At 47.1% G+C, this 144,179-nt stretch overlaps 1 long non-coding RNA gene across 1 annotated transcript; it reads right to left on the bottom strand.

Annotated features, from left to right (window-relative positions):
- Positions 1-61,879: 61,879 nt before the first annotated feature.
- On the bottom strand, positions 61,880-110,517 carry LOC144828326 (uncharacterized). The gene is made up of 3 exons (XR_013610424.1): positions 108,848-110,517; positions 108,638-108,699; positions 61,880-61,921 (listed from the first exon to the last, which is right to left on the bottom strand). It is a non-coding gene; the product is annotated as an uncharacterized LOC144828326 (long non-coding RNA).
- Between the last annotated feature and the right edge of the window lie 33,662 nt (positions 110,518-144,179).

The raw sequence follows: 144,179 nt of genomic DNA, 5'->3' as shown, positions 1-144,179 counted from the left end.
CCACTGGGAAGGGTCCTTTTTCTTGAAAATTGCAACTGTGCCTTTCCCATTAACTACGTGGCTGCGTTTCTACTCTGTGTTCCCACTCTGCACACAGCCTCCATGGGGTTCCTGGCTACTTACTCTCTTCAGAGTCTTCTGGTCCAAGTCCCGACTTCAATCGCAGTTCGCATTCCACTTATTTAGTATATGGTTTGGTCTCCCCCTGGAGACCACTGTGTATTTGTGCTTACTTACCTGTTTACATTTGAAGTATTGTACATATTTGCGTTTATATCTACGGGTAGGAGATATACCAATGTGTTAATGAATGTGTATAATAAATATACCTATTTTTATAACCACACTGTGTGGTTCTTTTTCGTTTAACCTACACTATATGATTAGATCTGGTAAAACAAGCTGTTTAACATTCCTTCTGGACTAAGCCTGAAGGCTGCTCTCCACAGCTACCACTCAGAGAGCTTTCTATGGTTGTCTAAGACCACTAATCACCATATGTGTTGCCTGAATTAGTGCAAGGTGCTTTACTTAAATACGTGTGCACCATATACTGAGCCAGCTTCCTACAGGAATCCATGGCAAATTACTAATTTGGCTTATACAATACAAGTGACTTTTTCCTAGTTCGGTTTGTTAAATCGCATGGGCAAAGCATACGTGGTGCACTGTTACAATTAAGGTACCATGAGCTCAGTGCTTGCAATTTGTTACATAAAACAGTTCAAAATGAGCATTTACATGAAACAGAATAAAAATGGATATGTAGAATTGTAACACAGGACGAATATGCAATAGTTTAGCACAAAAACTTCATGCACACAATATAGTTTTCAACGACAGTCAATACAATAGCATTACATACAATAATACATTTCATCAATGATCGACACAAATTAAAACTTAGTTGTGCATTTTAATTCACGCTCTAAAAAAAGAAGACCAGTGTGGAAAACTTTCCTTAGTAAGCTGGATAGACAGCCACGATCCACTCCTAGACAAAGGTGGTAGTCATAGATACAGAAAAGAAATAACAGAGGAATCACCAGTCTCTCTTGGCAATACACAAGTTATGCCCAGTTTCCTGGGTCCATATTTTGCCTAAAAGTCCGAACTTGGCACCCTGTGTCACTCCCAGGGGTCAAGTGTACCATTTGTGTCACACCCTATGGTCCAAGCGACCTCTCTCTTCTTTCAGATACTAATGGTGTTAAGAAACCAGTAGCACTGAGAAATCCTTTTTCACTAAGAAAGAGACTGAGATGCTAACTCTGCCCATGTAGGATAGCTGTATCACAAAAATAGTGTTCTAGTAGCCATAAAGGGCTATAAATAAATATTCACCTTCATTAAGGTGCTCACTGTCGAAAAAGGTGACTTGCGTGGGATGGCCTCCGAGGCCGCCTTATGACTTATACGTTTGGGACATATAAAATAGGTAATATGCAAGACCTCTTCATTGGCTGGGTGCTGTTTACGCTTCTCCCTAGTTTGTGTGAGAAGTTGGCCTGGTATATGATGTTCACTATTCTAGTGAACACCTTGCACCAGTCCAAACAACCCTTATGGTGATGGTTGTAAGTCAACCTTATAGACCAGCTATCCTAGTGGTAGCGTGGACAGAACAGTCTTAGGCTAAAAGACTCGTGAGGGCGTGTAAAGCCAGCTGTTTTACCATATGTAACCCCTTGAATATCAAATGAAAGGACACCACACAGGATATATATAAAATATATATGTATTTATTTACTAACACACTCCTCTGAACTCTTTATGAGATCAGAGGCAAAAGCACATAACAAGTTACTCTTAGAAATACTTTAAATAGCACAATTTACAGTCAGGCCCTAGGGGCGCGTAAAATCATATACTAAGTAAGTGGAATAAGAACCACAACTCGAGAAAAGGAAAGGCCTAGGGACTAGAGAATCGCTGGGGCTACACTATCTGACCCTTAGGTTAGGAGTAGGAGGCCCACAGGCAGTGCGTGCAGTGTCTTTACACACACGCGATAGTGAATGTTAAGTCAATGGGAACTTAGAGTTTAGTAAAAGAAGGATTTAGGACACTTCTGGTCTAGCTAGAATGAAACAGCTAAAAACCTAGACACTTGGATAGTCAATACCCTTGGGAGCACCGAAGTACTCGCGTTACCTCACCCACAGGAAGCGGGTGCATAGGTGTGAAGATGTGTCGGGTTTCGCCGTTGAAGTCTATGGAGCCTGTGAAGAAAGATGCTGCAGGCTACCAGGAGGAAGATGTCCGGGTGGATCCAAGGGTGGATCGAGGATAAAGAAGACCTGAAAGCAGAGGGGACAGAGTCTGGGTCACTAGCCAGTGACCGGGTGGAACCAGGAAGGAACCAGACGACGTCGGGGAGCAATCAGGTGCTGTGGTGAAGCTTGTCTCTTCATCCACGCGGACCAGGAGGCGTCGAGGACGACCAGATGCTGGAGAGGAGCTGTCTCACAAAGGTTCTCGCAGATGGAGGGGTCGACCGCCGAATTGGAGTCAACAAGCCTTGGCAAAGGCAACCTACGCAGGATACAAAGAAGGCTTCTGGTGCAGACCAGCAAGGTCTGAGGTGCCTCACCTTTGCAGGGAGGCAAGGGCCAGTCTGAAGCAACCAGACCAGCGAGGTGATTCAAAAGGGTTGTCGTCACCGAGGCTACTAGCCAACGGGCCAGCAACCAGACAACGCGTCGAGCAAAACACAAGCAGAAGGGCCCCACGCAGAACTCGTGGAGTGTGGAGGGCTGATCTTCGGTGCAGGTGGAGCTCGGATTCGGGGCTTCTCAATCCTCAGTGCACAGCTTCGAGGATACCTCAGGAGCTGCACAGTTAGCAAGTCGTGGACTTTTCAAGATGGCCGGTCCCACGTGTCTCGTCGCCTCCACGGATCTCAGCTATGCTGCAGACATGAAGAGAGGGTCAGAGAGGTCTGGAAGTCTGGGTCTTGTCAGGCTCTGTGCTCGGGTCCCGGCGGGAACGCTGACAAAGCAAGCCGTTGATTTGCTGGATGGTGCCTGGTTGCCCAGGGTGGTCACTCCTTGGCCACAAGGGAGATTCTTCAGTCTTCAGCTTCAGCAGAATGTCGAAGGTCCAGAGTTTTGTTCAAGTTTCAGTTCAGGATCAAATCTAAAAATCTAGGGACACAGCTCCTACCTTTATACAGCTAAAAGGGGCTGGGTTCGTTCCTAGGTCCCTCCTATGGGTGGGACCAGGAAGGGGGGTGGTTACACCCCCTTTCCTTTGTCCAGTTTCGCGCCAGAACTGGGGCTGGAGTGCCCCAGCAACCGGTTTGAACTGGGGTATGCATGAAGCACCTAGTGTGCCTCAGGCAGTGTCTCATTCTATTCAGCCCTCCCTGTCCCAATACACAAAGTCCTGTCTGGGGTGGTGCTCGCACCTCTCCAGACAGGAAACCTATTGTCCAAACCTCCGTGACTGGAAGGACTCCCAGCAGCAGGAGGTCAGACTTGTGTCTGTGGCAGCAGCGTCCATTTTGTGACGCTGGGGCTCTGGTTAACTTTAACCGGGATAGTCAGAACTAACATGTCTTCTCCCTCTCGAAGGGTGGAATGCTACCCCCGTCGCCAGAATTGGTGAGGGGGTAGTATTCCAAAGCGTATGATACCTTACACGACATGTTTAGATAAAGCCAAACCAAAGTTAGCATTCAACCGCGAGGATTATAATGCACTTAAGAGTATATGGTATGGCGATATCATAGAACAGCTATAAGGACATAGTTCCGAAAGCTGCAGACAGGCTCAGCTCATGCTAGAGCACCATCTCACACATAACCAGCACTCTGCCTCCAGGATTGTTAAGGCCTGCCATAGGGGTGACTTATAGGTTACTGTGTGTCTATATATAAGGGTAGATATAGGAATACTATACCTAAGCAAGGGGTGATTACACGACCTTGCCCCAGCTGAGTGATCAGCCAGTTGTGTCAGTTTGAGTGGCCAGCCAGGGGTAGCATAATACATGCTGCAGCCCCTGGTAGGCCTTGGTTACACCTATGCCCTGGGTACCTAGGGTACACTTCTACAGGGGCTGATAAGGTGAACCAATTCCCAATTGTGGATGTACCTCGAGTACATGGTGTGAATTTAGAGAGAGTGCATCTGGGCTGTGGGTCTGGTTAGCCGACCTACAGCAACATCTAAGTCGAAAAACAGTAAAGCAAAAGCAAAAGGTGGGGGAGACCATAGGAAGCAGACCCTACTCTCCTACACAACCCCCCCAAAAAAACTTGGGGACATTAAACTAACCTTGACCAGTTGATTCTTCATGTTCTAAGTGGAAATATCGGGAGAGTCCATCTGCATTGGCATGGTCAGTCCCAGGTCTATGTTCCACTGTAAAGTCCATCCCCTGTAGGGAAATTGACCACCTAAGAAGTTTGGGATTTACGCCCTTCATCTGATTTAACCATAGGAGGGGCTTGTGGTCTGTCTGAATCTTGAAGTGAGTGCCAAACAAGTATGGCCTCAGCTTCTTCAGGGCCCAAACCACAGCAAAGGCCTCCCTCTCTATAGCTGACCAACGTTTCTCTCTAGGGGTCAGCCTTCTGCTTATGAAAGCAATGGGCTGGTCTTGACCATCTATATTCAGTTGTGAAAGTACAGCTCCCACACCCAACTCAGAAGCATCTGTTTGGACTATGAACTCTTTGGAGTAATCTGGACTTTTCAGAATAGGTGCAGTACACATGGTCTGCTTCAGGTCATCAAATGCCTTTTGACAGCTAACTGTCCACTGAACTTTCTTTGACATCTTTTTGGAAGTGAGGTCATTCAGTGGTGTCACAATGGACCCATAGTTTTTCACAAACTTCCTGTAGTACCCAGACAGGCCCAAGAAAGCTCAGACCTGTGTCTGGGTGATTGGAGGAGTCCAGTCTCTGATGGTCTGGATCTTACTCTCCAGTGGTTGAACCTGACCCCCACCTACCAGGTGGCCCAGGTACACAACCTTGCTCTGCCCTATCTGGCACTTTGTAGCCTTGATAGTGAGCCCTGCCTTTTGCAGAGTCTCTAAAACATTCCTCAGGTGGACCAGGTGATCCTCCCAGGTGGAGCTAAAGACAGCAATATCATCTAGATAAGCTGCACAATATTCATCCAGTACTGAGAGAACTTGATTCACCAACCTTTGGAAAGTGGCAGGTGCATTTTTCAAACCAAAGGGCATTACCACAAATTGATAATGTCCTCCTGGGGTCGAAAATGCTGTCTTGGCTTTTGCGGTACAAAAGGGGGCGGTAATGGACGGAGCATCTGAACCAATCAAACACTCACACCCAGTCAAAAGATCTGGGTTTAATCCATCACCGTTCTTTAGCCCACTCTGCCACCCCAGTTCAGACATGGCTATATGCAAATCAGTCTGACCCTGTGCCTCATGGGAACAGTCCAGCCCGAACTGCCAAGCCATGCTTTCCCTGGACCGGAAACAAGCTTCCGAGGACCGGTTTCTGGCATTACAGCCGTCTTCAGCCCGGCTTGCTTGAATCCAGTGGCAAAGTGAGCAACGGACTCACGTCTGACCATACCCTGCCACACTTATGGTGGCCAAAAGCGGTACAAAAGGGGGTGGTAATGGACGGAGCATCTGAACCAATCAAGCACTCACACCCAGTCAAAAGATCTGGGTTTAATCCATCACCGTTCTTTAGCCCACTCTGCCACCCCAGTTCAGACATGGCTATATGCAAATCAGTCTGACCCTGTGCCTCATGGGAACAGTCCAGCCCGAACTGCCAAGCCATGCCTTCCCTGGACCGGAAACAAGCTTCCGAGGACCGGTTTCTGGCATTACAGCCGTCTTCAGCCCGGCTTGCTTGAATCCAGTGGCAAAGTGAGCAAGGGACTCACGTCTGAGCATACCCTGCCACACTTATGGCGGCCAAAAGCAGTACAAAAGGGGGTGGTAATGGACGGAGCATCTGAACCAATCAAACACTCACACCCAGTCAAAAGATCTGGGTTTAATCCATCACCGTTCTTTAGCCCACTCTGCCACCCCAGTTCAGACATGGCTATATGCAAATCAGTCTGACCCTGTGCCTCATGTGAACAGTCCAGCCCGAACTGCCAAGCCATTGACATTTGCATCCTCAGCTAATCTGATTTGCCAGTAGCCTGCTGTCAGGTCAAATGTGCTCAAGAACTTGGCAGAAGCCAATCTATCAATGAGCTCATCTGCCCTGGGGATGGGGTGGGCATCTGTCCTAGTGACAGCATTGAGACCTCTGTAGTCCACACAAAACCTCATCTCACTCTTACCATCTTGGGTGTGAGGTTTTGGCACCAGAACCACAGGACTAGCCCAAGGGCTCTCTGAGGGCTCAATAACTCCCAGCTCCAACATCTTTTCGACTTCTGTCCTAATGCAGTCCCTGATATGCTCAGGTTGCCTGTAGATTTTACTCTTGACAGGCAGACTGTCACCAGTGTCCACCTCATGGGTGCACCAGCTTGTCTGACTTAGGGTCAGGGAAAACAGATGACTGAAGGACTAAAGAACTTGTCTGCAGTCCTGTTGCAGATGTTCAGAGAGGCTGTCAGCAAAGACTACACCATCTACTGACCCATCATCAGGGTTCTGAGTAAGCAGGTCTGGGAGAGGGTCACTCTCTTCCTCCTGCCCCTCATCTGTAGCCATGAGCAAGCCCATGTCTGCCCTGTCGACAAATGCTTCAAGTCTGTTGACATGAAGCACCCTGTGGGGGCTTCTGGGAGTCCCAAGGTCCACCAAGTAGGTGACATCTCCCTTTTGTTCAATTATTGTATGGGGTCCAGACCATTTGTCCTGGAGTGCAGCTGGGGCCACTGGCTCCAACACCCACACTTTATGTCCTGGCTGGTACACAGTCAGCACAGCCTTTTGGTCATGCCAAGCTTTCTGAAGTTCTTGGCTGGCCTCAAGGTTTTTGGAAGCCTTCTCCATATACTCAGCCATCCTGGAGCGGAGACCAAGTACATAGTCCACTATGTCCTGCTTAGGCTTTTTGAGAGGTAACTCCCATCCTTCCTTCACAAGACATAGGGGTCCCCTTACAGGATGCCCAAACAAAAGCTCAAAAGGGCTGTAACCAACCCCCTTTTGTGGGACCTCTCTGTAAGCAAACAGAAGGCAGGGTAAAAGGATGTCCCATCTTCGCCTCAGCTTTTCAGGTAACCCTTTTATCATCCCTTTGAGGGTCTTGTTGAATCTTTCCACAAGCCCATTGCACTGTGGGTGATAGGGTGTGGTGAATTTATAATTGACACCACACTCCTTCCACATAGCAGTCAAGTATCCTGACAAGAAGTGTGCACCTCTGTCAGAGACAACCTCCTTTGGAAACCCCACTCTGGAGAAAACTCCAAGTAGGGCCCTTGCCAGAACAAGAGATGTTGTGGTCCTCAGGGGAATAGCTTCTGGATACCTGGTGGCATGATCTACTACCACCAGTATAAATCTGTGCCCAGATGCTGTTTGGGGGTCCATTGGTCCTAGAATGTCTATCCCCACTCTCTCAAGTGGTACCCCCACCACAGGTAGTGGTATGAGGGGGGCCTTTGTTGTGCCACCTGATTTTCCACTGGCTTGGCAGGTAACACAGGAGCGACAAAACTCCTTGGTATCTTCTGACATATGAGGCCAGTGAAAGTGAGGGACAAGCCTGTCCCAAGTCTTGTTCTGGCCCAAGTGTCCTGCTAAGGGAATATCATGGGCCAAGGTAAGAAGGAAGCCCCTAAACTGCAGAGGTATAACCAACCTCCTGGAAGCACCAGGCTTGGGGTCTCTAGCCTCTGAATAAAGGAGCCCATCATCCCAATACACTTTATGGATACCTTGAGAATTCCCAGCAGCCTCAGCAGCAGCCTGCTGTCTGAGGGGTTCAAGAGAGGAACAATCTAATTGAGCCTGCCTCAGATCTGCCCTTGAGGGTCCCCCTGTCCCATGAAACTCAACCTGATCAGGCTCAAGTTCTTCTAGGACAATTCCCTCTTGGATCTCAGAATCATCCTCCTGGGAGGGCTGATCCTCAACCAGAGGCAGGGGGGAATACACTGCCTTAACCCTCTTGCTCTTTCTCTTAGTTGGTGTCTGGTCTATTGTTTCAAGATCCAGCACCTGTTCAGGTAAGCACTTTCTGGCCTGTGACCTGGTCACAGCAATGACATGTGCTGATATTCCCAGCATTTCTGCATGGGTCCTATACTCCACCTCAGACCAAACTGAGGTTTCAAGATTATTACCTAACAGACACTCTACTAGAAGGTCTGAACTCACAACAACTCTTTTGAGGCCAGTTACCCCTCCCCAGGAGAAGTTAACAACTGCCATACTATGGGAGGTAGTGGCATATCTAGCGTTGTACACTAGGTAGGTTTCACCTAGTATGATCTGTTCAGGGTCCACAAAGTTAGGTATCACCATGGTGACACTGGCACAAGTGTCCCTGTAGGCCTGAGCCATCTTATTATTAATAAAAGGTGTCTGTCTGTACTTGCTCAGATTACTGGGACTTACAGTAGAGGACATTGCTATGTCCCCATCACAGACAAGAACAGCCTGAGTTGGTACTCTGACTAGGCCAGAGTCCACATCAGTTCCCAGGGTCAACCCTACTACACCCTTTTGCTGGGAACCACCACTAACAGCTAGACTAGGGGGAACAGTTGCCTTAGGGGCACTGGTGGTTGGTGCTGTGCCCTTCTTGGTGCACTCACTAAACCAGTGAAAGACTGATTTACAGTATCCACACCAGGGCTTCTTTGGACCTTCTTGTTTTTGGTTTTTCTTTTTGGAGCCACCCTCCCCCTGTGCCTTTTGGGGGCCTGGTGAAGACTTCTGGTCTTTTTGTTTCTGCTCATTATCCTTCTGGTCTGCCTTTTTCTGATCACCCCCTTGGTTCTGGTTTTTCTGCTTAATCCTGGTTCTGACCCATTTGTCTACCTTCTTTCCCAATTCTTCCCAGTGTGGTAGATAGGTCATACTCGCGCTTGTGGTGCCTTCTCCATGCTCAAATGGTGGGCAAGGTGCCTTTCCTGTTGACCAGCAGTGTGGGCCTCTAGGGGCAGAGCACACCTGCGGGCATTACGACAGGGTTCAAACAATGCCTGGTGGGGTGGTGACCTGCAGGTGCTCAGCCTAGTTTCTCAGTCTTGGATGTGATGTTGAAATGCATGTGCCCTTCCTAATCAGTGACTTGTGAATGAACGATGTCTCACTCTGGTGATTGTCTTAAGGCGTCCAGAGCGCTTCCTAGCTGCAGAGCACAACGACTTGCAGAGTATAGAGGGGAACAGATGCCCAGACCTGGGCAGACACTTGCTAGTAGCTTTTTCCCAGTAATATGCACATAATTCACAGTGATCTTCAAGGATCCATAGAGCAAACTCTGTACCCCATTCGCAGCGGTAAATGTACACTTTTGTTTTAAGTTTACTACTTTTTTAGTATTCACAAAGGTAAACTTAGACCAAAAGTCTAACTTAACTACTTTTTAGTATTCACAAAGGTAAACTTAGACCAAAAGTTCAACTTTTCGATATTCACATGGTTAAGTTAGACCAAAAGTCTAACTTAACTACTTTTCAGTATTCACATGGTTAAGTTAGACCAAAAGTCTAACTTAACTACTTTTCAGTATTCACAAAGGAAAACTTAGACCAAAAGTCTAACTTAACTACTTTTCAGTATTCACAAAGGTAACTTAGACCAAAAGTCTAACTTAACTACTTTTCAGTATTCACAAAGGTAAACTTAGACCAAAAGTCTAACTTAACTACTTTTCAGTATTCACAAAGGTAACTTAGACCAAAAGTCTAACTTAACTACTTTTCAGTATTCACATGGTTAAGTTAGACCAAAAGTCTAACTTAACTACTTTTCAGTATTCACAAAGGTAAACTTAGACCAAAAGTCTAACTTAACTACTTTTCAGTATTCACAAAGGTAACTTAGACCAAAAGTCTAACTTAACTACTTTTCAGTATTCACAAAGGTAACTTAGACCAAAAGTCTAACTTAACTACTTTTCAGTATTCACAAAGGTAAACTTAGACCAAAAGTCTAACTTAACTACTTTTCAGTATTCACAAAGGTAACTTAGACCAAAAGTCTAACTTAACTACTTTTCAGTATTCACAAAGGTAAACTTAGACCAAAAGTTTAACTTTACTACTTTTCGATATTCACATGTTTAAAGTTAGACCAAAAGTCTAACTTAACTACATTTCGGTATTCACAAAGTTAAACTTAGACCAAAAGTCTAACTTTATTGGTACTAACTTATCTGTAAAACTGAAAAGTAGTAAAATTAGACTTTTGGTTGAAGTTAGACTTTTGGTCAAACTTCACCTTTGTGAATTGGGCCCTCTGTTTCATCACCTTGCATGTTGCTACATTCCAGCACTTACCTGTGAACTTCCAATGTGCGCTTACTGTGAGAGGTATGTTGTTCTGGCACCAATCAATTGGGTCTGTGGGGTTTCCCAATGACTTTTACAAAAGTGTCTTGGAATGGTATGCCATGGTTTAGCCACTTAGTATAACTGCTATGGGACTCAGCGCTTCTGTGCAGAGTTTGGCGATTTTACAAGAGATCAAAGGTAAAATGTTCTTCCCCCAAGAGACTGATTTGGTCAAAAAAGATTTCAGTAGAGTTCAAGCACTGGTATTCACAAAGCATTTTCTTTTACTGCGCTTTGTGCTAAAAATAAGGGTGCACAAGTCCTCTTGGCACACAACCTTCCTGGGGGTTGGTTAAGCAATACTGCAGTTGTCTTACACTTAAAAATGCTCCCGGGGGGCGTGGCCAAGATGGCGGAGTGAACGGACGTGTTCTGCCGGAGCTCCTGCGCCCGCCAAGGCCCTAAGCCCTAATCGCAGCTTCTCTCCCCCCTAACCGAGCCTGGTGGCCGGGTGTGAGATCCCCAGGTGCAGCAGAGCGAAGCTCCGGTCCCTTAAGGAGCCGCAGCGCAGACAGCGGAGGTCTCGGCCGCTTGCATGCGCAGCGGTGGTGACGAGGCAGCCCGCATTGAGGGCCCACCTGAGGCGGCGCCGGCCCGGGGGGCTAAGTGACGGACCTCCGCGCTGCAGAGCAACAGGCCCGGAAGGGAACGGCCGCGGGTTGGTGGCTTTTGCTGCGCCGGCCCCCGGAGCTAGTGGTGCCCGACGTCTGGGATCGCGGAGGACCCCGGTTCCCCCCCGGAACTACGCGAGGCCGCGGCTGCGGCCCAGCGAGAGACGAACAGAGGCCCGGAACACCGTCGGCGCGAGGTGCAGGAGAGCCAGGCGCTCGCAGGAGAGTGGTCGGCGGACCGGCACCGGGAGTGCGCAGGGAGGCGCTCTGGTAAGAAGAAGTGCCCTGGCCCCGTTCCCGCCCCCAAATCTACCTGAGGCCGCGGCTGTGGCCTAGTCGGCGGTGGTCCGGAGCCAGGACCGGACGGAGATAGAGCACGGCCCGGAGCGGACTTCTTGGGACTCGGGGCTTGGGCACGGGCCGGACGGCTGACCCGACAGGCCGCGAAGGGGGACACTTGCACGGAGACGGAGCGGGGCCCTGGATCCGGGCCTCCATGACCGGAAGTGGAGAGGGAGAGACCGGGTGAGCGTGAGTGGGTGTCCGGAGGAGTGAGGACTCGTGGTGCACCTCGCAAGGGTGGCCCTGCGATTTTCGCGACACCTACCCCCTACACCTACCCCCTAGGGCCCGGCTGGAGGGACGGATTGAGGCCCGGAACACAGTGGCTGGACAGCACTGAGACGCCGTTGTCGAGACAGACGCGGGAGGTGCGCAGACCGCCCCGGTGCATCACGGAGTGACTGCGACCGATACCGAGGATTGAGGGGCGGTAGTAAGCCGCGACGCCGGCCAAGAGCAGGACACCGGTCGGGAGGCCCCCCCCCCCCTCTTCGCCACGGACTCGACACCAGAGGTGAGGAGTGAGCTGGGTGTGTGTACCGCGGCGCCCGGAGGAGGTTGGGAGTCTGAGACATTTCACACCATGGGGGCAGGGGACCGGGGCAACGCCTGTCACCGGCTGGGACGGCAGTAGGGCAACCTGGGAAAAGCGCCGAGCGCCATTGAGTTCTTCCTGAGTGGCCGGCAGCCGGGGGCCTGAACGTGGGTCGCTGGACTTGTCGAGGTACGACCCGCATAGCGCAGGCTCTCGAGGGTGCAGGCTGAGGATACGGGCCTACCCCGAGGTAACAGACCAGCTAGGGACTGCCAGAGCTCACACGTGAACTGCGGCGCAGGGGAGAAGATGGCCGGGCAGAAAGGCGGCAAAGGAGGCAATCGGACGCTCGCAGACATGCTTAATAAACCAGCCAGCAAAGGGGACAAGCCCCCGACTCAGTCAGGAGGTGCAAGCGGATCGCAAGGAGGGAACAGCGGTGAGCCACCGGTCACCAGATCCTTTTTGGAGTCCTTGTTTGGGACCTTGCGGGACGACTTTCTAGAATTGAAGAAGGAAGTGGCCGGTGAAGTACGAGAACTGCGCAGGGAGGTGGACGGTCTTGGGGAGAGGGTGGAAGCGGTCGAGACCTCCACGCAAAGGCAGGACGATGAGATAACACACTTGCAACAGGAGGTCCTCCGCCTCAGGGACCAACACATTGACCTACAACTGCACAACGAGGATCTGGAAAACAGGGCAAGACGGAACAACATACGAGTCCGGGGGGTGCCGTCCACGGAAGAGACTTCTGGCATTGTGGTCTATCTGCAAGAACTGTTCCGCACTGTCCTCGGCGAGCCTGCGGAATTCCCTATCAGGATTGACAGGGCTCACAGAGTAGGCCCGCGGCGACGGGCGAATGGCCCTCCACCGGACATACTGGCTTTTCTTCCGGACTTCCCGCTGAAAGAGAGGATCATGTATGAGGCGCGGAAGAAGCAAACGATAGCATTCAGAGATCACCAGGTGGCACTTTTCCAAGACCTGGCTGCAACAACGCTCCAAAAGCGCAGGGCGTTCAAGATAGCAACTGACTTCCTAAGACAGCACGACACGCCCTACTCGTGGGGGCACCCCTTCCGCCTCATGTTCCGTTGGAATGACGAGTTGCACCAGCTGAGGTCTCTTCAAGATGTCTGCGAGGTCCTAGGAATCACGGCAGAAGAAGAGGAGTCGTCCACGCCCCGACGACGGAGAGCTTCAACTGACGGTGGCTGGCGGAGAGTCTCAAGACACAGGCCGCAGAGAGCCACGCAGAGACCGGACTCGCCGACAGTGAGATCTGGCATGGCGGACGCACTCCGAACTGCTACTGAGACCTCGATGATCGAAGGAGAAGTAGCGCTGACGGCCTAACAGGTCTCCGGGGGGAGAGTGACAGTGCATTACTGTTAAAGCGGGCTTGGGGTGGAGGTGGGTGCGGGAATGCGAAGGCAGGATGCGGGTGGCTGATCGCCCATGAAGGTACCTCACCACAGACCTGTCCGTACGGGGCAGGCCTGGGACTCTTTGGACTACGATCTGTTGGGAGGGGGTGGGTTGGGAGGCTCAAGTTGGGGAAAGGGGGTAGGGGAGGCAGGGGTTTGGGAGTTGGGGTTCGGGGGTCCGGGGATCCGGGAGGGGGGAGTTAGGGGCGACTCAGTCCGGTGTCAGTGTTATGTGTGTTCAGCTGAACCGGACCTTACGGGCCGATTCATGGCCGGGATTGGCACTGGCCGCCTTCGCCTGCTTAGTGCTGAAAGGTTACATTGATCTGGTATGGCGGGCTTGAAAGTGGTGACTTTGAATGTGAAAGGCCTAAACAACCCCACGAAGCGAAGGGCAATTCTCTCCCTATTAGAAGCCTCGCAGGCGGACATCTGTCTGTTACAAGAAACGCACTTGTTGGCGGGTGATTGCCATAGAATGCGGTCCCGTGCCTTCCCCACTCAGTTTTTTTCTTCCCACTCCACTAAAACGGCGGGAGTTGCTATATTGGTATCTAAATCCTTTAGGGGTGAGGCGCTGCACAAATTAGCTGAACAGAAGGGGAGACTACTGGTGTACAGATTCAAGCTGGGGCCCCTACATCTCACGGTGGGGTCGGTTTACTGCCCAAACGAGCGTCAGGAACACTTCCTCCACACCGCGCTGATAGATTTCACTGCATCCCCCGATCGACATCTCATTCTGGGGGGGGACCTCAACATGGTATTTGACTCCTCACTAGACAGATCTGCACAGCGCTTTCCACAGACTGGGGAATTCTCGGACACTATGAAAACGCATTTGGCCGACCTCGACCTGCACGACCTATGGAGAGGGCTCCACCCCACAGTTAGGGACTACTCATACTTCTCACACGCGCACAAAACGTATGCACGGCTGGATTGCTTGCTGGTCTCGGGCCCGGTTAGGGACATGGCCACTGCCTCGGAGGTCGGGGTCATCTCCCTCTCGGACCACGCTCCGGTCTCGGGTACCTTTCTACCCCCATCGGTCCCTGTTCAACGCGGAGTCTGGCGCCTGCGAGACGCCCTTTTACACAAAAAAACTGTGGTGCAGCGTGTTACCGAGGCTGTGCATGACTTTCAGTTGCACAATGCTAACTCTGACACCACCCTGGCGACCCAGTGGGGGGCTCTTAAATCGGTCCTACGAGGGGAATTCATATCAATATCGGCAGCCGAGAATAGGGAAAGGAAAGTTAAACGAGAGGAACTCACACAAAATGTCAGGGAACTGGAACAGGTGCATCGGCGCACGGGGGCTCCCAGAATCTGGAAACAGCTGAAAGCGGCGAGGAAGCTCCTGTCGTCTCTAGATCTGGACAGGGCTGAGTATGCGGCACTCCGCTTGAAACACGCTTTTTACACAGGAGGGGATCGCTGTGGCCGGTTATTGGCGGCTAAGCTTAGAGTTGCACACCAATGTCGTCGGGTCAAGGAACTCGCAGTGCCTGATGGGCGCATGGTTACGGACGACGCCGATATAGCTGAGGCGTTCCGGCAGTTCTACTCCGAGCTCTACGCGGAGGATGGGGCGGCTACTGGGGACCCAGATGACTACCTGGACTCGGTGACTCTTCCGTCCCTAGATCGTATTCAGACTGACTACTTGGACAGAGAGATTAGGATGGAGGAGGTTATCTCGGCGATCGCCAGGCTGAAACTCGGGAAGGCTCCGGGACCGGATGGTTACACCACCCTCTTTTATAGGACGTTTTGCACCGTCCTAGCTCCGATATTGGCCAAATTGTTTAACTCCTTTCGCTGTCCCGGCGCTATCCCGTCGGATCTTCTGCATGCCACAGTCTCGGTCATACCCAAACCCGGGAAGGACAGGGCTCAGTGTGGCTCGTACAGACCGATCTCCCTCCTAAACGTGGACCTGAAGATCTACACTGGGATCTTGGCTGCGAGATTGGCGCAATATCTCCCTGGACTAGTTGAAGCGGACCAGTCAGGCTTTATACCTGGCAGGCAAACGGTAGACAATACCAAACGGTTGGTGCACGTACTGGAAAAGGCCTCCCGGATCCCGGGGGAAAGGATGCTCCTCTCAGTCGACGCCGAGAAAGCGTTTGACCAGGTGCACTGGCCATATCTAGAACGGGTGATGGCTCGAATGGGCATAGGGGAGAAGTTTAGGTGCATGGTCTTTAATTGTTATAAATTCCCGTCGGCGGCGGTACGAGTCAACGGCTGTGGCTCAAGGCGTTTTCAGATCGAGCGCGGCACGAGACAGGGGTGTCCGTTGTCCCCTTTACTTTTTGCCCTCTACATGGAGCCCTTTGCCCAGAGAGTGAGACAAAATGCAGATGCCACGGGAGTGCGGATGGGGGGTTATACCCACACAGTGAGCTTGTACGCAGACGATGTCATTTTTGCGCTAGAAGACCCGCGGAGGTCCTTGCCCGCATGTATGGAGGAGCTAAGGACTTTTGCGACTACGGCCGGGTTCAGGATGAACATGGGGAAATCCACAGCGTTCGGATCTCTCCCTGACACCCGGGACGAGACTCGATTTGCAGAGGCGTTACCCGCTGAGGTGGTCACGGGACCATGTGCCTTATCTGGGCATCCTACTGGCCCCCACACTGTCGGCGACGGTGGCGGCTAATTATGAGGTGTTAGGCGGGAAAGTGAAAGAGGAGCTGGGGAGGTGGAGTAAGGGGACGATATCATGGCTAGGCAGGATAGCAGCGCTGAAGATGACCGTGCTACCACAGATCCTATATCTCTTCCGAGCACTTCCGCTACAGCCCCCTAAGGGCTGGATGCGGATGATGCAGGCAGCCCTATCCCAATTTGTCTGGCAAGGCCGGGTGCCTCGGATGAAGAGAACACTGACGACCCTGGCGCCGGAGGCAGGTGGACTGGGTGTCCCTGACCTTCACAAGTACTTCCAGGCGTCCCAACTGAGATACTTGGTGGAGTGGAGCAGATGGGAGTCGGACAAGCACTGGCTCTTCCAAGATCAGGCGGTGGCGGGCCGTCCGCTGCAGGAGCTGCCGTTCCTGCGTAGACAACACAGACCCCCGAACCTTTACGCCTCATGTGTTACTAGGGTTCCGCTGCGAGTGTGGGACACTACCTGCGAACGGTTCGAACTCACCACATTCCCCTCCCCGTTTACCCCTATTGTGGATAACCCAGACTTCACGCCAGGGGTGGAACCGGGTGCTTTTGCGCGTTGGCGGGAGAACGGCTGCAGGGCGCTTTTTCATGTGTACGGGGAAGGCGGAGTCCTCCCCTTTGAGGCCCTTAAGGAGAGTTACCAGCTGCTCGAGGCGGATAGGATGCGATACTGGCAGGTTAGACACTGGGCACTGCACCCTCAAGTACGGGACGCGGCAGATAGAAAGCTGCTCCCCTATGAGCGTTGGTTGGCGACGCGCACTTCAGACGCGAAACTCATATCGGATCTATACAAAATGCTGCAGCCTCCGTCCACACATATCTATAACCCCGGGAGGGAGAGGTGGAACAGGGAACTTGGAAGAACGCTAAGCCACAAAGAATGGGAGCAGATCTCATACAGAGCGCGACATTCTGCATATCATGTGGGGCTTACGGAAACATTCACGAAGGTTTCGACGTACTGGTACCGCACTCCTGAACGCTTGCACGAAATGCACAGGCCCATAGACAATACATGTTGGCGCGCTTGCGGGCACATTGGGACTTTAACACATATCCTATGGGACTGCCCACTACTACAGGACTACTGGAAGGAGGTGCTCGATGAAATTGATAAATGTTTTGGCATCGAATTACCTCGCCTCCCGGCCTATACATTACTGGGTCTACCTAACGCCTTAATGTTTCCGTTGAAATCCCGGAGAGGGAGACACATAGCCATTGCCTTGGGCTCTGCCGTGCAGAACATTCTAATACACTGGCGCACCTCCACGATCCCTTCGATCACGGGCTGGTTGCACAGGCTGTGGCATGTCCTAGGTATGGAAAAAATTTCACTTACACTGGCTGGGGAGGTCGACCAATTCACTGAGCTGTGGCAACCATTCCATACTTTATTGGCTACTGAATTCAGGGAGCTTACATGCCCCAGGTATCTGAGACTCCTTAGGCTTACACCACCGATCACCTGAATAGATAGGGGGAAGGTAGAGGGATAGGCCAATGGGTTGGATGCGTGAAGGGAGAAGGCTTGTGAGTGTCTGTGACCCTTTCTTGCGCGGCACCGGACTGAGAGTTGGGGGGAGGGGGGGAAGGGCGGGTCGGGGGGGATGTTGGGGAAGTTTATTAAGTTTTTAGTGAAGTACGGAGAGCTTGGTATTTGCTTCCCGGTCGACGTTCGACCGCAATGCTTGAGGATGACACATGTAACCGCTCTTGCTTGATTTAGACTATTGGACCACGACGGTGGCGGTGAATTTTGAAGTCTATATTGGCGGTTAATTTGCTCTCTGGGAATTGTTTATTATTGCCCGACCTCTTTCATGCTTTCCAATGCTATGTCTCTGTACTTCCTCAATAAACATACTTAAACCTAAAAATGCTCCCACCATCAGAAGGCAACATGCTGGTTTTTCATGTTCTCACTTTTCTCCGCTGGTCCCCACAACTGCGGATTGAGCGCATCCCTGGAGCTTCGCTTTTCGCAGACTTTCCTTCTGTTCTAACACTTTGCCTCTCTGTCCTGGGTCAGGGACGGAGCGTGGGCGCTCCCTATTGGCTGCCTGTGACTCTAGTCTGCATGAGCTTGTTCAGCTTGAGCTTTACTGCTCCGTCTGCCGGGAGTCTGTCAGCCCTTAGTGGTGCTTCACTGCCTGCTGCTGTGGAGCGTTCCTGTGAGAAGACCCCCGCTGTTGGTCACAGAGATGGCGGCCCCCCGTCTGCTCCTGGTACTTCTCCTTATGCCGCTTCGCAGTGGCCAATGCACACCCTCCCGCGCTGTCTACTCTAACCATTGGCCAGTGCGTGTGCTTGGGGGACCGGATGAGGCAGATAGGGTGGCGTCCAGGTACGGATACCGCAACCTAGGGCAGGTAAGATCAGACCGCGTAGCTCGTACAAACTGAGAGGGTATATATCCCACAAGGACAGAGACAGCCCACGATACAGTACTTGTGCATCTCAGTACACCCACGTGGGAAACCTCCTGGTAATATACCCAACGTTGAATACTTTTTGCTAGTTCAACCCGTTCTAAAACTTTGCCCCTTTATGCAAGTCTTACTAGTGGTGCAAAAATTGATGTTAGTGATTTTAGTGCTCCTATGTGCAACCCTTTATGTTGTTGTGTCTGATGCAGCACTTAATACTCACTCCTGCCTACAAACCGAGTGATAAAACACAATTTTTTTTCACTCTTGACTCCTGCCAATTAATCAATAAATGCATATGAAGGATGTCCATGTGTTAGGAGGTCATTGGTATTTCTCACAAACAGAGTGCGTTTTTATGTTTAAATTTGTTTTATTGGTTTCAATAGAAAATACGGGCATTACAATTCAGTATGAAAGCCCCCAGAGGGTGCAACATGCGATCCGGGCAACCGTGTCCGTCCAGCTAAGTATAGAGCGATCGGGGTATGTGGGCCCCTGTGTCACAGTGAGAAAAGAACAGCCCTCATATAGCCTGTTGAGTAACCACAACCATGGAAAGAACAACCAAACGAGCCCGTCCCCCCCCGACCTCCCCCCTCCCCAACCAGTGTGCCGGACTCTCAGAATATCGATATTAGCATTCACATCACTCTCAGCGTGTTCCTTCATCAGACCCAGGAGGATCAGTTTTGACCTGTCAAGCGTGGTAAGCGAAGATATCTAGGGCATGTGATTTCGTTGAATTCTTTAGAGAGAAGGGTAAGCAGTGGTAGCCAGATTTTGTGGAATGTCGCCACTGATTGTGTGAGTGTGGCTTGAATGTGTTCCATTCCCAGCGTGAACCATATCTTGTGCAGCCACCCCGTGTAGGTAGGTCTAGTGTTCGTCCCCCAGAGAGATAGGATGTGTTGGGACGCAGCTTGCATGGCAATGCCCAACAGAGTGCGTTTTTGATGGAAAAGGTTGCCGTATTTTTCACCAGCGACTCATGCTTTTTTTTTTTTTTATCCACCGCCATGTACCCTCATGAGAGTAAAGAGTCCATTCCTCCCTTCCACATTCAGCCCCAATACTTGAGTTAGCAGCAGGGCTTGTGGCAAGCAAGCCACATTCTATTACATTTTCAAATCTAGAAAGAACTTTGTAGATGAATCTCCACAATTTTAGGCTAAACGCATATTTATGTGTCCGTCCTGTTGTCAACTATTTCGGTATTCGCTGCTTTGTAACGCCGCTCCAAGTTCTGCAGGCACTGAATCCCACAAACAGTCCATACAGCGTAACTCTAATTTGATTGAGTACGTACTGGACCGACTGCAGCTCTAGTCTATAGGTTTCTGCTAACTATAACACAAACCAGCATTGGCATAGCCAATAGGTCTTGCCTTTGGGACCTTATAAGTGTTTAGCCATGCAACAGTTGCTGTTGTTGCACCAATGATATTGTGCTGGATAACTAAACACTTAGAAGGTCCCAACAGCGAGACCTATTAGCTATGCCAATGCTTGTTTAAAGATAGGTACTATTATGCTTTCTACCCACGTGGCAGGTAACACTCCTACTATTGTAGCATTAAAGATGGTAGTCAAGTAGGAAACATCTTGGCCAGCAGGCTCCAAGCACTAACACTTTGGAGTAGGTTATCGAGATGGTTGACAAAGATACGTCCACTGTCTTCTAGAACATTTATAAGTTAATACACAGATCAGGCACTGGATTTATCAAGCCACTCAGGATCTCACAAGGGGGCTTTGCGTGGTTTGATAAATCATATCTTGAGGGCTGCGACGCAACCCCTTGATAAATATGTCCCTGTGTTTCAACAGTAATCTCTGATTACCAACCAACTGTCAAAAAAAACAGAAGATAAGGCCCGTAAAATAATTACCCTGACAGCCAGAAGAGACCAATAAAGCAACCGGCAAACATAAAATAGCAAAAGCTGCAGGAACTGATAGCTTCACTCCAACATTTTATCAGCTCTTTGGGGGCTCCTTCACTGCTACACAGACTCATTAGTTTAACTGGTTTAGCTCGATCGAATGGTTGACAGCCTCCATGAGTGAGACTCTGATATTAGTGATGACAAAACCTGGGAAGGACTCTATGCAGCGTCAGTCGCGTAACTCAAAATGATAGGGTCCCCTGCAGAATTAAAGAAAGGCCCCTGAGTCTCGCATATCTAACAGATATTCATTGGCCTTGGGCTGATGGGGCCACCCTGAAGAGTTAGGGACCTTTTAAAGGGTTGGAGCCACCCCTGCGGATTGCGAGAAGGGCCCCTGAGTTTGGCATATCTAATGGATATTCATAGGCCTTTAGTTTAATAGAGCCCACCTGAATGATTAGGGGTCCCTTGAATGGTTGGGTCTCACCTGCAGAATGTGATGAAGGGCCCCTGAGTCTCGCATACCTAACAGATATTCATTGGCCATGGGCTGAATGGGGACCCCCTGCGCCATGGTGACTGCAGGGACCTGTGTTACGCCTCTGCCCAGTGCAGCTGCTTTTAGGCGGTGAAACTCTTTGCATGCATTCTTATGTGTGTGAGCCTGGTTTGCAGTCCTCAGTACATCTCCATCTGTTGTGATGTAGTGAAGAGGGCGCCAGAAGGGGGATATTACAAAAAAAAATTATTTGCAGCATCGAAAATTTGGACAGAGCAATCTTGCCACGTATTGAGGCCAAAAAACAGTTTTGACTGTGTCGAGAGGAGACACACGGGAGCATCATAGGCTACATCGCACAAGAGTTCACAAGAGCATAAGCAGATACTGGGCTAGCTGTCAGGGTCCGAGGGCATGAATTCCATTGAAATGATGCTTCTTTCACCCTTTTCTGTGATTCAGAGTACCCAGTTGATCTGGAAGTTTTCATAGCAGTGCTGCTAGGTGGTGCCGTACTGCTGTTTGTTGGCTTCGTTCTGTCCTTGAAAACATCGAACATACTTGCATACTACCGCCACGCCTGTGTATCAAACTCAGTTCCATTCTTTCTGCACCTTTGAATGGGGATTTGGAGCGCCACTCACTTTTTTCATCCGTTTGACTACTTTTTAAAACTTTATTCCAATGTGCAAGGGAAAATGGCACCACTTAAAACTACAGGGTTCAAATCATGCTGTGACTGTTGTAAACAGATGTTGGTGATGGACCCGCACGTGAAGTACCTTTGGTCTTTAGGCTTGGGTGTGGAATAAAAAGCCTTTTTAGGGGCTCACTGATGCACCGGTCCTTAAACCAACAAAGAAGAAATTGGCATGGAAGCTGGAATATAAAAACAGGGTACTTAATATGCACTCATGAGTGGGACTACATCGATATATTACCCTCTGGCACTGAATGAGGTAGTACAAGGAGTACAGAAACCAGGGGTCTTTTATATGCGTTTGTTGCTTGGTCAGCATGAGACCAAGGGGTGGTACTGGCAATTACAAGAATAGTTGTTAACTACATGAGCATACAAATATGTCTTAATCGGCAAAGTGTGAGGGGAATCATTTCTCTTTACATCAGTAAAAACACCCTGACAGTTACACGCTAAGACAGATGCATTCTGGCAGCTACAGGTCTTTCTAAGCATGTGCAAGACTTTGGCTCAGTGCTAAAGGAGTTAATTATAGTTCATGACTCAAGCGAAATACAAGAGCAGGCAACAGTGAAGACGGGAGAAGCACATGGCGAACACATGGCTGACAAAATGGATGCCACGAACAAAATGGCTTCAGCTTATGCTAACGATAATTTCTGCAGTTCCCACATGGGCATGACTCCAAGGTGTGTATCGAAGGCGATTCGAGATTGTGACGTGAAACTCTATATTACCGAACACCAACAAAAGGCATGCAAGTCGTATTCCTGCTCTAGGTCGAGGGTGCAGACCATTTCAGCTCCTGATGCTGATGCCATAGCAGGTTCTTTTTGTAACCACGGTCAGCCAGTAAGTCAAAGTCCAAGGTGAAGTGGAAACACTAGATTCAACCCCATCTCTCCCCCTCTATTGAAAGAGAAGTCGCAAGGGTGTTGAGGTGCCGATCAATCTCACTCCTGATCCCTGACTGAAGAGCCAATCCCACAGTTGATCTCAATGTGCTCAGAGTTCCAGGAGACATCGGTGACGCCACAGAAGGTTGAGGCTTAAGAGGTAAAGCTGCATATTTTTTGCACTTTTCCGGCTGCCATTAGCGCACCTTTGGGCCTTAAGGACCTGTAGGGGCTTTCAGTCATGTTTCTGCCAGTGGATCTGTATACAGAGTTTGGTCTCAGGTTCCACACCAATTCTGGAGCCAACTTCCATTCTGCTCCAAATTTTGCACCTCTCTCTTCTTTACTGACTATGATCCATGCATTGCCAGTGCCGGAAGTGGATTTGCTGCCGACTCCAGTGTCTGATTCCATACCCAATTTACCTCACACTCCAACCCATTTGCGTCCTGTACAATCTGATTCATATAAAACATTTTATGCTACTGTTGAGCCATCCTCAGTTGATCCTCCAGGTTTTTGGTCTTGATTCTAACCAGAGCTTTCCACCACTTGGAGAGCACAATAGAGATGCTGGAGATGATTTATCCCCATAATATTTCGATGACAATCTAGATACGGATTTACAGGAGGCCAGTGGGCTTGATACTTCCCCTGATAGAGTGTTGATTTCACCCCTTGGCCGCCAACGGAATGGAATGCTTTCTTTGCTGTAGTAATTAGATGTTCTGCTGAAGTCCTGAATTTAAACTGCCTTCTGCTGAGGTTACAACAAATGTACTTTCTAACATTTTTGAGCCTGGGTTATATTCTTCTGAGCCATTACTATTGTTCAATGATGCCCTAGCTGACACCCTTTTGGGCACTTGTTTGAAACTTTGCTCTTGCTCACCAGTGAACAGATAGGAGGCCAGACACCATACACTGGCGTCTGATGACTCAGATTTTCCTATTCAGCATCCTACACCTGAAAGTTTGGTGGTCCAAACTTCCACCAGCAAGGATTGAATATTATTGCATTCCCCAGTACCCCCCAGCCCATCAGGGAGTTGAAACAAATAGAGATGTTTGGGAAAGAAATGTTCTCCTCATCCAGCCTAGACTTGAGGTCAGTCAATGCCAGTTGTAAACTAGTCCGCTATGCACAAGTCCTGAGGGGCATGACCAGCGAGATTCTGTTGACAGTCCTGGGAGAGTGCAGGGTCTCCTTTTCTCAAACTATTTGTGATATCAGAATGTGGCAAAATATATAATGCGGGCTAGCCAGGATACTGCAGACTGTTTAAGTAGAGTAGTTGGCACTAGTGTGGTGGTTCATCGTCATGCGTGGATGAGATCCACAGACTTTTCAGGAGGTGTGCAGGCATCCCTCATGGATAGGCCTTTTGATGGGTGCTTTTTTGTGAAAGAACTTATTCTATCCAAGAGCACTTCAATGAAAACCGGGAAACAGCACTTTCTTTAGGACTTTCGACCCCTGATAAACAATCCCCTCATCATTCACAGTCCTTCACAAACTACTCCAGAGGTTTGGCACATAAACAGTGCCAAGCCTTTCCACGTACTTTCTGCAATTACATCAGCCTTTTTGTGGCCTGGGACGGGGATCAGGTAGACAATGTGCTGGTCACCAGGGGCACGGATCTTCCCAGTCTCCCTCTCCTGAAGCATTAACCCCCATGCCAGTTTAGTTTTCCCTTACCGGCTCACAACCACCCTGTGGGAGGCAGGATTCAACATTTTCTACAAGGGTAGCAGTCCATCGTTTCCGACGGGTGCCCCAGACCATCCAGCAGGGCTGTTCCCTCCAGTTTCTTTCCGGCCAACTACAGCTTCTGCCCACATCAGAGTGGCTCTCGGAGCAACACCTATTCATTATACTGCAAGCGGTGCGAGCTCTACTGTCTATGTGGCCACCAAGAGAGTGCCAGCCTCAGACATAGGGACAGATTGTTACTCCAGCTGACTTCTCATGCTGAAGAATTATGAGGCATTCCTCCTATTCTAGATCTTTGCCCTCTGATTGCCTTCCTGCAGAAGGACAAAATCTAAATGTTCACACTGGCCCAAGTTCTGTCTTCTCTGAATCTGGATGATTGGATGGTAGCCTTGGACCTGCAGGATACATACTTTTATGTGCCTGACCTTCATTACTTCAGATGTTACCTGCGGCTCAAGGTCAATCAGGAGCATTTTCAGTTTGCCATGCCCCACTTTGGCCTTACCAGCGCCCTTTGGGTGATGAAAGTGATAGCGGTGGTCACTGCCCATCTTTGGTGGTTGAGCATACCAATTTTCCCATGCCTTGGCGAGTGGTTGTTGAAGGCGAGCTTGTCACAGTCAGTCATAGACCACCTCCAGATGGGTTTTTCAAGCCAAGGTCACACTGTACTCCTTTGGAAAGGCTTCCTTTTATAGGGGCAGATCTGGTCATGGTGCAGCCAGGGTCTTTCCTCCATTGCAACGCATCCAGGACATTTGGGCTATGATCCTGATGTTTCAGACTCAATCCTGGATCTTGGTGGGAGTAGCTGCAAGACTTCTTGGCCTGTTGGCTACATCCATCTTGCTTGTCCACTTCGCCAGGTGGAATGTGCGAGCTCTGCAATGGGATCTGAAGTCTCAGTGGGCCAAGCACCAAGGCATCCTGATAGACGTCCTCCAGGTTTCGGAGGAGACTGCAAAAGATTTACAGACATGATGGTTCAACTGCAACCTTACGGAGGTAGCTCTTCTCCCTTCCCAAACTAGAGCTAACGGTAATGAGGATGTGTTACTGCTGGGTTGGGAGGCCATCAGGGAGAGATGGAGATCAGTGGTCGCTGGTCTCTAGTGAAAACCTGGCTCCAAATAAATCTGTTATAGATGTGGGCAATCTGCCTCCTGGTGGGATCATAAAATGCCAGGGCGGACAGGGTAAATGGTAGTGGTTAGATCTTTTTGCCACTGTCGGTAATGCTAAGTGTCAAAACTTCTGTGTGTTGGATTTCTCGAGAAAGCTTTCACTGGGAAATACATGCAGCTAGAGTGGAGCACGGAACTCCTGTCCACCTTTTTACTGCTGCCTGTCCCGCCCAGAGCTCTGAAGAAGACCAAGAACGACTTGGGTCCACGTAATTCTGGTGGCTCTTGATTGTGCTGGGAGAGTGTGATACCCGGAACACCTCGGCATTAGCATTTGCATAAGCATTTGTCCTCTGATTAGGCTATCACTGGGGGAGGATCTTCTGCTGCAGCAGCAGGGCAGGGTTCTGCTCCTGAACCTGTGCAATCTACACCTCATGCATGGAGATTGATCGGGTGCAGTTGACTGCGTACGATATGCCACCTAAAGTTGTTGATAACATCCTTGCCTCCTATCAAGGTCTATGAAGTCCGAACTGTTGGATGTATTATTGTTTATTTGTCTCTGGCCCAGCAAGGCCTTGCAGTGGGCACTATCAAAGGTTATCTATTGGCCCTATCAGTCTTTTTGCATTTACCAGACCAACCATCCTTGTTCTAGTCACCTATTGTAATGCAGTTTATTAAACGGTGGACACATGTTCCTTCCCAAAGCGTTTGTGATGCCACAGTGAGATCTCAATTTATGTATACTTCCTTTGTGCCAATGTATAGCTGTTCCCTGCATAATTGACGTCAGCTTGCAGGGGTGGTGCTTATATGCTGCTTCATTCTATCACTTCTGGGGTAGATTGAAGTCAACACAGGCACATGGTGCCACCTAGTACCATATGGGAGGACTTCTATGAAAACTTTCAAATCCAGTCTGACACCTGGGTGTGGCGTCCTCCCCAACCTGCGAAGCTGTAAAGGAATATGCCACACACAAAGCTTTGGTATTACATGTCTTTATTCCTCTGCATGTAAACTGCGAACTCAAAATTCTAAACATGAACTCTATTCACCACACCCGAACACTATGTCCCAGTTTTATGGAGTAAATCAGGAACCAAAAGGGTCCAGTCATCACTAACTCACAAGACACTAGATCTCCCCCCTTGTTAAATACAAAATTACATTATTTTACAGATATATATATATATATATATATATATATATATACATACTTGGAGCCCGTCCCTACGTTGTCCGGGAGCAAAAGGCTGCCTCAGGGCCCCCGCCCGCCCAATGTGCATTGAAATCAGTTGCTTACTTATAGAGAGTGGCCAGAGAAGTGCTATTTACTGATCTTTGGCAGAATAGTACAAATGAATATGGCAGCAGAGGTAGTGTGGGCCTCATTTTGAGCTATGTGAAACATATTGATGTTAATACCATGCAAGATGACAACCGGAGGGTGTCCGCCGTCTTAGAAATGTGCAATAAATCCTAAATGTAAGTGCCCATCTCTGCTTATGCTCTCGAGTGCAGTTTTTTGTTTTGGCCCCCGCCTGCCCCGATGTTAAGGCTGCTTCAGTGTGCAATAAATCCTAAATGTAAGTGCCCATCTCTGCTTATGCTCTCGAGTGCTTTTTTTTGTTTTGCGTGTGATAAGTTGCCAGATAATTGTGATCCCTGAGCTGTGTGAACAACATAAACCTAAAGTTCTTCAGGGCCCCCGCCCGCACCGACATTAACGCTGCTTCCGTTCCCCCGCCCGCCCTGATGTTAAGGCTGCTTCAGGGCCCCCGCCCGCCCTGACGTTAAAGCTGCTTGAGGGCCCCCGCCCTCCCCGACGTTGTCATTGGGTCCCCCGGAGCGCACCCGCGGGTGCTTGACCTACCTCCTCCGCCGCCACTCCTCCCCGCGCTCACGTCCGCCGCTCATCCTCTACGCCGCTCCTCCCCTTGCTCCTGATGCCGCGGGTGCTTGACCTACCTCCTCCGCCGCCACTTCTCCCCGCGCTCACGTCCGCCGCTCTTCCTCTAAGCCGCTCCTCCCCTTGCTCCTGATGTCAGAACGCACGTCGCGGCCGGCGCTACTTGCAAGGGACTACTTTTTTTTATATTTTATTTTTTAAACAACGTATATTTGTTTTTTTTATATAGCCTATGTCCATCTGCTTGCCCTGACGTTTTCAAAGATGTATTGGGTGTTTGGATTGGTGGTGTAGTTTTCGAGTTTACCTGGCTCAAAGGACATCGTTCTCTCTTTATAATAGTAGTATAGATATATACACACTTTACTACTCCTCGATAAGTCGTCGTGAAGCTCTGACCAAATGCCCCGATCATGTCCTCTGAGACTGTGAACAGAGACGAGAAGAGAAGCGTCCATGAGTGGCGTTGTAGGGACAGATGCAGTCAAGGGGCTCTCCACAGTCTCAATCAAACCAGTCTCATCTCTGACATCAGAAACTGGCAAATGATGAGGCAGATGCCTGAAGTCAAAAGAATCTTGCGTAATGGACTTTCTATAACGGTAAGCAGGAACCAAGTGTCCTTTACTAGTCGCAATTTTGAAGGGTTCAGCATCAGAGGAGCATTATATTTGTGTTTACTCTGTTGTCGTACCAATATTCGATCTCCTTCATTGAAATTAATGTTCTTGGCACATCAACGTTTCTCTGAATCTACTTTCATCTGTTGCTTACAGCACAAGTCTGTTTGGCGAATATGACCATCTGGTGTATATCTTCTGTTGGTCCATTGTGGTGACTTGGTTGTCATGGCTCTCCCAAACATCAGGGTGGCAGGGCTTTCACCTGTTGTTGAATGAGTCGTCGACCGGTAAGCTTGAAGAGTAGAATGGGGAGCTGACTTCAGATCAAGCTTCTCCAATGTGGCACGCTGGACAGTCTTTTTAAGTGTGCTTATAAAGCGTGTGACAATGCATTTACTTGTGGCCAAAGAGGTGTGCTTTTATGATGTGCCTGAATAAGCTGATGTCCACATGCTCACCAGTCCCAAGGTGCACACTATCAGAAATATATGTAAGATTATCATAAACCCTTTTTATCCAATTAGGTCTATATTCTTCTTCCTCATTTAAAATTTTCATCAAGACATTGTGCTTTCAATATACATATGCTTGCGAATTGCCAATCCAGGCCTATTACAGCAGCACATCTAAATACAATGAAAACTTCAAGTAGTTACAGCATTGTTAACCCAATGCATTTCAGGACTGTACCCTTCCCGCAGGTCAATGTGGTATAAAGAGCGTGTCAAATCTTACATCTCATGCATTTTATCAAACATTACTTAATTTTTTAAACATGTTGGTTACCTAACTAAACTAAACCCTTCATTTTATCTCTATTTGTAAATTCCTTAACCCAAAAATCATGCCAAAAATATGATAAAAGGCATGCAAACAGCCACCACGTGAGAAGCAGTGAACCAAGATGTGAAAACCATATGTATAATACGTTGTGCAGTAAATAAGTACTGTTTACTAACTCAACATTCAGAAATTAAACCTACATGTGGGTAGTGCCATCTAAATGTGCTATATAGTCTATAAATCAATATTTTAGTTCTAACCTGTATTCCTCATGTAATATGTCTGATGACCGGACAGGTTAACTCCAAACTGAACTTTCTCACATATGTGAAACTAATCCCCTTTTAAACGTGTGATGTAATTAGCCCCAACCACGTACTCACAAACCAACGTGCAGGAATCAAAATAAAAGAAAATTAAAGAAATACGCAACCTCGACACTGCAAAATAACAACAACAATATGAATCAATAAATTCTTTATTGCCACAATGTGAGTAAAGCCTGAATAACACAAACATAATCCACTGATAAAACACTGTACATCATGAAAATCATGAATCAATGTGCTTCACATTGAAGTGATTAAGAAAATCTCTGAATTCTTGACCGCTGAAAAGTAGGTCAATGTCAGACTTTGGAATTGAAGGAACACCCCATGTTGAAGAATGCCATCAAGCCTCTCAATGGCTTTCACTTTAGTGATTAACGAGAGATCATCAACTAATGGAAAACAAGAGGATTCCTAGATAACCACCAGCAGGTGATGTCCATTGCCAAGAGGATCATACATGTTTTGGTGAATCAGACATGTTCGAGGTTTGTGGGTTTGTTTTGGGAGATAAGCAATTGCACAAATGATAGGCCTTAAACTCTCTCGTCAAGATGAGGAAACCAATTTCTATCTCGTAGAGTGGCAACAATTCCATAATGTCCTTCATTGGCCACTTCAGTTACTTGTCGCAGTCTCCGGTATGACAACACTTTCTTGAGTAATGGACAGTTCATCTTTTGCATTTTTTTTTTCAACTTCTGGTATTCGCTGTGAACATGTGAGGTGGAGTGTGCTGTTTCCTGGATTGATGTGCAAAAATGTCTTTTCGTATTGACATGTCACCATCTTTGCATGTTGGAGTAATGATTTGTTCCAATTAAATTGGGGCAGATGTACTGGACCTTACGAGGAGGTTTATGTAGACTTCAGCCACTTTGGAAGGGGTACCATGACAATGTAGTGGCACTTGTGAAAAGTAGTAAGCAGAGTTTTGATCTTTCCCTGGTTGGTGCACGATAGTGTAGTCCTATTCATGAAGTCACAAACACCAACGTGCAATTCTAGGCGTCTTGGCTTTTAGATTGCCAAAGATGATAAGCAATGCTTGAAAAGTGAAAGGTTTCCCATATAAGAATACGTGGAAATGTTCACATGTCCACACCACTGCTAAACTTTCTTTTTCTGGTTGTGAATAGGCATGTTCCGTTTGTGATAAACTTCTGCTTGCATATGCCACAATACCCTATTGCGGGTTGGGCAGCCTTGGCACTCCGGTATTTAGATCCGAACAGAGAGCACGTCTCAGAGTTACGGGTTCTGGAGACGGGCATTACATAGGCGTAGCGGACGGCTGACTTGAAAACAGTAGGTGATGCAGGTCGCTTTTATCATAACGAGAGATATGTCTCTCTGAGGGACGAAGCCGAATTTACCCTAGTGTTTTTGTCTCCCACTCGCCAGTCAGTGTTGTGTAGTCTACGTCCCCCGCCAGTGTCGGGGTGAGCCTCAGCTAGGCCTACCAGTGCTAGGGGTTTGCCCTTTCCTGCACAAAGTCCTCAGACCAATAGTAAGAAGTTGACACGGAAAACTAAATATAAAACAAAGTACTTTATTAACCTCAAGAGGTGGAACTACATTCACACAACACCCTTCCGTAGTGTATGAAGTAGCACACTGAACAGAAGGAGCATGGTCCTTTTATACCCATACAGGGGCTCAAAAGAAGGCGGTACAAGTACAGAACAGAAGGGTTACATACATAAAAGGTCATACAGAAATGCACAGCCAACAATAGGGAGGAGCTAGCAGTTTCCTGACTCCGGTAAGAATAACCTGACATTTCAGAAGAATCAAATTTGCTTTATTCGAGGTTCACTCATAAAAGCATAAAAAATTCCATTGCATTACAGAAAGGATAAAAACTAGTTAAACTTTGATATACAAACAAATAATTTAAAAAACATAGCATAGTTACATCATAAAATTACATATGGAATGCAGATACTCATTTAATATATTGTCTTATCAGATCAATGATACTTAACAAAAGAAGACATATTCAGCGGTCGACGAACCTCTGTCTGACAATCCATGCCCAATCTAAATATTTAGCAGTAGCTATTGATATAGGAAGTAAAGTGCTACTGCGTATAATTCTTACGGCTTCAGTACTACTAGTAGTACCTAAAGACTTGCACAGTGGAGTTAACCAGATGCGTCTTGGTGTTACATAGGCCGAACAGGCAAATACAAAATGGTCAGTTGATTCTTTATGTACTCCACATGCCGGACAATTGCTGGTAGACGGACCACCCCACCTTCCTGTCAGAGTTCTAAGGGGTAGGGCACCTGCTCTGAGTTGGTAGAGGGGCTTCCTGTCTCTTGGTATAGTTATAGCATCCCAATAGAGCTCTAAGCTAGGGTTGAGCTTTGCTTCTAAGAAGCCTCCAGCCATAGTCGAGGAGCTGGTACCACTCCAGTTTCGATAAGCCACCTTCTCCCAATAAGTATCTTTTAAGGCTTTTTTGGATGGAAATATTGCTGTCTCTGGATGTTCCCACAGCATTTGGAGACCTAGAACACCCAACGTTCCTCTAAGTTCATTTAACCAACTAACTTTTGTTGTGTTTCTATCTAGGACCCTAATTCGATATTCCCGATTTATGCCCTTATGTGGCTATAATAAATAATACCCTTATAGAGGCATAAGAATCATATCCATATTTAGTAATAGCCCATGCAGTCCAAATACGGCAAGGCTACTCCCCTAGACTCCTAGAAAGTACAACACGTTCTTTAAACAAACCAATCCTCCAGCAGCCCGGGAAATCCCCCTGCTCTTGTTTTGATTTGCACAAGAACTCCTAGAGTCCAGAAAGAACTGTTAGTTCTTAGTGACGTCTTATGTCCAACCTTACGTCAAACCCGGCACCTTTCAGGTATAAATATACCAACGTTGCCTTAAGCAAACACACGGTGGTTTGGAGCAGAGCGGCCATCTACTTACCCGGAAGCCCAGCTGATGCGAGAGCCGAAAGAAGCCGCCCCTCCCTTTTGACGCACTGAGAGAGACGCTGTCTTTTTCTCCAGCCGAGAAAATCCAGCTCCGGTGTTTCCAGTCACCCTTGCGGGTTGCTGGGATATCGAGTCCTGAGAGAGAGATACAAGACCTCCTACATTCTAGAACCAAGGTACGGAGCTGACTAAACCCTTAAGAGAAATCTTGATTCAGATTCCTTGGCAAAAAACAACTTAACTTAAACTGCAACTTACTTACTCCTTCCCACGTATTAGGCTTAGGTCAGGTACACCGGGGTAGGCGTAGATTAGAAGCACCAGTTGAGTACGTTAGTCAATGTTTTTATGTATGTATATATTTTATCCATTTTAAAGTATCATATGGCTAAGAAACCATATCAATGCTTTTACAGTATTATTTTATAATACTCCTTTTACTGTACACACTTTACTTTATGATAAGTATTGCAATTGTGGCAATTCATTTCTCTTGCATGAGAAAGAAGACTGCTCAATAAATAACACCTTTTATTGAAAACGCCCATCTCTCTATTTCTCTGCACTCTGGTGAAACTAAGTACGCACGATTGACTGAGTGAAATAACCGTCTATTGTTTTCACACGACTCTAGCGATACACTCTTTATTCTGAGGGAGCAAAGTTGTCATGTTTATGCGGTTGTCAGAAGCTAATCCCTTCTTGTCTAAATCAGGAGAGTTAACTCTTTCCTAAACATTCGAGAAAGTTTCTAGTGACCTCTGAGCTAGCTGGCAAAACTAATTAAGTCTAATATAGTCAGTAGAGACCTAGTTGACCTCAGTCCTACGTCTACACTGCTGTTTATATTATTCCAATGAGCAGAGCCTATTGGGAATATAGGAACTACACTACATGGCGCCCAACGTTTGGTAAGGCGATAATCTAACGCAAGACATTAGAGTAACTCAGTCGTGCTTTTTCACACAGACCCCTTTTCCCGTAAAAACTCCAATAGACGTCTGGAGTGGGTAAAAGGTTAATATCCGCCGGAACTTAGTAGGAAGAGATTCCTATGTATTAGTTTTTGGTTTAGTCAACGTTGAAGGATACAGTGTTCCAAAATATTGTGCACCAAGGCCCAGATGTAGGTAATAGCAAATTACCGAATGGTACATACCGAATTTTACCGATTCGGTATTTACTATTCGGTAATTGCTATGTAGGTAAAAAATTCGGTAAAAATACCGAATCTGTAAGATTCGGTAAATACCGATTCGGTATTTGCTATGGAATCCTATGGGCCTTGAAGTCCATAAGATTCCATAGCAAATACCGAATCGGTAATTACCGAACCGGTAAATTTACCGATTTCACAAGGGGGACAGGGTGTCACTTTGACACCCTGTTGCATCCCTGTTTCAGGCATGTGTGCCATGTGACACACATTCATGCCCTTAGGGCATGTCTGTGTGCCACATGGCACAGGTGTACATGCACAGATGTGCATGTACACAGGAATTCGTTATTTACCATGTAATAGTATTACATAGTAAATACCGAATCCTGAAAGGCCTGTAGCACTGTTAACAGTGCTACCTACATAGCAAATTACAGATTCGGTATTTTTACCGAATCTGTAAAATTTACAGAATTGGTAAATTTACCGATTCTGTAATTTTACCGATTCGGTAAAATTACCGATTCGGTAAAATTACCGAATCTGTAGGTTTTTCAACCCCCTACATACCAATGTCCAAATACCAGTCGGAAACGGCTGAAAATCTGTATTTTCGGCCGTTTCCGACCGGTATTTGGACACCTACATCTGCCCCTAATCTTTGTTTCCTTGAAACTTGATCTGCAACAAAACTTTCAGTCAGCAAATGGCGGAAAGTGATGATGAAAGGGAGAGAGCTAGAATAGAAGCTCAACTCGGATGACACTAGTCTCCAAGATGAAGACCCGAATGCTATAATCATTCCGGTAAATGTAAGAAGAACTATAACTAAAAAACTTATAGAAAATGGAGTATCATCACGAGGTGGTACAGTCATATTCGTGGGAGAGGCCTATGAATATCGGCAGACAGAGGTATTCTATTCATGGATAAATTTTCCAGCAGCACACGCTGTGACACACGAATTCCACTATTACAAAATAGGGGAACCTCCGGGTGAATACGCTCCTTTCGAGGACGTTGAAATCCCACTAACTTACCAAGAGAACCTGCTCTGGTTTAATGGCGCCCTAAAACATCAAAATCACATCAGCAGGCGCGGTCCACTAGGTAGACCAGGAGCCACGTGGCCGGTTCTAGCCAGCTACACACCACATCCAGACATTGAAAAAATGTCAAGCGAAGAACTTTTAGCTAAACTAAAATAATTAACAAAGGCATATAGAGAATTAGTTCAATTGGCAATGGACGATATAACGTACCTGCAGAAATTGAAAGAAACACATATAGCAGAACAACCTTTTGAACTTGCCAGAATCATAGAAAAATCCTATGAAGAACTAGGTAGAGATAGTTTGGGTGGGAAACCAGTAAAACCCCAACTACTTGAAAATCCTGAAAAAACATTTATTAAAAATAATCTAAGCACTCCAAAAAAGAGCTGGGATGGAAATAAACAATCCACTCCCAGAGAAAAACTATTCCAGTACAGAGGAAGGTCTCCTAAACGGAGAGAAAGATCTCCGGACCGAGGACACAAGTCTCCCCAGAGGGAGACCTCTGAGAAAAGATACAATCTTAGAGATAGGGATAAATTAAGAAAACCTTTTCAGACTTCCTCCCTGAAATCGGAAAGAAGAGGACGGTCAGAACACAAGGAAGAGCACGTCAAGTCCAAAGACAAGGAACCTGCACATCAAAGTAAAAAATTACAATTTCCAAAGAAGAAGGTAGCTAGCATTAAAATCAAACATGCAGAGGATTCTGAGGACACAACTGAAAAACGGAGAGTGGGCCCAGACAATGCTAGACAGCGCAGCAGAAGTGACCATAGCTCGCAAGATCCTGATGAATCTTCTGGAGACAGTGGACACAAATGAATACATTCAGGTGGAAACTGCAGACACCAGAGTTAGCAAACCCCATAAATTATACGAAATAACATTACGTATAGAGGGGGACAAGACTAGGAAAATAAAGGGTCTCTTTTGGGATAACCTTTCGAAAGGCTATGACATCCTGTTAGCTGAGAAAGACTGGCCACCAGAGTTTGTCAGGGAGTGCCCTCATGGCGAAGAAATGATTATGCCTGCCTTCTCAAATCATATTCCAATTCATAAAAAATATACATTTGCAAGAAAATGGGCAGTAGCTCAAGCTCCTGCATTATATAAAAATCATGTAGGATGGGATGATGATTCTCCTCCCCACAAAATCCAATTAAAAAATCAACCCACTGCACAAAGGCAGTACCCAGTTAAGCAAGAAGCTAAAAAGCAAGTCAGGGAGATCTTAGATCAACTTGAATATCAGGGGGTGATTGAAACATGCACCTCACAAATGAACAATCCTTTGTTTCCTGTCTCCAAGCCAGACGATTCATATCGTCTAGTTTTGGACTACAGACACCTAAACTCCTGCTGCAAAACATTTGCAGTACAAAACTCACACAGTGCAGCACTAATGAATAACATTGTGCGCAAAAAATACAAAACGACATTAGATATCTCTAATGGACGTTATCCTGCTGTGAAACGCTGACGAGGGGTCGGAGACGGTGTGCGGAATTGACGGGTGCTCTCCCGCGGTTCCTGCCTGCCTGGAACCCACTGCACGGCCGAGATAACTGCGGAGCCCATCTCTACCCTGAGACCGAGACCCAGACGGACGCGCTGACATGGCGACTACCGGAGCTGCCGAGGCTATGGTGGCGGAGTGCCTATAGCGCCCTGACTGGCGCCTCTACCTACGATTATCTGCGCCTGCCCTTCACTTATGCACGGAGTGCCTGCCGACCGGGAACATCCTCGGGCGCCTCCACTGCCGAGCTCTGCAAGTGAGGTACGCAGCGTCACCCCCATGATTGCGGACACTTAATCACCGCAGCTCTCCCTCAAGCCTGATCCCGACCACCGTGAGCCTTTCATCGCGGGTCGCCCACTGATTGTATGTCTGCGTTCGGACAGCGACCTACATCCCTGTGTTCTCTGTGGCATTTGCGCCCCTGCGCCCCTTTGCTCCCCCGGCGGGGCTCTTGCACTGGCTAACCTGGCTGCATCTCCTGCTAACGCTGCCTCGGATAAGCCCTGGACTCTGTTAAGGTCCCTTGGACGCTGTCTTGTCTGGGATCCGGCGCCTGTGATCGAGACGCATATGGAACCCCCGGCGGCCCCAACTTATGGCTCCATTCTTGCTGCTATCCGTGACTTGTGGTCAGAGATGCGTGTAGGCTTTTTATCACTGTATGGGAGGCTTGGGGCTGCTGCGCCCGTGGTGACCTGCACATCACCGGTCTGCCTCTCTCACTGGGAAGCTGTGTCTGTCGTTACTCCTGTCCAGGCTACTTTGTTGCCGAACAATTGCTCTCTCCTTCAGCTTCCCGGCGGTGTTGGCGGACGCACACTGATGCCTATTTATTTCACCGGCGCTACAATGTTGCTACCTCCACCAGTGCTCACAATTTCCTTCGAGACTTTGCTACCTTTGGTGATGCCGTCGCGGGCGCGGCAGCTAGCAGATCTGCTTGCCCATGTTCATCTGGCCCTGTTGCTGCTATTTATTCTCTCGCTGACCAGTGAGCAACCATTGGCGCTGTCTAGTGGGATACATGGAACTGATCGTGGACGGACCCGTCCATTTTGTTGTGGAACACCATCTTCCTGCCGAGAGCGGCCATCTTGTCCCTTTGTTCAGCCCGTCTGGACTGCCATGCGAGGGTTCTGGCTGTGGGGGCGAATACGTACTGGTCAGGGTTAGCGGACTTTCTTGGTGGACTTTGTCTTCCTGGCTGACTACATCTCGGTTTGCAATGATTCATGCATTATGCGACTGTAACTCTCCTTGCGTTGTTCTTGTTGGTACACATGGGGGATGGGACGACTGGACTTGTTAGGCGGGTGGGGCCTCGGGATGAGCCGCCCTTTATATGCGTACTATTATGTTGCGTGTGATCTCTCCCTATTTTGTTTCATACTGCACAAATTGTACTCCTTAGGTGCTATATAGGATGGGAGTTGCTACATGGATGGGGTGTCCGAGAGACTCGGTGTTTAATGGGCTCCTCCCCACACCTTTTTCTTTCTTGGGAGTTATAGATTAGGATTTTCTATTCTTTCTCCCTAATTTCAACCGTGACCTTTTTCTTTTTTCTTTCTTAGGGTTTTCCCTCTCATTTTTCTTTGTCTATATTTCGGGTTCTTTAGCGGGCGATAGACACACTGCGGGGGGGGGTAGGCCGTAGCCTCTGCGATGGTGTAGGGTGGGGGGTAGGTTTTAGTTCTCATGTTGGTTTCTATGGGCCTTATTTTTATTATTTCTCTGCGCTTTTCTTATCTAATTTCTGCTCTGGTCCAGGATAGGGACGTGTAGGGAGTGGGCTGCTCTGTACATGGCGTGGATTTGCTATACTGGCGATTTTGTTGTTTTATTCGTACCCGCCATATTGCCTGGATTTGCTTTAACGTTGGGTTTCCTGATACGCTCTTGCCTGCTCACGCTGTGATGTAATTCTATGTGCTCAGCTTTCCTGGATCTCTACTCTCTCTTCCTTTTCTTATTCCTCTCTCTTCTCATTATTATTCTTTTTCTTTTTCTATATTTCGGGTAAATCTGGGCGACAGGCACGCTGTTCCATGGGGTAGACCGTAGCCGTTACAGTGATGTAGGGTGGGGGGGGTGTTTGTTGTTTTAGTTTGTTTTGTTCTATGGTCCCTTTTTTGCCTTCTTTAGGGGGTGGGCTGTATCCCTTGTTGTTCGCTCCTTTATTCGTCAGCGTCTGCACCTTCTCCTTTTCGGGGCGGGTGGGCTGTACGTATGGCGTCCACTTTATTTGTTTGTTGGTGTCCTTTGTCTATTTTGCTCCTGATGTGGGCGTGTGTGGTCTTTGGGCTCTGCCCTACTGTGTCATTTGCTTGCGTGGGGGGCTGCTTCCTCCCGCCCCCCCCGTTTTTCTTTTCGATTTATGTTGCATGACGCGCTAGTAGATATGGTTGCTACCTCCTTTAAGTAATGTAAAATGAAACCTCTATATCCTGGCGCTGGCGATGTCGTGATTCTTGTATACATCCTGTATTCATCCTGTCGTATACATTGCTATGTTTCTTCTTTGACTCTCCTGACTTTGCGGCCGGCCCCTGTGGTTGTAGGCCAGCGCTTGTACTTCTACCCTTCTTTTTCAATAAAGGTTTTTAAAAAACAAAAAAAAAAAAAAAAAAAAAAAAAAAAGATATCTCTAATGGATTCTTTTGTCAAAACATTGCACCTGAAAGCAGGTATTGGACCGCTTTCTCAATAATGGGGTCGCACAAACACTTCTGTCGACTGCCACAGGGATTCAAGAACAGCCCAGGATTATTCTCAGCAAGGGTAACAGAGTTACTACAAATATATGATGACGAGGCATTATCCTATGTCGATGACATCTATCTCACTGATGATGACCTGGAGACACACTTGAAAAGAGTGAACACTATAATACTTGGGTTTGCAGCTGAGGGTTACAAATTCAACTTTAAAAAGTCACGAATTGCCCATCTAACTGTCCTGTTTTTAGGATATGAATTATCAAGTGAAGGCAAAAGCCTAGCAGACAACTTCTTAGAGAAGTGTGCTGTACTCCAAGCTCCTAAAACGCTGAAGAACTTACAATCAATACTAGGTTTCCTGAATTTCGGAAGAACATACATTCTAAATTATGCAGAGAGGGTTAAACCGCTCTATGAATTAATAAAACCTGATTTCAAACCAATAAATTGGACTCAGAAACACACAGAAATTTTAAGAACATTGCAAACAGACATGTTAGCTAAACCTAAATTTCAAACTCGCAAAAACGTACGCAACCTTGTAATCCGAGTTATCCCAGGAAGATGCGGATTCACGTACCTAACCTCTAATGAGGGAGAAACGGTACCAATAGCTTACAAATCACATTTGTACACACAAGCTGAAATGAAATCCAGTTCTACTGAAAAAATTCTAATAGCGGTTCAAACTGCTGTAGCAAAAGAAAGAGCCCAAGCCCAAGGCAGAAGAATAACTGTTTTAACAGCAGAATCAGCCCTTGAGGCATTAACAAGCCCACGCAATTTGACTGCTTTGGCATTAGATCCGAAATGGATACAATGGGAAAATTCTCTTGCTGCAGAAGACGTGAAATACGATTTTGACCCGAAAATGAAAAAACTAGAAGATCTAGAATATGAAGAAGAATATCCTCTGCCAATCGAAATTTTGCCTCTCGAACAGTACACATGTGTAATCTATATGGACAGATTTGCACAACACTACGATGTAGAGAAAAAATCCTACAACGCAGCGTGCACGATTGTTAAAGGTCGCTGGCGCTTTGGTAAATTCAGACCAATAATCACCAAAACTGAATCACTCAGAAACTGTTCAGCTCAGTGAGCTGAAATAAGATCTTTAAAGATGGCGCTTGAAAATGCCGATCGTGAATTCCTGACACTAATAGTGTGAGATTCACATTTCTGCGTCAGGTCTTACAATAATGACTTGCAGAGCTGGGTTCAAAACGAGTACAAAGATGACACAGGTGCCACGATAAAGCATAAAAAGCTTTGGGAACAGGTCGTTCTTTTGCAGAAAGAACTACAAAAGACTCACGTGATACATACACTGAGTCATCGACGTGATGGCGTTCACGTTGCAGAGAATTCATTGGCTCACTGAGCCACAGCGGAAGCGGTTCAACCGGCTTCCGTAGCCACAACTAAGTGTTCTAAAAACACATAGACGGAGAAACGATGCTGGCGGTAAAAGCCTCGTTAAAAGGCGACTATGCAGCATTACCTCTCGGCTATCCACTCAATTATACATACATAATAGATGCAAACTCTGTTCCTTTTGCTCAAGTCCCTGGAGTGGGGGATAGAGTAATTCCAAACACGAACAGGAGAGTCTTCTTGATGGAAGACGCACATATGGGATTGGGTCTAAGGCACCAAGGGATCGTGAAATCTCTAAAAGAATTACAATCAGAATACTGGTGGCCGGGGATGAGCTTGCAACATTACAAATTTGCAAAAGATTGTCCTGACTGCAACAGAGATCGCAGTCGTGAACCGGACCAGACTAGTGCTAGGACACATCTATTAGAAAGCAAAAGGCTATCTATACGCAGAAATCCAGCAGGAGAAATGCTTCCCCATAATATTTAAGACTTCATTCACTTAAAATGCAGACACCAGCGCCCGGCTGACGCCAGAACAGTTATAAAAGATTTGCGAGTCTTTATCGGCACATACGCAATTGGCATGCTACATTCTGACCAGGATCCTGCGTTTAGCTCTAGGGCTTACAAGGAGGCCATGGCCAGCATGGGCACTGCATTGCGGTACTCTTCTCCATTCCATCCTGAGGGAAATGCGGTAGTGGAAAGAAAAAACAGGGACAAAAAGCAATCTATAACGGTGAGGGTATTAGGTTCGGGTGATGGGTGGGTCAAACATTTAACAAGTGTCCAACGTAGTCTTAACAATCTGCCAAGAAATTCTCTGAAAGGTCTCACTCCTTACGAACTATTGTTCGGCACTAGAATGCACATTCAGGATCTTGATAGTCACACTTCAGTGGTAGAAGAAAAAGCCTTTGATATCAAAGACCGTTTGGCTGTTTTACAGGACTTAAATGAAACAAGAAGAAGTCTGAGTAATATAAAGTTAAAGCCAACAGCCACTGAAGAAAAACCACCTGTCCCAGCAAGACCTGTCTGGATTCCGAAGATTGGGGATCTGGTCAGAGCAAAGATCGCGGTGAAGAAGGAATTTGGGCCTTCTTACAGAAAAGCAGTACCTGTCTTAGCTGTCAGCGGAACAAGATCAGTAGTACTACCGCCCCTTGCTGGTAAAAAGGAGAACCAAGTTGTATCCATCGACCTGGTAAAACCACAAACATGTGGCCAATAATAAGTAGTAGGCCAAGTGGACTCCCAAGAAATAGCAGAAGACCAAATCTTGCTACAATCCAAGAGGTTCAAACTGAAAGACTAATCACATTTGATAAACCTGCAGTGAATAAAAAAGGACTATGCAACAAAGCCATGGAACTTGTGCCTCTTGAAACCCAAATTGCAACAGTTCGTCAAGAAACACCTACAATGATGTAGCATCGGACTATACTAATGTCTCAAAGAAAGATCCAAAGACTAAAGAAAATCCGGAAGCAATTCCAACAATTGACAGAACTGTATCTGGCTACTTCATCAATTTCGATGACTTTTCTGAAGATCCAAGTGAACATGAAGAAACGCCAGCAACAATAACTTTCAAAGACAAAGTAACTGAACTCTTTCATCAACTCAAAGAACCTATCTGATTTCTCCATGGATTGAATTTTGGATTGTGTTAGGTGTACTTTTCCTCCTGCTTTTGCACATCATGGTTCTTTGTTTGGGAAAATTCATTGAAGGAAAATACAGTACAATGGACACAGCAAGTCAGAACATCAACTTGGTCCTAAAACCTCACAAGTCATCTCACATCGAGAAAAGAGAACTATCATCAGTGAACATCACAGCCAATCCAATACCCGGTGGGATAGCATGGGACAAAACGGATTATGAAATTTATGGCTCGATTGAGCTCTTGAAATATCCACACCAGTTCAAGGTTTCATTAAGTGACTTTGTAAAACCAAGTAGTTTTTCTGATGATTGGGACTTTGAAAATATTAATAATATGATGTCAGATTTAGCAATGTCAGCTAAATTCATAGAACATGATTATTTGCAGGGTTCATCAAATTATGAAGAGTTATATTGTTATAATCATTTTGGTCATCACTATTTGCATAAAACTGCTCAACCTAGAAATGTTTTTAATTATAACCAATGGGAACATTGTGTAACACCGCCTAAAGGCAGCTCGAAATTTTTTTATGAGAAATTCCCATACTTCTCAGGTTTTAACACAAGTTATGCAGAAACGTTTTATTTTAAAATGTTAAATAAGACAGGATTGAAAACAATGTTGACAAATACTAAATTGATATATTCTGAAACATTTTATGAAAAAATTACTACATTTGGTTTTGAATTTTGGAAAAACAACATTGAAACAAAAACCATCTGGGGTTCAAAAGACTGGCAGGTACAAGGTCTAGAAGCATTATTTAGAGCCTGCATGATCCCAGAACAATTAATATTCCTGAATGACACCATTCAGCAAACAACCTGTCTTGGTCTAGCCAAGATAAAAGACTTAAATAAACCATCTATTCCGAAGCCCATACCTGATAGTAATAGCACTACAGATGTGGAGATAGACGTATCCCATATTTTACACCAAAACAGAACAAATCCTGATTGGAAAAAATGGTTGATCTGGCCCACAGACACTAATAACTGTCAAGATAGATTCCTGAACAAAATACAGGGGTTAAAACGGAACAGGCCAGACCCAAGATATTCCCAGAGACAATATCCAGAGATAGTTACAACATACAGTGTAGGGAATCTATGCCTTGAGTGGCTACCAAAATTCACACTGACTGAAATTAAGCAACACTTGACTTTACTTAAAAACGGTGCTGACTTGCGTGATTTCATACTGGGACCATGCAAACAGCGTTAAAAACATTTCATATACGCCGGTATATACGCTGCTTACAACGAGGCTTGGAAAGTAACACAAATTGAAAGAGCTGAAAAAATACGAGAAATTGATCGTATTCATTTGGAAAAATCACTTTCTGTAGTGGACAATGGGTTAACGACTCTGTCCTCCAGAATATATTCACTGGACAGCATTGTATCATCTGCTATTGATATAATAGAGCAGGACTTACTAATGTTACAACATGGTCAGTCCCAATTACGTTCTATTGTACAGCTTGGCTGGACGTTGCAAAATCTGCGTTCAGGCTACGTGCCATGGCATTTAATCAACACAACATCATTATTTTCTATCTTTAACCTTACTGATAAATAAATCAGTTTGGCACAAAAAGGAGCAGACTATACGATTCTGAGCATTGAAAAACTTGTGAGATTAGCATTGACAATGTCAGAGAGACCTGTCATTGAATGGATAATACATGGAACGATTACAATCCCAATAACAGTTTTCCAGTTTAAGTATTGCCAAAAATATATACCAGCAGGCCTGTATGAAAGGTTGGGTAAAGGATACATCAAGTGAACATGGAAATTACCTTATACACACAAATGTTACAGTGAAGGGAAAAAAAGAGGTATTTCTTAGTGGTAACAATTGTAAAAAATCACTAAGTGGTACACTCCTGTGTCAAGGTATTAACTTGCATGGAGCCTGCGAAGGGTCTTCAAATAACCTTTCAGGTCACCTGCACGGCACTCCTGCAGCACAGATAAAGCAATTTTTCAGACAGCTTTCCAACGGCAGCTACGTTCTAATAAGGTGTTGTGGCAAGGTGCCAGGAATAAGCCTATCTCGTGAGCGTTAGTTCCATGGTCACTTGCTGTATGCAAGTATTGTATCCAAACAGCAATCCAGACATGGAGGCTGCGTTATGGCCTTCTTTGAATATCTCTTCTATTCGAATTGATACTTTAAGCAGAATGAAATCCATTCTTTTACAGACAACTGTGCCTTTAACCTCGTCCAAGGAGACGTATGATCTGCAAGTTGCAAGGACAGCGGCAGAGATACATTCCCTATTATCAACAAATTGCCCCGTGCATTTCGTAGAAATGTTAGGTCAAATTTTAAACATGTCTGATACCAGTGGCATCGCACATGTATTTAAGACAATTTTTTCAGGACTGTTAGCACCCTTTGAAACAGTTCTGGGCATTATCCCGAATTTTGTGCATTCAATATTTGGCGGTCTCCCTCTTCTTGTGGGACTCGTAGTAGGAATTTTATTTTTGATCCTTCTGCTCCGATATGGCAAGCCAAGCCACAGACAAGACTCCAGCAACGATGGGAGAAACGATCCTAGCTATATGCTACCGGGACTGCATCACTAAAGTGCTCGGATTTGCCCGGCTAAGAGATCTAAGTACAACTTGGTTTCTTTCAATCAGACCAATCTGGCAAGATTTCATCTTACCTGTGCTTCGATGTATGCTATGCGGTGAGGAATGCGTGTTGGACGTCTGTCTTACACTACCATCAGCAGTACCAATGGATATCGATACTTTGCTAGGTCCGGTAAAGACTCATGCATCGTGTTGTCCCCAGCGGCTACCTATTCTGATTACGGCATTCGTTGAGACTTCACCACTACGAGTAGGTGGCGGTGAAGTACGAGAGGAAAGCAGCACCAAACAGGTACAACCTTCAGTGAGCATTGCTGATCCTGACATCGATGATAGCAAACATTCTCACATATGCACAATTTCAGCATTTTCGAACTTGGTCGAACTTTCACCTGATGTTCTAGACCAATTTTTTGCAAGCCTGTCTGATATGATGTTCTCCCCTGAACAAAAAGAATAATTTTTTTAAAACAACGAGCACACAGCGTTCCCTGAACTCTGAATTCGGCCTTCAGTTTTTGATAAACACAGCTACTGAAAACAATTGGAACTATTTTTTCCCCTGAAAGTGAAATTATTTTTTTTTCACTTCCAAAATATTTACCCTTTTTTCTGGCACAAAGTACTCTGCTTAAAGTAGAACTATTCTTAGAGAACAGAGCTTCTATTTTAGGAACTCTAGAGACAATATTTTACCTCAGCCTCTAGCACATGTACAGCATTTGTATAAATATGTGATGGAATGGTCTCGACCTTCTTTTCTGTATACAGAGCCATTTCATGTGTAATTTTCGCAATTCATTCAGCTGATATATATATGCATTTAACTGAATGATAACACTGCTTGAAAAGCGTACAGTACCAATACTCATTTTCGTGTATTTGCCATATACCATTTCAAATGCAATTTATGTATTTTGGGGTGGGTTGGAAAACACACATGCATCGTTTTGTTTAATATTGCTTAGTTTTTAGTAATGATGGACATTAATTCGTGGAGTGGGTGTTGTGTTTCTATCTAGGACCCTAATTCGATATTCCCGATGTATGCCCTTATGCGGCTATAATAAATAATACCCTTATAGTGGCATCAGAATCATATCCATATTTAGTAATAGCCCATGCAGTCCAAATACGGCAAGGCTACTCCCCTAGACTCCTAGAAAGTACAACACGTTCTTTAAACAAACCAAGCCTCCAGCAGCCCGGGAAATCCCCCTGCTCTTGTTTTGATTTGCACAAGAACTCCTGGAGTCCAGAAAGAACTGTTAGTCCTTAGTGACGTCTTATGTCCAACCTTACGTCAAACCCGGCACCTTTCAGGTATAAATACACCAACGTTGCCTTAAGCAAACACACGGTAGTTTGGAGCAGAGCGGCCATCTACTTGCCCGGAAGCCCAGCTGATGCGAGAGCCGAAGGAAGCCGCCCCTCCCTTTTGACGCACTGAGAGAGACGCTGTCTTTTTCTCCAGCCGAGAAAATCCAGCTCCGGTGTTTCCAGTCACCCTTGCGGGTTGCTGGGATATCGAGTCCTGAGAGAGAGATACAAGACCTCCTACATTCTAGAACCAAGGTACGGAGCTGACTAAACCCTTAAGAGAATTCTGGATTCAGATTCCTTGGCAAAAACCAACTTAACTTAAACTGCAACTTACTTACTCCATCCCACGTATTAGGCTTAGGTCAGGTACACCAGGGTAGACGTAGATTAGAAGCACCAGTTGAGTACGTTAGTCAATGTTTTTATGTATGTATATATTTTATCCATTTTAAAGTATCATATGGCTAAGAAACCATATCAATGCTTTTACAGTATTATTTTATAATACTCCTTTTACTGTACGCACTTTACTTCATGATAAGTATTGCAATTGTGGCAATTCATTTCTCTTGCATGAGACAGAAGACTGCTCAATAAATAACACCTTTTATTGAAAATGCCCGTCTCTCTATTTCTCTGCACTCTGGTGAAACTAAGTATGCACGATTGACTGAGTGAAATAACGTCTATTGTTTTCACACGACTCTAGAGATACACTCTTTATTCTGAGGGAGAAAAGTTGTCATGTTTATGCGGTTGTCAGAAGCTAATCCCTTCTTGTCTAAATCAGGAGAGTTAAGTCTTTCCTGAACATTCGAGAAAGTTTCTAGTGACCTCTGAGCTAGCTGGCAAAACTAATTAAGTCTAATATAGTCAGTAGAGACCTAGTTGACCTCAGTCCTACGTCTACACTGCTGTTTATATTATTCCAATGCGCAGAGCCTATTTGGAATATAGGAATTACACTACACTTTATGGAAAACGTCAGACTTGATAATGTCTAGGAATCCAACCGCGTAGTGGGAAAGTTCTGGAGTAGTCCAGAGCCTACGCCAATGTAAAATTGGACGAAGCCTAGCTAAATCTACAATAGCCTTCCTGCCAAGATCGTACCTGAGTGGCAGCAGGGGAGTACTTGTGCGCAGACCTGTAATAGATCGAAAAAACTTGTTTTCAGAAACTTGCAGTGGCTGTAGTTTCTCAAAACCCCACAGTTCAGCGCCGTACAGCGCCGAGCTGAGGACTTTAGCCTCATAGACCTGGAGTACTGACTTTATTGGTTTGGTTAAAGATTTTCTGTGTTCTATACCAAGTGCTCCTGGTGAGTTTGTTTTTAAAACTACGATGAGGATTAAAAATCATGAGCTTAGTGTTAGCCACATTAACTTCTAAGCCGTGGTCCCCACAAAATTTTTCAAAAATGGATAGGGCATGCTGCAGGCCACTCGGTGTCTTCGATAAAATCAAAGTATCGTCTGCAAACATTAAAATAGGTGTCTTGATGCCAACCAAGGAAGGAGCATCCACATTTGCAGAGAGCATACGGGCAACTACACCATTAATCTACAACGTAAAAAGCGTGGGAGCCATCGCACACCCTTGTCGAACACCGCACTGCACTGGGAATTCTGGGGTAACCATTCCCTGCCCTCCCCACTGTATCTTAGCGAAGTTTGCTTCATGGAGCCTCATCAGCATTGTTAGCAGTTCTAGGGGCAGGCCCAGGTTCTTCAGAACTAGCCACAACTGGGACCTAGGAACTAGGTCAAAGGCAGCCCGCAAATCGACAAATGCCGCATACAGGCTGCCTTTACCCAGTAACACAGTCTTCCATTGCAGTAGGGTGAAGCGGAAGACCTGGTCTACCGTGCTGGTGAACTTCCGAAAACCCGCCTGGAAGGGGGGCAAAGCATTATTCTCCTCGGCCCAATCAAGTAACCTGTTAACTACCATCCTCCCAACCACCTTTTGGATTGTATTGATAAGGCTTATGGGCCTGTAATTTCCAGGTTGTGATTTGTCTCCTTTCTTAAATACAGGGATTATGACTGCGCCCTGCCATGATGTCGGGACAGCAGCACCCTGAGCCACTGCGCTGGCACCCAGTCTGAACCCGGTGCTCTACCACTAGCCACTGTGCTAAAAGCCATTGTGACTTCATTATTACTGAAAGAATTTCCTTTATAAAAGACAGGCCTGAAGCCATCCATCATGTTATCAAGCTGGTTTTGGGCGTACTGAGGTTTAAAGTAATTCACCCAGTCCTCCTGTGATACATTGTTACTGGGAGGGTCGGATACACCCCCCTACCCCACTTGACGATATTCCAGAATTGCCTGGAATCTTTTCTGTCATTGGCTTCCTTTAGATCTTGCCAATGGAGCTTGTCCCACAGTTTCTTGGCTTTTGTTATACACTTCCTATACTCCTTCCTGGCGGTACGAATGATCTCCAATTGTCTACCCTTGATAGCTGAGCCAAGGGCAAATCTAGCATTCCTGCATTCGGCATTGTACCACTTAGCCGGCTTGGGGGTACAGCAATATTCCTCTTAACTGGTTTTAAAAAGTGATCCCTAATGCTTAGAAAGAGGCTTTCATGGATTTTGGTTACATCATCCGAACCTAGATCAGATATATTCATTTGTTCAATGGCCAATATGGCTTTATCAGCCTCTTCGACAATACTGTCCAGAACCTGTTGATTGGCCATTACATGCACCCATTTTAGCCTGCGCTGCTTATTTGTCGGGACAACTGTGGGTGTGCATTCCACGTCCATGTTCGGTTTTACCTGATCAGATTTCCACCATTTATGCACTACACACAGCAGATTATGATCACTTTCAATTCGCCATTTAACCTCCATATCACCAACCTGATTCCACAATTTCATGCAACAGAGGACATAATCAATTCTACTGCTATGTCGCCCATTGTCAAAAGTATTTACCCCTATCTTATCTCCCTTAGTCCTCCCGTTCAATGCCCTTAATCCCCTTTCATAAAAGATCACATTTAAACAAATAACATCCTCAGACCAGCGAATAACAGGTTTCAAGTCTAATTTGGGAACACCCCATTGCCTATCCTCCTCGTCACCAGGAGAATCATCATAGGTAACTAAAGGCTCGAACGTACAATTTAAATCACCAGCTATAACAATGTTATTATCTTTGGAGTTGGTTTCTATGAGGGAATCCAAAGCCGCTATTACTTCTGACCTCCCTCCCTTGTTACCCCTAACATAAACATTGTAAACATCAAGCCATCCCAGGGGACCCAAATCAACTCTAATGAGTTGGATGTCTTTACTTTTGGTGGTTACCTCTTTGATATGGAGTGATAAACTCTGCCAGACCCATATGACCAAGCCACCCATTGGTCGCCCCTTGGGATCTTTAGTTGCCTGTACAAAGTAATTTAAATAACCTTGGGCAAAATGGGGTTAGCACAGCCAAGTCTCCTGGAAAATACACACATCAAATTTGTTAATAAATGTTATCCAATCTGGAGACTGCTGTCTAGAGCGCAAGCCTGCTATGTTCCATGAGATTAACGTACCCACGCCAACCCTATTGCTGGTACTTGGAGTTGAGGAGGTGATAGTGGCAGGGATAACACATGGCACCCTCGCTACCTCACCACTAGTTCTTAAATTTGTATAAGCAGGGGGGTTCGCCCTACTTTCCGCACTTGTATTTATATTCGAATTTGGGGGGTAGTCAGCACCCAAAGTTTCGTTACCGGCTGTCAATACTGCCCCTATCACTCCCTCCCAAAGGATGGCCGCCATATTGCCACATCTGCCTTGGATCAGGTCTGATGTTCGTCAATCATTATTATCCAACCCAGAGGCAGAGAGCTTGTCAAAGTAATTGAAAGTCCGGATGTTATATCTAGATCTAGACCCTCCATCAGTTCTATATTTGATACACCCCCGTGGTGCACGACTGTTGGGGGTAGGCAGGGGGCTTGGGGATAGAAGAAACTCAGATCTTTAGTATCAATACCACTTTCAAGAAGGTGAATAGGCCAGTTGCATATGTGGTGAACCACCCCTCTGTCCCTAAAGTTTATAACAATGCAGTCCCCCGGGAGGTCTTTTCTTCGGTGACCCACCCAACTTAGTCTCCTGGCAAATAAGATTTCCCCACTGACATTTAAGGGAAGAGGCCTGTTGTTGTTTAGCCAGTAGGCAACTTTGTTTCTTAGCTCTGAATAAGTTTCTGATTTCTCTAGGCCTAGCTCCAGAACACCGGTCAACACTACAGTCTATGGAACTGATTGTGGAGGTAGATCAATGTGAGGAAATATCCTCTTGGCTTTAGAAGCTATAGATAGGTCCTTGGCTACATGAATATTTATATTCTACTGTCCGGTGTGCTCTGTGACCTTAGGCAAGCCACTCTCACCTATTTGCACACCCTCGCCTTCGACCTCTCTCAAATCCCTCAAGGAGTTCCTTCCTTTCTTCTCAGTGTGGTTTACTTGTTGGGCAGCTTAAGGTCTGGGGGCAGTTGGTGACTGTGTTACGTTATTAGGAACACTGGTTTGAGCATTGGGACATGTTTGAGATGCCATGGTCTTATTATGGATACCATCCGCAAATTGCCTTAGAGTATTGGAGCTAGAAATCGTTATTTGCTCTAAATGATCATTCTTTTCTGAAATCCGCTTTACCCTTTCAAAAAGTGGTGCCATTAGGAATTTCATGAGATGTTCAACTTTATCCATGAGTCCCTCGTTGTAGGTGGAAGGTGGTAACGGGGAAACTGGTTTTTCTGCTGGTAAGACATTTGGTGAGGGGATACTAGTCGGTATGGGAGTCAAGGGTAAGGGATCATCTAACTGGTTGACTCCACCTTTGGGTATTTTAGGGTTTTATCTATTTTTGCGATTTTAGGGCATTTTCCCCTCTGTACAGTCCCACCGCGTTTCCTTTTATTAACAGAGCCTTGCCCCTGGGCTGTCGTTGCTGATTTTACGTTTGCTATAGATTCTGTTGGAAGAAGCATTAGTGACTCGTTTGATGTAATGTCAAGGAGTAATTCCAGACTAGAGTCAGTATTGCTATTCTCCCTGATGATATTTAAGTTTGGGGATGCCTTGATTGAACGGTCAGTTCTAATTCCCCCAGTGGTCCCAATATTAGATGTTAAGCTCCCATGTATTGTTGGGGAGCTAGCTGTTGCTATGAGACCCAAGGAGGAACGTTTGTTAAAAAGGGGTTCCAAAGAGAGACGATGCTCAGCAATGGCAATTTCCTTTTCCAGCGCTGTTCTGGCCCTGGTTAGAAACTGGTCCAGGGTACCAGTAGCGTTTCCCCCTTTACGTGTCATTTTAGCCTTGTCCTCAGCTGACAATTACTTTCACTCCGATCTAGGCTGAACTGTATAAACAAGTCATATGACACAGGTTAACCACAGATAATTCAACAGGGTAGTGAAAGATATAGAGTCTTACATTAATGTCCTGGTCACTGATGGAAATGGGGTGGCCCAGCCCAGCCTGCTTCAGGCTGTGACGGGCTAGGATGGGCCCGCCCTTGGCGAGGGGCCAGGCGGGGCTTTATGCGCCTCCTGGCGCGCACTCAAGTTTGTTGCACCCTGTGGAATCCTGGGGGTTGTGGTCTGGAACAGCCTGACCGGCGGAGCCAAGCCCGGCCGGTCAGTTACCTTACAAAATCCCCGGTAGCAGAAGCGGCAAAGGGGGGCGGAGCCAAGCCCGGCCGCAGGAAGAACAGGGAAAGATTCCGGATTCTGCAGCACCCACGACAATTGAGCAACAATCTGACATTTACAAACTAGAACAGGAGTATGAACAGTCACAGTCTCCTCTGCGCATGTGCAGAGTAGCAGAGCCTAAATATAGTCTGTCTATAAGCAGAGTGCAAGAGTAACACCAAGGAAGGACAGAGCACATGGTGAGCACATGGCAGATAAGATGGCTGCCGAATACAAAATGGCTTCAGCTAAATGCTAACCCCGATCGCTGCCAATTTACAACAGATGACCCTTTTAGCATTAGCTGAAGACATTCGTTCATTTGGGGTAATCTAGATTCACATCTTGTACATTTATGTTCATCATTTCAGTAACCTCTTTATTTAGCATACGTTGGACTTTAATTTCTGCAACATTTCGCTTGGCAGGTGTACAGGCAGTAATGCAAACAGAGAAAAGCATTGGACCACATTGTATACATACACAGCATGTAAATAGTATCACTAGTATTACACATAGGATGGTCAGTAGCTTCCAGCCCCAAGTGGCAAAGTGTGTCCAAAACCAGCTGGCAAAAGTCCAGGTGCCAGTCTCTGGGTGAATTTCAGCAGTAATCTTATGCAGTATAGAGATTGCATCAAACACTGAAGGTGAGCGGTCAGGAATGTAGACGCAGCAACTACTACCGATGATGCGACATGCACCACCTCGATCAGCCAACCACATCTAAAACCATACGATTTTAGTGCTAAAATCCTCGCAACTTGCAGCTCTTCTGTAATGTTCCCAAGTGCCATAGCTGTCTGATTGGTAACAGCTCCTACAACACCAGTTATTCGTCTTATCTTACTGATGTTTAATGCAGCACCCACAAAGAAAAACAAGCCCAAATTGAAATCAACGTATTGTTGCAAGGTGGTGTCAGTCTGGTCCACCTCATCAGTACTTGTTGTCCTCTTATATCTGTTCTTAGAGATTTTGTTATATAATTTAAAGTCTTTATGATATGATGCAGGTGCTAGAAACACAGGGGGAAACAGAAAGGACACATACCATACTCCAGACCATCCAACAGGTATTTGGTCATATCCCTTATTACCGCAGACAAAGTAAGTATTATGTGAGGGTATGAAACTGCTGTTATTGGCACCTTCAATAGTCAGAACCACAGTACACTCACTTCTCCCCACTGGAATTCTACCAACACTGCCTATACACAAATCTGCTTTAGCTCTAGTAACAGAAATCACAAATGGTCCATTGTTCTTAATAGTTCTCATATTTGGGAAAACATATGGCGTAGAAATATTCTCAGGTCGATACTCTTCCCATTCCCATTTAGTTCCTTCAGCTCGCAGGTAACCATCCTCATCTGGATAACACACTTTATTGAGATGATAACTAATCCGTCCTACTGCCATACTAGAGATGTTAGCCCTTCCAGAAGCAATTAAAAGTGCAAACCAAGCTTGGGAAGAACCCTTATGTGAGAAAGGAAGAGGAATAAAAGGTGTTCCTCCTTTCTTCTGGTGAGCAGGTATCATCACAACAGTCAGTAGTATTTGTGGCATTGTGAGTATGATGCAGCATCTGAATAAACATGTTGTTCAAGTGGGATTGTCGATGCTTTTGCTCATGATATGGAAGCGTAAAGTAATGATGCTCAGCTGGTACTGGAGTAGTGGCGATCAGAAGCTGTCGAGCAGGAGCCACTTTCTCAACAAACCAAGTTGTCACTGCTACAGCTACCATAGCAACAACAAATCCTACAGCACAAATGGTCTTTTTATTACAAATCCCTGCAGACATGATCACTTCGTCGTTGAATCAACTGTTGCAGCTCTAATGTCCTGGGGCGCCGTTGGTTTCTTCACCGAGTGTCAAGACGGGTGTCGTTATGTAGGACTGATCCGCCCCCACTTGCCACATCAGCGCTGTTTCACCAACCCAGGACGGTAGCTCAACCAGTCTTTCAACAATGCAGACTCTTTCCTTGGTCTCAGTTGGTATCTGGATACTCCAGGGATTCGTGTGGTCCGGGAAACCTTCCTCAGATTCGTCAGGTGAGATGGCGTGGCCTTTCTCCATTTCCAGAATCTCTCGATGGTCAGTCAGCACAGCTGGTTCCACCAAGGTGGGCGACACTCGCTTGCAGTGAGTGCTATGGATCGAGTTCTTCCTGTTCGTCACTCGAACCGCTGTCCTCGTAGCTAAGAGCACTTGCTCCAGTCCTTGCCACCTCGGCTTCAAGCAGTTCGACCTCTCGAAGCTTTTGACCATCACATGGTCACCGGGCCGGAGTTCAGGGGCCCACCTTTAGACCTGTCAGGAAGAGCTTCTCGGACCTGTTGATGAATAGAGATCAAACTGTCAGTCAACTGTGCTAAGTAGTCATTCATCAGAACACAAGGTACATCATGTATGGGGCATGGCTTAGGAACTCCCCAAATGTTCATCAGTCTCCCAAATACCACCTCATATGGTGTAAGCCCAGATCGTAAATGTGGCACCGATCTAATGGACAACAATGCCAAGGGTAACGCATCAGGCCATTTCAAAGACGTGGAAGCCAGTATTTTCGTGAATTTCAATTTCAAAGTAGCATTATACCTTTCCACTAGCCCTGCTGATTGTGGGTGGAAGACTACATGGAACTTCCGTTTGAGCCCTAATCTTTTCGGGACATACTCAACAACTATCCCAATAAAATGAGGTCCGTTGTCACTCCACAAAAGTTTGCAAACACCAAATCTAGGGAAGAATTCCTTTAAAAGCACCTTTGCTGTGGTGAGAGCCGTATAATTCTTAGTAGGGTATGCCTCTATCCATTTACTGAAGGCATATACCACCACTAGAACATACTTCAAGTTATTACAACGTTCAAGTCGGATGTAATCCATTTGCAAAACTTCAAAAGGTGCAGTTGGTGTAGCAAACCCTCTTGTAGGAGTTTGTGTCCCTTTTCCAGGATTGTACTGCCAACAGATCAAACAGGACTGAACTATCCTTTTAGCTATGCTAGCAATTTCTGGATGCTCCCAAACTTGTATAAGCAATTTTGTTATTGCTGAAGCTCCAACATGTGCCATCTGAACCATAGGCTGTAAATAGGCTATAGGCGGTTTCCATTTATCCATCTCTTTATTGTGCCAACAGCCTTTATCATCCAACATTCCCTCTTTAGACCATTGATCAAGTTCTTCCACAGAAGCAGATCTCTGTATATCTAGCACTTCTTGTCTAGCATCATGCCAACGTTCAGCTTGTGACTTCACTACGTACATAGATGTAGTGCTTCGTTGCATTGCAATCTCACGGGCTACACAATCTGCAAAGGCGTTGCCTTGCCCTGTCTTATCATTCACTTTCTTGTGCACGCTACACTTAACAAAAGCTATTTTCTTCGGATATGTCAGTGCAGTCAGAAGATTATGCACTAGTTCTCCATGCATTATCTGCATCCCATGGGATGTAAGAAAGCCTCTTTCCTTCCAATGTAGGCCAAAATCATGGGCCACTCCAAAAGCATAGCGGCTATCTGTATAGATGTTCGCACGCAAGTCAGTGCTAAGTTCACACACTCGTGTCAAAGCTATTAGCTCAGCTGCTTGAGCTGACTTCTGTGGCATACAAGCTGTCTCCACTACTGTCTGAAGTGTCGTAATTGCACATGCTGCTGAAGTCGTGCCATCTGGTAACTTCAGACAAGACCCATCAACCCATAGTTCCCCATCTACATCTACATCTGAAAGGGGAGTATCTTGCAAATCGACGCGACCCTTTGTCTGTTCCTCAGTAAGGAATATACTATCAGGAGATTCCTGTGACTGAGTCTGAGTCGCTGGATCTGGTAACAAAGTAGCTGGGTTCAAAGTTGCACACCTCTTCAGGGTAATATGAGGGGCCAACAGTGTCAATTCGTATCTTGTCAGACGAGCACTAGTCAAGTGTTGCGTCTTAGTTTGGTTCAAAAGGGCATCAACCGCATGGGGTACTAGCACCAGCAGTTTATGTGACAAAACTATCCCTTCACTCTGACATATGGACACAGCTGCTGCTGCAACTGAACGGAAGCACCCAGGCAATGCACGTGCAACAGGATCAAGAACCGCTGAAAAATATGCACAGGGACGTTGCTTGTCACTGTGTGTCTGTACTAAAACTGACAATGCACACCCATCTTTCTCGTGTACATAGAGTGTAAAAGCCTTCGTGTAATCTGGAGTGCCTAACACTGGTGCAGAGCAAAGAGCTTGACGTAACTGACGAAAAGCATTCTGGCATTCAGTCATCCATGGAAGGGGCATTGGAGTGTCTTTGGTCAAAAGCGCCAACAAGGGTTTAACAATGTGTGAAAAACCTAATATCCATTGCCTACAAAACGAAGTCAGTGTCGTGCTCTCACCTCTTGTTGCCTCAGGAGTGCCACGGAGGAAGAAGTTAGGTGCACAACTTCACCCTATCACCACCATATGCCAGAGTAGAGACTGGTAACATCTACTGGTGATTAGGGGGAAGGAGGGAAAACATAACAAGGGAAGGAGGGATTAACAAGAGATCTTCTCCAATCGATGTGGTCAGGATACCTGCAAAGCTCGGTCTACTGCATGAAGAGAAAGCATAAGGTTAATGTCTGCCCTTGCCTATCTTAATTCCTCAGTATGTGTGTCTTATTTTAATATATACCTTCTATCTCGGTGTCTTCTCCTTTTGAGAGTGATGTGATTGCTTAGCTTTTGATATGAGGATTTCCTGACTCTATGGTAGAAGAAACTTAGTGTCAGTGTTTTTATTTTATGGAGGGAGTAATGAATATCTCTCCAATTGAATCCCCTGCTCACCATATAGATAGACTGGAGACTGACTAATAAGTAATTAAATGACAATCCTTATCTTGTCTTAATGCTTAATCTCAGCATTAATGCTTGTAATTCATATCGATTGATCATGGCATGTTATCTCCACATGATAACCATGAAGCAAATACCATGTATATATTTACACACTCGATGGCGTCAAACTGCCGTTGAGTATAAAGAAACAACAAAGGTAATCGTCTTGAAACCGTGTAACAAAAGAAAACCCTCAATTAGCATATGCACTCCCAGGCTATAACTAATGTGAGGGTTGAACGAAGCAAAGAACTCCAATAATACACACGGGACTAAATAACAAAATACCACAGGAAAGTAATGAACACCCCGTTTTACACTAACAATGCTTACAGGCTCTCCGAAAATCCGACGCTTCACTCACGACGCCGAAACCCGACGTTCCGCCGCGAACGCCACCACCGTGACCCGGATCACGAACTGACGCGAACGCAAAGCGCTTCCGGGAAGGAGAGGAGGGTTTAAGACTCGCCTCCTTTCCTCATGCCCATGCGCTAACATTTGCACATGCGCCCAAGTGGGCAGTGTCGGCCATCTTGTCAACCACTTCCTCTTCTTTTTGCCAACCCCGTCTACAAGCATGACAGTCAGACCAATGAATGCACGAATATCTTTCTGAGTAGAAGGTACTGGTGTGTCTAAAATTGCTTGAATGCGATCTGGTGTAAGTGCACGTCCCTCCTTAGACAGAAGGTGACCTAATTAGGTAACCTTCGGTCTACAATATTGCAATTTCTTCCGTGACACTTTGTGGTGGTGCGAAGCAAGAAAGGAAAGTAAAGACAAAGTACATTTTTCACATTGTTCAGGCGTATCGGCTGCCAACAAGATGTCATCAACATATTGTATGAGAGCTACTCCTTCAGGTAAAGTGAAAGAATCAAGTTGTCTTTTTTTCAATGCTTGACTGTAAATACTAGGAGTCTCAGTGTACCCTTGAGGAATGCTACAAAATCTGTACGATTGATTATTCAAAGTGAAGTCAAACAAATATCGGCTATCAGGATGAATAGGAATCGAAAAGAAAGCATTCTTGAGGTCGATCACAGTAAATGTAGTTGGTGTCGGAGGAACTAAGGTAAGAAGTCTTGTTATGTCAGAAACCAAGGGATATTGTGGTACTACAATCTTGTTAATTTCTCGCAAATCAATGATGAACCTGTAAATCCTAGTGTCAGTGTCTTTTTTCAAAATGGGAAGAATAGGACTGTTGCAAATGTTATAAGGAACTTCTTCCACACCCCCATCTTCAATTAAATCATGGACAATGCGTACAAGTGCTTCCTCACCTTCTCGAGAAATTTTGTATTGAGGGAAGCATGGCAATGAAGCGCCCTCCTTGACACTAATATGCACTGTGGAATAACCATTTGCCCTACATCGGTGTCGGAAGTAGCCTACAAAGTACTAGGGAGTGAAGCTAATGCAATGTCCTCTTTTACAAGACAAGATCTCTCAATCACGGGGTTGTTGTCATTCAGAATAACACGTACACCTTCTGGAGAACATCATACAAGTAGCTCCTGTGTCAACCAGAAACTGACCAGTAAAACCCAAAACATGTGCTGTAACATAGGGACCCTTCTGATCTACTGGAACTTCAACTGATTCCTTACCCCATCCTAGGCAGTCCTATGCATAAGCAGAATGTTTCAAATCATTGATATTGATTCCGTCTATCAAAAGTGTTAAAACCATTCTGTCCACGCGTATTAGTATCAAACCTAGCACGATTGTCCGTACTTCCTCTAGGCCCTGAATATCCTAAACCATTTCTCATTTGTCCCGCCACGTGGGTACTGCTGAGCACGCAATGCCGGACAATCGGCAGCCCCATGTCCAAATTTCCTGCAGTACACACACTGGTCAGAAGACAAAGTCGGACGAGCTTAAGGAGGAAAAGACGGACAATAAGACCCACTTCCACCTATATCATTACCTCTAAAAGGTGGACCATAAGCCTGGGCTAACAACCTTCATATTTAACTCTTTAGTCTTCTTATCCTAATTGCCCTTTGCTTCTAACTCCTGCCGTTCATGATACTGAGCCATAGTCAAAAGAGAAATCGGAGAAGAGGTAGTCCATGAACTCTCACTGGCCTTTAGGCGACTAGCTATTTCTGGCAACAGGTTGGCGACATATTTATCGACAAACAGGTGCCTGCCCGTGTTATCTGTCAATGACTGGCCACTAAAATCGTGGACTCACCTCTGAGCATACCCAGCCCACTCAGGGTGAAAATTGCTAAAAACACAGTTGATGGACAGAATGTAGAACAATGTCATACATTCACCCCAATACAAGGATCTGGGCCTAAATCCATCGTTTTTTTGCACTCCACACCACCCTGGGTTAGACACTGGCTATATGCAAATCAGCTCTGACCCTGTGCCTCATGGGAACAGTCCAGTCCGAACTACCAAGCCATGTCTTTCCCAGACCGGAATCAAGCATCCAAGGACCGGTTTCTGGCTATCAGCCTTCATCAGCCTGGATAGCTTGACTCCAGTGGTGTGGAGAGCCTGGGACTCACGTCTGAGCATACCCAGCCCACTCAGGGTGAAAATTGCTAAAAACACAGTTGATAAAGGCTGATAGCCAGAAACCGGTCCTTGGATGCTTGATTCCGGTCTGGGAAAGACATGAGGCACAGGGTCAGAGCTGATTTGCATATAGCCAGTGTCTAACCCAGGGTGGTGTGGAGTGCAAAAAAACAATGGATTTAGGCCCAGATCCTTGTACTGGGGTGAATGTATGACATTGTTCTACATTCTGTCCATCAACTGTGTTTTTTGCAATTTCACCCTGAGTGTGCTGGGGATGCTCAGACGTGAGTCCCAGGCTCTCCACACCACTGGAGTCAAGCTATCCAGGCTGATGAAGGCTGATAGCCAGAAACCGGTCCTTGGATGCTTGATTCCGGTCTGGGAAAGACATGGCTTGGTAGTTCGGACTGGACTGTTCCCATGAGGCACAGGGTCAGAGCTGATTTGCATATAGCCAGTGTCTAACCCAGGGTGGTGTGGAGTGCAAAAAAACGATGGATTTAGGCCCAGATTCTTGTACTGGGGTGAATGTATGACATTGTTCTACATTCTGTCCATCAACTGTGTTTTTAGCAATTTTCACCCTGAGTGGGCTGGGTATGCTCAGACGTGAGTCCCAGGCTCTCCACACCACTGGAGTCAAGCTATCCAGGCTGATGAAGGCTGATAGCCAGAAACCGGTCCTTGGATGCTTGATTCCGGTCTGGGAAAGACATGGCTTGGTAGTTCGGACTGGACTGTTCCCATGAGGCACAGGGTCAGAGCTGATTTGCATATAGCCAGTGTCTAACCCAGGGTGGTGTGGAGTGCAAAAAAACGATGGATTTAGGCCCAGATCCTTGTACTGGGGTGAATGTATGAGATTGTTCTACATTCTGTCCATCAACTGTGTTTTTAGCAATTTTCACCCTGAGTGGGCTGGGTATGCTCAGACGTGAGTCCCAGGCTCTCCACACCACTGGAGTCAAGCTATCCAGGCTGATGAAGGCTGATAGCCAGAAACCGGTCCTTGGATGCTTGATTCCGGTCTGGGAAAGACATGGCTTGGTAGTTCGGACTGGACTGTTCCCATGAGGCACAGGGTCAGAGCTGATTTGCATATAGCCAGTGTCTAACCCAGGGTGGTGTGGAGTGCAAAAAAACGATGGATTTAGGCCCAGATCCTTGTACTGGGGTGAATGTATGACATTGTTCTACATTCTGTCCATCAACTGTGTTTTTAGCAATTTTCACCCTGAGTGGGCTGGGTATGCTCAGACGTGAGTCCCAGGCTCTCCACACCACTGGAGTAAAGCTATCCAGGCTGATGAAGGCTGATAGCCAGAAACCGGTCCTTGGATGCTTGATTCCGGTCTGGGAAAGACATGGCTTGGTAGTTCGGACTGGACTGTTCCCATGAGGCACAGGCTCAGAGCTGATTTGCATATAGCCAGTGTCTAACCCAGGGTGGTGTGGAGTGCAAAAAAACGATGGATTTAGGCCCAGATCCTTGTACTGGGGTGAATGTATGACATTGTTCTACATTCTGTCCATCAACTGTGTTTTTAGCAATTTTCACCCTGAGTGGGCTGGGTATGCTCAGACGTGAGTCCCAGGCTCTCCAAACCACTGGAGTCAAGCTATCCAGGCTGATGAAGGCTGATAGCCAGAAACCGGTCCTTGGATGCTTGATTCCGGTCTGGGAAAGACATGGCTTGGTAGTTCGGACTGGACTGTTCCCATGAGGCACAGGGTCAGAGCTGATTTGCATATAGCCAGTGTCTAACCCAGGGTGGTGTGGAGTGCAAAAAAACGATGGATTTAGGCCCAGATCCTTGTACTGGGGTGAATGTATGACATTGTTCTACATTCTGTCCATCAACTGTGTTTTTAGCAATTTTCACCCTGAGTGGGCTGGGTATGCTCAGACGTGAGTCCCAGGCTCTCCACACCACTGGAGTCAAGCTATCCCGGTCCTTGGATGCTTGATTCCGGTCTGGGAAAGACATGGCTTGGTAGTTCGGACTGGACTGTTCCCATGAGGCACAGGGTCAGAGCTGATTTGCATATAGCCAGTGTCTAACCCAGGGTGGTGTGGAGTGCAAAAAAACGATGGATTTAGGCCCAGATCCTTGTACTGGGGTGAATGTATGACATTGTTCTACATTCTGTCCATCAACTGTGTTTTTAGCAATTCTCTTGCTCTGAAGCAGAGTCTTCATCTGACTCATGAGGAGCAGAAGGAAGAGTATACGGCGGCAGAGAACGATCTAACAACAAGAAATCATCTTGCGTTTTACTAAGGATAGGATAGAGGGGTCGCCGAACAGCGTATTGGCCAGTTACCTGCAAATGAAGCTCTCTATCTTCTCTCTCTTTTATTTTGTTCATTTCTTTATTTTTCAACTCTAATGCTTTCGGCTAAATACTTTTTTGTTGTTCTTTTTCGACCAAGGCTTCCTCTCGCTTCATTCGTTCACGCACTTCTTTCTCCCACATTCGTACACAGTCAAACATATCTTACCTAGTCTTTCGCTTAAACATACATTGTTCCACATACTGAATCTTTCGTAAATCAAATGACCCATGCATAGGCCAACGCAACTCAGGATTCTTACTAGTATATTTATTACATAACGTGCTGTACATTATAGAAGAAATACCATACTTAATATACATGTCCCTATTAGGCGTCCCCTCCAAGGGTGGCCGGTTGTGTTTCATCAAGACATAAACTGGTACCACCACAAAAGCAACACGTTCTACGAAGTGTGCTAGAAACAGGCATGCCGAAAACAGTGCAGTATATGCAGTATTGTACGCAAAGTGGCACTTAAAGTACGCTTGTACGTTGTGCCATTCAAATCTTATTCAAAGTAGAGAAAATTCTTCTCATTACCATCCTATATGAATTGCAATTTATATATTCCCAATAACAGATTCCAAAATTGGCCAATACAAATTCCAAACCAAAACAGCAAGCGTCGCATCAACGACCTAACCAATCCCAAATGTCCAGATTCCAACTCCCAAGTTCTTGAATCAACCAAACGGTCACTGCATGGCGAATCAACAGAAGATATCTCAGTCGAGGACTGGCACCACCTGGAGGGTCAGATCAGAAAGAGAGGAAAAACGTGTGGTTGCCAAGACGCAGGTTTCCTCGGGAAGTGATCGTCCGCAGCGAGATTCCAATCCTTTGTTTCGACCACTCCTTCGGGCATCCGAGTCGCCGATGAGCCCCACTGGTTGGGCGCCAATTTGCTGGGGTGAGCCTCAGCTAGGCCTACCAGTGCTAGGGGTTCGCCCTTCTCTGCACAAAGTCCTCAGACCAATAGGGAGAAGTTGGCACGGAAACTGAAATATAAAACAAAGTACTTTATTAAACTCAAGAGGTGGAACTACATTCACACAACACTCTACGGTAGGGTATGAAGTAGTACACTGAACAGAAGGAGCATGGGCTCAAAAGAAGGCGGTACAAGTACAGAACAGAAGGATTACATACATAAAAGGTCATACAGAAATGCACAGTCAACAGTAGGGAGGAGCTAGCAGTTTGCTGACTCCGGTAAGAATAACCTGACATTTACAAACTAGAACAGGTGTACGAACAGTCACAGTCTCCTCTGCGCATGTGCAGAGTAGCAGAGCCTAAATATAGTCTGTCTATAAGCAGAGTGCAAGAGTAAACGACAGCAAGGAAAGACAGAGCACATGGTGAGCACATGGCAGACAAGATGGCTGCCGAATACAAGATGGCTTCAGCTAAATGCTAACCCCGATCGCTGCCAATTTACAACACCAGGACCCAAGCGGTAATTCCACCTCTCCTTACATGTAAGCGTCAGAATCTTGGTTGTTTTTCCGAGGAGTCTTTAAGATAGACTAATATGTCATGCCGGTTTCCGGTCACTATAAAATTCACTTTGTTTCGATTTACTGGCTTTGAGCATAATTACCCGATATAAAGACATCGGCAGAGTATTCCTACGAGTACGTGATAATGCCTAGAAACCCACACAGGGGGTAATTCTAGGCTGCCCAACCCGCACATCTCGCAATGTAAGAGAGGTGATGGTGGTTACATTGAAAGTCACATACCTACGGGCACTTTGAATCACTATATGTTTCCAGTATGCAGCAAAGATTATTGACGTATGTGTTATGTTCTATGTTGATGCTTTGTCACTGTGATCTTTTTTTTTTTGTTAAATATTTTATTGAGTTGACAGAGTTAAAGTGACAACGTTCCATTGAATCGCCCCAACCCTCCCCCCAAAAACATCGTATACAGTGCTGAGCTACGAAGCTGTAAGGCTCTCTCCCACTTTTCAATAAATACCCAGCCGTTTAAACAACAACCCGATAAGGGGGCAGGCGGCGCTCAGTTCCATTGTCTCCATCTGAACATCTTTATTGTAACATCACTCCCAGGCAGCCAGCACACGGACACTTAGATGAGCTCCTTACATCATGCTGTATCTTCATGTTGCGTTTCCCCCCACGCCACAGGAAGCGGCCTCCTCCCCTTCACCCCTGCCACTAATATGTGTCTGGAACAACCCCGAAAAGTTTTTCGGGCGGTTAGCAGCTCATTATAGTTTTCAGACTCCGTGCAGCAGTGCAGCATATCCCGCCTCCAACTTTTCACCGTGGGTGTCGGACCTCTCAACCAACACAGAGCGACCTCCCGTTTAGCAATCAGCATGCCCATTTCCACCAGTCTGCGGGTCGCCTTGGGCAGCTTTCTGGTGTATCCCAAAAGCGCGACCGCAGGATCCAAGTCTAGCGCAACCTCAGCTATTTCACTCAACTCTTCGAAAATGTCACCCCGGAATGCCTGCCTGACCATGCTAGGTGTAGGAAGTCTGCCACTAGCGCATGACACCTCTCGCATTCTGCCTCTTCTCGGAGGCCATATCTACATAAGCGTTCTGGGGTGTAATAGACCCTATTAAGAAATTTGAAGTGGACCAGCCTATGTTTGCCATTCAGTGAGATACGCCTAGTGTTATCGCAGCAGTATCGCCACATATCATCTTCTATTGAAATCTGCAAATCTCTTTGCCACGCCAACCACGCAGTTGTGTATTGGTTCTCCCTATGGGACATTGCTATTTTATAGAGGTTCGTCACCAACTTTCGAGGAGTTTCAGTCTTAATCACGTAGGTAAGTTCAGGGATTTCTGGCGGCTCCGCAAGGTCGTCCCCCAACTGCTCCACACTGTGATCTTTACTGTACAGATTGGTCGCGCTTTCACAAGTACTGAATGTGATTTTTTGTGAGAACCATGAGTAGTCTGGTTCTTATTTGGGCCATAGGTCAGGATGCGCCTTAGCGTGCGCATACCGCCATGGTCCACGGTCCTGAGGAAAGCCTCGCCACTTGCATACAATGGCTTAATCATGTACGGATGTAACTGACCAATTAAATCAGTTCTAACGTCCACCAAGCACTATTTTGTACTCTAGTCATACTACCCTATCATTAAAAATGTTTTTAAGGAGTAGTATAGGCTATTTTAGTACCACTCACTGCACCAGCACTTGCACCCAACAATCACAAAATCCTGCTCCGCTGTAATCAGGCGTCGTAGCACACCGGGGAGGCATTCGGCCTCTCTGGTGGGGGTCCTATGATGAAGCATGTCACCAACTAGGTTGGTGAGTGAGGACCCTTCTAAAAAAACATGAGTGATTCCACTTTCTAGCCTTTGTCAACTCGGCTTCACTCTTTTGTTGTTTATTTGATTACCCCTTGGTAATAAGAGTGGAGTAAAAATTCCATCTCTCTTTGTTTGGATGTAGATTGTATATCCACCAGAAAGAGAATTCACAAAGGTAAGTAAATTGTTTGTTTAGCAGTGGCATTGAATGGGGGTGGGAACACAAGGCTCTTAATGCCAAAAGTAAGTCACCTATCAAAAACATATAATTACGTAGTAATCCCTGTCTATATTACAGAATCACGAAACCAAATCAACATTTTGTATGAGGTAGTAAATACTAACATTTCCAGGGGCTCTGTGAGCAGTTGAAAAATAAAAGGATAATAACGAATGTTATTATCCTTTTATTTTTCCGTGGCTCTGCTAGTCAGGGGTAGGGCGGACTGGCTCTAACAGGAACAGGGAAGGAGTGGTAGGCCCTAACTTAAGCGTGCAGGACTGTTTGGTCAGCCCTCTTCGGCCGGCCGGTCAAGGGCACTTTGCATGTTCTTTACCCAGGATGTAGTACAGCCTGGGTGAAGAACATGCCCAGGCCCCCAGTCCCTCTCTGAGCACTGAACCACAGCACTTAGACCAATTACAACACTGCTGATACAGCATCGAGATTGGCTAGGGGAGTCTGGAAGCCTGGGTGCTTCCTGTTTCTGCCTCGAGAAGGAGACGAAGAGGACCGAGAGGCGGCAGCCGACCTACAGGTAAGTATTTTTTTTAATGTATTAATGTTTTTTCTTTTGTCTGACACCCTCACACTGCTGGGCCCCCCAACCCCTTTAAGTTGCTGGTTGCCACTGAATATTTCTCAGCCTGTCTCAATATAGGGAGATATATTTACCTAAGTTAATTACCTGCCAAGAAGGGGGGCATTGATTATTGTCCCCCCTATTTGACATCTCCTAGAACCTAAAAATCGAAGCATCCTCTTCATTAAGCCTCCTAAAGCCATGAACAAAGCATGAATAAACTAGCCTGACCTGCAACCTAATTCTTTTACTATCAGAAACTCTTTTAACATAAATACCTACCATTCTGTAAGTAGAATGAGTGTGTTATACTTTAATAAGGGTAGAAAAGATGCAAGACTGTGCAAGAAGAGAAGAAGGAAGAGGCCGGGAGACAGACTTGTAAACCAACTGCTACTGCTGTGTAGTTAACAAGGTTTGCAATGTGCCAGTGAGGTCTGTCAGCTGATGTGGCCAGTTGATCCCCAGACATGTCATTCCACAATGAATATATAAATTCCACATCTTTCACCTGTGACACACCAACAGAGACTTCCCAGGGAAAGCATCTGCTGGCAAGGAGGGCAGGTTTAATGGTGAAGTATTCAGTTTACTGAATTTAACTGCTTAAAAGGATATATAAGATGAAAATGGGTCCCAAATGTATAATCTGATCTTCTATTTTAGAATCCTTTCAGGTATTTCTGCTCTAGTGGACTTGACCTGCATGAGACTTCTAGACCCACGCGCTCCACACCATCCCATGCAAGCGATGAACCCAACTCTAGACAGAGGGACAAAGACATCATGGGGTTTTACAATCCAGGACATAAGATGGAACCCAGGACTGATAGAGGATGCATGGGGTCCTACAGTCCAGGGCCCAAGACAGAACCTACAAAGGGCAGGAAAGGGTCTGAGCATGTGTGGATTATGGCCAGCATCTTCGAACAGAGAGCCAATTGGGAAGAGGAGATGCTGGAAAAGGAGCAAGCCCGTCAGCACATGCGAGCCAGGGAGCTTGAAAGGAGCAAGAGACCTTCTAAGCAGCGAACAGAGGGGAGGAGGGGCCCAGAGAGGGACAACACTTGCATCAGCACTCAGTACCAACCGCAGAGGCCGCCAGACAGAGGAGCTGGTGAAGTCTGGCTGCAAAGCGAGGGAGAAGATCCCTCACAAAGGATGTACAGAATGGAATATAAGGCCCCTGTGTGCAGAAACAGTGGCATAGCTGAGTGGCACCCTGATGCCAGCAGTAGGGAGCATAAAATCCTGCGGGACTGGAGGGGCAGGTGGTAGTCATATTGAGAAAAGCGCAATCCACTTTAAAGAAAGAACCAGGGTATTTAGGTATTACAGAATTTCTATCAGTACATTAAACTATGTTTCTTGATATTTCTCACCTAATTTGATTGACAAGGTAGATGTTATGTTAAATGGTTTCTTTAGGTGCTAGAATACCCGGGGTGTGTGAAGAACCCAAGGATAAGGGACCTTATGCAGTGTTAAATAACTAATTCTTCAAGGCCTTCCTGGAGGCCAATAATTTAGGCAAGGCTTTGATATGCAAAGGAAACATATTCCAGACTTTTGTTGCTACTAACACAAAGCTTCGGCCACCCCAAGTTGCTCGTTTGAATCTGGGCATAGACCATAATGTATCAAAAAAGCCACTTAGGAGCACCTCTCAACAAGCATTGGCATAGCCAATTGGTCTTGCCTTTGGGACCTTATAAGTGTTTAGCCTTGCAACAGGTGATGTTGTTGCACCAAGGATATTGTGCTGCATAGCTAAATACTTATAAGGTCCCAAAAGCGAGACCTATTGGCTTTGCCAATGCTTTTTTCTGTTCCTGCTCACTACAATCTAGCTTTTGAATTCTCTATGCAGTTAATGGGCATGCCAGTGATGGAAGTGGGTGGAAGCAGTAAGGGGAAGTGGACACTGACTTGCTAAGAAGAGTTTTGGGCACCTGCACTTGATTTATTTTAACAAAATAATCTCTGTGTGCTGGATTTCAATGGTTATATTTTTTCTGCCCTTACTGTCGCCCCTGAGGCCTTACCTAGTGGAGTAGCAAGAAAGCCCTGGGTTTGAGTGAAATCAAGGAAATGGACTCCCGCCTAATTTGTGTAGCAAAAGACAGCTGGAAATGAGGTGCAATGGGTATGTCACACCCCTGACCCTTGGTGCCACTGTACCCGCTGCATTAACGACACCTATGCTCCTTCCTCCCGCCACAAAACATTTTCTTGTGAGTGTTTGGAAGTCTCAGTAGAATAGAGCCGTGTGAGGACTGGGGTGCACCAGCAGACAGGAGAGATCAGATTGTGTAAAGGGGGCGTACGATGCTGAGCTGTGTGCTTATTGGGTGGAACAGTGGCCATGTGTACGTTTTAGGTGGCACAAGCACGGATCTCTGTGTGGGTCGAGGTGTGACTGCTGTGGTGCGTTGGTATAGTTACGTCATGGTTGGGGGTTGGTGTAAGGAGGGGGGGTCATTGACAAAGCTGTCTCGTTTGGGGTTCGTGGAGTCCGGCGCGCGTCCGCAGTTCTCTCTGTTAATTCTGGGGCGCATTGGGGGAGCCGTAAGAGGAATCACGGGTGCCCTCTGACGGAGTCCTGCGGGGTTTGCGGTGTATGAAGGAGCTGTGTAATTTCCCATGGGCCTGGTTTGCGTTGGGCAGCGATTGTGAATCCTCAGCTACATACGAAACGGGACAATCTACGGAAACCCTAACCGGGTTGGAATTATCACCGGTTTAGTGGTAAGCAGCTTTTTAATAAGTCACACAAAAAATGTACTTGGAACTTGGAATATGATGTAACCAATAAGCGGGTTACCGCTGGTTATACTTAATGGGTAGTAATTGGGAATCTCCCCTTGTTTTTAATAATCAGTAAGGAAACCATTCGCTTCTGATTGAAGGAAGGTATGTACTGGCATGCCGATACTTTAGGAATGATATTCCCATTTTTCACCACACACTGCATCAAGAATTGTAACGGTGTGTAGTACACAAGGGTACAGGTGGTAGCTCTATCTCTCGTATTATCTTTTCTCATCTTTTATGATCTTTCTCTCGCACTTTTTCCCATGTCACATGGGTGGCACTTGATTGCGCACTTATATTTGAATTTCTGTACTGGTTATCACAAAAATGTGATGTTGGAATAAGAAATGTAAATAAAGGAAAAATTATTGATTCTTTAGCAATGACAATGCAATACTTTTAATCAGGTGTCAATAGGTCTTCAGAATATGACACCCAGCAAACAGTGTGTAGCATAACCCTATAAACAAAATGTACAGACGTCACATTCTGCGTCTTTCTTGCATGTTCACTCAAGATTCTCAAGCCTTCGGGAAATCTTCCTTTTGACGATGTACTATTGCATCACTAAGAATTGTGTAATGTACTCTATTGCATCCAGAGGGATGATGTATGTAACTGATATTCTGGCTAGAATAGTCAGTATTGTATAGATTTTGTTTTATCTCCAGCCCTGAAGAGTCGGAGTGTATTATACTTTGACGAAACATGTGTCGGTTGGCGCTGTTTAGTACGAGTATTAAAAAAGAAAAAAGAAATAAGAACAGACGTCAACTACTTTTTTTCAGATGAAATTCATAAATTGACATAATATATGTTTAATTGGATGTGTGTGCACAGGTTTTGTTCTTAAGGAGCTGTGTACGGTTCGGGCGCGGTACATGTACATGTGCAAACAATTAAATGTAACATTCTCAGAAAAAAGAGGGTGTTGACACGTGTGGTGAGAAGTACGGTTTATACCTTAAAAACATAAACTAAAGTAACAAGACGAACTTCTAGTTTGCAATAAAACACTCATGTTAAACAAATTCTGCCTCTAACATGAGCAATTTGAGCTTCTTTGTGAATTATGACATGTAAAAAACGTTTCACGTCAAAAGTAAGCACTAGCTAACCTCCAGCTATTTTCTCAGTAACATGATTGTTAATGCTGTGAAACCATGGCCTACTGGAAAACAACACAACATGGGAGACAGATGTAAGTGGAAAGCGGTAGGGGACAAAGGCAAACAACGAAGAGTGAACAAGGACAAGACGTGAAAAAAACGCCGAAGCAAGTCGAGCCCACATAATGAAAATGACAGGGATACAACGCAAGGGATACAGGTGCAGCAGTGCGCGTGCTTGTTGTGCGTTCTAGCAAGCTGGTCGCCGCTTTGGGAGCATGCGTGCGCATACGCGCTGACTCAGCGAGACCTAAAAATTACACTGGAAGTCAAGGGCTCAGGAAACATGGCACCTCAAACCTGCAGATACTGAGGCTAAAAGCATCTTTCACATCCACAAAAGCTGAGGCTTTGTTCACCCCTCACTTGTAGGCACTAAGGTTTGGAGAATCCCTCATACTTGCAGCCATTTGGACTCAAACATACCGTCCCCTAACACTAGCAAATACTGAACCTTGGATGTACAGCAACCCTCACATCTGCAGATATTAAAACCTGGACCATACATCACACCTGCAGACACTGAGGTCTGTAACACACCTCACACCTGCTAACACTGAGACACAGGTGTACAGGAGCCCTAACACCAACAGGCACTGTGTCCAGTGGTACAGAATCCCTCCAACCTACAATCACTCAGGCCATGGGAGGGATGGGTGAGTCATGAAGGGGTGAATAGGTGAGGGACTGGGTGGGTGGAAAGATGATTGGGGAGTTCAGACATTAGTAAGTGGGCGGCAGCAGCAGAGGAAGAGGAGAGCACCCCTGCCATTGGTTTGAATGAAACCCCTACAGCACCCTGCGTTTGGACATCAAAACGTACACCATCATAGCTATTTCCCCTTCCAGGCACTCACTCCCCTCTTCATCAATCCATACTCTCATCTAATTATTCAGGCACCCACTTGTGTATTCATTCACACCAGTCTAGAATGTAAGCGACTATTCAAATTGTGACATTGCTTCTCCCTGGCTCTACACATTCATATGTGTTTCAGATAAAATAGACAACCTATTTCTCAGGTCTTTTCCGGAAATTTCTCCTTTGCATTCAGAAGGGGTGGCGCCAATAGAAAGATATAAAAGCCCCCCCCAACTTATCTGAAGACACACGTTTTAGGCTTGTGGAATCATACTGGTGGATTAGCCTTATAAATGCACTTACAGGAATAATCACAAATCACAGTAAAGTCCACTTGGAGACTTTTTTCAATTAATCCAATTTTTATTGAATAATATAAAGCAAACAAAGTCCTTGTTATCCAACAGAATATTCCGTCAAGTAAGAATTTAGGATTACACATCCTTTACAATAAAGTGAAAGCGGCGACAGCATCACAGCAGATGTTGTCACCTTTGATGGAAAAAAGTAAATGACGCAGAGAAGACTTAGAAATTAACAAGCTCCTCAATGACAGAAGTGTGGGTCATGTATTTTACGCTAGTCCTGTCCTGTATGCCAGTTTTTACATACATTGTCCCAGCCACACGACAATAACGGTTCTGTATAGGTGACCTTTTACCTAGTAGTTTGCTCCTATCTCTTTGACACCAGGCTCTTAGGGCCAGATACACAAAAGTAATCTGAGACAAAATCCTAACTTTACGACTTTCGGTATTCACAAAAGGCATTTAGGAGTAGAAAAATTAGGAATCCTAACTTATTTACTTATGTGAATCGGGCCCCTAGTATTTTGTCATAATCCCTGTACCTGACGTACATAAACATGTCCTCAGGCACTGCTTACTTATTCTGTATAAGGATCACCACCTTTTTCATCCTTGGCCAACAGGCCTGCTGTGCATATTTGCATTGTTTTGAAAAACATTTATGATTGTTTTCAAAACGTTTATGATTGTTTTCAAAACATATTGATTCTAGAAGAAACTCTGGAATTACCACTTTAGTATATAAGACCCTTATTCCCCTGTGCAAGTTATAGGAGAATTCCTTCCAAGCTGGCACGGGGTCCTGCATGCTGAATCTTCGACATGCAGCGGTCTGACATCCCTTGCTGGGTGTCGTCCTCGGGGCAGAGTCGGAGTCCTTCAATCTCTACCATCAAGTAAGGGGGCTGGCTCTTCCCTAGGGGAATCTTGGCTATCTACACACATATACATGCTACACCTCCATATCCAGGCTAGGTACAATTAGGCAAATTACGTAGGGCGCGCATTATAGGAGTATGCAAGTGCTACTGTCTTATCTGAACTGTATATGTTCATCTTTATTGCACTATAGTAGAAATGTATCTACTGTTTACTATATTGGTACTTGTTATTTCTTTCATATGCTTCTGTCTCCTGATTGTCGCAGCAAATATGTTTTACACAAGACTGACGCTGCACCAATAAATACTTATTGAAAACGTCCTAATCACCATTCTCTGTATTTTCTGAGAAAAAGTAAGCAAGAGTAATTGAATGAAAAGTACTGCACTGTTTTCCACAATCCGTGAGGAATCGGGGTTGTCATGTTCAGTGGTTGCCAGAAGCTACCTGCACCACTATAAGATACAGGGGAGTGGTAGTGGCACTGTAGAGCTAGCTGGTCTAATGGTTGACGTATCCTGTGGGGGTGTCCGGAGTCTGTTTGGACACCAAGCCATCAGTTTAAGTGGTCCACACTCAGGTTCTGGATATTCCTAGGAACTATACGACATGGCGTGGCCAACGTTGGTTTGGTTCTTATATTAACAGTTAAAATCTGAGTAGTTCAGTCGTGCTTTCTCAGAAAACACTACTTACACTTTTCAGAGACATCTGAAGTGGGAAGGGAGATCTGCCTCAGCTGAGCAGATATATCCTATGTATTGGCTGAAGGTTTAAATAAGCTTGTAAGGATGAAAGGTTCCCAGCTTGTGCAAAACCCCTACTTCCTAAAACGTTTCTTCTTCTCCTTTTGAGAATGCCTCACCATGCAAGTCATGGTTCGGGTTTCGGGGGAAGATGAATTTGCAAATACTCTCAACATTACAGAAAACTACAGACAAGCAGTAACTATAAAATTGTTAGAACACGGCGTACCCACAACAGGTGGCTGTGTTACCTTCGTGACTGAGGCACACAAAGTGTTCAGATCAGAGTATTATATTCTTGGGTTCAGTTCCTGCCTGCAGATCCACAGTCTAAAAATGTTCACACATACATTGTCGTTGAACGACCGGAAGAATACATTACATACGAAGACACTGAAGTCCCTTTAATTTATCAGTAACACAGAAACTGGTTTAATGTCGCACTCCCACAAACAACATCTGTGGTAAGACTCGGTCCACTCAGGACAGAAGGAGCGACCCGGCTGGTATTAGCGACATACACTCCACATCCTGAGATAGATACACTACTAGTGGATGAAGTCAGTACACTATACAAAGACGGCTATACAGACACATTGTTCAGTTTGTCATGCAAACATTAACAGTCCAACCTGCAAGAAATGCTCCAGTCGGTCCACACCTACAATTAGCCCACAGACACTAAAATCAGTAATGGAGAAAATCCCCTCCAAACCAGAGCAAGTTCCATTCTGTATAGCACAAAAAATTGCATAGCTGGAAGCAGTATTTCCTCATACGGTTACCCCAGGAAAAACATAGAATGCTAACCATTTGCTTTCCAATGGGGATGGTTCCCTCGATTGGAGATTGTACCACATGGGGAACAATCTTTGCTGCCTTTTACATATTCTGTCAAGTAAAAATTTAAGATTTCACACCCTTTATAATAAAGTGAAAGCAGCGACAGCATCACAGCAGATGGTGTCACCATGATGGAAAAAAGTGAATGACGCAGAGACTGGCCGTTGCGGGCACCGGGCAATCCCCCGGTACGCCGCAAGGGTGGGGGCCGGTTTTGGGCCCCTGGGGGCCGTTTTTGTTACAGGGCCGTTTATGCAGCATAGCTGCAAAATCGTCCCTGTAGCAAAATCGACCGAAAACCGGCCCCGGCAAAGAGCTCGGTGGCACCCCCAAGCTCCCCCTCAGGGGGCCGGCCGAGCACTTTGCCGGGGCCGGTTTGGGTTCCCAGTCCGGCCCTGTTAGAGATGAACAAGCTCCTCAATTACAGAAGCGTGTAGAGAAGAATATACACTTAATGACTACCATTAAAAGCAGTGCGGCAAGTGCAGTCAATAAAACAATAGACAGTGACATCCTTTTTATGCAAGGAAGACCCTACTGCAGGGAGAGTGTAAAACGGAATGGGGAAGGTATGAAACTATTATGAATGACTTTCCTACCTGACAGCACAAGAGCAAATCAACCAGCACCGTGTTACCCCTCTGTCCACACCCCTCCATGCAAGATCAATACTATTTCTTAGTCCCTTTCTCTTTCTACTTTACATGAGGAGGCATCCGCTTTACGTTCTAGTTTCCCTCTAGGCAGCTTTCACTTTTAAGTTGGGAATGGCATTTCCGGGTAAAAGGAGACAGTGGAGAGAGAGAAAAACTACCCTGCTTTCATTGCTTTGGCTAGGACGCAACATTTTGTTAAATTTGAGCTCAGCTCTCTTCTGACCTGAAAGCCTTGTGAAAAAGAGCTTTTAAATATGTCTGCACAAGGTAACTGTCTTTCACATACCTATGACTTGTCCCTTCCATATCCCATACCCACTGCCCACATTAACTGCTCTTATCTCTTGCAAGAGGCCTTTGATCCACTCAGTAGTTGCCACATTGTGTTATTTCCTGGTCCAGACAACTCCAAATTCATCCCTTATACATGCCTGCTCCACCTAGCAAAGAAGTTTGATTGTGTCTGCTGGATACTTCAGCTCACATCTGTCCAAGAAGAGTAGAGCCTTTTCCCTGCCTTGTTTATCAAAGAACTCTGGCCTTGGGTTCCTGTGGGAACGTTAAGGGGAAAATCCAACTACGGGGCGTCGCCAACCATCATGACTGCGTGGAACTGTTCCATGTAGGCTCCGCGCGATGCCCACAGCTTCCCAGCACGCTAAAAGGTGCCTGATTCGCCTGAAATGTAGGCTTTTTGCGTGCTGTCAACAGCGGACACCTTCATGATCGTGCTGGCCAGACCAAAGGTCTGAAGCCAAGGAGAGACCCCGTCCAGAGGGGAGACACAGTGGAGCTTGCAAGATGGTGGCCGTGCTCTGCTTCGTTTAGTGCGGTGCTCTACAAAGGCAGGGCCAGGCTATGTCCAAGCGAGGGTGCTGGTGAATGCTCACAATCCGGCCCGGCTGCTGTGGCCTGAGTTACTAATGCAGCGGCAGTGAAAGGGAGCCAGAGCGGAGGCGTTGAATGCCTGATTGGAGCCTAAAGCTGAGCAACCCCGGTCTGGGGAAGAAACGACACGAGGGGGCCACAGATGATGCCTCTACTCAGGTTGAAGAGCACCCACAAGGAGGTTGGGAGGAGGGAGAATCTCGGGGTCGCCTCCCCCCGAACCGCCCGAGACCAGTGAACAGTGAATCGGGGAGCACAGCACTCATTGCCTGACCTCAAGTTGGTACCTGGCGGGCGCGTGGCTGCCTGTTTCTGTAGTAAACGCTCCCGCTGAAAGCTAGAATCAACCAGGCGTGTCCCCGCTTGGAGCCAACACCTCCCTGCCTTGGATTCCTAGAGGAGTACAGTTGCTGGATGATGATAGACCTGTCCTACAAAAGGCACGGCTGACCCGGAGAAGCTGTCAGGGGGCCTTACTGGAGGTTATCTGAACTCTGCACCTAAAGACCTCCCAGATGAGAGACTGAGGCCACAGTGGAGCAGTGTCCCTTGTGGTTGACAGCGCCCCCACTGGGATTTCCCTACCCTGGAGAGTGACGCCCTAGCTGGGGTACCTACGTTAAACAGGGGCAGTGGCGTGCTGACCGAGCCCCTCACCCCTATGTCACAAAAAAAGGCACAAGCCAACAGAGAGTCCAGTTACTTTGCGCCAACTAAGCCCAGGGCAGAGAATGAAGTGGCGGACCCTGCAGGAGTCCGCATGGCCCTCACCAGAGTTGAGCTTCTGGAGACACTGCAAGAGTTCAAGAAGCAGCTCAGACAGGACATTAACGTGGACATTTGCACCTCATTTAAAGCCTTCCGCTCAGAGGTTGGGGCAAAATTAGTGTCCATTCAGGCAGATGTAGACTCTGTGGGCACCTGCACCCTGGATCTAGAACCAAAATGCCAGGAACTTGAGGAGAGATTGAAGCCAGTGGAAGAGGGATCGGCCAACTTGAGCAGTGGCAGTGAAAGGGAGCCAGAGCGGAGGCGTTGAACGCCTGATTGGAGCCTAAAGCTGAGCAACCCCGGTCTGGGGAAGAAACGACACGAGGTGGCCACAGGTGATGCCTCTACTCAGGTTGAAGAGCACTCACAAGGAGGTTGGGAGGAGGGAGAATCTCGGGGTCGCCTCCCCCCGAACCGCCCAAGACCAGTGAGCAGTGAATCGGGGAGCACAGCACTCATTGCCTGACCTCAAGTTGGTACCTGGCGGGCGCGTGGCTGCCCGTTTCTGCAGTAAACGCTCCCGCAGAAAGCTAGAATCAACCAGGCGTGTCCCCGCTTGGAGCCAACACCTCCCTGCCTTGGATTCCTAGAGGAGTACAGTTGCTGGATGATGATAGACCTGCCCTACAAAAGGCACGGCTGACCCGGAGAAGGTGTCAGGGGGCCTTACTGGAGGTTATCTGAACTCTGCACCTAAAGACCTCCCAGATGGGAGACTGAGGCCACAGTGGAGCAGTGTCCCTTGTGGTTGACAGCGCCCCCACTGGGATTTCCCTACCCCAGAGAGTGACGCCCTAGCTGGGGTACCTACGTTAAACAGGGGCAGTACCGTGCTGACCGAGCCCCTCACCCTTATGTCACAAAAAAAGGCACAAGCCAACAGAGAGTCCAGTTACTTTGCGCCAACTAAGCCCAGGGCAGAGAAGGAAGTGGCGGATCCTGCAGGAGTCAGCATGGCCCTCACCAGAGTTGAGCTTCTGGAGACACTGCAAGTGTTCAAGAAGCAGCTCAGAGAGGACCTTAACGTGGACATTAGCACCTCATTTGAAGCCTTCCGCTCAGAGGTTGGGGCAAAATTAGTGTCCATTCAGGCAGATGTAGACTCTGTGGGCACCTGCACCCTGGATCTAGAAACAAAATGCCAGGAACTTGAGGAGAGATTGTAGCCAGTGGAAGAGGGATCGGCCAACTTGAGCACTCAGCAGTACTCCGCCTTACTAAAACGCGGAGACCTGGAAAATCATTCCTGCAGGGATAACATAAGTGTGCGGAGCCTGGAGGAGGGCAGCAATGGGCCAGATTTGGAGGTGTTTATGGTGGGCCTCTTAAATGTCCTGGGGGACGATTGTCCAGAGGTCAGGCTGGAAGGGGTTCATAGGGTGGGCCAGCACCTACTGGGAGATAGCACATGTCCAAGAGACATTCTTGCCAAATTTAGCTCATTAAAAACTAAGGAGTTAGTACTGCAGAAAGCTAGAAACAGTGACTAGATCACCTTTCAAAAGGTTTCGTCTTCGCTCTTTCAAGACATCGTTCAAGCCACGTTCGCTAGCAGGCGGCAATTTCGACCGGTCACCTCAGCTCTAAGGGAGCGCCAGATCAAATATAGATGGACCTACCCTTTTAGTATCGCCATCTCTTTTGGAAACAAGCAGTGTCACTTTACCGACTTGGTGGAGGCGGCAGCTTTGATCGGCCTAGCTATCTCTCCGTCACAACAGAATGAGGCTACTGGACAGGCACACATGGGACGACCACTGGAACACCACCCACCAAGGCCCTGGCAGACACCAAAGAAAGGAGGCAAGACATTGAAACGTTGAGGAGCAACGTATCCCCCTATTCAAGGACCTTTTCCATGCGGGCTGTATCCTCTAAAATGAGGGTGGTCAGAACAGACCCCCCACCTTCTTGCTTACACTGCAGAAGTTGGATAATCTGGTTCAGGGGTTTTGGGATTAAGGTAGCAATAAGTTAATGGCCTCCTTATCTTGTTGGCTATGCGGAGCAGTCCGGGGGCATCCCGCCTACTCTGGTTCAGTTGCTAAATGTCATATGAAGAATGGTGTCCTGTCATTACTTTTTGCCTGGCCCCAGGTGTGGTCCTGGACTACAATCGTGAGGACTTACCTTCACCTTGGGAACTTCACAGTTATATAATGTTTGTGTTTTGATGTTTTGCTTTTCCCGTGGTACTTTTAATGTCGGACTGAAAACCATATAAGGGAGAGGAGTTGGAGGGGGCTGGTGGGGTGGGGACATGTGTGGGGATAGAGGTGTGGGCATGACGTTAGATGTTTGGAGCGGGCAGTGGAACTCCCCCAAATGACAAAATGACATTTAATTGTATGTCGTGAAATGTAAGGGTGCTAAACTCCCCCCAACAAGTGAACATGTCTCTGGAAATTTCTTGGGGACCAACATATCCATTTAGTAGCGCTGCAGGAAACCCACTTGAAGAGAGGCGGGGACCTCAGACAGCAACACAAATCCTACCCCCTGCTCTTTAGGTCCTCTGCTAACAACAAACAAAACGGGATTGCCCTCCTCTTTCACTCTTCGGTTCACTTTCAGCCACATGAATCAGAGACAGAAAAAACAGGGAGATTCCTTATGGTTAAGGGGTTCCTGATGTAATGCCCATGCCCATGCACTATAGCAAAAGTTTATGCACCTAACTCTGGGCAATCAGAATTGCTCCTCACATTTTTTCTAACCATGGAGGGTTTTGCTTTTAATGACATAATTTTACTGGGAGATTTTAATCTTATATGGGATCCCTCTGTAGACACTACACATCTACACAGGACGGCCGCAGGTGTCTTCACCAAGACGCACAAATCCACTCTACACCGGATGGGGTTGGAAGACATTTGGAGGGCCCTGAATCTCTCGACACGCGATTATTCCTTTTTCTCCCACTCTCACAGATCATACTCTAGGATAGATCATGCTTTTTATTAGCCAGTATCTCGGCCAGGCAGCCCTTCTAGCTAAATTGCATCCAATATGTCTCTTGGATCACGCACCTCTAGAAGTGCTATTTAATTGGCCTGCACCTCTCTCTAAACTCAAGCGGTGGTATTTTCCCAATATTCTCAGTAGGGACTGGCTTCTTCGGGCTAAACAAAGGAAGACCATTTAGGAGTCTTTTCTCAACAATGATCCTAAAGAGACTTCTCTGCAAGTGCATGCAGGGCAAGTGCATTGCTTTAGCTACCACCCTGAAAGGTCAACAAAATAAGGAACGTTTGTCTCTGGAGGGGGAACTGCTTCTTGTTGAGAAGTTACACAAGGAAGCCCCGTCTGTAAAGGCCCAAAGCAAAGTTACAGTGCTGAAAGGGAAGCTCCAGGCAATATTCACTAATAGAGCAGAAAAGACCCTTTAACGCCTCCAACCACAAGGGTACAATAGCAACAACAAAATCAGCTCCCAATTGGTGCGGCAACTACGAGCCAAACAGGAAAAGGAGTACATTAGACAAACTGATGACGAATCGGGCACCACACACCATAGGGAGGAGGGGAAGGCGGGTGTCTTCCGTGAGTTCTTTAAAACACTCTTAAAAGTGGACCCTCTGGTTTAGAAGGACCAATCTCAATATTTGGACTCGCTAGTATTCCCACAGGTTTCCCCTGCCACCAATGAGACGCTCAGTCAGCAAATAATGAGGGACAAGGTCCAAAATGCGATAGACGCTCTGAAACTCCAGAAGACCCCGGGACCCGACAGCTTTAGTGCCTACTTCTACAAAACGTGTGGCGCCGACTTGACACCCCATTTGACAGACCGTTTTAATGAAATAGCGACCTCTTGGCAGGTGTCCCTGTTGATGGGGGATGCGTTAATTACACTGACCCCTAAAGCAGGGAAGAAGCCCCACCTTTGCGCCTCGTATAAACCTATAGCACTTTGGATGCTAAACTGTATTCCAAGATACTGGGCAGTAGGCTGGAAGGGATTCTTCCTGACTTGATTCACCCTGACCAGTCAGGCTTTATCAAGGGACGTCATACCCATGATAACCTGCATCTGATTGTGCATCTAATCGAGAAAAAGTGCAAAAGAAATGCATTCCGGCAGCCTTGCCTTCTTTAGGTACCGAGAAGGCCTTCAACCGGGTCGATTGGCCTTTTCTGATGAGCACTTTGCGCCGATTCGAATTCTGCGATAGCTTCCTGGGAATGGTGAAAGCTAACTACCATTGCCCCTGATCCTGGGTCCTAGTCAATGGGGTGGCATCAGATTTTTTAATCTATCAAGAGGCACTAGACAGGGTTGCCCCCTTTCACCTATGCTCTATGCGCTCTGCATAGAACCGCTACCTGTGCATATCAGGGCTAACCCTAAAATTCAGATTATTAGGTTTGGTCCAGACGAACACAACATTTCTTTATTTGCAGACGATGTTCTGCTGCCCATCACAGACCCTGGAACCTCTGCCAGCTGTAGAAGCTGAACTCCGTGGCTTCGAGAAGGTGGTCGGTACAAAGAAATTCGCCCCCCTCCCCCCTTGCTATGACAACTCAATTTAGATTTATTTAAATGGGGCTCTATGTACGTCACCTGGATTGGTTGCATAAATAAAATTCATCTGGAAAGGACGCAGGGCCCGCTTATCTCAACGGCTGTTGACCAGACCGCTACTAACAGGAGGACTTTCCCTTTCAGACTTACCTCTCAACATATGGGATCTACCCTGGAAACCGAAACAGGATAGACCATGAAATGCCTACCTTAACACCCCAACAGCTACTACCCTTAAGGTGTGGGATGTTACCACCAAAACTCTATCCCTGATGACTTTCCCCTCCCCTACACCCCTATCCATTTCAACCCTGCTTTCCTGCCAGCTCTGTTGGAGGGTCCTTTTGATAGATGGTGGGATGCCTAATGCTGTCAGGCTGTTTGTAAGAGGGGACTTACGCTCCTTTAAAAATTGTTCATCCATTTTTATACTACCGCCCACAGAGGAATACCACCACTTTCAGTTGAAAAATTTAGAGCAACAGCCCCAGATGTGTCTGGCTGCAACCAGGGAGCTGCTCACTATAGAGAAATGTGTGCAGGCTGGAGGCACAGCTAAGGGCTGCATCTCGTTTCTTTATTCTCTTCTCCTCACAGTGGGACCTACTCCGCCACGGGACATGCACGTTTCTGGAAATCCACCCTGCAGACCCCCATAACAGAGAAACAATGGAGTACTCTTTATAATGATATCTCTAAATATAACCGATCCATGTTTCTAAGCCAATTAGAAGATCATGTATGGCTGGTACTTACACCCCAAAATAATTACCCACTCTTTTTCCGAATACAACAGGCAGATGCTGGCGGTGGTGTGAGATGCTGAGTGACTTCCGCCATATATGGTGGGACTGCCCCTCTTTTCAACCTTTTTAGAAAGGAAATTCTATCTCAGATAAATGAGAGATTCTAGGATACCCAAAATCGAATTCCCCGGAACGGGTCTTGCTGGGGCTGTGCAACCCTAGCCTAAAACATAAAACCCTGGGAGACCGATCAATCATGTGGTTATGCCTGGGGCAGCTAAAACGGCAGTGGCAGTGGAAGAAACCGGAGGCTCCCTCTCTCTCTCAGTGGCACGTCTGGGTGTGGCGGGCAATAGTCCTCAAACGCATGACTGACATTATGACCGATTCTCAAAGAGGTTTTAATTATATTTGTAGCCTGTTAGTGGGGTACTTATCGGAGGGTTTGCCACTCCTTGCTTGTGGTCCCAGGTTGCAGGCTCTTCGGGCCTGATTCACAGAACTAACTTAAGCCAAAATCCTAAACTTACACCATTTTTGTACTCACAGAAGGCACTTACTCAGTTCGGTATTCACAGAAGTTAGGAGTCCTAACTTTAGGGCTCCTAAATGCCATCTGTGAATACCGAAAGTCTTAAAGTTAGGATTTTTCTCAGTTTAGGAGTAGTAAAGTTAGGACATGTGTGGGTTTCCAGCTCCCTATTCCCCGGAATGGTGTGTTCTCCCGTCCTCCCCCTCAGTTAGACCTTTGTCCGCTTTGCACTCCATCAATACACTGTAAACATGGGCAACAAGTACCACAGGGTTGTTTAGTTGTTTTCTTTTTTTCTGTTTTCTTTTCTGTTTTGTTTGTTTTGTTGGCTCTTGCTCATATTGAACTGGTGCAACAAGGGACATGTAGAGTTTCAGATATATGTAACTTGATAGTGGGGGAAGTTGTACCCGAATATACCAAGATTTATGCAGAGAACTTGCGGATAAGAAGTGTTTTGTCTTTAGATATCTGAAGATCTTGGCTTGCGGCCAAGCTATGTTGAGCCTCATAAGTTGTTACTCCTTGAAAATGCAATAAAAAGATTTTGACAAATAATCAAACTACTCACACAACTCCAAGAAATGGCTCACTATCCTGAATGAACCTTCGTTATTTCTGGGCACTGGTCCTCTCGAGGGACTTTATATATGTCATAATGCATTCATGCATTCAATAGGTTGTCAACATTTTTGTAGTAACCATGCACATCAACCCATTTCTTGAAGAATTTATGAACAAAAGCACGACATGTGAATTAATCTATGAGTCCTTAAAATATGATGCAAAACCTAAGAAGAGCATGCTTCAAGGTATGGAACAATTCAACAACATGTGGAATAAAGAAGCTACTGTTCTGAAATGTTTCAACGCTTTTCTCTGGATCTGCACCTCTGTTTTCCAAACCTTGCTCTTCAGCTTCACTGAGAGTCTGAAAAACTACATTGTAACATTTGTGTGACCAGCAGGGGTGCTTGGAGGAGGGATGAACATGTTCATGATACAAACACGTATATAATGCTTGACATTGACCCCACGACGACTTTACAAGAAATTCTTCACGGATATTTACAGGAAGCCATGGCTGAGGGAATTATTTCTGATGAGCAAAAGGCTTATCTCACAACGCATAACCCGAAAAGACCCAAACTGTACATGACACCAAAAATACACAAGCATCCAACAGATCCTCCTTTCCGCCCCATAGTGGCAGGGTGTGGGTCTATATTTGATCCTCTCTGGAAATATCTTGATTACTGCTTGCAAAAGTTTGTCCAATCGTGGTGTACCTACATAAAGGATACAACACATTTTCTCAATAAAATTGAGACCATTCAAGAGATGTATAACCAAAATTGGGTGTTGTAACGGCGTTGTATACATCTATAAATCATGAACAGGGTTTGGAAGCCACAGAATGGGCATTACTTCAACTTGAACTAGAACAGGAAAAAAGCATAATCATTCTTAAATTATTGCATTTTTGCCTGAATAACAGTTATTTTAAATGGAAGGATAACTTCTATGGACAAATGACTGGAACAAGTATGGGATTTTCTGGGGCACCAGCATATGCGAATATCTTTGTCTAAATTCGAGCATGAATATATGTTGACTGATGAGATGTGGGATACTGGCCTGGTACAATATTGTCGTTTCATAGACGACATATTTCTGATTTGGGCTAAGGAACAGAGTGACTTGGAAAAACTGATAACACAGTTAAATGACAAGAACCCCAGAATTCAGTTCACGCATTCGATAAGTAACAGTGAAGTGACTTATCTTGATGTTAAAATCATTAAAGACACCATGTATAACAAATTAGTTACAGACATCCATACCAAACCCACTGACCGCAACAGCACCCTGTTATTTACCAGTTTTCATCCGAAAAGTCTCATTACCAATTTGCCGTACTCCCATTTTTTTAAGGATTAAAAGGTTTTGTGCAAATGAGGAGATATTTGACAAACAGTTGCAGATACATCGCACAAGATTTGAGCAGAGATGGTACCCCACTGAGATTCTAGATCAAAGCATTGACAGACTGGAAATTAGGGACAGGCAATCATTACTGACTCCGACTTCTAGGCGGCAGAAAAAAGGTTTCACCTTTGTATCTCAGAACTCTACAGCTTCTAATAAGATTAAAAGTATCATCTTGAATAGATGGGAGTTACTTCAAAATGAAAAAGATTTTAGGGGTATATTCATGGATAGACCCATATTTGCATACACCAGAGGGAGAAACTTAATGGACATAGTCAGAACTCCTAGTAAATCTTTTGATCCACAACTATATAAGGGAACTATGAGATGTCAAAACTGTGTTGACTGTAACAACATAATAACGGGCAATACACTTGTACACCCGACTTCGGGTAAAAAAATAGCGTTGAAACATTCAGCTGATTGTAATACAACCAACACAGTTTATTGTTTAAAGTGTCCGTGTGGGAAGTTGTATATAGGGAAAACTGAACGCAAGCTTAAAACCAGGCTTACAGAACATAAAAGCAACTTTTGGTGTAATAGCAGAACAACATCTATTGCGAATCACTGGTTAGATGCAAAACATAACATTGCACAATTGAGAGCACAAATTATAGAGGTTGTTGCAAGAAAAGAGGGACTAGACAACAGTGCTAAACTACTCCAAAGGGAAGCATTTTGGATAGAACATTTATGCACACTGGTACCACGAGGACTCAATGACAGATTAGATTTAAGTTGTTTTCTATAAGTGAGGATTGGCATACACCACATTATCTACATCATCATTAATACACACCATCAGTGAACCGTTGACCCTTGAGTACATTCATTATGGTATTACATGGATCATCATTAAATAGACATTATGTATTGTATGTGATTGTACATCAATCAATTTTGTTACTATTTCGTTTCTATTCCCAATATTATCATCTGAGATATGGTATCAATGTAGGATATATATATGTGTAGGATGAACATTAACACAGGACCATGTGAATCTTTATATGATAGATAGAGTAATAGCAACATTAGATATGTTTAGTCATGAATCATATATACACTAACTTTGTGAATGTACACATATGTTGTTCATTGTACAGTGTATTTGTTGTATAATACCAGATATACCTGGTAATGAAATGAGCAAACAAGATACGTCAGTGGCTTTAAATGGAAATAATGACCTCAATAATCCACCTGTTTGTAATATAAAAAACAATGTAAATGTACAACCATTCCTAAACTCTGTGGTAATTGAGAATAGCTTAAGTGTAAGCATTCCACCTAACGACCATAGGATTGGTCAACCTACCAGTATGGAACAATGTAGTACTAACATTTCTGTTCAATTTACTCTGTTGTCATGGAATATTGCAGGGCTAAAAAGCAAAATGACATCCCTGGACTAGCTAGCTCTCCTGGATACTAAGGATATAATCCTTCTCCAGGAAACCTGGCAGGTAGCCCCAGAACCCATGCAGGGATACCTACACTTCTGTATCCCGGCTACACCGAGTTTACGGGGACGTCAAAGGGGGGCTTGGTGACATGGGTAAAACAGAATAGTGGGTACTCTGTTCTCCAGTTGGCTACAAATAGCCCTGATATTTTGTTACTTAAATTCCAGCGACTTCACTGTAAGGATCTCTACATTTTTAACATCTACTCAAGGGAGCTTCCAGGCGGCAAACCCACTGAGGTAGTCGACCAACTAGATAACCTTTTTAAGCTATACTGCTCGAACGGCAATGTTATCGTTGCCGGCGATATTAATTGTTGCTTTGAACCCTTGGATAACTATGATATAGATCTTACGGTGGAAGAGGACTACATTTGGGAAATCCCTCAGCTGTCCCTACTACCTATTAAAAAGTGGTCAGAAGCCGCATTGCAATTAAAGGTTTTATGTATAGAGCACGGGCTTCGAGCCACCAATGGAAGAACGGGTTCTGATAAACAGGGTGCCCCTACTTTTAATAATGGTACATCACATAGTCGTATTGACTATATTCTTACCAATAAGGAGAATTGGTCAAGTGTCGATGATATGTGGATAGACCCACGGGCCGAAAGTGATCATGACCCACTAATCTTGCTATTCAGGTTGTTCGATCTACCGAAAAGTGAAGGACCTAGGGATACTGTGCAAATCGCCCTCTCGAATGACCGTAGACGTAACAAATGAAGAGAGTATCGCAGCTATGAGGGATTTAATCACCCAAGCAATCATAGATCTAAGGAGTAACTCCACTAAGGAGGCCCCGTTATCTAATGTCAGTGTGATCCACGATGTCTTTTTTAATAAATTGAAATCTTTCTTTGTTAAAAAGGTTACTAAAAAACAGTGTAGGCCAGTAAGGAAGGAGGATCAATGGTATGATAAATCCTGCAGGGTTGCTTACAGGGCATTGTCTGATGCAGTAAAGACCAAAGATATAGTTAAGATAAAGGACGCCCGAATTGTCTATAAAAAAACACAAATTAGGGCAAAAAGCGAATGGGATGAGGGTTACTGGAGGGATCTCCTGAGAGTCAGTAAAGAAAGATCTATGTCCTCCTTCTGGGATATGGTTAAATGGGGAAGGGGGGTCAAAAGAGGAGAACCTACGAATCATGTGTCACCAGACGCTTGGGTTTCCCATTATGCGTCCCAGTTTGCCTCAGAGGACGCAGATGAAGATGGGTGCGAGGCATTTTTTAATACAACTATGAGTGCTAGTTACCTAACTTTTACTAAAGCTGATGTCCTAAAAACTTTGAATACCATCCCAAAAGCGAGGGCCCCAGGTTTGGATTCTGTTCCTGCAGATTTATTCATGCACGACAAGGACCTTTGGGCTTCTTACATTCAGTTGCTAGCCAATAGCATTGCGAAGGGTTCGCCTATCCCAGAGACCTGGAAGGGAGCCGAGATTATCCCAATCTTTAAAAAAGGGGAATGCTCGGATCCAGGCAATTATAGGCCTATTAGCCTTATCGCATGCATACAAAAAGTAGTGGCGAGGCTTGTACTGCAGCGTATCCATGGCTGGATAGATGAATATGATATTCTGTCACCTTTACAGGCAGGGTTTCGCAGCCATACCAGTACCATTGATCAAGTTTTTAGATTTGTTTTATTATATTGGCGCGTAGTGCTAATTGGGGGGGGCATGCTTTTTGCAGCTTTTGTTGATCTTAAATCAGCATTCGACTTGGTCCCTCGTGCCAAGCTGTGGAATGCCCTACGAGATCGGGGCATCCCAAATGAAATTTTGTCTTTTTTAATTAGATTGCACGAGAACAATTTTGCTCAAGTTCGATGGAACCAGCAGGGTAACGTAACTGACAAATTCCCCATTGCAAGGGGAGTACACCAAGGATGTGTACTAGCCCCAACCCTCTTTTCGTTATACATCAACAGGGTGATCAGGTATTTTGAGCAACAACCGACCGACGCACCCAAGTTGGCCGGTAAACTGATCCCCCTGCTGATGTTTGCGGATGACACTTTATTGATATCAAAAACTCAACATGGTCTTCAGAAGGCCATTGGAATTTTTGAAGTGTTCTGTGCAGACAATGGTCTTGTTATTAATACAGCTAAAACAAACTTCATGGTCCTGCACAAAAGAAAATATGTTAGGGGGAAGGTGGTTATGGACGGGGTCCAATTGGAACAGACCCAAGTTTTTAATTACCTGGGCATAACCCTGTCATATAAGTCAGATTGGAAACAGCACACCAACCAACTGGTTACGAGGCATGCACAATTGACAGGTGCACTCACCAAAGAATTTTATTCATCTCGCACTAGGCCCATCACTCCGGTTTTAAAGATTTACAATGCAAAGGTTGGAGCAGCGGTCCTATATGGGGCTGAGCTCTGGGGGCACAGTAATTTCACAAAGTTAACAGTTGCCCAAAACAAATTTTTTCGCAACATTACTGGCTTACCCAGTATCCACTCCCTTGATACCTCTCCACTATGACCTGGGATTCTATAGCTTCGAGGACATGGCCAAATATAGATTGGTTGCCTACTGGAGGAGATTATGGGTTACCCCGGAACTCTCCCAGTATGCCATGGGCTTCCTCGAGGTTAGAGTCTTCGACAAAGCCCACAAAATTTAATGGTTGAGGGAATTGAAGGCAATTTATATGGCTATGGGTCTATCTGTATTATGGGAAGACCCTGTGAGGAATGTTTTCCCATCCAAGAAAATACTTTGTGATCTGTATTGGAACATGGTTGAGGTTAGGAGTTTTGGATGTTGTATTCAACCATCTCTTACCACCGACTTTTTAGAACTCAAGCATGTACCGGCCCTAGAACCTTATTGGGATTGGATTACCATCCCAGGGGACCGGAAGAAGTATCATCAAGTAAGGGTGGGGACACTACCATTAAATGCTTTAACTGTGAAATGGCGAGGGAACCAAAGTTCATGGTGCCCCTTTTGCCTTGATCAAAGGGAAGACATTGGGCATGTATTGTTTGCATGCCCAGAGTATAATGCACCTAGAAGATCGTGGGTAAAACCGATTTGTGTCCAGCTAGGCCTCAAAACTGCTAGCGAGGCCATTAGGATCTTAAGAACTGATACTTCCCAGCCAGTTGTTATAGCTATGTCTAAATTTCTTCATTGGATGTGGATAATTCGAGCCCGTAAAATAAGTTTGTAATAACTTTAGGGCCAGTTGTAATACGCTGCTACTCAATTTTGCAAATTGTATTGAGTAACTGATGTACTTAGTATTGAATGAACTTAGTATTGAATGTGGGAACTTTTATCCACTTAAAGTTGATCATTGATGTTATTTTTGCTCTTACAATGTGTATTGCTGTTGGCACTTCTTTTAAGGATGTTATTTTATATCCAAATAAAGATTATTATTGTAAAAAAAAAATGAACTTCCTGTCTATACTGTTTTAATGTTTTTTAATATAACATATTTAAAACTTTGTAAATATGGATGAGCTAGTATGCTCGTCTTTTAGATAAATGTTGAAATAATTAACTGTGGATCTTACTAACTGTTGGGTGGTGGGGTAAATTTGAAAATTTGTAAGTGTCTTTTTATGATTGAAAAATATCGAATAAAGACTATTTTGAATTTGAATTTGAAATAGGTATACATTTACTTTGTGTATGTTCAAATATGATTTTCATTGTATAATGTATATGTTATTAGAGAGGGACTATTTTGGTTGTGCACATTATGTGAGTATTGGAATACATTTATACTCATTATTAGATGCGAGTTCATGTAATTTGAGACATGTCACCAGTTGATATCATGTACTTCATTTATGTTCCTAGTCCATGCACGGAGTGAGTAAAATATTCATTTAGTGATACTAGCCAGTTTTTTTTATCAACGGACACACCATCCACTTTATATATAAGTAAGGCTGACAAAGGAGTACAGGATAGATAATAATTTTTACGCCTAAATGACGACAGTCACCGACTTTGTTTCGAAGCCTTGGTTTGATCTCATGCTAAGTGTGTTGAGGCAAGCGACCGAGGCAATGATAGGCACTGACGACGTATGATTCATTGCGCAGTGTTTTGTTGATAATATTGCCGGTGTGGGAGATAACAGTATATTCATATGAGGAGGATTCGTAGAAATAGATAGCTTCTTCACGATTCCTTGCTACAACATCATTTGATATTGTTACTAAGAAAGTATCATTATATGTCCTGGCAGGGCTCGACATTCATGTAATGGATGTTCAGAACTTTTAGATTAGGAACTGAAATCTCGGGTATAGTTATTCGGGGTTACAGTACTTATTCACACATTTGCGGTACTGTGGCTGAGAGATTACCATCAAATAACTACATGTCCCATAAGCTTGAGGGTAATCATGTGACAACACTGGACAGGAACTCTTTAAAACCTGTATGGTATCCTTCCGCGGCTCCTTTGGGAGAATCGCTGGATTAACATAGAAGGAGCAAATTCATGACTCTATGGTAAGCGTAATAAAAAAAATTGGATTATGTAGCATCATTAGCAGTAGGGACTCACCGTTTAGGGTGAAAGCACATGGCATTTAATTAGGTATATTTGTACATTTCAGAAAAAGAACTGTGCTACCTAAACTTTCGAAATCGACATTCAGAGAAGATTTCACCGTTTTATTCGTGATATAAGGTATGAGCAGGAGTATTTATTTATATAGGAATTCAGTATAGGGAGTGAGAAACACAGTATATTCATGATGATACATGTGTTTATTTCAGAAATTAACTTTCATACTGAGAATAAACACACAGAGACCAAGAGACGGTTTTACGCTTGAATTTTCGCAAATAGGCATGTGAACACATATTTTTAAGTTTGACAGAGATAGAGCACCTTACTATCGAGTTCAGACGAAGTTAACAGGATCTCCTGTAATGTGTTCATTTCATGCAGATATCTTCATTTGTTATCACGTAAACGGAACAGTACTTGCCATTGAGATTTGTTGAGAGTTGCAGGTCAGTGCTACATCGTAGGAGACATGTTTTTTTTTGTTTTAACTTCTCAACAGCATCGTGTAATGTTGGTATGCATATCTAGCAGACAAAAATAATAATCGTACTAGATACACAGTTCAAGGTATAGCGCTCTGACTTTTGGTTTTAGTCATAGGGTCATACATATTGCAACTTGTATGGCTCCAGTTTGTAATGGATAAGATAGTTACTTCCTTCACTTTTAAAAACAGGATATCATTTTGAACGTTATACAGGATCTTACCCCCCTGTGTCTACTTACTATGTCCATTTTGTATATTTGAGCATATAGGTTAGTTGATTATTTGATGTTATTTTTCTGTATTTTTTAGGTATTTTCCCCTGAAGAAGGGAACGTCGGTTCCCGAAATGCATTGGGCGGCGCTTCTCCAAAATTGATTTTGATATAAATACAAGATATAAGATGTGATACATATCATGTTGTGGATAATGTACAGAACATATTCCAATGTTGACAGTATTTTGTCATGATTTCTAATGTATAGTGATACACGCATTAGTTGATTGTAAAGTGAACAATCATTATGGTGAATATAATTGAATTGTGATATTTGAGTAACCATGTTCACTACTAAAAAAGATTTTGAATCCACAGAAGATTAGTTTGTTCGTTTGTTTTTATTCATACAATAAGATCATAGTTGAAATAATTGAGACTTTATTCTCTTGGAACAGTGCACACTGCATGTAGGCCTCTGTCTACATTCCAGCATAGGGATCTGAAGGGGAACACGTGCGTGGTAAATCAGGATTATAATCACACTTGTAGTTAACCTCAATAGCCAAGCACAGGGTTTGTTTGTGGAGCAATGGCTCTGTGAATAATCTCACTACTTAGGATTCTGTATTTGTGACTTGTGATCAATCAGAAAGGGGTAAGAAGGCTATAAAACAGATTTTGAGAAGATGCATAAAGTCAACTATACTTTTGGCTGGACATCTGGTACAGGATCTTTTACAGGTCAAGGGAGATTCACAAGAGGGATGGCTATTTCCTGGGTTGAGTGGTACGGATTATGTGTTCAGGAGATTTGCAGAGTTGTAACACGGAATCTGAGCATGCTTTTGTCAGACATTGTCGGTTGAATAATGTCACAGACTTGAAATTGTGTTTGGGTATAGGGGTTCTCAAATCTGCAACGTCATGATTTATCTTACACTATTTTCTGTAGTGTTCTTTTCTTATGTGTATTACATTTTGGGTGTTGCATATTAAAAGTTGTTACATATATTTTGTTCTTCAATTTGTCAAAGGACTGTTACACTACTATACCTCTAAAGTCAGGATTGGGACAAGGATGAGCGACAGAGAGGTAATGGCCTGATTACTTACGAGTAATCTTCATTACCCTTAGTCCATCTTGTCCTTGTCACAGTTGGTACATACCACCTCCGCACCCCATCACGCCTTTCAGTCCTTTGAGAGGCCTTGGATTTATACAAGAGAAGCCTTGAGTGGCAGCACCTTAATAGTCCTCAGCATGGGTGGGTGAGACATGCATTTTAGGATCCTTATGCTTTGTTCCTATCTTGAGGTCTCAGCACCTCAAAAGAAATGACTATGAGAAGATGCACGAAGAGTAACGAAGACTATAGGTAAGTCTAAGTCATTGGGCCATTTACTTCTCTGTAACATGCTACAAGAATTAATGGGAATAAATATTATGAAGTATTTCGAGAAAATAATAAAGTTAGGTTGGAGTAAAAAAAAGAAAAATTCTCCAAAAGGCTTTCAGCACGATGCATTGGCCATTCTTGCACCATGTCCTACAGCGAATGTACATAAGCCGCTGCTTTTTATGGTACATCCAGACACTATAAGCCACACCATGGTAGGAGTTAATGGACCTTTATCAGATCAGTTCCCACTTAATTGTGTTACAAGCCAGGTGTGCCCGCTCTCCTCGTTGCTTGCTCTGACACTGAAGGTTGTGAGTTCACATCCATATATAGGGTTTTTATAGGAACAATGGACCACAGGACAGACTCTGTCTAAATGCCAACGATATGCTTCTGTCGGCCCAACAACTCATGTCCTGGCATAATTAGTATGTTGCCGATATATAGGGACGCCTCAGGACTTTAGTTAAACTGGGAAAAATCCACCTGTTCTTTTTATTTTTTATTTCTTAATTGGCATTTATACAAAAAGTATCACAAATTAGACAGAATGCAGAAATAAGTATTGACATGAAGTGATCAATCAAACATGGCCCACTATGCATACAAGAAGCAACAGCTTGCGAGCAGATCATATAATAGAGAATAGAGCAAGTGAGAGAATGACGATAATAACCCAGGTCGATTTAGTGCACTCACTCTTGCAGAGGAGTAGCCAATCTACATAGGATAAAATACAACAAACCAGTACCTATCAAAACCCCTCAACAGGCGCTGACCCAGGCAGCTTTAATGAAGTGCGGTGACATACATGGCAGGAGTGCTGTGCAAGCATGCAGTGTGAGTGGACAACTACACTGGAGAAACACCACAGCGCGAGCAACCCCAGGAACTGCAGGGATCTCAATGTAGCCCAGTGATCGTCCATGTGTGGGAGAGCGGCGGGTCGCCCTCGGAGTCAATCTGGCCATCTGCAAGGTACAGTGCAAGAAGGTCTGCTTCCTGGGGAGGTTCATGTAATCTGTCAATTTCAGAGCATAAGTGTGCCACAGCGTAGCTACACCACCACCCCCTTGCAGCTGATTATCGTGCATCATTGTGTCCGCTTCCGCTGCAGATGCAGCCCATTTGTGAGTAGCTTGAAGCCAACACTTGAACGTAGGTGGGTGTGGGGCCTTTGAAACCATAGCGATTAACTGCTTAAAGAGGACTAGCGCCTGATCGACCAGCTATCGAAAAGACAGAGTAGTGGATCTGCTGATAGCTGCACATCTATCACCACTGACACCTGTTCCATTACTTAGGCCCACATGTGCAGTAGCGGCGGGCACTCCTAGACCATGTGTATAAATGTATCATTCAAGTGGCCACACCTCGGGTAGGACGGTGATATCATCAGAAACATTTTGTGAAGGCAGTGTGCCGTAGGGTAGGCCGAATGTAAGTTTACACTGTACATTTCAGGCGAGCATTATGCGAGATTCGCTTAACTTGTTCCATGGCCTTGGTCCATAGCTTGGCCGTCAAGTCTACACCTAAGCACTCATCCCATTAGGGTTTATCCTGAGTCGGCGTATTCGGTGCGTCCCGTCTGTAATGCCATGTTATCATCCAGGGGATACTCATCAAAGTCATAATCTATGAATAATCCCCGCCCATGTGTGGGATCCCGGAGCATATAGAAAATATATATGAAATATATATATAGAGAAAATGTGAGAGCGATGATGAGAAGCCCTGCAGTCCGCAACCAGCATCCGATCCTCCCCGCATCACTCACCTTGCCACAGTGCAGCATTCTGTGACCTGCAGTCAATACAGCAGTCTCCCATTAACAGGTGAGCCAGATCTACAAACTACAAGGCGGAGTCGGGTGCGAGCCTATCGGTGTGCGGCAGGACACTTTGAAAACCATCTCTCACCCACACCCTGCTCACAACTCTAGGCGCTGAGGAAGGCTACCATGCCGAAATGCATCCGCCTACAATGAGGAAAGCTCAATAAAAGTGTTTCCTGACTTCCCCTACGTGACTTCTGCTTCTTTTCTTCGGGGGAGGAGTATTTCGCAATTTGGAGCGCGAATGCCAGAAACGCGCAACATGGGCCCCCGCATCTAAAGCTGGCCTGGGACTTACTGGTCACTGCTACGGCATTTTTTAATTCAGGGTACTGAAACTACCAGGCCCACCTCCGGAGGTGGGAGTAAAGAATTAGCGGTGTTGGAACATTTGCTCCACCTTGAGCGAGCTGGATTTCCGGACTTGCCCCTGCCATTATTTTTCCTGTGCTTCAGGGGTTGATGCGGCCCAGGGGACTCGAGGGGGCACCTTTTTAGCAGTCACATGCAGGACACTTGTGAGAGCGATGATGAGAAGCCCTGCAGTCCGCAACCAGCATCCGATCCTCCCCGCATCACTCACCTTGCCGCAGTGCAGCATTCTGGGACCTGCAGTCAATACAGCAGTCTCCCATTAACAGGTGAGCCAGATCTACAAACTACGAGGCGGAGTCGGGTGCGAGCCTATTGGTGTGCGGCAGGACACTTTGAAAACCATCTCTCGCCCACACCCTGCTCACAACTCTAGGCGCTGAGGAAGGCTACCATGCCGAAATGCATCCGCCGACAATGAGGAAAGCTCAATAAAAGTGGTTCCTGACTTCCCCTACGTGGCCTCTGCTTCTTTTCTTCGGGGGAGGAGTATTTCGCAATTTGGAGCGCGAATGCCAGAAATGCGCAACAAGGGCCCCCGCATCCAAAGCTGGCCTGGGACTTACTGGTCACTGCTATGGCATTTTTTCATTTAGGGTACTGAAACTACCAGGCCCACCTCCGGAGTTGGGAGTAAAGAATTAGCGGTGTTGGAACATTTGCTCCACCTTGGGCGAGCTGGATTTCCGGACTTGCCCCAGCCATTATTTTTCCTGTGCTTCAGGGGTTGATGCGGCCCAGGGGACTCGAGGGGGCACCTTTTTAGCAGCCACATGCAGGTCACTTGTGAGAGCGATGATGAGAAGCACTGCAGTCCGCAACCAGCATCCGATCCTCCCCGCATCACTCACCTTGCCACAGTGCAGGATTCTGGGACCTGCAGCAGTCTCCCATTAACAGGTAAGCCAGATCTACAAACTACGAGGCGGAGTCGGGTGCGAGCCTATCGGTGTGCGGCAGGACACTTTGAAAATCATCTCTCGCCCACACCCTTCTCACAACTCTAGGCGCTGAGGAAGGCTACCACGCCGAAATGCATCCGCCGACAATGAGGAAAGCTCAATAAAAGTGGTTCCTGACTTCCCCTACGTGACTTCTGCTTCTTTTCTTCGGGGGAGGAGTATTTCGCAATTCGGAGCGCGAATGCCAGAAACGCGCAACAGGGGCCCCCGCTTCTAAAGCTGACCTGTGACTTACTGGTCACTGCTACGGCATTTTTTCATTCAGGGTACTGAAACTACCAGGCCCACCTCCGGAATTGGGAGTAAAGAATTAACGGTGTTGGAACATTTGCTCCACCTTGGGCGAGCTGGATTTCCGGACTTGCCCCCGCCATTATTTTTCCTGTGCTTCAGGGGTTGATGCGGCCCAGGGGACTCGAGGGGGCACCTTTTTAGCAGCCACATGCAGGACACTTGTGAGAGCGATGATGAGAAGCCCTGCAGTCCGCAACCAGCATCCGATCCTCCCCGCATCACTCACCTTGCCACAGTGCAGCATTCTGGGACCTGCAGTCAATACAGCAGTCTCCCATTAACAGGTGAGCCAGATCTACAAACTACGAGGCGGAGTCGGGTGCGAGCCTATCGGTGTGCGGCAGGACACTTTGAAAACCATCTCTCGCCCACACCCTGCTCACAACTCTAGGCGCTGAGGAAGGCTACCATGCCGAAATGCATCCTCCGACAATGAGGAAAGCTCAATAAAAGTGGTTCCTGACTTCCCCTACGTGGCCTCTGCTTCTTTTCTTCGGGGGAGGAGTATTTCGCTATATATATATATATATATATATATATATATATATATATATATATATATAGATAGATAGATAGATATACCTATGTGAAAACATATACATGCAGCCTAGAATGTTTCCAACATGGCAAAAATGCTGAAATTACATAGGTTTGCATTGTAAAAAAAATACCCTCCTAACCCATAAGGAACAGAGGAAGCAGTGATAAACTGTCATACAGCAATGCTTTATTGCCTTAAGGAAAGCTTGTAATTGCAGGCAGTTACCTGTAGGCTGCATAGCAGAGCAATGAAACAAAGAAAAAACTGACACCTTGTCTTTAAGGCATTCAAGGGTTAGAGTACCGTGCCTTTAAGACCTGCAGGAGACCCCCCTGCTCGCATGCTGCACCACAGGTGACGGTTAGGTCAGTTATTTTTTTCGGCTCCTTCTGTGAGGATCCTGAAGTTTAAGCTCTTCAGTTTTTTGACTGAAAGTTATTAATTTCATATTTTCTCAGTAAACTCGACAGTTCCTGATTCCCAGAGGCTTATTCTACTGAATTTTGGTATTTTCCAGATTTTTTTCCAGTCAGAATGCCTGCTTTATTCAGGAAATGTCCTTCCTGTGGCAAGAAAATGGCACTGTTAGACCCATACTCAGTGTGTATTGTGTGTCTTCCAATTTCACACAACCCTGACCAGTGTTATCATTGCCAGAAGTTTTCCAGACGGACTCTGCGCGACAGAGAACAAATTCAACTTCATGCCCAGCTGGAGAAGGACAGAAACCATCATGGAGATGACCATGGAGACTTCAGAGCACCTTCTTCAAGAAAGCAACAGCGAAAACTGCGTCGTTCCACCTCTCCTGAGTCCAGGAAGAAAAAGGTGACTGAAAGTTCGCCGTCGAGATAGCCGTCGGAGAGGCCGAGGGACAAGTCATCGTCTTGACGTCGAGACTCTCCTCCGCCTGCCAGTAAGTCGGCGTCTAGGCACAGCACTTCGGGCTTGGAGGCTGTGGGTCCAGAGAGACCTGAAAAAAGCTCCATTGACGTAGAGGTTTTCTGTCGAGGGGGTCGACGTCGAGAGACACAACGGCGAAAACCATGCAGCGAGTGGACATGTCGACGTCAAGAGCGTCGTCGAGGTCCCATCATTCGACGTCGAGGTGATCGACGCCAGCACAACGTTGAGGGAGGTCGACATCAAGGTCTCCTCATCGCCGTCGAAAGTCGCCGTCAAGATCCCCACAATGTCGTAGGCGATCGACGTCTAGACCAACGTCGAGGACAGGACGGCATTCCCATAGCAGATCACCACGCACATCGACGCCGAAGGTGACACAGACCTCATCGACGTCGAAGCGTTCGACGTCGAGGGAAAAAATTGCTGAGGCCACGGAGATCCCCATCGACGTCAAGATCCCGGTCATCATCAGCAGGGCTGCATAGTGTGCAGATTTCTCCAGAGAGATCTCCTAGAGCTGGTGAGCAGAGGGCCTACAGTCTGTCGCCTCGATGGCTGGAGGGCGTCAGAACAGGTGACCGCAGAAGGATAGAAGTGCTCCTGCAAAGCCTTCAAAGTTCCGTCCCCCCCACACAACCAAGGTCTCCTTCCACACGCTGATCATGGTCCAGGGGTCGTCACAGCTCGCATCACGAACGTCCACATAAGAGGAGACTCAGAAGATCGTCCACCTGGTCTTCTTCCACAAGGTCTTCTGTTCTGGACTATTCGCCTACCTTCTCATCGACTCCACCATCAAGGGTGTCTCCCATCGATGACATCAGAACTTTCTCTGACGTACTGGGTAGAGGAGCAAAGAAGCTGAATACCACCTTGCATACTCTTAATCCCTACGTCGATTATTTTTGACACATTGCACATCATACAGCTCACAGACCGATGCTACCTCTGGTGCCAGGTTTTTTCGAACCAGCTATGGTCACGGTCCTCACGCCAGCCACAGTGGGGTCAGTTCTATCGAGGATCGCTAAGAAGTACAAGGCTTCAACTGAAGATCCCTTGTTTCTTAGGTCTGATCCGCCAGCGGATTCCGTCATTGTGGCAGCCGCCATGAGAACACACTCTGCATCCTCATCAGCTGCAGTTCCTCCTGAAAAGGACAGTAAGCAGATGGACTCTTATGGCAGAAAAATGTGCAATACTTCTGCATCATCTATGAAGATTGCAAGTGCCTCAGCCCTCCTCGGGCGCTATGACAGATCTCTTTGGGGCTCCCTGGCACGGTTTACGGACCAGCTCCCCAAAGAGGATCGGCAGGACTTCCATGAGATCCTACAGGAGGGGGGTCTAATAGCCAATCAAGTCATCAGCGCGTCCGCGGACGCCTCAGATCTCGCCGCTCATGGCTACTCACATGGAATCTGTTCAAGGCGCTCAGCTTGGTTAAGGCTACAGGTCTCAAGCCGGACGCACAGAAGAAGATCCTTATTCTACCTTTTAACGGATCCTCCTTGTTCGGGGCTCATGCCGATGAGGGGATTATTAAGATGAAGACCGAGCTGGAGACGGTAAAATCAGTTGGGCTGGAAAAACGGAAGGAGTTCCGTAAACATTTTCATCAGAAGGACACACGTCCCTTTCAACAGAGGGTTCAAACCCCTCAATGATCATCTCAGAACTAACAGTGGTCTCAATTCCTGCAAAAGTGTCCTGGCATAGGAAGGGGGAACAACAAGCAACAGCAGTCCTCCTCCAAGCAGCTTCCCAAGCACTGAGGCATTGCTTCCTCCACACACGTTCGCCACTCCGGTGGGAGGGAGTATCGTTTTTCCCCTGGAAGAGTGGAAACCATTACAAAAGACAAATGGGTGCTGAATATTATGCAGCATGGCTACTTGCTGAAGTTCAAGTCTCCCCCCGCAAGTGCCCCCACAATTGAAGTGCCTTTCTCAACAACACTATCTGCTACTACGAAGTGAAGTGTCTACCCTCCTCTCCAAAAAGGCCATAGAGGTGGTCCCACCTCACCAACGAAACCAGGGGGTATACTCATGGTACTTCCTGGTCCAAAAACGAGGAGTAGCCAAAGAGTACAGACCTATCCTCGACCTGCGCCTGCTAAACAGGTTTATAAAGAAAGAGGAATTTCGAATGCTAGCCCTGCACCAGATTTTCCCACACTTCACCAGGGAGACTGGATGTGTGCCATCGACCTGCAGGACGCCTACTTTCACATTCCTGTTTCAGTGAAACATTGAAAATTCCTCAGGTTCCAGATTTCTCGCCAGCACTACCAGTACTGAGTACTTTTGTTCAGGCTCAAATCCGCCTCCCTGACGTTCTCCAAGTGCATGGCGGTGGTAGCTGCCTTCCTCCGCAGGCGGAAGATCTTCGTCTATCCCTACCTAGACGACTGGCTCCTAAAGAGTTCCACACCTGCACTACTCCAGAGCCAGCTCTCTTACTGTCTCAATCTTCTGCGCTCCCTGGGGTTGCAAGTCAACTACAAGAAGTCAGTGCTCAACCCCACACAACAGATACATTATCTGGGCGCTTCCCTGGACTCTGCAAGGGCAAGCGTGTGTCCTTCGGAGGAGAGGTTGTCCTCAATGCTGATCAAGTGCCACACTCTTCTCAGCTCTACACGTCCCACAGCAAGGCAGGTGTCATCACTGCTGGGGTCAATGACCTCATGCATATACATTGTGCCCAATGCAAGACTGCACATGCGTCCTCTACAACAGTCCCTCAAAGATCAATGGACACAGAGGTCAGGGCATTTGGAAGATCGAGTCTCTCTTCCTCAGACTGCCAGGGACTCCATCAAATGGTGGATGAAACGCTCACACATTCTACAAGGGGTTCCTTTTCATCAGGCTCCTCCGACCCAGACAGTGGTTACAGATGCCTCTTTTCAGGGTTGAGGAGCTCACATGGACCAGCTTCAGGTACAAGGTCTCTGGTCCGAGACAGAGAGAAGTTATCACATCAACTTCTTTGAACTAAGGACAGTCCATCTTGTGCTCAAGTCGCTGTACCCATCCCTACAGTCCAGATCCATTCATATTCAGACAGACAACACAACAACAATGTTCTATCTGAACAAGCAGGGAGGCACCAAGTCACGGGTGCTGTCTCTGGAGGCCCAGACCGTATGGAAGTGGCTTCTGGCAAGGAGTCTCACGATCATAGCCGTTCATCTTCCAGGAACATTGAAGGTGCAGGCAGATGTTCTCAGCAGAGACTTCGTAGAAGCGCACGACTGGGTGCTCAACGACAAAGTTGCTCAGGACGTGTTTCGGCAATGGGGAGTGTCAAACATCGACCTGTTCGCAGACGCAGCAAATATAAAATGCCCCATCTTCGCGTCCAGATTCCCTCAGCAAGGATCACGGGGGAATGCACTTTTGATCAGCTGGTCGCAGACATTGCTGTATGCTTTTCCTCCACTCCCTCTGATCCCGGCGGTCATACAGAAGTTCTACAGGATCAACACCAGAATGATCCTGATAGCACCAGAGTGGGCGCGCCAGTGGTGGCATCCAGATCTCATGCAACTGTCAGAAGCTCCACACCGGAGGCTGCCCTGCCGGCCGGACTTGCTGACCAAGAACAAGGGGAGAGTATTTCATTCCAACCTCCTGTCTCTACGATTGACTGCATGGCTCCTGAAGTCATCCAGTACGGACATCTAGACCTCTCTGCCGACTGCATGCACGTTCTCAGGGAAGCAAAGAGACCCTCCACCAGAATGTTTTATGCTTTCAAGTGGAAGAGAGTCTACCTGTGGTGTAAAGACAATGCTTTTGATCCGACCTAGGGTCAGGAGCAAGTGAACCTCCCCTACTTACTGTACTTGGCGAAGTCTGGCCTCAAATACCCCTCCATCAGGGTCCACATGGCTGCTATTACAGCTTACAGGAAGTCTCCTACCCAAACTAGTAGTAAAGGATTTTCTAGAGGGACTCAGGAAGGTATACCCACTGGTGAGATCCCCTTCTCCACCTTGGGAACTTAACATTGTCCTTACTAAACTAATGGGTGCTCCTTTCGAGCCTATTCATAAGGCTTCTTTGCAACATTTAACCTGGAAGGCTGCGTTTTTAGTAGCCATCACTTCCGCCCGCAGGGTGAGTGAGATTCAGGCGCTGTGCTGCAAGGAACCTTACACTGTGTTTCATGCCAATAGAGTGGTGCTGCGTACACATCCGAGCTTCCTTCCTAAGGTAGTCTCGGGTTTTCATATCAATCAAGTTATTACTCTGCCCACTTTGTTTTCTCAACCATCCACTCCCCTGGAGAGATTATTACACTCTTTAGATCTCCGGAGGGTATTAAAGTTTTACCTGCCCAAAACTCTTACGCTTAGGAAATCTGACCGGCTCTTTATCAACTACGGTTCCACGAACACCGGTCTAGCGGCATCTAAAAGAGCTATTTCTCGATGGATCGTCTCTTGTATAGCTTTAGCCTACCAGTTAGCTAACAAGACCTTACAAGGCAGACCTAAAGCACACTCTACCAGAGTGAAAGCTTCTACAATTCAATTCAATTCAATTCAATTTATTTATTTTGTTTTGGAACTCCAACGGAGGTCCACAAAAACACACTAACAATTTAAAAAGACAAACATTGTATACAGTACAAAATTCCTTCCTAATACATTACTATAACATGATATCAAACGTAATGTGAAATGTGCAAATAATGCTATAGTACGTAAAACAATCACATAACCGGTCAATAAAATTTCTTATATACATACTAAGTAATGTGCAAATGATGCAATGAATACATGAAACAATGAAATAGCAACCCGTTGATATTAAATCGAAACCAGAGTACTACTATTAGACAAAATTCTAATAAATAGGCAAAAATGTTCTAAAAAATTGGTATATCTTAAAACAAACCATTTCATTCGGGGGTGACAAAACCAGAGAACGTGCATCCTGAGCAGAGTGAATATTGAATTTGATAAATACTGGTTTTAAAAACACTCACCTGGCACTTTGCAGTTTTGAACATACAAATAAGACATGATTAAGATCTTGGATTTGCAACTGGCACAGTTCACAAATTCTCTTCTCTCTAGGTGTTTTATCCCAGATACCAGTGACGTCTCTTAAAGGCAGCAGATTAAATCTCAGTAGGAGTATCAGCCTTCTAATCCCATGAGGGATATTCCAAGTTAAATAAGGCTGTGGTTTATTCCCCAATGTACTCCCACTGACCGCTTCTACCACAGCTCTCCTTCGCAACGCTCCTATGTCTGAAATCTGCATGGCAGCGACATGGCGTTCAGTGCATACCTTCACACACCATTACTGTCTAGATTCTGATGCTCAAGCCGATGCCCAGGTTGGGCAGGCTTCGTTAAGGAATTTATTTGCATAATTGCTATGTGAATATGATGTTTTTCATGTTCTGTATAGTCTATTGCTCGTCCGTGAGACTTTGGGTCTGGGCTTGCTACTCTATTCATAGATTATGACTGTTGATGAGTATTCCCTGGATGAGAGGGATTAGTTACCTGTAATCCTAGTTTTCATCCAGGGGTATACTCATCAAAGTCATAAGTGACCGTCCCTCCTCCCCGGCCGAGCAATATTGGAGTTGTTTTAATGTTAATTGCATGTCTACTCAGGTGTCTCTACATAGTACACCATCAAAAAAGAACTGACCTGTGGTGCATCATGGGAACAGGGGGTCTCCTATAGGTCTTAAAGGCACGGTACCCTAACCCTTGAATGCCTTAAAGGCAAGGTGTCAGTTTTTTCTGTGTTTCATTACTCTGCTATGCAGCCTACAGGCAACTGCCTGCAATTACATGCCTTCCTTAAGGCAATAAAGCATTCTTGTATGACAATTTATCACTGCTTCCTCTGTTCCCTATGGGTTAGGAGGGTATTGTTTTTTACAATGCAAACCTATGTAATTTCGGCATTTTTGCCATGTTGGAAACATTCTAGGCTGCATGTATATGTTTTCACATATGGGTGTGTGTGTATATATATATATATATATTTTTTTTTTTGTATATGCTCCGAGATCCCGTACATGGGCGGGGATTATTCACAGATTATGACTTTGATGAGTAGCCCCTGGATGAGAACTAGGATTACATGTAAGTAACTAATCCAACAGCACCAATACCGCCCGATGACCCAGCACGTGTGTTAAGAAGCATTGCAAATCTGAAAGCAATGGTGGTTCCACCTGTCACGGTGACCATATATCCCCAATCGCAACCATAATTGCATTGTGTGTAAGAAAGAGGCCGAGGCCATGTCCGTAAAGGTCCCTGAGACTATGGAAGGAAAGCAGAGCACGCTCATTATATAGGTCGCCCAGTTGGGTAATCCCCGCTTCCCGCCAAGGGGATGAATCATGGGCCATGAGCAAGGCTTTGATTGTGGGCACACTCAAAAAGGGCAGCTGTGGTGCACAAGGAGCCACTGCACAACTAGGCTGCACATATCGGGCCCAAACAAGTTTGGCTACAAGTGGGAGCCTACCTATATCTCCGGCAGTGAAACCCTCTTCCGGACAGGTCCCCTAACAAGCTCAATGCCAGACTCCTCAGAGTGCCAAAAAAGGAGCTAGGTGGGATCACGGGCCATGCAGCAAAAAAATATAAGAGCCTCAGGAGAGCTAGCAACTTTTCTATTGATGCCCTGCCCATGGGTGAAAGGGGTCATTATGTCCTCCAAAAATGCATAGATTGACGGAACGAGGTCAGAGTCCTGCCATAATTTCCATCGAGCAAGTCCCTGTCTTTATGGTAGACATTCACACCTGGATAACGAAAGGTCTCAAACCTCCAGACGCCCTACCGGTGCTACACAATATTCGGGCTCAATCGAGTGCATAGGAAAAATACAGGATTTGCCCCAGTTCACCTTGAGGCCCACTATATCGCCAATAAGATAAAGCAGGTCATAGAGGGTCCTTTAAGTATACCAACACGTATCTCCATATCTCCAGTAAGATTAAGTAGGTCGTAGAGCGTCCCTTAAGTGTAAAATCACATTGTCAGCATATAGGGACATGGTGTGCCAGTCTGGTCCTACCCTAATGCCCCATGCAGGGCCTTTGGCACGCAGCTGTGCAGCCAGCGGCTCCATCACAAGTGCAAAAAGTACCAGTAACAAGGAGCATCCTTGTTGAGTCCCTTTTCCTATGGCGAAAGAGTGTGAGATCTGACAACCAGTTCAGACCCTTGCTTGTGGGGCGGTATACAGTGTCTTGACTCATTGGAGGAAGTAAGGACACATCACCTCTAGCATCCGTAGCAAATAGGACCAACTAAGCGTGTCAAATACTTTTTCGAAATCCAGAGAGACCGCCACTGGAAGATCAGCCTCCACGAACACCGTATTCATAATGTGGCTCCGGCGCCCTGTGCTGGAGTGTGTTCCCCTGAGGCTGTTGGCAAGGATTTTAATATTGTATAGTCAATGTTTAGCACTAATAATGGGTGATGAGAACTCACCTTAAGGGGGTCCTCCTCTGGCTTCGCGAGCACCACGATAAGGGCCTCGCGAAGAGATCCTGGAAGAGTGCCCCAGAGCTACGTTTCACAATAGACTTTCAACAAGCGAGGAGCCAGGGTCTCCCTGTAGGCAGCTTAGTACTCCACAGAGTACCCGTCTGTGCCCAGGGTCTTGCTGCGCACCATCTGTCAAATTGCCAGGTGGATTTCCTCTATCTGGAGTAGCTGTCCTAGCTCCAACAGCTGTAGCGGGTTCAAATGGGGAAGCGCCTCCGTGCAAAGGTAGTCCCAGACCTGCTATGAATTTGGCTCAGGAGGGGGTGAATATAACTTCTCATAATACTGAGCGATCACTTCATTGATGTCCGCTTGTCTATTCACCAAGTGGCACATGGTGTCCCATACGACGCCAATAAGAGTTCTAAGTGCTTCAGTGCGCAGCAGCCATGCCAATGTGCCCCCTGGCTTATCGCCATTTAAGTGTTGACAGGCTGAGGAAGTCCTGTCATCAAGGTCACAGAGACGCTTCATCTCGTCTTGGTATTGATGACGTAGGGCCGTGAGTCAGGGGCAGGCAGGGGCACCGACACAGCCTCTATCTCAGTTGTTTGCAAACGTGCCTCTAAGTCCATCAGACTGCAAGTGAGTATTGTCTTAGCTCCCCATGTCGTATTAATGCAATGTCCCCTCATGATCACCTTTAAGGCGTCCCATTCAAGCCTGCGGGAGTCCACTGAACCTGCATTCACTGCAAAGTATTCAAATATGTTTGTGGCAATGGTGTCCTTGTATACTATGTCCTGCAGCGCCTCCTTGTGGAGCTGTCAAGTCGGAATAGGAGCCTTTGGGCCTCCCCACTGGAACATGACCCGAAGGGGATTATGGTCAGACAAAAGTCCTGCCCAAATACACATTGATGCACATGAGAGTCCAGAAGTCTGTGTTACAAAAAATAGAGTATAGCCTAGTGTGAACATGATACCCCAGCACATAACAGGAGTACTCCATGTCACCAAGGTGTCCCAGATGCCAGATATCATGCAGAGTGGAGGACCGGGACCATCGGTAAAAATGTTTGTCCAAAAGTGGAGGCGCGAACAGTGTAGACTTGGAACGTGTATGCAGTTGTTAGCACCTCCCTACAACCCCAGGGTCTGGGGCTCAAGCAACTTAGTTGATGAGAGAATATCGGGAAATTCACCCTGTAGTGTGTTGGGCGCATATAGAGATACCACAGAAAACAGGCACCCATCTAGGGGTCCCTCTATAATTACATAATAGCCTTCCTAATACACTAGGACCCAATGCTGCACAAATGGTACGTCCGGAGCAACACAAACCAGGATCCCCGAATGTATGCTGAGTATCCTGTACCGCAGTGGTTCCCAAACATTTGACTCCTGAGGACCCCCATTGAGTCACTACTGGAAGCTGAGGACCCCCAAGTAATTTGTATGATTTAAATTTCAAACATTAAAACAGTAGTTCGAAAACAATAAACACACATGTGCACACAAAACAAATACTCAAATTACTAAGGATTTTAGTATTTTATATTGAAAGAATTTTCAAAACACAGGAAGGTTAGGGCTACATATCCGTGACAAACTTAAAGGTTGGTTTTATTTCGCAGTACGAGTTTCCTGCCAGGGCCAGACTAGAAACCCAAAGCAGCCCTGGCAAATGTTTTCAGACCGGTCCCCATAGGGTGCACACCAAGTGCAGTGAGTGAGCCTGACCACTACAAAGCAGGCGTTGGGAGGCTCTCCCCCCAAGAAAATTTAGGAAACAATGGTGCATTCTACAACAAGTTTATCATTATATATTGAATAGTATCAGCTTTTAAAGAATAGTAAATGATGACCTTACTATGCACCAGGATATGACAATCTTTGTTGGGGTTCTTCAATGATTCCCTTATTATCACCCTCCAACAGTGACTCTCATCTCTCCATAGCCCCTCTGACACATGTATTTAATTTGTTTCATAGCATCTCTCATACCATTAAAGGATGGCAGAGCACTTTACATCACACACATATGAGGGCAGATTTATAAGCCCCTTAAGCCATGGGTGCGTCACAAAAAGTGACGCACCAGTGGCACATTTTAGTGCCCCATATTTCGAAGGCAGGAAAAGCTACCCTGCGTGACTTTTCCTGGTCTTGTAAATATGGCCCATTTGCACACAGCACTTTGCGTGAAAAGGACGTTCCATGGATGTTGCTGTGGGTGCATGGGCAACACCCATGAAACCAGACACATTTCCAGATTCACTATAATTCGTAAATCTTAAATGTGTCTCAATGCTATGCCTCCCCAGATAAGGCGTAGGGAGGCGCAACGAGGAGAAATGTATTCATTTCTCCTCGCTTTTTCCTCTTTCTATGCATGTTGCATTCTGCAGCACGCATAGAAAGAGGATATCACCTTTAGTAATTGTTTATGTGCAGGAAGGTGTCCCTGCCTGCACATAAACAATCAGTAAAACGATGATGTTTTACAAGATCTATGTGTGCTAATGCAGCACACTTAGAAGTTGAAAAACGCCATTTCTGATTGTTTATGTGCAGGAAGGGAAACCTTCCTGCATATAAACAATCTCCCCATGATGCAGGCATCCTTGCACAATGGTGCAAATGTGTCTGTGCAGGCGCATGGCAGCAGTTTGTGCGCCAGCGCAGGGGGAAGCACAGAGATGCAACATGTTGTTGTAAGTATGTCACATCCCTGTGCTTTGAGAGTGACTCAGTGCGGCGCAGCCAAATGGTTTGCGCCACACACTGAGTCACTTTCCTTACAAATCTGCCCCCAAGAGACAATGATTCACACGTGTAAATCAGTGTATAGAAAATGTTACATAAGACAAATGCGACTACAACGCGTAGGATTCACATGGCATTCATACTGATAGACATTTTTAAAGAGTGCTTGGTCTTGGTCTGGAGTAGCACAAACTCAGGATTCAGAACATAACACAGTGGTTAGCATTGACTTTAACAATAAAAATGTATTTCCACCCAAATAAACCTTTTTAGCAGCATCAGGATAATGAAAGACTTGGAAAAACATATGTTTCTAACTTGTACCATGTAGTTTGCAAGCAGCTCTTTGATGACAGTTTATAGTTCACTGTGCTAGATTACGATTATCACTTATGAACTGCACAGTAACGAAAGAATCTCTGTGACAAAAGCAGTAACCCACTAACCTATGCACATAAAAAACAGTTTTTTTAAATGCATGGTACGTACACGTTCTTTGCAGTAGGCAGATTAACCCTCTGTACTACATTAGGTAAGTCAAATCTGCCACTGGACAAAACTTTCATCTCTTTCCAGTAGGTACATTAGTGACTGACGTTATCGTGACACTCTTATTGTTGCTGGAAAATTGCTAATTCTACAAGGAACTTTGCTGTGCTTTTAAAATAACTGCCTGAGGACCCACTGGGAATGTGTCATGGACCCCTGGGGGTCCGCGGACCACAGTTTGGGAAACACTGCTGTACCGTATACCTGTCCACTCCATCGTTTACTAACTTTATCAAATTCGCCCACAGGCAGGTATGTCTCCTGGAGACCGAAGGGAATGTGTCTACGCCAGAGTTAGGCATATATTCTGTGTCACCTGGCAGGGGTCGCCCTACCATGGCCATTCCAAGTTAAAGCACTAAAAGTAGTGGCCATAAATGCAGATAATGCAGTTCGAAATCTTCAAAATCCTCAACCCCTGACCCCACCCCTTCAGAAGCCACTCACCTGCCCCACCGTCCAGCCAGTGAGCGAAAAACGACCAAACTAGTGTGATAAACAACACCCCTATTCTAGGCCTGAACGCCTTTTGCCCCCATGCTACAACACCCCAAATATAGCAACTGATATGCAATATTTCCTGAAACGAAAACATGTCCATGCAGAATACTCTGTCGGAGTGGGCCCAAGTGAAGCTTATCATCCAGTTGTCACAACACCCTCTACCTGCTTCAGACCTAACCATGCAACTAACAGTCACAACGTCCCACTTCCACAGAGTCAATGCCTCCACTTGAAACCCCCCTCCCGCCCCCCACCCCCCGAGATAAACAAGTTGGTAGCCTTGCACCCCCCTTCCCTCACATTCAACAGGAACAACAGTGACTCACCACCTGTGGCAACTCAGTAGTTTGGGAGTTGCTGCCAAGGGAAGTCCCGTAGCGTGTGCAGTGACCCCAGCTCAACATCGCCCGAGCCAAGAGTTTTGAGCTCTGAGTACAGGGCGATTGACTTGTACCTGTTTGTGGTGCAGTGGAGACCTCCGCCACCGCCCTCTCCAAGGCAGCCTGTTCCACAGTGGGGTGAGATTTTGGTCTGTTTGGACGGCGTGTGGACTAAATCTCGGACCAGCCCTACAGATCATCCCCACTTGATTCCGGTTGCTCAGCCATTCCCCTAGCATGGAGCCACTGCCAGGCCTCCTCTGGCAATGTGAAGAAATGTGTAGTGTTTGAAATCACAATAGAGAGTGAGGAACCAGAGTAGCTAGTTTGCTTCCCCAAGGGATATATAACAATCAAAAGGAGCTAGCTACTTTGATAAACGTACGTGTTGTATGTGTCTGGCTGGGAAAAACCTATTGGTTTTTTAGAAGGCCCTCACCCACCAACCTAGTTGGTGGCATGCTTCATCATCGGGCCCCACCCGAGGCACCGAGTGTGCCTCAGGTGTGCTACGACTCCTGATTACAGCGGAGCAGGTTGTGTTAGGTGAGTCTGCAGTGAAGGTGTTTAGGGTGGGGTTTAAAATGCTGTCCTAGAGGTCCTAGACCGGTTAGTTTATTGGTGAGCCCCAGGCAGGTTTAAAAACAAGGCTATCGGACATGGTAGGAGAGACTTATGGTGTCCCACGTCCAGTGTGGTCAACTAGTTTCAGCCAGGCCTTTCGTTATAACTGGCTTTCGTCAGGACCTATGTGTAAGGGGATGAAACAGGTGACTCACATGTTTTAAGCACCCTATGTGAAGCACTCGCTAAGGTGCTGTAATTGTAAGAGGAGGTTTTCCTCTCCGTTTGTACCTGTGGAAAAAATGTACGGGACAAACATATAGACACATGATATTTAGAACATGCTTTTTTTAGGCACGTAATTAGTGGTGGCGAAGCCTGGTGCCTAAGTTGTGAGCGAGTCAACCGACAGTGGTATGCAATAGTGTCGGCTTGTGTAATAATGGTCGAATAGTAATACTATGCGGTAGAGGTGCTAGTACCTAAGGGCGAAAATTGCAAAAATGCTGTGGTGACAAAGGCAAAATTGGATTAAAATAGTAAGAGCTTACTTCATAGCTTCAAGGGACAAACTTCATGAGTCTCTGGCGGCGATCCGAGACTCCTATGCACTCTGAGGGGGTACAGAGGGAGAAAAGTTTAAATGGAGCAGGGTTGGGGAAAAGAGCTCACTGCGATCGGTAAGGCATGCACACACAGGAGTAGCCAATGGCTGCATCCTGGCGGCGGTACCGCGAGCAAACTCTCACTCCCCCACTTACTTGGCGTTGTCTCCGGATCCGCAGGTACACCTGATGTGTCTGGCCAAGAACTCCGTCAGTGCGAGAACCGGATACCGGCGGGGTTTAAATAGAGAGTTTACGCGTAGGCCATGATGTTGCTCCCATTGAAGGCCTAAAGTACCTTAGCTCTGAAAAGTTGCAGTAGCGACTCCCTGTCTCGAAAATTAAGTAAGAGCACAATAATTGGGCGCAGGGGGATTTCTGGAGGCAGGTGGCGGTCCAGGAAAATAATTTTGGGACCTTAGTAGCCAAGACTGTGTTCATCAGATATTCTCCAGATTCTTATAAAGCAAACGTTGTTGTGGCAGGAGTGTCCCTTCGCATCTTCAGCTCTCGCTTGGAGCGTCTGTACCTCAGCTTGAGGAGCTTTCAACTGCTCATGTACGTTCTTCATCGAAAGCGCAAGGGAGGTCAGGGAGGTCAGGGAGGAGTCTGACTTGTGTTCCACCAGTTTTTGCATGGTACGTATGCATCAGGCTGGTCTCGACTTGTATGGCGCCTAGCTGGGCTTTCATTGCCGTCTTGGAGTCCAAACATGTTGGTGTGTGTCTACAGCATACTTTCCAAGTGCTTAATCAGGACTGTGTGGGACAGTGTGGCCGCCAGCATGGCCATGATTGAATTTTGGGGCAGAGGTTTGGTTACCTTGCCTGGTCAGCCGCAACCCATCACAAGTGAACAAACAGGACACGCACCTCGGGGCAACACGAGCTTCAGATGTGCAGGAAACTGTCCCCAGATACTCTTGGGCTCCTGGCGAGGATGGAAACGGCCAAGGCGCAGTCCTCAGGGCACCCCTACTGACAGAGCAAGGGTGGGGTTCACTGGCACCCGCTCCACCAGGCCAGTCCCAGTCACTGAGGCAATCAATGTGCAGCCCCACGTTTTCAGCAACAGCAAGGCATGGGCCTTGGGGGAGGCCTATTAGGGAATACGCTCTGTCAAGCATTTACTGCGTGGGTGCTCTCCTCAGGCATTTCAGACTGTCCAGAGCCCACGGGCACCCAGAGGGTCGTGTCCCACAGCCGCCACGGCTCACCAACCAGGGGCGGCCTGGCCCTCGGAGTCCCAGAAGTTTCACCGGGGCCCTCTTCTCGGGCGCCTCCGCCAGAAAATAAAAGTATCCCGCACAATCAACGCCACAGGTACCCCTCCAACTCCCAGGGAGTCCTCCGGGGTCGGGATCCAGGGCAGCTGTGAAGCCGGCCGGTGTCACCTCAGCAGGAAGGCCGCACCCCCCGCCATCACGGAGCGGCAGGAAGCCGTGTCCCGCTCTCTCCAATCCGCTGCCGCCATCCCTTTATTGTAAGGACCAAGGGCGCACCAAGGGCGTATTAAATGTCCGCTGACAGGCCTCAGCTCACTGGGCCGCGGCACCCTGGAGCGGGCCTCCTCACACGGGAGAGGGCCTCCTCACACTCCTCACCCTGGAGCGGGCCTCCTCACACGCAGCGGGTCTCCTCACACGGGAGCGGGCCTCCTCACACTCCTCACCCTGGAGCGGGTCTCTCCTCACACGCAGCGGGTCTCCTCACACGCAGCGGGTCTCCTCACACGGGAGCGGGTCTCCTCACACGGGAGCGGGTCTCCTCACACTCCTCACCCTGGAGCGGGTCTCTCCTCACACGCAGCGGGTCTCCTCACACTGGACCTACCTCCTCACACGGGAGCGGGCCTCCTCACACTCCTCGCACCGGAGCGGGTCTCTCCTCACACGCAGCGGGTCTCTCCTCGGGTGCCTGCGGCGCCGCTGGACACCGGAGCTGACTGGAGCGGGAGTCGGGTGCAGTCAGCGCCTTCATCCACGAATCAAAGTTATCAATGGCGCAGAGGCCGCGCTCACCGCAGGCCCCAGCCGATGGCCTCCGTTGTAGCTCCGCCGTCAGTGCCGGGTGAAGAGCCCCGGGGTTCACTGGAACAGCCCTGCGGCGGCCTACAATCGCGGGCGGGAGGGCCCACCACCCGGGTGCCGTTAGGGCTCGAGGCCGCGGCGCTCTCACAGCCGTCCGTCGGCGGCTCCCGCGCGCGCCACGGCCGCTGCGGGACACCCGGGGGGGTGGGGGCTCGGCACACAGGGCCTGCAGGTCGGGGCCTTCACGGGAGGCACCGGACGGGGATGAGTAGAGGATTAGAGGCGCGGGGCCTCCCTAGGAGCGGAGCTCAGCGCGGGGCCTCCGCGAACGGCAACATCTAGGCCTCACACCCCCGGAGAAACCACCCCCTATGCCCACATTATCGGGCCCCGGGCCTACTGATCTCTACACACACTCTGGCATGGAAATAACAAACACGGAGGAGGGAGTGGGAGCCGAATAGAACCCTTTAATTAAGTAAAGTCGGAGTTTAGGGCATGGTCTGCTCTGACTCTCGATTATGAGTAGAGAAAAGCTATTAAAATGGCCCCTCTGCTTAGTTTTTTGTATGCCCTACAAAGATTTCCCTATGCACTCCCCTCTACATTCTTTGCGAACCTACAAGCCCTGATCACTGTCTTTTTCTGTTGGAATTGGATTCCGCAATTTTCATTCCCTCAATGCTGACAGGGATCATACAATGCTAGTCTGACTTTGTTGAATATCAAAGTCTATTATTCGGTCTCACACCTTGTCCCGATAAATGACCGGCTGTTTGGTGACTGGCACGATTCTGGAAGTTCGGGCTGGCCTATTCCCATGAGGTACAGGGTCAGACTGGTTTGCATATGGCCGTGTCTGAACTGGAGTGGTGCAGTGAGCCAAAGATGATGGATTAAACCCAGATCAGTTGACTGGGGGGTGAGTGCTTGCAATGTTCAACACTCCGTCCATCATCTCCTTTGGTTTTGCACGATTCTGCATTACGGCCAGAGATGGTCAAACTTGATGTCCTTGACCTGCTAACATTGTTGTATGGTGCTTCAGTCGCTCATACTCTCCCCATGGTTACAAGAATTCCACTTATATATTAGCTAGAAGGTATGCACCACATTAAAATGATGGATTGGGATGTAGTATGAGCGATTTGTAGTGGCTGAGATTAATTCAAGCATTCCATTCATCCCTTTTTTTTGTGATGTATTACATGGCACAGCGCCTTGACTAATGCGACCCTACAGTGGAAAGGTACCTGACTCTTCCAGATAGCCTGGTTGCTGGAATTCCACACTTGGAATCTGAGAGAAATTGGGTTGTTGGTTGAGGGGGGAGAAACAAGCTGCAACCACAATCCTTTAAGGGGGAACCCCAAAAAGTCACTAAATTAAACTGCTTAACCCTCTGGTAGCTTGGTACAAAAGCAGTGAGGCTTAACTTAGAGGCAGTGTGTTACGTATATATGACAGTCACCCAACTGAAACCTACAAAATCCAACAAGAGCCCCAAGCATGCCAGCTGGTACACCCCAGAATTCAGGCCCACCAAGCGCAGCTGGCACCTAATAGAGAAACTATCGCGTGCCACCAAGAACCCCGCAGAGAGCAGCTCACAAACACACCCTCAGTAACTATCACCAGCACATCAAACAAGCCAAGAAAGCAGTCATCACCACCCACATAGACTCTGCAACCAACCACACAAAGGAACTATTCAAAATAGTCAAAGCATTCTCAAATCCGACACCAATAGAGAACCCAATCCACCCCACCCAAGAAATCTGCTGCACCCTCTTAGACTACTTCCACAACAAAATCACCAGCATCTACAACTTCAACATTCAACCCCCCCCCAACCCAGATGACCTCAACCAATCAGCGAACACCAGCCAAACCATCACCACCTGGTCACTACTCACCACCCTGACTACCTTGTTGAAAATTGACAGCGATCAATGTTAGCATTTAGCTGAAGCCATCTTAGTTCCGGCAGCCATCTTGCCTGCCATGTGCTCACCATGTGCTCTGTCCTTTTTTACTGTTGTTTACCCATGTGCTCTGCTTATGGACTGACTATATTTAGGCTTTGCTACTCTGCACTTGCGCAGAAGACACTGTAACTGTTCATGCACATGTTTTAGTCTGTAACTGTCAAGATATTTTTACCAGAATCAGCAAACTGCTAGCTCCTCCCTACTGTTGACTGTGCATTTCTGTATGACTTTTTATGTATGTAAACCTTCTCCTGTGTAGTTGTACCGCCTTCTTTTGAGCCCCAGTGTGGGTATAAAAGTTCCATGATCCTTCTACTCAGTGTGCTACCGAAGGGTGTTGTGTGAATGTAGTTCCACCTCATGATGTTTAATAAAAGATCTTGTTTTTTATTCCAGTTTCCGTGCCAACCTCTATTCTATTGGTCGGTGGACTTGTGCAGAGAAGGGCGAACCCCTAGCACTAGTAGGCCTGGCTGAGGCCCACTACGACAACCTCAGCCATCATGTCTTCCATTCACTCCAGGGCGCCCACCGACCCCTGCCCCCACCATCTCTACAACCTCTAAATGAACCCAATCAGTTCACAACGAAGCAGCAACCTCAACACCTTTGTCTCCACAGCAACCTTCCAGGAGAGATGGATATTCGTAGATGTCAGGCTCCTCCTAAAGAAAGCCTCCGCTGACTCCAACTATCTAAAACATTACTGTCAGATCTCCCTGCTACCCTACCCAGCCTAAGTTCTCTAGAAAGCCATGACCCAGCAGCTCACCGAATTCCTGGAACGAAACCACCTACTGGATGTCTCTCAATCAGGATTCCGTGCCAACCACAGGACTGAGAATACCGCCACAGACCACATTAGAACACTCCTTAACCTTGGAGAAACTGTGGCCCTGATCCTCCTCGACCTCTCCATGGTGTTCTACACAGTCTTCCACAACACCCTTATCAACAGACTCTACAACATAGGCATACAGCAAGACACCCTCAAGTGGATCGCCTGCTTCCTTAAAGGACGCACACAGAGCATTCAACTGCCTCCCTTCACCTTCGCACACCCAAAGACATGACGTGTGGCATTCCACAAGGATCATCCCTCAGCCCATCCTGTTCAACATGTGCATGACCCCCTCGCAGACGTCGTCAGATCTCACTTACTCAACATAATCTCGTACGCAGACAACACTCAACTGATCCTCTTGCTCAATGAGGGTCCCTTCAAAGCCAAAAGCAACTTCTGCAACACCATGATCAACGTAGCCAAATGGATGAGAGACAACTGCCTCCAACTCAACTCCGACAAAACTGAAATACTGATCTTCGGGAAGAACACCTCCGCATGGCACCACAGCTGGTGGCCTTCAGAACTCAGAACCTCACTGACCGACCACACATGCAACCTCTGCATCATCACACACAGAGCAGGCAGCCCCATATCAGCTGGGAGAGCGGCATGATGATTCATAAGCAATGTGTCTGTTTGTAGAATGGGGGCACATTTTACGTTTGTATCGTGTGTATAGAAAATGCCCAATTTTTGCCACCTGTACTGCTGTCCCTGAGTCGCAAATCTGTATGTTCAGTGTGTGGTGATTAAAAAATTTTTTTAGCCGGTGAGTATCTGTGAGGATCTGACGCTGTCTGTGCTGGCCTGCGTGGTTTCTTCCCGCGTTCTTTAAAACAAAGCAGATTCAAGAACCTACACAGGCGCCAGCTCTGCAAACAGCAACTTAGAAATTAAATAGTTATTTGGGTTTAAGGTAACGTTTTCAAGCATTGTAGGCTCGGTGTGTTTGTTTGTTACTGCGCGGTTTCAAAACACAGCAACACCTGAGCAGAAGCAAGTGGAGAAGTTTGCATTCTCATTGTGATACAGTTCTTCACCTGGGTGGTTAACTTTAAAACCTATGACAGGGTACAATTTAAGTAAAGGATAACATCATTGTTGTCTAGTTCCTATAATAATTATACAGGACCTACGCGTTTGGACAGCAACTACTGTAGGATTGGTGTCAGACTGATTCTGCACACCCCCACTGGGTATGTTGGCCTCTTGTACCAACTAGCTCACAGTGCCACTAGAATTTCTTCTTACCAAGGAGAGTATAGTTCTCGGCAACCATCTAACATAACAACCCTGATTCCTCATGACCGTGGAAACAATATACTACTTTTCGCTCAGTCACTCGTGCTTACTTGGTCTGTCTCAGAGATACACAGAAGAAACAGGCTCGGCGTTTAATAAGAATTTATTGAACAGTTGTTTTTCTGGTGTAGAATAGATGAGCTGCAACAACCATTAGACAGTATAAGACATAAATGATTAGCAGTATTATAAAGGTAAAGGGATGGTATAGCTCTACCATCTTACAATAATCATGAATACATTTGAGTATATAAAACACATGATATAAAGATGCGTACTCCTACGATGCCTCCCTAACTAGATGTACCTGAATGTACCTAGCATGTGTATAGGTGTTAAGCCAAGAATCCCTCTAGGATTTAGTCAACCCCATTACCTGAAGTGAGAGACTGTGGGTCACCTCTAAATTTGATATGTTAAGTATTTATTCTTCAGAGTTTGTTGGTGTATATTTTTTATAATGAACTTTATTTGCATTCCATAAAAGTAAGATATGATTTATCAATATGATATATTTTTGAATAAAAATTGAAAACCATTGGTCTGTTGTACAATTGCAATCTTACCATGGACTTAATGCCTTATATTAAACTAGCAGCCCGTCCCGACGTTGTCCAGGAGCAATTAGGCTTCAGGGCCCCGCACGCCCCGACATTGTCCGTGGGTCCCCCGGAGCCTTCCTCCATATATTGCAGTACTATACCTCTATGTTTACTTTGTACGCTTTTGTAGCAGCCCGTCCCGACGTTGTCCGGGAGCAATTAGGCTTCAGGGCCCCCGCCCGCCCCGACATTGTCCATGGGTCCCCCGGAGCCTTCCTCCATATATTGCAGTATTATACCTCTATGTTTACTTTGTACGCTTTTGTAACCTGCACACGTAACTTTTTCCTCCTGTAATGCACCGTTTGGCTCACTTTTTTAATGCTCCGTTTGCTTCCTTTTGCTACCTGCACACGTCACGTTTTCCTCCTATACCTCTATGTTTACTTTCTACGCTTTTGTAACCTGCACACGTAACTTTTTCCTCCTGTAATGCACTGCTTGGCTCACTTTTGTAATGCTCCGTTTGCTTACTCTTGCTCACGATGTACGCTTTTGTAACCTGCACACGTAACTTTTTCCTCCAGTAATGCACCGTTTGGCTCACTTTTGTAATGCTCCGTTTGCTTCCTCTTGCTCACGATTTTCATTTTGCCTTCATTTTTCCACCGCTCACCGCTCCTAAATAAATAAATAACCTACCTCATCCGCCGCTCACTGCTCCTCCCCGCCTGTCCGCCGTTCCTCACCGCCTGTCCGCCGCTCCTCACCGCTCCTCCCCGCGCCATGTCCGCCGGTCCTCCTCGCGCTCCTGGACGCCGCTCCTCCCCGCGCTCTTCACGTCGGGCACGCACGTCGCGGCCGGCGCTTCTTCCAAGGGACTACTTTTTTTTTCGGTACATTTTTTAAATAACGTATATTTATTACGTTTATATAGCCTATGTCCATCTGCACACCCTCACGATTACAACAATGTATCGGGTGTGTGGATTGGCGCTGTGAAAACGAGTTTACCCGCCTCAAAGGTTCAAAGTTCTTCCTTTATAATAGTAGTATAGATTATTGGTTTTGGAGAACTGCTTGTTGTTATTTATTTTGTTGATTTCCCTGCCTTCTTCTCCAGACATTTATTTTTTCAGGGACCCTCTAGTTCTTTTTCATGCTACTTGGGGAATACTCTAACTCAACAACGAAGCATGGTCATCCAGCAAAATCTACACAATCTTCAGCTTCATGTGTAGCAATTGAATGCATTAGATTTGCTGCCTGAAGTGGTGGATATCATTCTTGCTACCAGACATCCGTCAACAAAATCCACTTATGCTTATGGTGGAGACTCTCGACTCAATCAGTCCATCATTTATTATTAGTATTCTGCGTGTTGGCCGCGGACACTGACTGTGGTTTGCGGACAGCGTGAGCCGACGGCGAGAGCGGTTACGAGGTAACGGCGAGGGGAGGGGCTGAACTGAGCGAGCGCGGTGGCGGCGGCGAGCGGCTCGGAAAGCGGACAGAAACGGACTAGCTCAGCGCGAGCGGGCTAGAACTTTCCCTGAACTTCCCCCAGTGCTAGTTCCCCCCACGGGGGGCGCAGAGGTCAGGCCGAGGTGTGGTGTGTGCTGAGTGCCGAGGGCGCTGCTGTCAATCGCTGTGGCTGCAACTACAGTTGTTGCTACTGCTGTCTGCACCGCTACCGGCTGGGGGAGCTGACGGAGGATCGGTGAACGACAAGCAGGGACATCCGGAGGCGGAGGCGGAGACCCAAGCCACGGTCAGTAAGGTAGGGGGCTTCTGAGACTTGGGAAGTGAGAAGTGAGAAGTGAGTGGTGGTGGCATCAGCCTGTCGGCCCTCATGAAGCGTGCACTCTGACTAGAGCAAGCCCCGAGCAAGCTCTCTTCCCCTTGGTCGCCTTGCCCTCTAAATCGCCTGCAATACCGCCCAGTGGGTTCCTAGCTGTCTTGGGTCCTCTCACTCTTCCCCGGCCGGTGTAAACGCGGGACTCAGGGTTGCGCTTTACTCGGCCTCACTCAGCGACCGCGCCTTGGTGACCGACCAACCTAAGCCTGGTTGTTCGGGGTCACCGTTTTTTTCGTTTTGTGGCTGCTCTGTCCGGCCCCTGCTCCTCCTCTCCTCCGTCCCCATCGCCTGCACCACTTGCCGCCACTTGCCTAGGCTTTCTGCTTGCAAAAGTACGCCCAGTTCCTGCCCAGCTCCCCCCGCCCCTCCCTTAACCTTAGCCTGCTTCACCGCTGTTGGTACCACACCTAGTCGCAGTCGGCCGCGACGGCCCTTCCGCCCCCTTGTGCAGCCTTTCTGGTAGGGGGGCTGCACTGGGGTGGGAGAGGTGACCGCCGTGGTCCGGGGCGAGGGGTCAATAGGGACCTTCAGATAGGAGCTAGCAGGCAGGGGACGGGGTTGGGACCAAGTGTGCGGGGGGGTGCCACATGCTTAAATTCTGGCCACGCAACCAGTAGGCCGGTTGAGTTTAGATCAACACAGCCCCAAGATAACTTGGAGTGACAACTCCGGGCTTTGCAACCTAGTAAAACATCAAGCAAAACAAAACTATAACCAAGACACCACATCCAAGCAAACCTGGTTAAACACTGCCAGCAACACAGAGAGAGTCTGCAAGACGTCCCCTCCTGTTCAAGCCTACATCTTCACTGGCTCGAACAGCCCTACGAACAACACTACAAACACAAAGAGGATGAGATCAGGGAAAACAAGAAAACCACCGCCAATAATAAAACGGAAGAAACCTAAGCATTCAGACACAGCTGCGGAGCACCCCCCTGCGAGTCCACTGTCTCTCAAGGCCTCACTGAAGACCTCCCAACCCTTACATAAAGAAGGACAACACTCAAACAATTTGGGTCTGGCTCCTTTCCGCGCTTCAGCCTCGAACGGCGTAAATCCCCTCACCCTTCTGGACTTTTTTAAAAAAGCACCGGGTGGGGCTAAGTTGACCTCTCCTCTCCAATATTTAGAGTCAAATAAGCCTTGTGGGACAGAGCGAGCTGCAGATCTAAATATGTTCCTGCCCCAACTGCAGTCACCAACAACCAATAAACCCACCCTGGTCAAGGACATGTATATCTTTGGCTCCTCACCCTTCACCCGGAACACCCAGAACACCTCCCCGGATGACCCGTCTTGGAGAGCTTCCCAAAACTTACCATCAAGTCGCCATTCAGCTCCGAGCCAGTTCTCCCCCCAACAAGACCTCTACAAGCAAGAGGTTCGCTTTAGACAACCACCACCTCTGACATACATGGGGAGAGACCCTCAAAATGTATTACCATGTCGCCAACCCTCCCCAAGACTATCTTTGCCCCAATTCGATCTCCCGGAGCAAGAGGTCTCCCCCAGTCAACCGCCTCCCCTGCCTTTAACTTTCAACCTAAGCCCTGAAGCATGGCAACCTCAGCAATCAGCGAAGCCTTTAGTCCCTCTACCACAAACTCACGAAGTATCCAGGGAGGGCCCCCCAGCATCCCATTCTCATTTAATTTTCGCACAAACACATGCTCAAAAGACCCCAGCATCAAATTTTGAATTGTTCAGCTTCCCCATTCCTCACGATCTAAGTCCTCCTGAGGGAAGTGTACATTCGCCAATTCCCCAGCAACAACACTCCTGTGCATCGCCAGTAGAAATAACTGCCCCCTCAAACCCACCCCAAAAAACCGACACCAATGACCAACTGTTAGCGGACCTGTCCATTTTTTTCAAAAACACCCAGAACTCGTCTAACTTAACACCAAAAACAGACCCACAGTCAGATGCCCCCACACAATTGAGTATTTGGCCCCAACTACTTCATACTTTTCAATCAACAGTTACTGCTTTGAATTACCACTCGGACAAACTGGACATCCAGGTTGACCTGCTGATCACCTTAGCACTGTTCACAGCAGGGATCGATAATAAATTGGACAAATTAAACAATCTAATTATAGCAGCACAATCATCCTCCAAACTAGTCCAATCAGTCTGTTGCTGCTCCCCTATTATCGACTCGCTATCCTCGCTTCCGTCCGTCCTTATCCACCGTTATAAGCGAGGTTAAGCAATTGAAAGGAGGTAACCAATCTGAAACCTTCCTTAAGTCAAACCAAAACTCCTCAACTATGACCTCCGAACCGCTCAACCCTCCGCACAGCTTAACGGCTGTGCCACAGTCGAGCGGGGTGGCAGAATCTGTGGCAACTGTCCATCGAGAGGCCCCTCAAAGCTTCACGGGCTTAACCCCCACGGCAGTACTGCCCGCGACCTCGGCCACAAGCACTGACCGACCAAATGGGGACCCGGAACCCACTAGCGCCAAGAGGGTAACGCCGCTTACTAGCCCTGCCACTATTTCCACACAAGACACACTCACTGCCCCACCCCTCCATATTAGTAAGAGGGAGCGCAAACGCCAGCGCAAACAGAGAAACAAACTGAGATCAAATCAAACAAATGATCTACCAAAATTATTCCCGTTATTTATAACCGCTAGTAATAAAAAAGCCCAAAGCGTCCCTCAACTAACTCCCAGGGCATCAATTTCCAGTAAAAGCATACCTAAGGACGACTTAAACCCGAGTGTCTGCCAACAAACTTTGGGCAGTAGACAGGATTGCACCACCACATCTGTAATCGCAGTAGTAACTGAGTCTCATCCCCCCACCGATACACTAATAGCCAACATCAGTGACCTAACTCAATCAATGACTAAAGTTATGACAACACAACCTCAATCTGCCCCTACTTCTAGTTTACCTCAGGAGGCTAACTTAACTACTAGTCCCAGTCTCGTAAAAGTAATTCATAACACTAAATTAATCGAGGCAAACCCACTCATTGGGCCCAGCACTGTAACAGAAGCCAATAACAACAAATCCACACAGGGTGCCAAAATACTCTTTGTCCCAGAATACATCTCAAAGGGTCGACACGACACCCTTAACAGGTCAAATATAATAAAACTAGCGAACGGAGTACCGGGCTTTGAGACGTTTACAACAGAAGACATTGAGTCCATTGAATTTTTGCCACCACGAGGCAACCAACCCTCTGAGGTAACTCTGGTGTCACTTAAATCAGCAACCTGGGCGCGAGCATTCACTGAAAAAAGTGCAATCTTTCGGGAATGGGGCATTAAAATCTATCCCCATAACCCCCCAGGTTTCCCCTTGCAGCTGCTTAACCACCAGGACACCCTGAAAAAAGCCCAAATTATAGAACTAGGAGCCAAACCTAGGCCTTATTCTATTCTAAGAAACGCCCTGGGGACAACGGAGGGGAACACAATTCCCTGGAACAATATCTCCAACCTGGGCAAAACAAAAGACTGGGGGTGGCTCCCAGCAGCCCTGTCCTGTAACAAAATGGCTTGACCCGAGAATCTACTCTTTTAAATTCAAACTGTGAGACCTCTGTCCTCCCGACACCCCAAGCTGCGTTACTCAAAAAAACCCCAACTTCCGGCCGGGATTCCCCATTTACTTTGTGCTCATGGAACATCAGCGGTCTCCACAATAAAAACACCAACTTGGACACACACTCCTTTATATTTGGGCACACAGTAATAGCACTTCAAGAAACATGGGCCACCCAAAACTCCCCAGTTACAGGCTTCATTGAATTTTGGAAACCAGCAATTAGAGACTGCCTTTTCGGCCATCCCAAAGGGGGCCTGTCGATCTATGTCTCCGAAAACCTAAAAGGCCCGATTGTGTCTTTAAATTTTGACGAAGACTGGTTACTGGGTGTCAAAATCTATTCGTGGAGCAAACAACGTCCACTCCTGTTGCTTAACATCTACATCAACCCCAGCACCCGCACAAAAAAGGGCCATCTAACTCGTCTAATGAAAATTGTGCGGGCCCTGGCTGCGGATCAACCTCACGCAGACTGTATGGTCACAGGGGATTTCAACACCAACCTATTTCAAGGTAATACAGAAGATTGCGAAGGGCTAACTCCATTTTCATTTGCAGTAGTTAAAGAACAGTCTAAACCACCAAACCAAGGCTATTGCGGTCTGGGAGAACTCTGCATGCTGCAACTCCACAGCGCAGGATTTCTGGTAATAAATGGAAGATCCAAAAACGACACCCCTCCAAATTGGTCTTGAACGAACGGCCGCAAGCATTCGTATTTAGATTATACCATCTGCAACTCGGCTCTGCTGAAACACCTGGGCAACTTTAGTATCCACCCGCGAACAGAAAGCGATCACCGACCTCAGTCCGTAACTTTTAAAACAAATCCAGAGTTCCACAAAACTGCCCCAAACTCATTCACAGGAATGCACTGTGACAATTTGAAGCGCCTAAGATGGAGTGACGACATAATACCCCTCGTCAAGGAGGCAAGCCAGGCTTTTATCTCAGACTGTTCCGACCCGGGGTTTTCTTCAGCCGCGGCATGGTCGACGCTCTGCGCACAACTGATATCCCTTTTTCCAATCAAACACCACCATCAGATGGACTCGGCCAGTCGCCAGCATTCAATCTCACAAGAAACAAGGGCGCTAAAGACAGCTAGGAATTGCGCACTGCGGTCTTTAATTAAATCTCCGGGAGATGCCGAGCACCTTAAGGCATATAAATCTGCACGAAAAATGTTCAGGCAGGCGGTAAAGAAAGAAAAGCAACTTCAAGAAAATGAATTCTGGTGCAAATTACTTTGGGAAAGCAAAAACTGCAACGCAAGAAAATTCTGGGCCTTAATTAATCGTCAAAACTCCAGCAACTGCAGCTTTGGGTCAGCTAACATTCAAGAAGCCAGTTGGTTTACTTTTCTGGCAGGGCACTTTAAGTCCCCATAAGGAACAGCGCTTACAGACACATGTGCTCTCAGGCTGAAGCAAACAGGTCCTAGCAACAGCTGGAGTAGGTCCACCGGTTGCTGGGACTCATGCACCGATGTCCTCCAGATCTCCCAAGAAAGAGTCACTACAGCATTGTTGAAAGTAAGATCGGACGGAGCCCCGGGCCCCAATGGCCTTCCACAGAATTTATTTAAATCAAATGTACCATTTTGGTCGGGTCATCTAACCAACCTTTTTAACTACTCTCTCAGAACCTCAATTATACCAGACTCCTGGCGTGGGGCAATAATCCACCCAATTTATAAATCAGGCTCCCACTCGTCCCCAAATAACTACAGACTAATAGCTCTCTTGGACATTGAGGCCAAGCATTATGCCGGCATTCTCCTGAGTGAGTTGAGAGCATGGGTGGACGAGAATAATCTGATCCCAATGACTCAAACAGGCTTCACTGCCAAATCCGGGACCATGACCAACTTATTAACATTGGCCATAATCGTCGATAAAGTCTGCGCTACATCCAGGGCGTTTTTTTGTTGTTTCGTTGATTTTAAAGCCACCTTCGACCGAGTCCCCAGGGCAGCACTATGGGAAACGTTAAAGAAATGGGGAATCCCACAAAAACTCCTGGAGGCAATTATCCAGTTACACTCTGATACATGGGTTCAGGTGAAGCTGGGGTCCGGCACACATCTCTCCCGGAAAATCATGACAACCAGGGGTGTCAAGCAGGGTTGTGTGCTGGCCCCGCTTCTCTTTAATCTGTTTATAGCTGATTTGCCAACAGCCTTGGAAGAAACCAACAGTCACCCACCAAAGATGGGTGGACCTCCCATAAGCAACCTGCTCTACGCTGACGATCTAGTGCTTTTTAGTCTCACACGAGTGGGGTTACAAAGGCTTCTAGCAAAATTATACAATTATACTACTGCAAATCAACTAGAGGTTTTTTTTTTTTTTTGAAAATATGTTTATTGTGGCGAAGATAGCAAATAGGCACAAATTGTACAGTCATCAAACCAGTTGATATGTAGAGAACAGGGAGGGTAGCCCCAAAGGAAATACACAGCCAATTACGGCCCACATCCCGGAGGCAGGGCGGCATCAGAGTGAACCCATGTACGAGTAGAGAAAATTGCATTTGTGCTCTAAAAAGCAGAAAAACAGTATCAATGTCTACGCCAATTTTCTTATGTTACATTTCCACACTATATAACGGTATAACAGTAACGAAGAACCCCATGAATGGCATTTCTAGTGCTGATCCGAATACAGGAGGGGACGAATGCAAGGGCCAGTTAGGACGCGGTCATCACAATGTAAGGTGGTCAAATGGGAGTCACCGCTAAATACAAACATAGCTATCTAGGAATACCAGCGTGGCACAGGGGATCTCTACACCGCCTCCCGACACCCCACCCTAGACCCCCCCCCCCCCCCATCGCCCAACTCCGAGGAAGCGGAGGAAAAAACTCCGCGCTAGTGGCGTCCGAATCATCCTCCTCCAACCCCTCCATACACATAGTTCTCCAGGCGAGTAGATCATCCTGAAGCTTCTCATCCCTACGAGTGCGCTGCATGTGTGTCTCCTCCGCCAAGGCCCATTCCTTAGCGTCTCATAACCAGTGAGAGAGTTCAGGCGCCCTCTGGCCCATCCATGTAATGGCCACCCGCCTCCTCGCCAGAACCAACAGGAGTTGCAACAATTTGTAAGACAGACCTTTTTTCTTCGGCTTGGGTACTAACGCCAGCAGACAGTGAAGCGGGTCTAGCTGCAACCTAAGATGCGTGGTCCGGGCAATATGTATCACCACCCTTCGCCAAAAATCGTGTACCAAGGGACATTCCCATGCTAAGTGCAGGAATCCCGCCCTCTCCATCCCACATCTAGGGCAGTTATGGCGTCTATCTGACGAAATGCGGTGGAGGGAGACTGGTGTCATGTAAGTGCGATGAACAAAATTGAAGTGAATACGTTTGAAACGCGCATTGCAGGACACTTTGCGAGTCAACAGTCCAATCCGCTTTCTCTGGGCAGGATCCAGTTCTATCCCCAGGTCTGCCTCCCAAGCCACCCAGGCCGGCGCCAACGGGGGAGTCGAGTCTCTTCGCATGGCAGAGTAAAGGAGAGAGACCAGGCGCCTACCCCTTCCACAGGATAAAATAATGTCCAGGGTATTAGTGAGCTGGGGTGCCTCTGGGAATTGGGGCCATGTTATCCTGGCCACGTCGCTGAGACTCCCATAATGCAGGTATTGGCCCTCACCAAGTCCAAAAGAGTCCACTGCCCTCTCAAATGACACAAAAGAGTCGTCCGGGTAGAGGTCTGCGAGGGTCTCACAACCGCCCAGATGCCACTCTCGGAAGGACATGTGTGCCTCCAGTTTGAGTATCGGGGCCAAGATCCAAATTGGGAGCTCCCTGTGAAACGGCGCGCGTCGCAGTACCTTCTCGACGAACCGCTGCCAAATGTCAGCCGTATGTCTTACCACATAGGGCAGATTGTCATGCGCGCCCCGGCCTTGCATGAAAGCCTCCTGCAGGTCCTTGTCCGTAGCCGCACCAGCCAACAATGCCAGCTCCCAGTTCCCGTCCTCAGCAAACCACCTGGCTGCCGGGAGAAGCTGCGCCGCATAGTAATACAGGTCAAACCTCGGGGCCTCGAGTCCGCCTTCATCCCAACACCTTGTGACCGTATGCAATGCGACCCTACTGCGACCACCCGCCCAGAGTAGGGAGGTGAGGAGGGAGTTCAGCGTGCGAAACACCCGGGGTGGCAATGGGCACAGAGTATTCTGCAGCACATAGAGGACTCTAGGGAGCATCACCATCTTGGCAACTGCCAGCCGCCCCATGAGAGAGAGAGGGAGTGTGTTCCAAAAGGCAACAGATTTACTGAGGGCCGCGAGAATTTTGTCAATATTGTGAGCCAGGAGAGTCTCGTCAGAGGCAGCCACCTGAATACCCAAGTACCGGAACGCCAGCCGTTCACAGCGGAGGCCGAAATAGGGGGATTCCGCATCCGGGTCAGGGACAGCAGCATTCAGCGGGAACACCAGAGATTTGTTGACATTGATGCGCAGTCCAGAGGCTGCGCCAAAGCGGTCCAAAAGCCGCAACAAAGCGGGGAGGGCCTCCAACGGGGAAGTCAGGTAGAAGAGCGCGTCATCAGCGTAGAGGGAGATGACATTGGTAGTGTCCCCCACTACTATGCCCCAGTCGTGCAACTCCTTGCGGGCAGACACGGCCAGAGGCTCAATTGCGAGAGCAAACAGGAGGGGGGAGAGGGGACAACCCTGACGGGTGCCCCTCCCCAGCGACCATTCGTCGGAGCGGGCTGATCCCAGGCGCACCCTGGCCCGGGGCGTTCCGTAGAGCACCCGGATCCAGTTGCGAAAACCAGGGCCAAATCCCATTTTCAGAAGCACATGCATCAGATAACCCCAGTGCACCGTATCAAAGGCTTTAGCCAAGTCCACGGAGACCAACACGTGAGGGACCTCACGTCCCCGGACCTCATGTAATATGTGATTCAGGCGACGCAAATTCATCGCAGTATTGCGACCGGGGACAAAGCCACACTGGTCTGGATGGACGAGCCGGGTCACGTGAGGGGCCAGGCGAGTAGCTAGCAGTTTAGTGAGGATTTTTGCATCTGAGTTTATCAATGTGATAGGGCGGTAAGCTGCGGGGTCTGTTTTGTCTCCGCCCGGCTTCAAGATCATACAGACCTCGCCCTGATTCAAAGTGGGTGGAAGGGTGCCCGTACGCAAAGCTTCATTATAAACTTGTAGGAGGAGGGGGGCAAGGGTATGTCCGAAAGCATGATAAAACTCCGCTGGGAATCCATCCCCGCCAGGAGTCCTGGCCCTGGGGAGGGCAGCTATCGCCGCGGTAATTTCACCTAACGTCAGCTTGACATCAAGTTCCTTCGCCGCCGCCTCCGGCAGGGTCTGTAGGCAGAGGTCTGCAAGATATAAGCGATAGACATCCTCCGATATAGACGGATCAGCCTCATATACGAGTCGCAGATGACCTCGCAGAACTGCGAGGACGTCAGCTTCCGAGTGGACCATAGCACCACTGGGGTTCCGTAGGGCTACGATCCGTTCGGGCGTGAACTCACGACGAAGTATCCAGGCCAACAAGCGTCCAGACTTATCTCCCTCACGATGCAATCTCTGCCTGTATTGGCCCAGTGTAAATTTATCAAGCCGCGTGAGTATGTCGTGGATCGACACCAGGGCAAGGCCCTCCGCCTGCCGATCCGACGCGTCCGGATCAGCCTGGGATTGAGCTCGCAGGAGCGCAGCCTCCGCAGTCTGCAAGTCCGAAAGCAGTTGTTTCCTAACCCCGTACGACAGGCCCATACACGCCCCACGCACGACTGCCTTCAGTGCCTCCCATTTGGTGGAGTAGGACAAATCATTCCCCGCCCAGTTGAGTTCTAGATAGTCGGAGAGCGACGACGCCACATGGTCCCGGGCCACCGGGTCCTGAAGCAGGTCAGTCGGCAGTCTCCACGTGCGCGGACGCTCCGTGCGATCAGGCCACTGCGCCACGCACGTGACCGGAGTATGATCCGACAGGTATCGGGCCTGGTGTGTAACCGTCAGTATAAGAGAGGAGGGAAGATTGGCCGCGAGCACTCGGTCTAGCCTACTATGTGTACCATGCGTCGGGGTATAACACGTGTAAAGCTTCAGTGCGGGGTGGCAGGTACGCCACACATCCACTGCCCCGATATTATGCATCACTTCCCGTAAGCGCGCCGTCATACGGGGCTTAGTGCCCGCTCTGGGTGGATGACGGTCCAGCTCATGATGCAGTACGCAATTGAAATCCCCGAACCAGAGGAGGGGTGCGTCGAGGCTCGGAGCCACAAGATCCTGTATCTGGTAAAAGAAAGCCGGGTCATCAATGTTCGGTGCATACGTGTTAAGGAGCAGGAGGTCTTTATCATCCAATCTGAGTCTCGCTAGTATGTACCTGCCTTCCACATCCGCCTCTATGGATTGGACAGCGCAGGGGATCCCTGGGGCCACCCAAATCAGAACCCCCCTAGCATACGTAGAGTAGGAGGAGTGAAAAATCTGACCCCTCCACTTCTTGGCCAGCCGTTGTACTCCGTCATCCTCTAAATGGGTCTCCTGTAAACAAGCAATTGAAACCCCATGGCGTTTAAGGAAGGTGAGGACCCTATGTCTCTTAGTGCACGTGCCCAAGCCACGCACATTCCACGTTAAAAACTTAAATCCCATGACCAACAATCACGCCCAAACGGGCTGCAGTGTAAGCGCATCCTGAACCGACTCCGTTTGGCCCCCGCAACATACAAATATTGGGATGCAGCACATAGGACAAGCTCCCCACAAATCGGAATCAATACGCACATAATGCCAGTGTCATCTGTGTCATGAACCCACTCCCACCCCCCAACAACCCCAACATACGAAACATTTGCATGAACACCCCCATCCCCACCACCCACGAGCAATAGGATAGCAACAACCAAAACCGCCACCCCGCCCTTCCCCCGCCAGTGCCAGGACGTGCACAGCCACCCCATACAACACACTCCACACACACTCACACACAGCAAAACAACCCCCCCCCCCCCCCACCCACCCCCCAGCTCCCCGAAAGACCTCGCGATTCTGGTAAAAGAACCCGGGTACATCTCCCTCGCAGAGTAAGCAATGCGGGAATGACATCCGGCACCCCCCCTCCTACCCCCCGCAGCACATATGACCCATACGCCAATCACAAGGTACCAACCAGTGTTCAAAAAGGTCCCAGCGACAACGATGACACAGGATAGGTCGAGGAGTTGCAGGGCCATGGAGAACTGCACAACAAAGGCGGGTTTACAGAGGAGTCGGTGGAGGTAGAGCAAAGATCATTCCAACTCCGGCGCCTGTAAGGCAGTCTCCGGGACCACCGGAGCCGCAGAATCCATGTTTAGTGGCGTTTCCTGCAAAGTGTCCGGTACCAAGATATCATTAGGGGCCGCCGCCCCAGTCGAACTCGGGCCAGATCGCGTAGGTGAGTCGACCATAAGGATGGCCCCATCCGGTCCCACCGTGGGTCGAGCCTCAGGAGATCCACGGGACCCAGAACGGCGGTTTCTCCTGCCACGCCGCCTCTTCTGTGGCCTGGTCCCCCAAGTGTCGCGCGAGCCCCCTCTCTCACCTGGGGGCAGATCGTCCCCTCTGATCTCAAGCCACTCCCATACCTCCGCCGGTGTTTTAAAGAAGTGTGCCCGACCCTGGGAGAGCACTTTGAGCTTGGCAGGATATAGAAGCATGTACTGAAGCTGCATTGAACGTAGTTTTTGCTCAACTCCCAAGTAGGATTTCCTTTCTTCCTGCACCTGCTGGGTATAGTCAGGGTAGATTGATATGCGACTGTTCTCAATCGTGTGAGGCCCCGACTCCCTCGCCGCCCTGAGAATGCAGTCTCGGTCCTTGTAGTTCAGGATTTTCGCGATGAGGGCTCGGGGGGCCTCCCCCGGTCATGGAGGGGGCACCAGAGCCCTGTGCGCCCGTTCCACTATGAAGACGCTGGACAACCCATTCGGACATAGGTTAGATTAATAGATAGGTGCTCTCGGATCCAAGTCTCTAGGAAGCGCTCAGGGTTCCCCGCCTCCAGCCGCTCCGGCACTCCCAGGACCCGTATGTTGCTCCGATGCGCCCTCCCCTCTGCATCCTCCGCGCGCCTCTCCAATGCACGGGTAGTAGAGGTGAGTTGGGTGAGCGACTTTTTGCAGTTGAGTGATGTTGCCCTCCGCATCAGAAACCTTGTCCGCTACCTTGCGGAGGTCTGTCCGCAAAAGGTTGACATCGATGGAGACCGTCTCTATCTGGCGCTCCAGGGCAGTGTGTGAACCCTGAATAGCCTTGAGGAGTTCCGCTCTGGACGGTTCCGATGGGTCCTCACCCCCGTCTTCAGTGCCCGTCTGGCGTGTGATCCTCTGTGGCTGCAGGCGAGGGGTAGTATACTGCACGATTGTATTAGGCTGGGAGGCCTTAGTGCCCCGACCTGAACGGCCCGCCATAGTGATTGGTGCAAATTCGTGCGTCGCAAGCTGCGCACCTCAGGTCCAGCTGGCGAAGAGAGGCCCCCCCGAGAGCAATCCAAGGAAGAAAATGGAGTAGGCGCACACCACAGTGCACAGAGGACGCAGAGCAAGTGGCGCCCAGGCAGTCCAAGCAGACCAAGAGGCAAGGCAGCTCAGGAGCAGCTCACGTCCACTCACCTCCACTAGGTAACCAGGATTCAGGGCCTCAGGAGACAAAAATGGGCAGCACAGGATGGAGCGTGGAGACCACCACCTCCTCACGTCGCGCTCCTTGCTTCCCTCAGGGCATCAGCTGAAGATCACCCAGCAACGGGCAGGGTAGGACACAGACGTACCCCGCTGCCAGTCGCCACGGACCCCCCAGAGGCCGCCCGGCACCGCGCTCAAAATGGCGGATGCATGGGGAGGGGCGCAATCCGTCTGCGGACCCAGCGACTCTGCTCCTCAATTACCCCCACTGCAGTGGGATAGCGAAGGGTAAAAACCAGGGTGCAGGACAAGATCCGGCGGGGGGAGGCACACAAGCGGCAAGGCCCCGCAGATACCAAGGCCGGGTCCAATCAGGTGCACAACAGTCCGGGACCCCCGCACGCACTCCACGCCGCTATCAGGAGCCAGGGCCAGCGGCACTCACATCTCCCACCTCCAGGTGCAGCCGGGCGCGCAGTCTCCAACAACAGTGAAAAAGGGGGGGGCAGCACTCCGGCACAGGAGCACCGCACAAAATGGACGGCGCCTCCGTCCCGTCCCCCTCCTCACCGCCCAACAGGATAGCCCCTGTATCGCCGTCACCCGACCCTCCAATCTCGGACCGGGAGCTCCAGCTATGGCACTTGCGCTCGTCAGGGGGCTCACTCAAGGCGGGGAGCCCCAGATGGTATACCCTCAGTCCGGCTCCAGCAAGCAGGCCCAGTCCGCGGCGTCACGTGATGAAACGCGCAGGCGCAGCCTCCAGCAGCAGTCAGGCCAGCGCTCTCGGAGGATCACAGGTCGCGGGTCCGATCTGTCGAGCACAGGAGTCTCGGCGGGGTTACTGCCACCTCCGACACGCTTTCCAGCAATCGGGAGAGCCCGGGCAGGATAATTCGAAGGATTTAGCCGGTCTTCGGGACGGAGCTGGTGGAGCTCACGTCCTGTCGGCCATGCTGCTTGGCCACGCCCCCGCCAAATCAACTAGAGGTTAACCTAAAGAAAACACAAGTGGTTGCCTTCGGTAAAAAAAGAAAAGCAGGGGGAGGATGGATTTACAACAACATGAGTATTGCAGTAGGAAGCACTTATAAATACTTAGGGGTTAACCTCGACTCAAGGGGCAACCTTGCTAAACAACGTAAGGAGATATTAGTTAAAGCTGTGACCCTACAGGTGACCCTCTCAAAGCTCTCAAAAAAACTGGCCGGCCCAAGCCTAACACCTTTACTTGAGGTAATGAGAGCAAAAATTGGCCCGACACTGGCATACGGCATTGAAACCTTTAAGGGTAAACTAAATAAGATTTTAAACCAACATGTCACTAAAATCTACAAAAAGGTCCTCCGCTTGCCCAAAAGTGCCTCTGCCGCTCAGATTAGGCTAGAACTTGGCTTATTAAACTATGAAGTCTCTAGCACTGGCACGTTTTTAAATTTTTGCCACAAACTGAGACAAGCAGATGTAGGCTCACTGGAGTCACTAGTTTGGCTGGACATCATCGAGAAAAACCCAGGGGGCTCGTATGGTCGCCTTTTTAAAGATTCCATTCTAGAACTCTCTGCGGGCGACCTATGGGACCTCAACCCCAGTGTGTCAGTATTTAAAAGCACTATCAAGAAAAGTGTTAGAATGAGTTCTCTCATTACTGATAAAAATCTCCTTGCCAAACGTAGACACGCCTGGGCTATCATGAACTCGTACGGGCGTATAGCTCCCGCATCCTATCTGTCATGCACGTATTCTCTGCACCTAAAACTTAGTTTTTTGGCCATCAGACTTGGTGACTGGCAATTTTTAAAAGATCTGCCAGGCTGGCGCCGTACGTCCGACGTACTATGGTGCAGAGGGTGCGGAAGAACGGTTGAAACAATGGAGCATGTGATCTGTCTATGCCCAGCATATACGTCACTGCGCAGACTCAAACTGAAAGCGGAGTGGAACAGGCTGGGAATTCGGTCTTGCAGGCAAGCAATTATCGCGGCTCTAAGCCCAGAAAACACAGCCTTAAACATAGGCCTCACAACCTACATTCGCCTTGTATACCACCTCCTGTCGATAACAACCTAAATCAAATTGCAAGATTTTTAAACTGTTAAAAACCCTTTTTATCTTTGCATTTTCCTACAACCTGTTGCTATTGAACTGTTGCTGCTACTTTTATTCATATTTATTTTTAATATTTGTAACTATTTGCTAGCAGTTGTTGGTTCACAAGCTCATTACTGCCAATTACTGGTACAACAACTTTCTTCCCTTCTAAAGTTAGTTTAATACTATTTGGATCCTACAAAGGGGAGTTGTATAATGTTTCTGACCAGTATTTACCTGTCGCTGCTTATGTGCTGCTAGTTTTTAAGTTTCTCTTTTACATTGTGTATCGTTGTTGGTGTCTCTTTTAAGGATGTTATTTTTATATCCAAATAAAGATTGTATTACACACTTATGCTGGTCCCTGGGACAATCCTGTGACCTGCTGAGGTGTCCAAAATATAAACCCCTTAAGAGCAAAGCTGCTGGATCTTCTTTTGTTTTGTCTTTAGCCCAGCAAGGCCTTGCTATGGGCATTGAAAAAGGTGGCTAGCCCTTTTGGTATCTCTGTGTTTTCTCGACCAAGCGTCCTTGATTTAATCTCCTGCTGTGAAGAGATTTATTAGTGGGTTGACATAGGTTTCCTCCAAGCCGTTTGTGATGCCACTGCGACCTTAACTTGGTTAACATTCCTCATGCATCTGTCATTTGAGCCAATCGATAGTTGCTCCCTGAGTCTCCTGACCTTAAAGACCATCTTACTTGTCTCTATTGTATCAGCTCGTCACATGAGTGAAAAAAGAGCACTTTCTGTGCCGCCACCCTACAATATTTTTTCCACCGAAAAGTGTGTGCTGAGGCCTTGGTCGGCCTGCTCACCTAAAGTTGTGACCTCATTCCATGTTGGGCAGTCCATTACCTACCAGCATTCTTTGCTGCCTCTCAACCCTCTGAAGAGGAGGAGAGGCGTCATTAATTGAACCTTAATATAGCTTTAAGCTTTTACATAAGTTTGTACTAAGTGTTGAGTAGAAACTCATTTTTGTGAGGTTTTCAAGAGTAAAGAAAGGGCAGTCTATGCAGAATAGGATCTTGTTGAGGCTGATAGTCCTCTGCATTAAGATCTGGTATGGACTGGCCAAGAAGCAGCCCAAAAAAGCAGGAAAGTCCATCCCACCAGTATGAGGGTTGCTACTACTGTGTTGGTGCAAGGAGTGCCTTATCCTTGACATTTGCTAGGCCGCAACATGGGCATCTGTGGATAAGTTCATCAAGCACTATTGCCTTGACAACGAGATCCAGCTGGCAGGACACTTCACCTGCTCAGTTCTGCAAGACTTTTGATCTAAGTCCACGCCACAGCCTCTCCACCTTGGGGGGAGCTGCTTTAGTATCTTTTCCAAGGTGGAGAATCTGTAGTTAGAAGTATCCATCAGGAGAACAAATTACTTACTTTGGTACAGCTCTTTCTGGTGGATACTCTATCTATCCTCACTGCCCTCCCACTTCTCCATTCTGCATAGTGGCCACTTTTTAACATCTAAGAAGGTGCCAAGTTGGTATTCAGCACACTGTTAGGAAATGTTGCCGTTCTGTGTCCGAGGGTGCGTAAAGGGAGAAGATAGGAAACTGACGACAGGGCACAAGGGTGGAAGTTGTATGAGGCTCTGCTTCATCAGTTCTAGGACAGTATGGGGTCAACATGGACTTGTGGCGGAACATTGCTCTGAAAGACCTCCATACTGGCACCTGAGGAACATCTTACAATGAGGAATCTGTGGTTCGATAGACAATGCACTAGAAAGAGCGTCACCGAAGGCAAGTAACTTGCACTTTTGAATGGCAGGTTCATCACTGGATCAAACCTTTTAAGCAACAATGCATATATGTGTACTCAATCAAAACAAGCACTGGCAAGGTCACTGGGTGTGTTGTGGGCTGCAGAACTGCTGGCTTTGTGGATGCTTATTTCCTGGTGTACATTTTTTGGAAACTTTATTACAAAAACATTTAAATATCTCCACAACTGTGACATTGGAATGGTATGGAAATGGTTTTTGTAATAAACATTTTCTAAACTAATTAGAAGATATCAGTTTGTGCATTCCTCTGCATGCACAGGTAGCCATCTTGGAATGCTTTTGGTAATAGCTTTTGCTGTGTACGCCTGCTTGGCTAATTTCAATTAGGTTTGATATAGTAAAATAAAAACGCTCTACAATGGCTGTGTATGCAGGGGCAGCCATCTGAGAATCGTTTACAGAGCTAATCTCCAGGATGGTTGCTGTTAACTGTGCAGAATTGATGCAGTGTATTGGAAGTGTCAGAGAGGGCCCTGGGCAGTATCTGGGGAGCTGCCAGAGCCCTACACAAGGCAAAAAAAATATTAGAAAGGGGAAAAATATATTTTAAATGAAAACAACAGAAGTCCCGGACAGAGAAAGAGATTGTTTTCTGCATGGGTCAAGACATTCTGTTTTGGCAAAATGCCTTTACTCACACAAAAGGGGACCAATAGTTGAAGTGGGCTCAGCTACTACCCCATAAAGTATGTTGTGGTGTTGAAAACAAAATGTTACTGACTACAGCTTCAGATCCCAAAACTATTTGCAGACATAGAAAGGTAGAATGAACCAAAAGGCTGCTTTTAGCCCGTCTGCGTTTGCTAAAGACATCTTGGGGACTTTCAGAAAGTTGACCTAGGAATGCATTCCACCTGTTGCTTGCTATTGGCTTTGTAGTTTGTAACTTGCATGTTCTTACTTTCCATTTGCTGGCTTTAGGCTGACCAGGTTGAGTTCGCCCCTCCAGTTGCCTTACATCTTTTTCATTGTATTCTTGCACAAACTCTTTTTCTTTAAACAGGCCTTTAAATCTTGTTTTTATCTTGTCACGTTTGCTGGGTATTCAAAGACAGAGGTCAAAGGTCAAGCTGTGTCTTCCCAGGTAGCTGGATGTTTACTTTGCTTTCGGCTGACTTCAAAGTGAGAGCTGAGAAGAGGATTGCAAATTGCTCCCCCCATGGAGGAGGCTGTCACAGTTCTTTAAATGGCTTTCCCGTGAAATAAGAACATGTGATCCTGGGAAAATCGCTTTTATCCGTCATCTGGCTGCCACCCACACTTCTGGTAGTTTATACTTGCATGTCTAAGTAGCTTAGAAGCAGGCTGGGACAACGATCAGGTACATATAATGATGCACAAAAGGATCATCAAAAAGCATTAGCAAAGCCAAGAGGTCTGCATCGCTTTTAAAGGTCGAGACCAATTGGTTTTGACAATAATTGTTAGGATTTTGTTGCCAGACAAGTACAGCAGCCAGTGACTTTCATTTGAGACTGGTCTTTACCTGTGCATGGCTCACTCGAGCATCATAAAACACAGGACTTGACGTTATCGAAGCCTGCCGAGAAGACCTACCTGCTGCACAGGCAGGTTCCCCGGGAATGTTTAGAAACCGTTGTAAGCTTTACTTCTTCCAAGCAGAAAGCAGAAGTAATGCGCAGCACTAAAGAAAGTGCCAAGTCCAGCAAATCTGGCATCTATTATTAAATGTAAAGCATCCGTTGTGACGCTGGATACATCTGTCTTTCCCCATTACTTTGAATAATCCGACATGAAAAACCGACTCCAGCTGCCAAAACAAAGAGTAGATCGATCATATTGAAAGATCTGAAAACAAACATCGTTACAAAGTTAAAATAAAAAAATATGTAATTTCCTGTTGGCAAGGGAGAGCCAATTTGCATGTGCGGCTGGAAACTTGCTGCGAATCAGCTGTTAGTGGGGTATGTAACGCATTAGTCACCCCAAGAATCAACTGACAGATCCTAAATGAATAAAGTCGTTCTGTGTTTTCATTTCAATAGCCAAGCCAGACAGGTATGCCTAAAAGACAATTAAAGACTATTGCGGGTCAGTCATTACTGCAGCGACCCAAAGTGGGCAATGTCTCTGGAGACATACACGCAGGCTCACACTTGAGGCTTCCAATGTATAATGTCTTGTAATGAGCGGCTTTAGTTGCAGCAAAGACCTTGCCAGCCACTGGCCCCTTTACTTTTCACATCATATCTTCAAGTTTACTCCTTAGAAAAATAAAAAGTTTTTTCCTTTTTGAAAATCCTTACCTGTCTGCTGCATGCCAGCTAGTATTCAGACCCGCTGCACACTAATGAAACAAGCATTGTGAGATGCATTGGCTTTGCCAATGTTTCTTAGCCATGTTGCAAAATGGCTGAAAATAAAGAACAAAGGGCCAGTTGTACGACCCACCAATTTGGGACTTGCAAATTGCGCCCCATTTGTGACTCGCAATTTGCAACTCGCAAATTGGGATGTACAACAGGGTCTCAGACACTGTTTGCGATTCCCAAAGGGGTCGCAAATTGCATGCCTCATAAATATTAATGAGGCTGTCGTAATTTGCGACCACATTAAAAATGGCTAGCACTCCCATGGATGGTGGCCGGCTGGCCTGCTGGTGTCAGCAGACCACCATGTTTGGGACAGCTTTTAAAATAAAGCAGGTTTTTTTTTTAGGAAAACGGGCTGCATTTAAAAAAGAAAAATTAAACTTTTCAGTTTCATTTTTCCTCACATACTCACAAAGGAGAAAGGGTCCCATGGGGACCCCTTCCTGTTTGTGAGTAGTTTACCACCTACTTGAAGCAGTTGGTAAACTGCGAGTGTTTTGCAGCTGCAAATGCGGTCGCAAAACAATTGTAGATGGCATGGTGACTCGCAATTAGGAAGGGAACCCCCTTCCTAATAGCGAGAGTCGCAAATGCTATTTTGCGAGTCTGTGACTCACAAAATAGCATTTGTACATGCCATTCCCCTTTTTTGCGGTCGTACACTGGAGAATCTCCCGTTTGCGGTTGCAAAAAAGGGCCATACATCCGGCCCAAAAGCTCTATGAGATCGCCAGCGTTGACCGCATCAGATCGGCTTTTTTTACTTTTCAGCCATGCTGCATTGACACCAGCGCTGCTGTACAATATGGCAAAAGATCTCGCATAGGTGAGGCCTATTGGCTTTTCCAATGCTTGTGTGTCAGAGGATGAACCAATACCCCTCCCATAGCCTCCATTTGTGAAAGTTTCCTTAAATATCCCTTATGGTCTAGCATTACAATCCTTACTCACAAATTCTTTGTGAGATCAACCTCTTAGCATATTAAAAAACCTGTGTGCCAATCACAAACATACCCCAGGAATAATGAGAACACAGCACAACCTTCAACGCACTTCCAATCATTTTTAACTTCCATCTTTGCCTGTTTTAATTTAGCATCTCGACCATACTCCTCTGACCGCTGTTGCCTGTCTAAAGATGCCTCCAAAGCACCCCCACCTACAGCAGCTACCCACACTTCCAATAGGGTTGGCGCCACCACATCTTTTCCTAGATAAACAATCCACAACAACTTTGGATTTTCCTAGGCACGTATACCCCATCAAAATGAATCTGCAGTAACCAAAAAGCAATATGGGTAGATTGTCCTATTTCTTTAGTAGACGAGAAGTTGATCAGTGGTTTGTGGTTATTCGCTCCTAACAATCACCACAAATCCCACCAACAAACCATTCCTTCTCCTTCAATTACCATCTCTCCTTGGCAGCTGTCAAAGTGCACAGTGCATGCACTTTTGACTGCAAACTTCATATCCACCATGAAGACAGTTTTGTCCTTAACTCAGAGCACATCCCACCATTTCGAGAACGCAAAGGTATGTTCACGCTCACCAGACCGAACAAAATCTTCCCACGCCTCTGGAATGCCCTCAGAGTGTCAGTGTTGTCAGAAATTTAATGGATGAATTTCAATTAACAATCAATACGACCAAGAAAAGATCTCAGTGGTACCTTGGCGCTCAGCGCAGTCAGCTCGGCCACGACTTCTACAGTACTAGTCTTAGGCTAAATGCATTCAGCCTAGGTAACAAGCCCCAGATACATTGCAAGCTCATCTTCAACTTTGTCTCTTGGATTCACCACAGCTATAGGATTTGTAAACACCTGGCAGATGCCAATGATACTTACTTTGATCTTGATTATAAACCAATACATCATCTAGAAAGAAAGATATATCCCCAGTTCCCCCAACCAACCCTTGCTTGTGGTCTGGAATGCAGCCAACCCTAAAGACATGCTTCAAAATCAATCTATGCAAAGAGCACAGATCAGATGCCCAATGCAGTGGAACCTTCTGGTTGTTGTAAGAATAGCATCAATATTTAGGCAGGGGTGCCTGTCCACCCAGCACATTTTTTTCAGATAGCAAATATTTGCATATATTTGCATGGCCTCACCCTCCCCTCTAGCCGACTACCATTAGATTCAACTCCTCCAAATCTTTCATATTTTTTTTTTTTTTTTTTGTAAAGCCTTTATTATCACTTCCAAAAAGTACAAATATGGGCCTACAACCACCAGGGCCGGCCGCTAATTAGGTTCACCACAGTAAATTGAACATAGCACGATACAGCGGCCCATGAAGCAGATGCACCATAGAGTCGATTGAGAACTTGCAATCGAGCGCACATACTAAAATACAATATGCAAGGCTCCATTTTATAATATGAGAAATGACGGATCAGGTGCCATACAATAATACAACGTCATAGGGAGGGCGGGCCAAATAGAAAGATAATCGCAATGAGAGCGGTCGCAGTGAAAACAGTGACGCTAAGACACACGTACAGGATAAGAAAGCATTCAATCACAGCTCGCACAGGTGAAGCGCCCGCCCATTAATACAAATAGTACCATAGAGTTATTGGCACAAATAAAGAAGGAATAATAACAAACACAAAAATGTACCCACCATACTGACCCGGGAAAGAAGAAACAAGAGAAAAGAAGAAAAGAACAACAGAGAAAAAGGCCATAGAAACAAAGAAGGGAAAACAAAAAAATCCCCACCTCCAACCCCCCACCCAGCACCCCTGCAGGTGACTACGGCCTAACCCCCCTAGCAGCGTGCCTGTCGCCCTAAATGACTAAAACCCGAAATATAGAGAGAGGAAAAAATGTAAAAGGTGATTAAACCCCGATCCTAAAAGGAGGAATGGAGGGGGACAATAACGCACGCAATCCAAGACTCCCCCCCGCCCCAACAAAATCCCCGTGAGTAAACGCCATCGTGCCAGATACAAGAGGAGATCACACTGGAGAAAACTGTAAGCCCCGCCCAGTCTCCAACAACCAATGAAGCAAATCCCGTCACCGAGTAAACCTCTACAGTAAGCCCAAAGCAATAGTCTCAGCCCTGTCCCCTGCGATCGAGCGTGCTGTCCCCACCTGATAAGTCGGACTCACACCCCAAAGTGTCAAAAAATATATAGAAGTCGGCGAAATACAGTCTACTAGATGAAGGATAGATGGTAAACCCCAAAGTACTTAGCCGATGCCGACGATAATCCTCCCCGACTGTCCGGTCCGACATGCCCCCCTCCGCCATCTTGTTGGACCAGCCGGGAAGGGGGTGCGACGCAGTCCAATCCAGTCGACAGTCTCGACACAAAGTTACCAGAATGGGTATAGCAGCTAAACGGTCCACTGATAGCGAAACCAAGGAGTCGAGCCCCACAGTCGATACACAGAATGCAGCATGATCAATCAGTACCACTTCTGGGGGTTTAAACACATCTCCGTGCACAGGGTCTAGTTGCGCCACTGAGGTATCCATCGAAAATAAAGGCGTCCATCGAGACCCGTGCGATGAATCAGGGTCCGGTTCCAATTGCCGAATGCCGTCCGCCACCGACAGCAGTCTACGGACCCGGGCTTCCGTTGTCACTAGAAGTGCCTCGAGGGCTGCCAGCACAGCCCGTAGCGTCGGGCCACACTCAGTCCGCCCCGCCATGTTTCGAACCGGGCAGCAAAGTAGCAGCAAAACAGCTTAGGAGGCGTTGAAGGGTCAACGGACCAGACCCAACCGCCCTCACCAGTCCGCTGTCGTTCGACTGGGATCCGGCAGGGCCACCACTCTAGACCCCGGCTTCCTGATAGGAGCAGGCTTCAAGATCTAACCTCGACTTGACTCCACACCACAATGTCGGGAAATTTTCAGGATCGCTCCATCGGGCCGCAGACCCACTCATTGACACTGATGTGCGGCAGAAAAACAGGAAAGGGGACAGGTTCTGTTAGCTAAGGACGGAGGTCGGGGGGAGCCGGGAGACTAGGCTGCCATCCCACCGCCGTCGTAGCTCCTCCTCAGATAGCTCAATCTTAATGTCCAAAATGCCGATATTAGTACCCTGGCTCAGAGTAGGACTCGCAGCTGCCTCAGGGCGGCAGTGCTCCCTTTATTTATAGAATCAGCGTTCGAGCAAGTCTGAGCACCCCCTTCGCCATCTAATACCGTCCAGTGTCCAGGCCACACCCGGCACCACGTCCCTTTTCTTCAGCGCTAGGCCGATGCATCCATTTCGCCCCTCACATATCGTAAGCGTGCAATCAGGGTACATACACGCAGGTGTAGTGTTTTCGCTGCGGCGTCCCGGGGGATTTTTCCGGCCGGCGCCCCCGTGTGTTGGAGGCCCAGGGGCCAAGGAGGAGCCGAGGGCTAAATTAGGCGGTGCGCTCAATCTGTTGCTCCGGACCTGTGCGGCACACACAGTCCGGCCTCCCTCCCCGAGACTCCTCACCAAGGGCGCCGCTCGATCTCTTCGCGGCTCCGGGTCAGGTATGTCAACGTTCAAGCACCCTCAGGCGAGGGCAGCCGTGGGGTGCACCAGCGCAGGCTACCGTCTTCTTCAAGCCCGGGGGGCTGCGTAGCAATCGGTCCCGGTCCGGAGCGTGTCCAGGCCCTCAGGAGCGCTTCCCGCCGTCGGTGCGAGACAGAAATCGTTTCTCGTGTGCCCCCAATGCTCCGGCACGATTTACCATCATTTTGCAAGCAGTTTGGCACAGGCAAAACAGGATATTTATCAGGATGTGTAATGCGGCGGAGGAGCCGAAGGCCTAAGCGGCCATCTCTGTTGCAGGCTAGCTCCGCCCCAAATCTTTCATATTTTTAATGACTTCCTCAAAAGAAACTGGTTACTTATCAGTAATTAACTATTTGCTAGTTGATCTTTTACATTCACATGCTGTGCATTATTTTGCAATCTAGTGGTTGGGTCTGAGGGCATCACAGTATAGGACACCATTTTAGATTATTTTTTTTTCTTACCACTGTCTTCCTTCTTTGAGGAGGAGGCTCACAACCAAACCTAGACCTTCAAACTACAAAATATGAAAATACTGGTAACTGTTTCTTTTGCAGCTTGAAATGTCTTATAGATTCACATTCCTGTTCTTTTCCCCTGCGCAGGCGCACAATAGGTTTCCGTGTGCCAACCGAGGCACCTTTGCACCATGGTGCAAGGGTACCTGTGTTGAGGTTTACCTTACTGCACAAAAAAAATCACAAGAGGCTTTTTCCTCTTTGCACAATGCAGCACACATAGAAAAAGGAAAAAAAGAGGAGAAATAAATATATTTCTCCTCCTTGTGCCTCCCTTATGCCTCCCCTGGCAAGGGGTATGTTTTTGGCACTGCCTCAGAGTTAAGATTTCTCATAAATCTGGGGCAGTGTAAAAAATGCCATGGATGTTGCTGGGAACACCCCCAGGAACACCCATTGCACGCCCCTTTAACGCAGAAAACTGCGTTAAAAGGGACAATATATTAACGCCGCATTAAGACATAAAAAGTGGCTTAGTGCTGCCTCGTAAATATGGAGCAGGCTCCTGCCCCACGGAACGTCACAAAAAGTGACGTTACGACGGCTGCGCATTTGGCCTCAAAGGAGGATCGCTGTTTTTGCAGTTAAAAACTTGAGAAGCTTTGAGCACAGGCTCAAAGGGTGGCTTCATGAGCCCTGCTATTACTTAGTTCAGGTTCCAATCAGGTGGTGGAAGAGTACCCAAGGGACGAGCCTCTCGATTCCTTCCATAAATCTCTTTATTAGAGGGAATAGTGAAGATCTGTCTAAAGTGTGTATCAATAGCTAATAGGTGCACATGATGCATATACTAGTTTGCAGTCCATTAGGTGCATAAAAGGCTTGACGATCATGGTCTTCGTAGAGTAGATATTCTCTTTTACACCATATATTGTTAAAACATGGCACTGTGTGCCTCTGTAATGATCTCAAGGGTTTACTATGGCAGGCATAGATGTCTGTACTCTACTGCTTCAGGAGCCAGGTCATGAATTCTAGTTCTTTTAGATTTGGGTGGAAGATCTAACCTTAACCCCCCCCCCCCCCATGTTGTCCGAGTGCCCTTGCGTTGTGACAGAGTGTACCTGAGCTCTGTACTATGCAGGAGAACCAGGTTTGCTGTGGCCTCTTTGGGGCCACATTGATTAGAGTCATGTTGGATGTTTTGAACATCTGTATAACTAGGGGAATCAGAGCTAGTGGAGTAAAGGCATAGGCAAACCTCAGTCACCAGTGTATAAACAATGCATTGCCTAGTGACCGTGAATGAGAGCTCCTGGATGCAAAGCATTGGCATTTTGCATTTTCTGCTGTTACAAACAGGACTATCTGTGGCGTATCTCACCGTTCTAGGATTTTCTCTAGTTCCCACTTGTGGGAAATGTTTACCCTTGTGCTGAGCTAGCCTGTGCGGCTGATTCCCACTCCTGGCACATGGTGTACTATTTGTTGTATGCGTTTTGCTATGGATTACCTACAAATGGACTTATCTAGTAAGGACCGTGGAAAAGTAACTACTTGCTTAGGTAATACATAGCAGTTATGTTGTCCATAACCATTTTTTCTCTTTTCCTGTGGGCCTGAGCCTGGACTGCTTTCAGGACTAGAACAATGGTATTCATCCCAGGCAGTTGATCTGCTTTGTAGCCTCCTGTTTGGGCAACAGCCCTTGTACTTTTATTTGTCCCATGTATGCCCCCATCCAACCTGCGACACATCTGCTGTTATGATGGCCTTTGGTAGACATGAATGGAAAGGTCTTATCTTCAGATATTTTTAGTGGTCATCACTAATCCGTGCGGTCGCGCAGCTGGCGTGCCAAAGGTGCACCCAAGGCAAGCCCGTCTGCGCCCGTCCCCGACCCGGCGGGGGCCAGTGCCAGGAACCCTGGATCCCCGGGACCCCGCAGATACGACTCCATGGCACTCAACCCTGGAAGACACACTGACTGCAAAAGATCCTCACCCATCACCACCCTTGGACAGTTCTCATGTAGACTCTGCCCCAAATCCTTGACCGTCGACATAATCACCTCAACTGCCAAAGGCCCGCATGATGCTTGAACCACCGAAACCCTAACATGCATTCTCCTCAACGTGCGCTCCATCCATTGACACGCCGTAGAGATCTGGGACTTGATCGACAACGTCTGGCTCAATGTCGCCTTTTTCACGGAAACCTGGACCAAGGCAACCTCTGGCCCCGACATCGCCATTGCCATCCCCGACGGCTACGAGGTCCAGAGAAAGGACCAGCCCCACCTCCCAGGAGGAGGACTCGCCATCGCACACAAGACCCCCTCCGACTCTCCACATCCAGCATGAGTGATGCCCACTCCAACACAGAACACCTCCACTTCCAGATCCAGACCAGCCCACGGACCACGCTACGTGGCACCCTCATCTACAGACCACTGGGACCTCGCACCCAGTCCGCAACTACCATCGCCAAACTCGCCGTACCCCACGCCATCACCTCCACAGACAGCATCCTACTCGGGGACCTGAATTTCCACCTCGACAAACGCGACGACCCCGACTCCACCACTCTCCTCGACAACCTCACCAACCTTGGACTGAAGCAGCTGGTCAACACGCCCACGCACAAGGCTGGAGACACCCTCGATTCGCGGGTGGGACCAACATCCGATTCAGCCACACCACCCAGCCCCTCTGGACGGACCACCACTGCATCCACTTCCCCTTTAACATCACCACCGCACCCAATCCCCTCCGCGCATGCCACGAAGGAACTGAAGCAAGGTCTCTGAGGAACTCCTCAACATAACCCTCCTCCAAACTCACCCCAGTGCCTCTACCAACACCAACTCCACAGCCAGGGAACTACACTGCTGGATCTCCTGCTGCGCCGACAAACTTGCACCCCTCCGCCACCCCATCATACAACGCCCCATGAAGGCCGCCTGGTTCACCACAGAACTACAAGAAGCCAGACGCTCCTGCAGACACCTAGCGAAACCAGAAAACCATGGAAGCACGGGACAATCACAGGAGCGCCCTGAAGGAATATCACCAGCACATAAGAAACACTAAACGAACCTTCATAAGAGGCAAAGTCCAGACCAACGCTTCCAACGCCAAGGAACTGTTCAATGTCATACAGCAATTCGCAAACCCCCCTCCCCCCAGCGAAGCCACAGACATCAAACCTTCCCAAGAACTCAGAGACAAGCTCAGCTCCTATTTCCATCTGAAGATCACCACCCCTTCCCCCTCGCCGATAAGCCATCCATCATGACCTGGAATCCCACCACCATAGAACACATCATCGCAACCATGACGAAGACCAACTCAGGAGCCGCAATGGACCCCTGCCCACCGCACATATTCCATAGGGCCGCCGCTGCCATCACACCCAAACTAGGACGGACCATCAATGCTTTCTTAAGGTCCAGCATCTTCCCAGATGACTGG

This window comes from Lissotriton helveticus, chromosome 4_1, assembly GCF_964261635.1.
Source record: "Lissotriton helveticus chromosome 4_1, aLisHel1.1, whole genome shotgun sequence".
Classification (NCBI taxonomy): Eukaryota; Metazoa; Chordata; class Amphibia; order Caudata; family Salamandridae; genus Lissotriton; species Lissotriton helveticus.
Note: the sequence above shows the minus strand (reverse complement) of the source record. Positions and strands in the feature narration are given on the sequence as shown.